This window comes from Mustela nivalis, assembly GCF_964662115.1.
Source record: "Mustela nivalis genome assembly, chromosome: 2".
Lineage (NCBI taxonomy): Eukaryota > Metazoa > Chordata > Mammalia > Carnivora > Mustelidae > Mustela > Mustela nivalis.
In genome coordinates, this window is record NC_139021.1 from 101,234,256 (window position 1) to 101,378,434 (window position 144,179).

Consider the following 144,179-nt stretch of genomic DNA (forward strand, 5'->3'; position numbering starts at 1 on the left):
AAAAGAGCAATTTCTCCATAGGAAAAGAGCAAGGGACTACAACTAAGTCCTGAGCTCCACCAGGTGAGGCGTATGACAAGGCTATGCTGAGATGACATTGAGAAGTCCTGTGGTAAGAAAGGAAGGAGACAGCCCTGCATGAATCTGAGTGTATTTAGTCTTGCAGAGGGCACCATGCAGCAGAGGATTGGAGGCAGAATTTGATGTTCCCAGAGGGGAGGTTAAAAAGGAGGCCAGGGTGGACAGAGGAAGCTGAGGAAGAGAGCAGAGATGGAGGGTAGGAGGGCCACGGCCCAGGGCAGTTTGAGAGTATCAGTGCCCTTCTCCCAGTGCTGTGTGACCACATTTCCCCCCACTCAGTGTCTGAACCCACAAACACTGTCTCTCGGTCTCGGGGAGGTCAGTAACCAGCAGTGCTCAGCTGGTTGGGGCTTTTGACAACAACAAGAGAGGACCTGCTTCACTGAGAACCTGACTCACTTAGGGGCACTGGCCAGATACAGCCCATCTCAAAGACCTGAGTTCTCTCTGTTGTTGACCCACAGTGCTAGGCCACGTGCATATGTCTGTGCTTGTACTCCAGCGTGAGGATCTGAGAGAGAACATGTGTCAGAGTCAACATGGGGATAAGGCAATGGGCTTTTAAAAATAAATCTCCGCAGGGCCTTTGGGTCATGTTGCCATGTTCTGTGGAATGGAATTGAATCACTAAATTCAGACCACACTCAGGGGAGAGGGTTGCAAAAGGATGTATACAGAGGAGTTGGGCAACCTGTAGAGCCCCTGCAGGGAGAAGGTGATGATTCCTGCAGAATCCATGCCTTGCCCAGTATCAGGCTGGTAGGAAGGATTACTAGGCATGAACCCAGCTCTTTGAGTTTCCTCAAAGGTGGGGTCCTGGATGTACCTATTCATTCACTGGGGGCTCTGGAAAAGGTTGTCTAGAAGGAAGTGGCTGTAGACATGGAAATGGTATTGGGCTGAGGGTGATCATTGATGTCCTACATAGGATACATCTCTCCATGTTCTTGTATGAGGAGGACCCCAGGTCATGGCAACTCAGTGAATGTACACCTATCAAAATCACACCAATTGGAAAGGAGGTAATGGCTTGCCTCAGAGGATAGGCAGTCTCTAGGGGTAAGGGTGGATTCTGAACATCAAGGGAAGGCTCCAGTCCCTTCTTTAGGGTTTGCATTGAAAATTAGAAGCCTAAGGTCTTGGGAAGCTATTGCCCACCCCTCTGTATGTAGGGCTGTCATCTTCTGGGACTCCAGAGTGTGAGCACTGATGATGAACACTTGTATGCACACAGGAGCGAGTGTCCATGTGCACACAAAAACACACAAACCAGTCGGTACAGTGGGGTGGGATCTGACTAGAAGCAGATTCAAAGAAGTTGATAAGAGGAAGAAAGTTTGGTTGGAGATATTTCCTACATGTGACACTACTCCTCTAACATCATAGATATTATCCAATCTATGCCTGCAGATATCTGGTAGAAGGGCTTGCTAGAATCATCTGTATTTTACAGAGAAGACCATTCCAGTTAGGCAAAATGTAACTGGAATCTAATTCCAGTTAGAGTCAAAAACAGGTAAGAATAGAGGAGAGGGATGTGTTGTTGTCGCTGCTTTCAGATGTGGCCTTGCATGCAGAAAGGGTATGAGGAGATGGCAGACCAGAGCACTGTTGTGTAGGTGCCAAACAAAGAGTGGACTCCAGTAGGGGATCCCAGGCAGTGATGTCACATCCTTGACCAGAGACCCCAACAGAACCTAGTACCCTTGCAACCAGGCAACCACATTCTAGTGTAGTCCAGTATCATAGTTACTTGGCTGGAGACATCTGATATGGAAGGATGTTCTCTTGCTTCTTGCCTACTTCCCATGTCTCTGGCTCCCAGAAACCCCAGGGGAATGGCACCTTACATGCTGGGGACTTTGGCTCAAACCTCGACCCCAATGCCTCAGGGCATTTGGCAGGAGGGGCTATAAGGTACTTAATACTGAGCAGACTAGAAGATGCCCACCTCTCTGAACCATCCAAGGGCAGCCCCATTCCTTCTTCTTAAGCTTTAGGGAAAGAGGGCTATGTGTGGTTTCCCGCCCATGGCCTGGGGGACGTTGAGCACAGTGGATGCCATGGTGATCCCTTCTTGTTCACACTGATGTCATGGTAGGCAGGGTGGAAAGAGGATTCCTGAGGTGACTTTTACCTGTGCCAGAGCACACCCAAGGCCCTGAAGCTGTGCCACGTTTCTCTCTCCTTGGTGGAGGTGTGTGCATACTGGGGTGTGGTGTGTCTGGAATAGAGTTCCTGAGATCTGAAGACCAACAAAGCCATCCAGACAGGGCTCTGAGGCCTCCTGCCTGGCTGCCAGGCACTGCCTCTGTAGAGCTCCACAAAGGAGATGAGGCAGAAGCTGAATGATGAGATCCCCTGCTCTACCTCCTTGAAGGACCTGCCCCACACTGCCAACAGAATCCAGTGCTAGCTCAGGGTGAGTGCACTTGAGTGCAGGTGCTAGGGAGAACTGACCCCCAGGGCACTGATGCAGCACAAAAGGCCCCACTTCCTAGAAGCCAGCCTGAGCTCCTAGAGCCCTGTACTCCCATGAATATGCATCCCATCTCTTCCCCAAACTTGCCCTCATGGTCCTGCCCATGCTTTGGATAGAAGCAGAGTCACTGTAGGAATAGAGACTTATTAAAGAGACTTTCAACCATGTCCTATCCCATTTATCTAGAATCCTTTTGCACTGTGCTATGGATTTTCCTAAATCGTGCTCCCAGATGTCCCCATTGGCCCAACAGTCCTTCCCCAAATTCTGAAGTCTTGCAAATGATCATGGTGAGTTGGGAGACTTTTATCCAAAGGGATCTCTGGCCCATGGTATTATGTCTCTTGCTCTGCCCTTTTGTTTTGATGGGACACAACTGTGGGCCCCCTCCCAGGGTCAGGAAGAGAGACATCACTGCACTGCACCCCATTCCTGAAGGCCAGTCATTTATCACAGCCATTGAGCCCTTTACTGATGCAGGACTTTGATGTGATCCCCTTCTGTCACCAACACACAGTACTGCATCCTACATCCTCCATGCCTTAATATTCTAAGCTCTCTCACCTAAAACATCTCTGTGTTCTCGTCTCAAGAATGGGATATGTTATCAGAAATCATAGGATCCATGCCATTCATGCAGAGAGGTTCTATCAATACTCAGCTCACAAAGTGACCTGAGATACTATCAAGTTCAGACATCATTTCCTTCAATTCCTTTAATAGATGACAAGAACTTTTTTTTTCTTTTTCCTTAAAGGTTAACTAATTGATTGGTCGATTGATGGATTTGAGAGAGAGGCAGGGGGAGATTGGGGAGAAGCAGAGGGAGAGACAGAATCCTCAAGCAGACACTGCACCATGTACACAGCCCTATGAGGAGCTCAGTCTCAGGACATTGAGACCATGACCTGGACCAAAACCAAGAGCCTTACGTTTAACCCAATAAAACACTGAGTCACCTTATTCTTTTTAGGACTGTGGGCCCTCTTGTCCCACCTCTTGCCAGAAGTCACTGAGATCTGGGGGTTCAGTCTACCCTCCAATCCCCAACTCTCCTGGTGGCTATAGCACTGACTCATGTCTCCCCTGATTCACTTCATGGTAAAAATGGATCAAACAGGAAGGGAAATGAGACCTCCGTGCTATGGACCAACCGGGCCAACACGCTGGAGACAGAAATAAAACACCTGGTGCCTGCCTCCCTAAGAAGAGATCTTAAGTATGTCTACATATTCCTGAGTACACACCGAGCCTTTGCCACCACCCAAGATGTGCTGGACCTCTTATTTGCAAGATGAGCATTCTGCCCCTAACTGCCAAGTGTGATTGGGCCAATGCCTGGTTGTGAGACTTTGGCATGTCCCCAAACTTCACAAAGCCTCAATTTGCTCCTACCTGGGGCAGAGTTATTATAGGGACTCAGTGGGGTCTTGTGGGGAAAGTACACCTGGGTGTCGGCTCCTGTGGAAAAGTCTGCTAGAGGGCCTGTGGTCAGGAAATTTTAGCATTTTTCTGCTACTCATGATGAAATCTCTGCCTCAACCTTAACTATCATTATGGTCTTGTGCTGGGCTGTTTTGCCATTTAAAGGGAGATCTGAGACTCCATCTGGGGATCGTGGGTGTGAGTGAGGGTCCAGGCCCACTCACATATTTGTGATGGCTTATTGGGGCCCCTTCATTCATCAAGCATTCAGGAAGCTCCACTCAGTAGAGGCATTTATCTAGGAGCTGAATGGGATCCCTACAGAGAACAGGCAGCACCCCAGGGCTACAGAGTAGTAGGGGGTCAGATGATGAGATGTAGCATCCACAGAACATTTCATGTGGTGTCCCCTGGCCTCCTCTAGATATGGGTGCATTTTCTCCAGCTATGATGAGGTTGGCGGGGCCCAGGAGAAGCAGAATATATGAGTGAGTTTTAGCTGATAAAGGAGGGCCTTCCCTCTCCACCGAGCAAGCTAGGTACTGTAAATTAGAGGGGCTGCTGGACCTTCAACCACACATCTGTTATTCATGCTTTAGGGTAAATGTCTGAGAGCTTCTTCTGGAAAATGGGAAGTTGTCCTGGGGAGATGTGGTTGGTATGTGAGCACTGTGGGAGAGCATAGGGGAATGGAGGACATCTTGAACCCCTAAGAGGGCCATTCTCCATCCCTGCCCTCTCCTGGCCCTATCTCTACCCCAATTCCGGGACCCTGAACTGAGGATTTAGGAACCATCACACAGCATTCTCTTGGAACCTGGACACTGGGTTCTCAGATGATTCTCAGGAGACCCAGTGAGCGCTAAGGGAGCAGACATCCCACACTCTGTGGGATATTAGTGTCAGTGGAAGGAGACCCACTCATGGCAGCAAATGCGTACAGGAGGTAATGTTTGAGGCATTTGGGAGGGTCCTGGGAAGGCCTGGCTAGAGACAAAGTCCCTTAGTTCCCTCCTTGGTTGGATCTTCACAGAGCAGTGGCATGTGCAGTGAGGGTAATTAGGAGGCCAGACCCCACCCCTCCTCGGCACCTGCAGTTGAATTCAAGTGGCAAGTGGGCAAGGAGACAACAGGGGAGCTGGACACACTTCTTGGGCTAAGGACAGAAATGGTCACACCGTTAATCAGGGACTCCCACTCACAGTGCCTTTTTGCCAGCCTGCTGTCTGTGACCAGGCCTGTCTCAGGCAGGACTGCCAGATCACAGGTGGACCAGGACTAGGACTGGACTCTGACAGGAACTGGAAACCCAGGGGCCCAGTTTCCCACATGGGTTCCCTGGGATATTGGTTAGGATGGGTGCCCTGTCCTCTGACTTCTCTGCCTACCTGTCTGTCCCTAGGGCACTCTATTCCATCTTGAGCACATGGCTAGAACCATATCTTGGGGATCTTTTCCAGCCCCCAGAATTACCCAGCCTGAATATGCTGCTGGCATACCTGGGGCTTAATATGCCAGGCTCAGACCTGGAGTGCCATGTCCAGCTTCTGCTCTCACAGCTGCAACAGCTTGAGACCACAGAGCCAGAGCCTGTGGGTGAGGAGGACTGGGGGTGGCTCATGTGTGCCTAAGAAGGAGACAGTGTGGGCTAAAGGTTGGGCCAAGTGGAGCGAGTAGTCTCAGATCCCTGTCCCCAAGGGCTTCAGTTGGGGAGACCTTCCAGGAATTGGGTCTTGAACGCAGACCACACTGAGTAGTGGGAAAAGTTTCTTTTATTACAAGGCAAAAGGGAAGTCGGTCATGCTGATGATACTTTCTTTTCTTGGAGCTACAGCACCAGCCCCAGAGCAAGGTCCTGATCCACCTCAGGAGCTCGTCCCAGAACATGCTCTGGCACCTGCTGCATCTTTGCAGCCTGAGCTGGCCCACCCCATTGCTGCTGCTGTGGCTTACCTGTCAGGAAAAGCAGTGACAGCACTTGCCTTGTTGGGACCAGTGCAGGTGGTAGACAGGGCTCTAATTCACTCTCCTGAGATGGAAGAGCCATCAACCCCTTTGCCTGACCTGGAGGTCCAGCAGGGTCCTGCCCCTGCTCCTGGGGTTCCTGAAGAGCATAAACCACCATCTGCCTCAGTGGAGCAACCAGCCTTAAACCCTGAGCATTAGCTGGTGAAGGCTGCAGCCCCAAACAATACCCTCCCCTCCCCTGTCATTGCCTTCTTTATAATATTTGTGTTTTGTATACAACTGTGTAATGCCTTAATAGATTTTGTTCATTAAATAAGTAGAATTTGAGTTTACATAAAGTTTTACTCACATAGTTTTCAATGGGATATCGAGGTCTCATTAGGTACATTCAGAGTTTGGCACAACCACTTACTTCTACAACATTTCTATCAGAGACACCTGTGCTACTAATCACTCACTGCTCATTCCATCACCCAGTCCCTTAAACCACTCTTTACCTCGTCTTAGTTTTTCATGTGCCTGGAATCCTACAATATGGGCATCTGTGTCTGTCTGCCAATCATAAGAGTGATTCACATTTTCTAATTCTTTTATACAAATAACATTTTATTACATAGGAATGTTCCTGAAAGAACAAAGATCACAGGAAGCCTCCAAATGAACTATTTTCATTATCTGTGATAGGATTCCCTTTTATAAGGATGCCTTGAAAAGCAGAAAGCACAAGAGAAATGTCTGGGTCCATGAGACAAACTTTCAATTCTTTCATTTTCCTGGATAGTCTACATTTAAAGTATTCTAATGGCCATATTATAATATATTAAAATTGTATCTTAAATATCCTCATTTATTGCTAGTAAGTTAGGTAATAAGGTAAATAGTTCTTTAGGTGTTATCCAGACTATGTTTATTTAGTAAATAATGATTTAAATATGAAAAAAGGCACGTTCCTTCTACCAAGAAATAATTGCCCGTAAGACACAGTGTTCTTCCCTGCCTTTCCCTGTAAGTGTAGTGTGTGTGTGTGTGTGTGTGTGTGTGTGTGTCAGAGTGGGTCAGGGAAGCTTCCAGGACTGAGCTCTTGTTCTACCATATGTCCCCACAGTGGACAGGCACTGTCGCTGCTGTCCCCTTGGGCATTCTCAGTGACAGCACTCAGCAGACCTTATTATTGAATAACTAAGCCATTTCCAATTATTTGACTCTCATAATGTAAGTGATAAGCATGTCTGTGCTATAAATCTCTGTTTCTTTAGGAATGATTTCTATAAACACCAATACTGAAACACACTTTAACCACATTTTGGGGGCGGGGGCTGGCTGCTGGCTCCTCTATGCCCTCTTTATTAAGGAGAAGCATTGCTTTGAAAAGGAAGGATCCCGGGTTCTATAGATGAGAACTGAAATCATGAGGAGGACAAGCCAGCAGTGATGCCATCGGGGTATTGGTAGTGACCATAGAGCATGGAAGAGCCTGCGCACAATGCCCCTCATATGTCCTCTCCCACAGGCTTCCTTGCCTTGTGTCCTGGAACCACCTCACCCATGCCCTGTCTGGTGACACACTCCAGCCGCTCCAGCCCCTCGTGCTTCGTAACTCAGATTCTAACTAGAGCAACCACACCCTGCTCCAGGCCAGCAGAGGGGTTCAGGCCAGGCCACTCTTCTCAGCTTGATCCCTGTCCTTCCTGGCTGAACCCCGTCCTTTCAGGGAAGAACCTCTAAGGACAGTGCATGTCAGTGTGTTATAGACAAGTGTTCATCCAGCTTTAGTTTTAGTGGCAACAGCAAGAATCACTTGAACTTGTGTGAGCAAGAAAGGCCTTTACAAAACACATTGGCTGCTCATGGAAGCTGTAGGATGGACAGAGCCTCAACTAGGGGTTTTGGCACTGGACACAGCTCATCAACACCCCTCAGGATCCTCTAGCTGTGACCCCCTGACCCTTCCAACCCCAAACTTGGCATCCCTCAAGTTGAGCCTGTCTGAGAGAGGGGGCTTTGCTTCCTGCTGAAACCCCTTTTCTCCCACAAAGTCGGGTAAAGGGGTGTCCACTTGATCTGATGCTGTAATAGAGACCATCGTCAGTAATTCCTGTCTTCTCTGCCATAACATGGAGCTAACCAGGCACGGAAGGTACATCTTCAGAGAGAGGACATTTGGGGCTCTCTCTGCAGGAAGAGAGAGAAACACCAGTGAGTGGGACTCAGTGAGAAAGGAGAGCTCTGAGCACTAAGGGAAGGGCTGCCATGGGCTGGGCACTGCCATATTGGTCCATGGCACAGGCTTTGTGTTGGCTTGTAGAAAGTGGCCAGGCTGTCTCAGTTTGATGAAGAAGGAAACGCAGGTTTTAAGAAACTGCCCCTTTCCATGCTCCACATTGAGTCCCAGGCAGGATTTGAACCCAGGGCTTCCAGCATTATGGGCCTGACCTCACGAGAAAGTTGCATGCAGATGCTTCAGAAGAGACTTCTCAACTCTGAGGTTACATGAGCCTTTATACCCAGGGAGAAACCTCCTCCTACCCAGACAAATGCTGGCTGGTACTGGGAGAGTCCTTAGTGCCAAGGCACAGCATCATCAGACAACAGATACGGGACAAGCCGCAGTCAGAGGTGGCACCGCTGCCCCTTGGATTCAGTGAGGTCTCCAGGCCTGTGGAGCTTTCTGCACTCTGAGTTCCAGGAGTGAGTTGTGGATGGAACACAGAGTCCAATGGCAGAGAGACAGCAGTTCTAGCCCCTGCTCAGCCTCTTTGTTGCTGGGTGAACCCAAGCAAAGCTCTGAAGATACATACCTCTTCCCTAAATTGGAGAATGTAATGGGTACTGCTAAGTGGGATGTAGAAAGAAATGACTCCTACGGTTCCTGCCTGGTGCCTGGGAGCACGTGTGGAGCCCAGAGGGAAGGCATTCTTGTCAGTGACCAATTTACCCATGCACCTGTCCTTCCACTTGTTGATTCTAGTGTCGTTCTTAAGAAACAGATGCCAAATCTAAGGTCAGGAATATTTCTTCTTAGGCATTCTTCTCTGAGGTTTATAGCTTTAGCTCTTAAATTAAAATTGTGACCCATATGGGGTTCATTTTGTGTCTCCTCTGAGGGCAGGGTCCATGGACCTTCCTTCAGTCATTTATAATTTTATGTATTTGTATGTGGAAGAAGGGACTGGTCAATAGATCCACAAGAATTTGTAGAATAATATTTATTCTATCCTTGAAGAACTTCGCTGAGATTGTGAAAAGGAGGTTAACTTGTATCTTGTGTGGAGGTGGAGCAGTGTCCTTGTTAAGAGCACCCCCCTCTAGTGGCCACAGGAGACATTGCAGCAGTTCCCTGATGTGTCTGCAAAGCAAGCCACAGTCAATGTTGGGCATCTTCAAGGATTCAGAGAGATCCAAACAGTTCTGTAAAATTCAATGTTTTGGAGGGTGTCTTATAGGAAATCTGTGAAAAAAGTGCACTATTTCGAGAAATATTTTTTGAGAAGCCTAGTCAGCCCTGAGTTCAGGATAGAAAGTAGGGAGAATGGTGGATGCTTCCCAAGAGGCACAGGGTGTATGGTGGGGTAGTCTGGAAGATAACTGGTCTACACCAAAGCTCCGTATATCCAGTTGAAAGATAAAAAGCCATATTTATGGATTCCTGTGCTTACATTAACCATAAATCATTTTAGAAAAATTGAAAACAATCACACAGCATATCTGTATCCTCTTTTCCCAGTTAGATGATGTCACCTTATATTCCCAGATTATTTTTTACTTATTAGGAGAAGATGATGTCATATATTGAACCCTTAATGACTCTACAAAAATCCTTGCAGAACTAACAGATGGATTAAGTCCTAAACTTATTGACACAGATTTAATATACAAAAATGAGTTTCATCTCTATACAAGAATAACGTGCTGTCAAGAACAGAAATTAAGAAAATAGTTTGTAATTGATAATCACTCAAAAAGAATAAGATACATAGGAATTATTTTCACCCAGAGGTGAAAGACCTGCATACTGAAAACTTAAATCATTAATGAAAGAATTTGAAAAAGCCAGAATTAAGTCTGAAGACACCCCATGCTAATGGATCCCTAGAATATATGTAATCCAAAGGTCCACAGTGTGTAAAGCAATCTAAATATTTGGTGAAAACCCCAGAAAGATCTAATGGCATTTTCAGAAATAAAACTAATAATCCTACAAAGTGAATGATACTACAGAAGGCCCTGAATAGACAAAGCCATCTGGGGAAAGAACAAAACTGGAGGCATTATGCTTTCAGAGCAGAAAATCCAGCAAAAAAACCCACACATATGTAGTCAATTAATTTAGAACAAAAGCTCCAAGAATATAAAATAGGGAAGCAACAGTCTCCACCAAAAGTGGCTTTGGAGGACATGGGTAGTTAGAGAGAAGTGGGTTGGTGTAAATTGGAAGAGGAGGTGAATCATGAGAGACTATGGACTCTGAAAAACAATCTGAGGGTTTTGAAGTGGCGGTGGGGTGGGAGGTCGGGGTACCAGGTGGTGGGTATTATAGAGGGCATGGGTTGCATGGAGCACTGGGTGTGGCGAAAAAATAATAATACTGTTATGCTGAAAATAAATAAATGAAAAATAAAATAAAATAAAATAAAATCACACACACACAAAAAAAAGTGGCTTTGGAAACACTGGGCTACCTCAAGTAAAGCAATGCAACTGAATGTCTATCCCACCCAATCCACAACAACAAAATCACAATGTGTCAAGGACTTCAACAAAACAGCTACACCCATGAAATACGTAGCTGAAAATTGGGCAGAATGTTATTAGCTCCCCTGATTTTTTATAATAAATTCCATGAAAAAAATTTGAACACCAGATTCTGAGATCAAGAGTCAGATGATGTGCTAACTAAGCCAGCCAAGAGTCTATTAAAACAATGGGGCACAGAGGCATCAGCAGAGATCTATTCATTTATCCCCCTTTACACATTTTTTTAGAAGAATGTTTCTTGACTTCCTTCTTGACACTGATTTTTGGATTTGACATCAGAAGCAAAAGCTACAATGAAAAATAAAATGGGACTGCATCAAACTAAAAGCTTTATGTACAGCAAAGGAAATCTCCAGTCATCAACACACTGAAAATACAGCATACTGAAGAGAATAAAATACTTGCAAACTACCTAATTGTTAAAGGTCTCATATCCAAAATATTGAAGAACTCATATCATCAGGGAAATGCAAATCAAAGCCCAAAATGATGTCACCTGTCACCTGTCAGAATGACTAGTATCCAGTAGACCGAACAAGAAGGTTTGCCAAGATCTAGAGGAAAGGGAACTGTGCTCTTTTGGTGGGACTGTAAACAGGTTCTGTCGGTAGGACTGTAAGTGGGCACAGCCACTATGGAAAACAGTATCAATTTTTCTTAAAAAAAAAAAAATTCAAAATAGGGGCACCTGGCTGACACAGTCAGAAGAGTGAGAGACTCTCAATGTCAGGGTCATGAGGTTGAGCCCCACATGTGGGTAGAGAGTACTTTAAAAATGGATATAGAACAACCATATCATCCAGAAATTCCCTTACATAGTAGAATGAATGCAAGTCTTCTCTCTTCTAAAATGAAGGTGTATATGGGTGCCTGGGTGGCTCAGTCATTAAGCATCTGCCCTCAGCTCAAGTCATAATCATTGGGTCCTGGGATCGAGTCCAACATTGGGCCCCCTGCTCAGTGGAGAGTCTGCTTCTCCCTCTCCCACTCCCCCTGCTTGTGCTCTCTCTCTCTCTCTCTCTCGCTTGCTGTCTCTCTCTCTCTCTGTCAAATAAATAAATAAAATCTTTTAAAAAATAAAATAAAATGAGGGCATATAGTTTTATGTGCCCCGCTGTTTCATTCCAGCACTGAGAGTCTCTGTTCCTTTGAAGTAGACTGTGAAGGGCCCTGGCCGCCAAGGCTCAGGTAAACTTCCCTTCAGAGCTCTACTCAGATTCTGACAAGTTAGCTCTCAGTCTATTCCCCTTGTACCCACAGCTCTGCCTCCCCAGTCTTTCAAGACCCAGCCCACCATCCCCTGGGAACTTGACATAAGTTTGTGGTTTGACTGACCCAGGACTTGCTGAGTCAGCACTGCCCCAAAGCTATGTCCTGAGCTGCCTCCTATAAACATGCCTGGGTCACAGGAACTTACTAAATACTTAGCAGAATGCTCTCACAAGCACAGGTTCCCAACCTGTATACTTGCTGATCAGGGAGCATGTCCTTGCCATTGCTGTGTCACTGTATCCAATGAGCCATAAGGTGTTCTGTGCAAGTTCCTTCCACACTTGTCCCTCAAGCAGCCAAGTCAGATGCACATGATCACCAAAATGTTTCTGGCTTTAAGTCTTCTGCTACTCATGCAGCTATTTCCTTCCTACCTCAGCAGTATCTGGAAGTGAGGACACTCTACTGAGTCTTCTGATCTTGAAACCTTAGACCCTTCATCTACCTCATGGTCTGATGTGCCTGGTGTCTTCCTTATGCTCTCAGGAATCTTTTTCTTCATAAGGTCCAGTCTTTGGCTCTGAGTGCTGCATTAATCCATGGAGTCCACCAGGTAACCTTCATGATCCTTAGAGTCTCCCTGTTTATGGCTTGGGAACAATAATCTAGAGTTTATGGATTTCTAGGAGTTTCTGGAGTGAATAAGTGATATATAACAGTCTACCTGTCTCAGGTTTTGTTTTGTGGAGGGAAACATTGACGCTGACAGGGCAAACAAAGTCCATTCAATTGCAAGATATTTCATACATATACATGATCAAAAAGGAAAATTCAAACCATAATTTGTCTCATTTTATATTTATTCAAAATGATGACCTAAGTTTGTTTCCTTCAAAAGATCCACATAGGGGCGCCTTGGAGGCTCAGTGGGTTAAGCCTCTGCCTTTGGCTCAGGTCATGATCTCAGGGTTCTGGGATCGAGCCCCATATCGGGCTCTCTGCTCAGCGGGCAGCCTGCTTCCTCCTCTCTCTCTCTCTCTCTCTCTCTCTCTCTCTCTCTCTCTCTCTCCGCCTGCCTCTATGCCTACTTGTGGTCTCTGTCTGTCAGATAAATAAGTAAAATCTTAAAAAAAAAGGTCCACATAAGCAAGCAAGAGCCTATTTTGAGTGGTCATTTTGGCAGAAATCTAGGTGGTGTTTTTCCTCTCCCATCACTGATCTTTTCTTCGTCCAACTTGCAACACATAGCCCATTCTTTCTTCCTCTTTGTAAGGAAGCCAGGTGCCCACCTTAATGCTCAATCCCTAAAGAATAGGGTCTTCTGATAATCACACAGAAACAATAGCTGGCCCAGTTGAAGAAGACAGATTACCCAAAAGGCAACTGCATTTCCACTTTTGGCAACATTATCTGAGGTGAAATGTTAGATCCCAATTGGGGAAATTTGGAGCGAATTTTCCTCAACTCTTTCCAGAGATGAATGTGGGATGTGACTGCCCCAGGGCCTGACTGCCACAGCAAGGAACACTGCTCCAGAACTCCAGACTATGAAGACTATGGGATGATTAACTCTGAAAATGCCTGTAATCAAAAAAGAGTTTGTGAGTGATGGAAGGAGAAACAGTGAAGCATCAGTGTGGGAAATACCCACTGGATGCTAAATGTACTTGAATGCTGAGCAAGTACTGGGCCTGATGTCTTGTACCTGGCATGTGTCCCCACAGGAGGCTCTTTCAAGCAAAGACTAAAGTCATATTTGATGCCAAAATCAGGAGAAATTTACAGTCCCTTTCAGGCAATGGAGATGTGAGAGAAAGTGCTTGGGCTTTGGAACCAGGGCACCAAAACTTCAGTGCCCAGTTTCTCATCTAGTAGTCCTTCACACTGCACAGAAAGACCATGATGGTGCCTTTTCTTTTCTCATGCTTGTTCAAATGCCATGAGGGAAATCTAAAACCTGATCAGAGGTGAGGTTTATTGCTAGATGAAGTTATTACTGACTCATTAACAGAGATTCTGAAGTGTGGTTTTGTTCATTTACCACCCTGTGAACATGTTTTTCAGTGGTCATGACATTTTCCCCCAGGTTTATTGAGGTGCTACTTGGTGTACAATAAACTGAGGCCCAAGAATCACCAGGCTTCCATCAAAAGAAGGCACAGGGTCCAAGTGGATGCTCATTGCTCACAATCCTTGTCTTGACTTCTGGGCGTTACCTGTAAGACTTGCCATTGGGGAAGTGCAGTCAACATGAGTTAAAATTTTGCCATACTAGCATTTGTAGGAACTTTCACATGATGACCCCATGCCAATGCTTAAGTGGTTCTTTAGATAAACAGAAAACAGAAGGGAAATAAATAGAAAAAGAGATAAATAGAAGAAAACTTCTCATCTCTGTCTATGAAGCTGGCATTAACCTGGCCCTCAAACTAGGCAAAGATCCCATGAAAAAGAAGAATTTCAGACCAATATCCCAATGAATATGGATTCTCAACAGATCCTAGCTAATAGGATCCAACAGTACATTAAAAGGATTATCCACCATGATCAGATGAGTTTGATCTCTGGGATGCAAGGGTCGTTCAATACTTGTAAATCAGTCAATATGACAGAACAAATCAATAAGAGAAGAGAACCACTTGGTCCTCTCAATTGATGAAGAAAAAGAATTTGACAAAATACAGCATCTGTTCCTAATTAAAATGCTTCAAAGTATAGGAACAGAGGGAACATTCCTCAACTTCATCAAATCTATCTATGCAAAACCCACAGGAAATATCATCCTCAATGGGAAAAACCTGACAGCCTTCCCTTTGAGATCAGGAACACGACAAGGATGTTCACTCTCACCACTCCTGTTCAACATAGTACTAGAAGTCCTAGAAACAAGAGACAGTAAAAAGAAATAAAACGTACTCAATTTGGGAAAGAAGTCAAACTCTCTCTCTCTCTCTCTCTGCAGATGATGTGATACTTTATACCCCAAAGTCTCCACCCCCAAACTACCGGAACTCATATAACAATTCAGGAAAGTGGCAAGATACAAAATCAATGCACAAAAATAACTTGCTTTCTTATTCACTAACCATGAAAATACAGAAAAGGAAATTAGAGAATTGATTCCATTTACTATAGCACCGAGAACCACAAAATACCTTGGAATAAACCTAACCAACGAGGTAAAGCATCTGTACTTGAGGAACTAAAGAATACTCATGAAAGAAATTGAAAAAGATACAAAAAAGTTAGAAAAGTATTCCATGCTCATGGAATGGAAGAATAAACATTGTTAAAATGCCTGTACTGCACAGAGCTTTCAATTCCATCCCGGAATCTCCACACTGTTCTCCAAGGAGGCTGCACCAACTTGCATTCCCACCAACAGTGTAAGAGGGTTCCCCTTTCTCCACATTCTCTCCAACACATGTTGTTTCCTGTTTTGTTAATTTTGGCCATTCTTACTGGTGTAAGGTGATATCTCAATGTGGTTTTAATTTGAATCTCCCTGAGGGCTAATGATGATGAACATTTCTTCAACGGACAAATGGATAAGGAAAATGTGGTCCATATACACTATGGAGTATTATGCCTCCATCAGAAAGGATGAATACCCAACTTTTGTAGCAACATGGATGGGACTGAGAGAGATTATGCTGAGTGAAATAAGTCAAGAAGCAGAGAGAGTCAATTATCATATGGTTTCACTTATTTGTGGAGCATAACAAATATCATGGAGGACAAGGGGTGTTAGAGAGGAGAAAGGAGTTGGGGTAAATTGGAAGGGGAGGTGAATCATGAGAGACTATGGACTCTGAAAAACAATCTGAGGGGTTTGAAGTGGCGGGAGTGTGGGAAGTTGGGGTACCAGATAGATGGTGGGTATTATAGAGGGCACGGATTGCATGGAGCACTGGGTGTGGTGAAAAAAATAATGAATACTGTTTTTCTGAAAACAAATAAATTTAAAATATACATATAAAAAAATAAATAAATAAATTTGCATTCCCACCCCCCCCAAAAAAAAGCAGATAATCTCGTCAAAAAATGAGTAGACAGGAACAGACACTTCTCCAAAGAAGACATACAAATGGCTAACAGACACATGAAAAAATGTTGATCATCATCATCATCAGGGAGATTCAAATCAAAACCACTTTGAGATACCACCTTACACCAGTTAGAATGGCCAAAATGAACAGCACAGGAAACAAGTGTTGGAGAAGATATGAAGAAAGGGGAATCATTTTCCAGGGTCGTGTCCCTCGAGCTTTCCAATTGGGGAACCCTGAGTCACACCCCACAAGTCCACCTGCCACCCAGGCAGAAACGATGCCTTTCAGAGCTGTGGAAAAGCCTCAGAGTGAGAGAAACCTTTGTGACCCAACAGGGCCATATCCAAACTCTGGCGCCACGGCGGGTCAAAAGTTGGAGGCTGACGCCTGGCCACAACCCCTCCCTCAACTCTGCTCCAGGAAAGCTCCCCTGCGCTGCGGCCCCCGGGTGGGCCACATTGTCTCCACACGTTTTCCAGATGGCCGAGACAGGGCCTAGGTAAGAAAATGCTCCAGGCCACAGGGGACAGGGCAGTCTGAAGGGTTGCCCAACACCGACCAATTCTCACGAGTTTTCTGCCCAAATCTTGATCAATTTGGGCAGAAAGCTCGTGAGAATTGACCAGAAAACCCCCAGCAAACTCACTTCATGTCTGCCTGGCCCGGGATCCAGAGTTGTCCTGGCTTGAACCATGCCAGAAAGCCCTCTGTGAGTCAGGTGCAGGCTAGGCCAATGCCTCCTGCTCCTCAGCCTCCAGGGGTCCCCTCCCTGGCGCTGGCAGATGGGACCTGCCATGCCTCTAGGCCCAGGCCTGAACCCTCACCTGGTTTTTCAGTCTTCCTTTTACAGGGTCCTGTCTCTCGAGCCCTCCAATTAGGGAACCCTGAGTCCCATGCCACAAGTCCACCTGCCACCAAGCCAGAAATGGTGCCTTTCAGAGCTGCAGAAAACCCTCAGAGGGAGAGAAACCTTCATGCCCCCACTGAGGTTATCCCCAAACGACAGTGCCACAGCAGGCTGAAAAGTTGAAAGCTGACACCTGGCCAAAACCCCTCCAACAACCCTGCTTTGGGAATGCTCCACTGTGCCTGGATCCCAAGTGGGCTGCGTTGTCTCAGTGCATTTTCCCAATGGCTGAGACATGCACTGAGCGAGAAAGCACTCTAGGCCACGGGGGACAGGGCGGTCCAGAGGGCTGCCCAAATCAATTGGGCGGAAAGCTCGTGAGGATTGGGCGGCGTTGGGTGGCCCTCTGGACCACCCTGTCCCCCATTGATTTGGGTAGAAAGCTCATGAGAATTGGCTGGTGTTGGGCAGCAATTGGGACTGCACTGTCCCCTGAGGCCTAGAGCAATTTCTTGCTCGGTGCATGTTGCAGCCATCCAGAAAATGTGCCGAGATGACCCTGCCCACCCAAGGGACCCTGCCCAGGGGAGCTTTCTAAGAGCAGAGTTAAGGGAGGGTTTGGGGCCAGGTATCAGCCTCCGACTTTTCTTCCCGGTTTGGTGTTGACTGTTGGGGATGGCCTCAGTGGGGGCATGATGTTTTCTCTTGCTCTGAGGGTTTTTGTGCAGCTCTGAAAGGCAGCGTTTCCTCTTGGTGGCAGGTGGATTCATTGGATGTGACTCAGGTTTTCCTGAGTCACACCCAATTCGCGGTCTCGAGGAGTAGGACCCTGGAGAACGAAGACTGATAAACCGGGTGAGGGTCAGGGCCCTGGCCTAGGGACATGGCAGGCCCCATCTACCAGTGCGACCAAGGTTACCTCAGGAGGCTGAGTAGCAGGAGGTGGTGGCCTCGCCTGTGCCTGACACACTGTGGGCTTACTGGCAGGGTTCGAGCCGGGACAACTCAGGATCCTGTGCAAGGCCCAGGGGGTGGCCCTGCAAACATGTGGCACATGAAGTGAATTTGCCACAGGTTTTTCAGCCAATTCTCACGAGCTTTCTGCCCAAATCGATATCAGTATCGATTTAGGCAGAGAGCTCGTGAGAATTGGCTGGCGTTGGGTGACTATTCAAACTGCACTGTCCCTCATGGCCTAGAGTGCTTTCTCGCTCAGTGCATGTTGCGGCCGTCTAGAAAACACGCCGAGAACACGCTGCCCACCTGAGGGCCCCTGCGCAGGGGAGCTTTCCAGGAGCACAGTTGAGGGACGGACTGTGGCCGGGCGTCAGCCTCTGACTCTTCAGCCCAGGGTGGCACCAATGGTTTGGGATGGCCTCAGTGGGGACATGAAAGTTTCTGAGGGTATTCCGCAGCTCTGAAAGGAACCATTTCCTCCTGGTTGACATGTGGACCCATGGGGTGTGACTCAGGGTTCCTCAACCAGAGGGTTCGATGGACAGGACCCTGGAAAAGGAAGGCTGAAAATCTAAGTGAGGGTGAGGGCCCTGGTCCCGTCTGCCTGAGCCAGGGAGGGTACCCCAGGAGGCTGAGTAGCAGGAGGCAGTGGCCTCACCAGCTCCTGACTCACTGAGGCCTTTCTCACAGGATTCAAGCTGCTTGGAACTTGGGATCCCAGGCCAGGCCGAGGGGGTGGCACTGCAGACTTGTAACACATGAAGCATGTTTGCTGGGTGTTTGCCGGCCACTTCACAGGAGCTTTCTGCCCAAATCCTTATCTCTTCACAGATGCATGATGAGAAGTAAGGTGTTTAATGACCTGACTACGCAGAGAAATGAGACTGCTAATCCACCGTGGAGGAAATGGAGGGCATGTCTGTAGTATAAGAGATTCCTTTGATCCAGCAAGCCCTGGTATGAAAGTCTGTGAAAAACGACAGCTGCCCAATCCAGGCAGAACTACTGGTAGTCCACAAAACTCAGGAATGAAATGTTGGATCACTCCACCAGATAAAGAATCATGACCAGCTGAGGTGCTTGTTCACAGTGAATGTAATGTAGAACGAGCAGCCAAAGTAGCAGATAGAATACCAGCTATGACCATGTGACCAGTTACAGAAATAAGGACTCTAATTCTTTTTTTCATAAGACTTTGTTCATTTGTTTCTTTGTTCAGAGTGCAAGTGGTGGGAGGGACAGCGGCAGAGGGAGAGAGAATCTCCAGCGATTCCATGCTGAGCATAGAGCCCCATGTGGTGCTCAATCTCACGACACTGACATCATGACCTGGGCCAAAACCAAGAGTCGGAAGCTTAACCAACTCAGCCACCCGGGCATTCCAGGACTCTAATTCTTACGAGAACTTCTTCCTTATTTTGTTATGAGTATTTTTGTGTTGACCCATCTGTTTTCTTCCTTCTCTTGGTCCCTTATCAGAGAATGTACAATGCACATTTGTGATGGTTAATTCTATGTGACAACTTATGTAGGTCAGAGGATCCAGATAGTTGATCAAATCCATGTCTGGATGTAACTGCAGAAGTATTTTTTAATATGTGATTTTCACTTAAATTTTGAGAAAAGCAGATTATGCTCTATAACGTGTGTGGGCCTCATCTAATCAGTTGAAGGTCTTAAAAGAAAAGATTGAGGTCCCCAGGTGTGAAGGAGTTCTGCCTCCAGGCAGGGATCAGACTCAAACTGTCACATCAGCTTGGTCTGCCACCAATCTGCCCAATCTGCAGAGTTCAAACATGCCAGCTTTCACAGTCAGCAAATTCTTTAAAATAAATCTCTCTCTTTCTCTGTCTCTGTCCTTATCTTTTTCTCTCTCAGTAAACACACACACATTCTACAACCCTACTACAGAAAATACTTCACATTTGTAAATAAGAAAATGATGAATAAGGAATGGAAGATGGGCATCATATTTACTCAGAAATTATTGGCATGTGCCTTGGCTATTAATTATAAAAATTCTACCTGAAGTCTCTAGTAAATTCTCAACAAGCACCTTCAAAGAAAGTATAGAAAAGGACTAGGCTATCTACCAAAACCCAGAAAAAAACCAAACACCAAAATGAAAATCCAGTAACTGCATGAAGTAGTAGGTAAAGTGATCGTAAGAATAAAATTAATCAAATAAGAAACATACACAACTGCAGCTAAGAAGGGACATATAGCCAGACATCAACAAAACATGAGCATGGGATTTGATTCTCCTGGAGGCAATGGAGCCAGGATGCTGGGTTTCTCCAAACTCTGAGCAGGCCATTCTGGGTTTGATCCTCTGGCAGAGAGCTACCCACTGAAGAACTAGGCGTGGTTTTCTTTCCTTCAGAGAATTGCTGACAGACCATCTGTCACACACTCAGCCTGAGCCTGAGCATAAAGAATAACAGTGTCAGGCACAATTGTGATTCTTAAGAATGACTCTCACCCCCAACCTAGTGCAGTATCCTCTCACAGAGAAGAACCTGGTTAGGAAGCTCGGAAGCCAGGCAACTCACATGGAATTAACACTGGGCCAGGGCGCATGGCTCTGGGGTCAGCTGTTCCGCAGACAGATTGGGAGATCTGACCAGCTCCTTGATCAGCGTTAAGAAGTGGGTCATATTGAGCAGGGTGGAGATGCGTAACAGAGAAATAAACGTGGACACCCGTGGCTGGCTGATACTCAATTTGGATGGCTCAGTGGTTTAAGGGCCTGACTCTTGATTTCAGCTCAGGTCAGGATCTCAGGGTCAGCTGGACTAACCAGCACTTAGTAGGGAGTTGGCTGGAGATTTTTTTTTCTCTCTCTCTCTCTCTTCTCCTCCCCCCTGTTGTACTTTCTATCACTCTCTACCAAATAAATATATAAATCTTCTTTTTTCATGTTTAACAATCTTTAATTCAAATGTGAAAGTTCAATACAAGCCATATGTAGAGCTTGGGACTTGTTCTTTTAAAAACAAGAATGGAGAAATGCAACAGAATGATCTTTCCACTTTTTCTTCAGAAACTTTCAAGGAAAGGATAGATCATAGGGCCATAAAGATCCATTTAGTCATACCCACTTTCTCTCCCTACCAATAGTTTTTCACCCATTCCATCATCTTAATACACATTCCCGAAGGAAGATTTACATTTCAGCTTGCTTACATAACCATTTAAAAATACTTAGCACCAGCTTGCTTCCTATAATGCCAAACAAATCAAATCATGAAACTACTTCAATATGCATTTCTTCTTTTTAAAACAAGGGGATACTTGTTTGTAGAAAGCAATACTTAGCCTACAGATACATTTCCCAGAAACAGCAGGTGCCATTTGAAGGCCTAGACACGCTCATGCTTTCAAAGTGGAATACCTAGCCTAATGTGCATAGAAGCATGAATGGCTAAGTTGAAGATCAATATTATAACTATTTTTTCGATTTATTTGAAGCACAGTAAAAAAAAAATTGGTACACTTTGGAAATTCAGTGGCACAAGGTACACTGCCATAACTTGAGGGACATTATACAGTTAAAAAAAAAGTAAATAAAAAGAAAAAATATTCCCATTTGAAACACTGCATTACATAATTTTACCTGCCCAAACAGACCATTTACAAATATTAGGTCAATAAACTGCTAACATCCATAAAAAGGTAGCTTTCTTACTAAAATGCAAGATTTTAAAAGATTGGTATCTAAACAAGAAAAGACAAAAACAAACTGGAATGAAAACCTAGGTATTACATCTAAAATCGGGGCTTTTTGTTTGGGCCTTCATACTCTTCTCTCCCTCTACCATATCCTGCTGGAGTTCCAGGCCCCATTCCTCTAGGACCCTGTCCACCCACAGGTCCCGCACCTCCCTGCCCAAAGCGCTCAATACGCATGTCGCTTCCCATCATGGAACCACTCATGGTTGCTGGTGGGACTCCAGGATTAGCTTCATAACCTATGCCACCTCCACCACCTAGAGGTGGAAATTTCTGGCCTCCTGAACCATAGGGATCTCCCATGTTCATTGCTCTTCCACCACCTATTCTCATGTCTCTTTCTCTTGGATCCATGTAGCCCATCCGGCTATAACTTTTCTCTCTTTGGCGTCTCATTTGTTCTTCCATTTCACGCTGACGAATCATCATCTCTTCTTCCCTTCTACATCGTTCTTCTTTTTGCCTTAGTTGCATTTCTTTACGTTTCTGCATTTCTTGATTGTGAAGTTCTTCCATGCGTCTTAATTCTTCCTGGCGTCTCATCAGATCTTGACGCAGAAGATTTGCCTGATGCTCATGATAGGCATCTTCCATTCCACTTTCCAATTTGTCTTTTGCATCTTTCATGTTTTTTTCAACTTGTTCCCTTTGCTGTTTTTCCATTTCATCCAGGGATTTCCAACGCTGAGAATATTCATACTCAAATGTGCCATGTTGGGCAAAACGAGGAGGTGTTTCTCTCTCCTTTTGATACATTGGATTCTTCTGTGCAAGTTGTTCAGGAAGGCCATCTTCATCATCTAATTGTTCAAGTGGTTCCACAATGACTGGACGAGGAGTTGTTGTCAGTAAGAAAACACCTTCACTGCATCTTTCAAAGGCTTTTCTTGCTGCTGGTTTAGAAGCAAATTCAACAATGCCTTTCCCCGTAGATCTCCCACGATCATCCACAATTACAACAGCCCTTTCAATAGGACCAAATTGGCTAAAGGCTTCTTCCAACAGTTCATTGGAAACGTAAGGTGAAAGATTTCAAACGGAGAGAGCGGCAGCGTGTGTGGCAAAACGAACCCGAAGCTGTCTACCTCTCATGGGTGTATCATCAAGTTCAGCTTTGGCAATTTCAGCCAATGCCCTAGATTCAAGTTTAATAAACCCAAATCCTTTGCCTTTATTGATAAAAACGTCTCCTGGTTCTTCATATTTAGCGAAAAGTCTTTTGAACTCATCCTCTGTGATATCAGCAGGTAGATTCCCAACAAACAACCGACAACGCTGAGTGTATGTAAGTTTTCTCTCCAGGCCTCCTCAAGAGAGACAAGTTGGCTTTAAATCCCTCTGAGTTGGAGATCTTCTCCTGGGCTGTGGCTGCCTGGCCCGCCAGGCGGGGGGCCCTGGTGGTGCTGCTGGTGATAGGGCAGGTGGTGCTGCCTACCTCCGCGGGGCTCCCCGCCGCCTCGGTGCGGCGGCTTGGGGTGGCCGCCAGGAGTGCTTAGGCCCGGGGCCACCGCCGGGCTTCGGCCCGCCTGGCATTTTGCCGCCCTCAGGGCCTCCGGGTCCTGGGCCCTGCTTAGGCCCGGGCCTGGGCCCCCTGTGGGTGGAGGCGGCGGGCCCCCAGTCTGAGGCGGGGTGGTGGGGACCCTGCTGCTCAGCAGCGCGGGCGGGGGCGCCCCCGGGGGGGCGGGGCAAGGTGACAGCGGGCGGCGGGGTCGGGGTGGGGCCCGCCCCGTAGGGGCCCAGGAGGTCAGAGGAGTGGGAGGCGGTGCCGAGCCGGAGGCCAGCGGAGCGCTGCCCACTCCGGGAGCCGGGCCGGGTCACTGAGGAATGACGGGCTTGGACGAGTCCTGTGGCAACCGCGGCTGCTGATGCGGCGGCTGATGCGGTAGCGGCTGAAGCGGCAGCGGCTGCTGTGGTGGCAGCTGTTGCTGATGCGGAGGCGGTGGCAGGATCGGGGGCTTGGGGCCACCCAGGCCAGGGCCGGGCCCCATGGGTCCGCGGTTCTGATTGAGGCCCATGCCCGGCGGCGGGGAGCGGAAGTCCTGGAAGCCGCTGCAGCCGCCGCCTCCTCCAGGCCGGTGGAAGCCGCCACCGCCACCGCCACCGCCACGGCTCCGGAACCGGTCCCGAGACATGTCTGTGATCAAGGGGCGGTGGAGGCAGAAGCGGAGAAGATGCTAAGGGCACGTGGAGGCCACCTTGCTTCGCACAAGATGGCGGATGACACAGGCCTTTTTTTTTTTTTTTTTTTTTTTAAGAATGATAAGAAAGGCTGCAGGGCTAAACAAAGTGAAAGGCCAGTGAGTCATCATGGCATCTCAGATTTCAAAATGATAATGAAGAAAGTGGAGGAAAACCCATCCTCCAAAACATGCCAAACTCCGGGGGGGAAAAAATCTGTTGCCTTTAAAAAATGTGCCCTTGGAAAATATTTCCAAGGACATCTTCTGTTACTCACTCATTGGGCTTCTTATGAATATTTATGGCACAGGTATGGAATGAATGCTGTTACATAGAGCATGAACATGGAAACAGGCAGAAGCCATGAACCCGGCATCAGAGAATGCATTGCTAAGGCAATTTCTGGTGCTTCAGGATTTCTTGTCAATTTGGCTGTGACTGTAATGGTATCTGTGGGGTGCTATATACTTATGGACACGGCTCAGGGGCCAAGCCGTGGACTACAGCTTATCTTCCCAGGTCTGTTTAGAGAGAGGGCCAGAGCTCAGTATTGTTAAGTAAATCGCACATTTTTATTAAAGCAATAATCTTTGAAGAGTTTAAGTACTATTTTCCATTTCAGATGTTATGTACCACCTGAAGGGACAGTCAGCACTTAACATCATGGGAAAACTGGGGGTGACCCATGGGTTTATGCTGTTGAATAAAGGTGCAAGCACCTCTAGGAGCTTGAGAAAAGCACACATTTGCTCAAAATAATTTTTTAAGTGAAACTGTATTAGGAACTAGTTTCAGTCCCTTTCTGGCTCACATTGGCCATTTTTAAAAAGGGGTAGAGGGAATGAAGCCACAGCACAGATTTATGCATTTCCACACCAGACCTGGGGAAACTCACGCTCTGCATTCTGTGTTCTCCAGAGAAGGACGAGCACCACTGTGATCCACAAAGCGTGACCACACAGCATTCCCATACTTTCATGTAACCAGTGGCGCAAGTGGAAACACAGGTGACCAGCCAGTCAGGCAAGTGACTGTAGTTGGGGTCGCTGGGGCCAGGGAGTTAGTCCGAGTCAAGTCAGCCCACGGAAGTGCTTTTATATATATATATTATTATTGTTTATTTTTCATTTATTTATTTTCAGCATAACAGTATCATTATTTTTTCACCACACCCATTGCTCCATACAATCCATGCCCTCTATAATACCCACCACCTGGTACCCCGACCAGTGCATTTTAAAGGAAACTTGCTGTAATGGGGTGTAAACATTGGCAGAGAGAGGAGCCCTGTAGACTTCCTGCTCCTGCCGCCTACAAATACCAATGACTATCTCACTGTCAAGGAAGAGCCATGCATCATCTGTTTTCTTGTAAATGGCAGAATTAGAATCTACGAGTGCCTTTGTGTAACAGAACAGGTCTTATCAACTTGACATTCAGCACAATCCAATGTCCTAGTATAGTCTGCTTCAGATTCACTTCAACTTGCTTGATCTTTTGAGGATCCAAGAAGCTAATTAGTACCATTTCATAAAAATTTCCTAAAGGGGGGTCAGGGCTCAGATGATTAAGTGTCAGACTCTGTATGATCTTCAGATCCTGGGACCCAGCCCTGTGTTGGCATCCCAGCTCAGTGGGAAGTCGGCTTCTCCCTCACCCTCTGCCTGCCCCCTTGTTTGTACTCTCTGTGTCTCTCTGAGTGTGTGTCTGTCTCTCTCTCAATTGAATAAATAAAATCTTAAAACAAAAACAAAAACAAAAAAAAAACCCTCCCAACATCATATCTGGGGAGGGACTGTCACTTCCTTGTCAATTAAAGATGACAATAACCCAAATTGTTGAAACTTTTGTGCATATCCCTCTCTGATCCTGGGATAATTTGGTAGGTTGTCTTCATCATGTTGATGGTTTCCTTTTTTGTGCGCCATACTTTTCAGTGCTCTGAGAACATGCACGTAAGCCCCTTTTTAAAATTCAATAGCTCCTCCTGGAATATTCTGGAGTGGATGACCACCACTCACACCTCACCAGCACATATGAGAGCACCTGTGATTCTGCTCCTTCCCCAGCATCATTTTTAGCTTAGCCAATCTGATGATTGAAACACATTATCCTATCCTCCAATGTGTGCTATTCACTCTGTCGATGGAAGACTCAGGTAGGAGGCAAAGTAGTTGCAACTTCACTAATCCTAGAAAGCTAAAAGGCTAGAGAGGATATGAGGCAGGAGCCTCCTCTGTGTAGTGAAAGGGACCACAAAAATCCTTCAGGTCTCACTGAACTGGCTTTATTTACAAAAATATTTATATTGGAAGCTAAATTCCTTCTCTAGATACTAACATAAATATTAAGAAGGTTTCATTGTAACTCTGGGAGGTATGCAAGTCGCTTTTATCTCTTCCTCAATAGCATGTCTAAGTAATGTACACTTACGATGTTTCATGGTAGTTCACTGTAACTTGAGCATGATACTGCAGAACACATACCTCCCACTCAACAGGACTGGGTTGGTCCCTGTTTTTTATTACTACAAAATGGCAGGTTTTCTCTAGCTCTATCAGTAGAATAACTCTTTCAAAAGGCCTGCTCTCTTCAGCCTGGCCCAGGTCCTGGTGAAGCATTTTCAAAAGCGATGGCTCTAACTCACAGTCAGAACCCATGGGCAGAGGCATGACATCATCACACAGGCAGCTTTCCGTGGTGTCAGTAGAACACTCCATACCGAAGACATTCTCAGAACTGAATCTACTTTCTAGACAGCACCGTGAATGTTGAGAAACTTGGGCTGCTGGGTAGCAGTTCGCTGCAAGCCTGGGAGAAATGTGAACTCATTTGGAAGCCCTTACCTACTTCCTCGGCTTTGTAAATTTTGAATAATCATTAATTTTCTAAGTACCTCTAGCTGAAGTTCGTGAAGATTAATTGAAATAAAACATCTTAAGATGTTTTCAAAATGTACATGGCTAAAGAAGCACAAAAGAAGTTTGAGTTTCTTTTGTACTAGGGTGATGCAAGGAAAGAACATATTATGTGGGGAGACTGGAGCTGCACACAGAGGACAAACGTTCCTGGAATTAAACAAAATTCCAAGGACAACTCCAGATTTTTTTGGTTCACCTCCCCATCCAATGTCCCTCAACTCATTTCTCCTCTCCATCTCTCCATGTCCTCCATGTTATTTGTTATGCTCCACAAATAAATGAAAGCACATAATTGACTCTCTCTGCTTGACTTATTTCACTCAGCATAATCTCTTCCAGTCCCGTCTATGGTGCTACAAAATTTGGGTATTCATCCTTTTTGATGGAGGCATCATACTCCATAGTGTATATGGACCGCATTTCCTTATTCATTCGTCCATTGAAGGGCATTTTGGTTCTTTCCATAGTTTGGCGACCGTGGCCATTGCTGCTATAAACATTGGGGTACAGATGGCCTTTCTTTTCACTCCATTTGTATCTTTGGGGTCAATACCCAGTGGTGCAATTGCAGGGTCAGAGGGAATTTCTATTTTTAATTTCTTGAACAATCTCCACACTGTTCTCCAAAGTGGCTGCACCAACTTGCATTCCCACCAACAGTGGAAGAGGGTTCCCCTTTCTCCACATCCTCTACAACACACGTTGCTTCCTGCCTTCCTAATTTTGGCCATTCTAACTGGTGTAAGGTGGTATCTCAACAGATTTTTAAAAGCTATGAAACTGATGGAACACAACTGGAGATCTCAAGGGGAACAGGTATTCTCTGAGCTTCGCGCAGGATGAAAGGCAAATTGACAAAGGTCTGTCTAGCACGGTGAGCGGGTAGCAGTGTCAGGCCTGGGTGGGTGGAGGGATGACAGAACTACAGGGCTAGCGGTGTAGAGGGGAGGTGGTCCGGCTACTTGTGTCCCTTACCTGCCCTCAAGGGCCCTTTGTGACCAGACCACAGCTCTGTGATGTGGGCATGAGGCTTGTGTCTGCATGGACACACCCAGAGCTCAGTTGCCAGAGGGCAGCAGTGCGATCGGTCACTAACTCTCAGGGCTCAGTTACCTGAGGGCAGCAGTGCGATTGGACATTAGTACTTTCTAGAGGGAAGAGATGGAGAATTATCTCTTCCCTCAGGAATTCCTTACTGATGGTTGGCTGAGCCCCAGTCCCACTCTCTGGGCGGTTAATGCCATCTTTGCCTTTGTGTGTGGACTGGGGCTCTTCGTATTTTTACTTTGCTACTTCCACCCTGATCCGTCCTCACCACAAGGCAAGAAACATAGGAAGAGTGGGAAGGTAAGGAACCCTTGGCCCAGACCCAACAGAGTGTAACTCGATCATCTTTTCTATTATTCTTTCCACTTTTCCAAGTCACTGGAAAGACCCCTGAAATGGGAAAGAATAGAATGGGTATTCTCAGGAGAGAGTAGACCACCCCATCCATCCAGGATAAGCCAGACCAGGCAAGGGTTAGAGGGACATGAGGTTTTCTCCCTGAAGATCTCGGGCCGGAGTCCAGGTGTGGTGGAGGGGTTCAGGGCAGCGTCCCAAACACAGTGACCGGTGGCCAAGAACTGGAGGTTAAGAGCTGCCTCTCTAGCGGAGGTCAGGCCCCTGAGCACTGGGTCATCTGCTGCTGGGGTGGGGGTCCCAGCCTCCCCGTGTTCTCTTATCTCAGTACCAATTGGAGCCACGGAGAAGGAGCAACAGAAGCAAAAAACATCAGACCGTGAAAGGTGAGTGTCCGCCACTCACCCCTGTGTGCCCCAGTTACACTGTGTCCCCCGCTCTGAAGGCCCAGTCCCACTGTCTCCAGGACACCAGGGCCTGAGACCATCCCTCAGGAAACAGAGCCCTGGGTGGGGGTCGGGAGCTCTGAGGAGGGAGAGTGAACCCGGAGGCTTCCCAGATTGTGCACCAGAGTGAAGCCCTGAGGGGCTGGAAACTGGTATTCCCTAACCAGGCGCTTCAGGGCCTGGACTGGGGGCGGGACCTCCCGCTCCCACTGTGGACAAGCTGTTCAACTCTGCTTAGATTCCTCTGGAGGCTACAGTAGTCCTTCCTCCCCCAGCAAGGTCATGAATGGGGAAGCACTTTGGAAAGACTAAGCGATCCCCATCATGAATCCTGTAGTCACCATGCGGGCATGTGGCCTGGGACAGTGCTATTTGGGGCTCCCGAGTTCAATCCCCCAAAGGTCTCCCCTAATGGGACATTGTACCCAGCCTCCCATAAGATCCCTGGACCCTGTCTTCTGCTGTGACCCGGTCACCTGTTTCCAGGTTTCAGAGAATTTCTGAAGAATCTAGAAGAGGTTCAGGACCTGTTCTCCTTTCTGGAAAGGTAAAGAATCTGCCCCTTCTCCCCTGGGTTGGCCTTCCTGAGTCTATGGTGTGACCCCTGGGCTGCAGGTAACAGCCTCTGGGGCTGTTTGTGGGGGCTGGGAGGAGCCATGGGGACAGACTGTGACCAAAGACTCAGGGTGAGGGACAGCAGGAGCATTGTGATGTGGGTGTGGGGCGTGGACGGCCGTGGGGACCGCTCCCGGACCCAACTGCTACAGCGGCAGCTCATGCCTCCTGTCTCCCACAGCCACCTGGAGAGGCTCTCTGACCAGGGGGGCTTTCACCAGTTCTTACATCAAGCAGCCCCTGGGCAGGTGCGCCGAGGGGAGCCAGCTGGAGCCCGTCAGCCATGCAGGGAGCCTCTGCAAGATGCTACTCCCGCTGTGGCCCCATCACCTGCCCTAACTCCACTGATGGGGTCTCCTCGGCCTCTGGCCTCCACCCTGCCAGCAGGACCAATGACCTCAATTTCCGTTGCTTCACACTCCTCCCTGACTACTTCCTGGCTAGTAGAGCCTTTCCTCCCCCCGGATGGCTTTCCAAACCAGCCACTTGCTCTTCCCCCTTCCCCGTCATGTCTCCCTCCTTCAGAGGCCTGCCCTGGGCCTCTGACAGCCTCCTTGGCCCCAGAGCGGCCAGACTCTCCTTTGACTCTCCCTCAGTGTGACTCAAGGGCACCCCTGCCGTGCCCCATCCCACAGAGCTCGGCTCCGCACATGCCTTGGTCAGCTGACAGGTCAGCTTCTCCTGTCCCAGCCATCTCGGGCCTGGGCCGCTCACACTGCCCCATTTCGGCCCTGTCCTGGTGGCAGGCAGCTGCCAATGCCTGGAACCTGTCCACCTCAACATGCTTGGAGTCCCGTCAAGCGCCTCTGTCCCATGGCCCACCAGAAGCCTTGTTCTGGGGAGACCCCCCACCCAGACAGGAAGAGACTAGGATCCCCCCTTCCATCAACCCAGACGTCCAGAAGCTTCTGGAGATACTCACTGCCAAGAGAAAAGAACTGAGGTCTTGGAGGGAGAAGGACAAGAAAGAAAGGTCAAAATACCAGCTGACCTCTTTCGGGAGAATGTTCAAGTCCCCAGGTGACGGGCAGGACACCATGGGCCGCCCGTCCTTCTGGAGCATGAGGGGCAAAGCAAAACAGCTGCTTGGTCCTGAGAAGCCCCCACGTCCCAAGATTCCAAGGGACAATTTAGAGCAGAAATGCCTCCAGCTCTTCTGGGGTCTCCCCTTTCTGCACAGCGAGTCCCTGGTGGCCACTGTCAGGGTGACCGATCCCTCATTGGAGTTCCCGTCTGTCATATTCAATGAGCTCTCTCATGCCTTGCCACTGCAGATTCAGGGCAACGTGGTTCCACACCTCTCCCTGACACATGACTTACATGACCCTTCAGCCAGGCCCCAACCCTTGACCTTGAGATTGTCCCAATCCCTGCCCCTTCCTCCATCTCAGCCCCAAACCCACCCTGTGACTCAGCCCCAGCCCCTCCCTCTGACTCAGCCCCAGCCCCTCCCTCTGACTCAGCCCCTTCCCCAGCCCATCCTTCTCACTCAGCCCCAGCTCCTCCCTCTGACTCAACCCCAGCCCCTCCCTCTGGACTGGCCCCTGCCCCAGCCCCTCCCTCTGACTCAGCCCCAGCCCCTCCCTCTGACTCAGCCTAAGACCCTCCCTCTGACCCAACCCAAGCCCCTCCCTCTGACTCAGCCCAAGCCCCTCCCTCTGACTCAGCCCCTGCCCCAGCCCCTCCCTCTGACTCAGCCCCTTCCACAGCCCCTCCCACTGACTCAGCCCCAGCTCCTCCCTCTGACTCAGCCCAAGCCCCTCCCTCTGACTCAGCCCAAGCCCCTCCCTCTGACTCAGCCCCTGCCCCAGCCCCTCCCTCTGACTCAGCCCCTTCCACAGCCCCTCCCACTGACTCAGCCCCAGCTCCTCCCTCTGACTCAGCCCAAGCCGCTACCTCTGATTCAGCCCAAGCCCCTCCCTCTAACTCAGCCCCAGCCCCTCCCTCTGACCCAACCCAAGCCCCTCCCTCTGACTCAGCCCAAGCCCCTCCCTCTGACTCAGCCCCAGCCCCTCCTTCTGACTCAGCCCCAGTCCCTCCCTCTGACTCAGCCTAAGCCCCTCCCTCTGACCCAACCCAAGCCCCTCCCTCTGACTCAGCCCAAGCCCCTCCCTCTGACTCAGCCCAAGCCCCTCCCTCTGACTCAGCCCCTGCCCCAGCCCCTCCCTCTGACTCAGCCCCTTCCACAGCCCCTCCATCTGACACAGCCCGAGCTCCTCCCTCTGACTCAGCCCAAGCCCCTCCCTCTGACCCAACCCAAGACCCTCCCTCTGACCCAACCCAAGCCCCTCCCTCTGACTCAGCCCAAGCCCCTCCCTCTGACTCAGTCCCATCTCAGGCCTCTAACTGAGCCCCAGACCCAGGCAGGCCTTGCACCCTCTGTCCCAGTTGGACTCTCGTCTCTGCCACCCGTGATCGGGAGGTGCCAGGTGTCTTGCCATGTAGCCCAGAAGACACCGTCTTACACGCCAACTGCTTTTCAAAACCTGGAATATCACTTTCTGGAGAAGCAACTAGAAAGGGGCAAGGTACCCCCTGTGATGAAAAGATCTCCGCAAGTCTTTAGCCAAGATCCTCCTGACCTTCCGCAGGGTGGCCAGGCCCCCGAGGGCCATGGGTCAGTCCCTGTCCTTCCTGGAGAATTGATCGACTCTGAGCTCTGGGAGCAACCGGATTGGCACCTTTGGAAGAGACTCATGAAGCAAGGAAGGGGCCCGTCCTGCAGGATCCAGCTATCCCTAGAGATACAGCCTCACCAAGAGTTCCAGAAGGTGCCCCAGGCACACAGCTGGCACAGTCCCAAGGCCAAGTCTGAGTCTACAAATGGAAGCTGCCAGGCCACACAGAAGACTGGGTCCAGGTACCCAGGAAGGACCGTGCCAAGAAAAAGACTGGGCAAGGATTCAAGGTCCAGTGCAGGGAGGATCCAGAAAGATCTACACAGGGGCTCAGCGAGCTCTCCAGAGAAGGCTCCAGGAAGAAATCGTGAGGAGTCAGACACAGACATGAAGCCCTCCACAAGCAGCACAGACGAGAAGCTCCTAGAGAAGGACCTGAGAGCCCATTTAAGGAAGTTGGGGCAGTTCAGAGAGGGTCAGATGCCTTTGGATGTTCATCCTTCATCCTTCCAGGCTTGCTGCCCACCACTCCTCGGACCTTCCCAGAAAGCCAACCCCTCACGGGAAACCTGGAAAGCCAGCGCTTTTTCCATCCTCAGTCCATATGCTCAGCGGATGCTAGAAGCACATATCAAAAGGCTCAGGGTGAAGCACCGTTGGGGCCTCCCCCTCAAGGTTCTCAAGACAATAAACCTCTTCAAGTTAAAGAAGGGCTTCCTCCTCTCCCAGTCCTTCCCTTCCCTCTCAGCCACCTGCATATCCAAGGCTGGCTTGGGCACCAAGTTCGTGGGAAATCCTTCTCAGCCCTATCAAGGAGAGGTGATGAAAGAGTCTTACCCCACTTGGGGGGGTCCCCTCGGTGCTCCCCAGCCTACGTGTGAGGAAATCCAGCAGGCTCTGGAAGGGACCTCACCTGGGGGTGGCCCTCTAGCTGGAGAGGGGCCCAGGTCACCTTCTCGGACCTTCACATACAGCTTTGTGGGCAGAATCTGGCACAGTGAGACTGTCTCTAGGACTCTTAGGAACAGCAGCTTGGAGTCAAGTCCAAGTCCAGCAATGGCCACAAAGGAGCTAAGGAGGGTGAATGGGGGCCGGGCCTCACGGGACATGACCATGCTAGAGCTCAACTTAGAGCACCAGAATCTGAGTGCCAAAGAGCCCGGGGAGGTGGGGGACTTCAAGGAGGCCCCTGCCTGGGGAGTCACCTTAGAACCCCGTGTGCTGGCCAACAACCAAGGCCTCCGTGGCAAGCTGAGAAGATCAGGGTCTGCAGAGAAAAGTGACAGTCCCTTGCAACGTACAAAGTTGGTCACCCGAGACCTCGAAGAGCTACGCCTTGAGGCACGGCGCAGGGGATCAGAGCCCCAGAAGTTGATGGAGTCAGAGAACCGGCTTCGTGATGCCACCCCCACCGTGTGCCTACAAGACTGTGAAACTGGGGTCCTCCTTCAAGACTGTCAGTCCAACATGTTCCTCGCTACTGACATCTTGGCTTCTCAGGGATCTCTGTCTAGCTTCCAGAGCAGGTCCAGTGAAGACACATCTACTTCTGAGGTGCTGCATGGCCCAAGATCCCGTGGTCAGAGCCCCCACAGGCAGCCAGGACCCCTGGGACTGGAGCACCAATGTAAGAGCCTGAGCAGTTCATGTGTCCCCCCCGTGGAGATAGAGAGCTCCACGAGGTCCCCCTCGAGAGAGCCCGCCAAGGAGTGGTCAGAAATGAAGCTCCTCCAGATCAGTGAGGTGAGACATCCAGTCCAGAGCAAGGAGTCAGGAGAGGCTTCGGGAAGCAAGGCCTGTGAGATCTTGCTGAAGAAAGCAGAGGCACCTCCGGAAAACTATTTCAGGAGAAGGATGACGCACTTGCTCCAGTGGTTCTTTCCCAGTAAAGGCAGAGGACTGGAAGATTCCCTTCAAAAGGGAAAGTATTCATCATGTCAGGGCCGGGGACAAGTCATGGGCAGGTCAGCCATGGACAGGGCTTCTGCCGAGGCTCAGATGGTCGTGAGAGCTGTGGAGCAAATCCTAGAGGAGAAAATGTTGCCCAACCAGGGACTCAGGGTCCCTAAGGTCGACTGGTGCAAAAAGGATCTCCAGGCTTCAGCAGACCCCAATGTCTGCTATCACAGGGTTCTCTCCTACCAAGAGCAGAGGAGAGTCATGAGGGAGACAGCCAGTCCACAGGGCACCCCCAGGGGCCACAACTATGCCAACAAGTCCGAGTGGATCGGGTGGCACTTCCCCACCAGGGTGCCAGAGTGCCCGAGCAGACCCTGCCAGAACGGGTCCCTGGTAGGGGGCCCTTCAGGCCGCACCCTACAGGCCCACTGCCCCAGGCGCTGCCTCCTTAAAAAAGACAGTTCACCTGGCCAGCCACTATGTGCTTCTCACGCCTTTCCTGGCAGAACAACTTTCCCCCAAGAAAAAACGAAGACAGTGGAGAGAAAAACTATTTGTTCTCACATTAGTACATCATCTATGGGCTAATGGCGTCTTCATGCCACAGTTACTTTGCTTCCCCAAAATAAATGTGATTTGTTTTTGTTTTTGTTTTTTCCCCCCTCAAGAGAGGTGCTGGCCTCTGTGTGTGTCTTGCTGCGGTGGGAGGGAAGGATCAGGGTCTGCTCTCCCCGAGGACCTGCTTTGGTTTCCAGAATGAATGGGGCCTTGGAGGATGGTTCATCTCGGGGTCCACCCCCGCCCCCTTCCTCCCTCTCCTTCAGTTTCCATGACAAGGTGAACAAGACCCAGACCAGGACCTCTCCTGCTTTCCATCCACCTGGAGCTTGTGTGGCTTTAGGGAGGGTTTGCGAGGCAGAAATCCCGCGGAGGCTTTAGGAAGACGGAATCCTAGGTCAGAGTGGGGCCCGCAGTTGGGAGACACAAGATTGGCCTTGAGGGCAGAGGTGAGAAATCCTGTCCCACTCCCCGCAGTCTCCTGTGGGGAATAGAGGAGGGCCACCCCCGGAGCCTTCTCACCCCAGGGAATCCCGTCTTTGCTCCCTTAGCCCCTCTTCTCACACTCAGATCCACAAGGGACAAGCTCGAACCCGGTACTGAGGGAGTGTGGGGCGTGCCACAGAGATCCCCAGGGTCCCACCTGCCCAGGCCCAGGGCACTGAAGGGGCCTGCCCACCAGCACCCCCTTCCCCTCTTGGGGGATTGAGGGAGTGTGGCTGTGGGCAGGGGCCCCTGTACTTAGGGTGGGACGCCAGGAAGGAGGCCAAGTGACAGAGTGTGCCCATGCCTGATGTGACGACTGAAGATCCTTGGTGTCCCACTGCCACCTATGGGCCCAGAGGGGAGAAGTTAGAGGCCCTGGGGCTGTCCCCACAGGGTCTGTGCCCCACTCCAGCTGCCAATCCCAGGGGTGAGGGGGTGAGTGTAGTGGGGTGGGGGTTGTACAGAAGCCACCTGAGCTCCCACACAGACGGCCAGGTGCCCAGAGGCAGCAAAGCCTTCAGGCAGAGAAGTGAATTTCTGCACAATTTGATAAGCTTGTAGGACTGGGGTGCCCAGACGGACTCGTGATCTGTGACCTTTACGTACACGTGTGGCCCAAAAATGGCTCCCAGGGGACTGGTGGGGACTCAGAGGCCAAGGGACTGGCCTGGCTCCTGGTCTTGGTTATCCCAGAGCCTGGAGGGGCAGGAGGCCCTCAGATGGGGCTTCTCCCATCCCCAGCTGGAAGGGATGTGTCCAGAAGGAGGGTGGAGTCTAGGAGGGCACCCCCTGCATGTCCCGCGCCCAGCCCAACATTGTCCTCCAGGGTCCCCCACACATCGCTCTGATGGGAGACCCACACAGAGACCCAACACAGAGACCTCTGACAGAGACCCACACAGAGACAGTGCACAGAGAGCTCTAACAGAGACCTCTGACAGACACCCACACAGAGACTCCACAAAGAAACCTCAGCACGACGCTACACAGAGATCTCTGCCAGAGACTCACAAGGGCAGGGGCTAAGTTTCTGCTTATCATGATACCATTACTTATGATCATGCACGTTGTAGACTGCAAGGCCTTCTCAGAAACACCCAGAGACCAAGCCCATCCCATACTGAGAGATACCCAGCAGCTGTTGCTGTTGGACTGTGACAAACACCATGGCAGGGGCCACGAATGCCCTGGTGTGAACAGGGGAGTGGGGAGGGCACCCTGAGGGCAGGCATCCCGCACGCCGACTCCTATGATGGGGATCTCCCCCGGAAGCTTGTGTGCACACAACTACGGACCATGCCTCTCCCCGTGACAGAGGAGCTTTGCTACGCATCCTCGCAGTCCATTTCCGATGGTGTTTGGCCACTTATGTAATGGAAGAATATCGGTTTCCAAAATTTCATGAAATTTACATTAACTGAAAATTTTGTTTTCTAGACTCTATCTATTTGGAGGGGAGGGGCAGAGGGAGAGGAGTAGAGGAGGGAGGGAGAAGGACAAGCAAATTCCACACTGAGCGGTGAGCCTGGGCCCACCTGTTCTCAGGACCTGAGATCCTGACCTGAGTTCAAACCGAGACTTGGTGCCTTAACTGACTGAGCCAGCTGGTGCTCCTGAGATTCTTGAACTAACTTTTGAAGTACGCAAGAGAGGAGAAAATACGTTACCAAAGTATTCACAAAATGGTAATAATGGTGATGTTCTGTGCTTGTGGAGGGTTTCCTCCTCAGGAAGCCCTGGCTCAGGACCTTGGCTTAGAGCACCTCGCTCACAACCCTAACCCCCTCCTCTAACCCCTCCCCTAACCTCTCTTCCAACCACTTGTCTAACCCCTCCTCTAGCCACTCCCCTAACTACCTTCCCATGAATCAATCCATGTAACTGATGAAGAGCAGGACAGTTTGTTGCTGTTGTCTGCTTTGTAAAGCAAGGTTGCTTGTTGCCACCTCTCTTCAGGATTATTTCACAGACATTAGACGAAGCTTTAGAAGAAAGTTCTCCCTCATCTAGGAGAGTGGGTCTTCCCACGTTTTATCACAAACCTTTCCTACAAACATCTCAGAAATGCCAATATAATACATAGTATTTTCTACAGATGAACAAAAGCAAAGATTTATCTCATTCGTGTAAATGCTAAGAAAGCAAGACAGCGAATTAGTGATTGAAGCCTCATACCTGAGGCTTAAGCAGACGAGCAGAGACCTGCAATCGATCAGCTACAGAGAAGGACGAAACACGTAAGCGACCTCGACTTTGCAATCACGGGGAAAACTAGGATGTAGGATTTGAAAAGTCCTAGAAATTGCCACTGCCTTTCAAAACATCCCCCCTATTCTTCCCCACAGAGTCCGAGAGGCCGGCAAGGCCTCAAACTTTTGATTTACCATGAGTCATAAAAGTTTTTCAATCTGGAGAAGTCCCTTTCTGAAATGGAAACACCCTTTTGTGGCATTCTTTTAAGTCAGGTTCTTTCCTTCATTTCTTCATCCAAATGTATTGGTTGAACAGGGTAGACATGGAGCCTGGAAGAGGACCCCCCATCAGTCTCTCTGCTGGCTTGAACCACACAGAGAGACAACTAAAGAAAAGGGCTCACCTGTGATGAGATCTGTTTCTAGGACACTAAATGTGATTTTTTTCATAAGCAGGATCTCAAGAAATCCATGCGTTGACCCTGTGTGTTAAGGTTAATCAGGCTGTTTTTTATGGAAAGAAAGAAAAACAGAGGTTGCGGTCTGGAAAGTTTCTTGGCCAAGGGGTCATCCCCCGAGAGGCCTGCCCCTGAGACTGAGGGTGGGAGGTTTCTGGAACAATGTCCCCCACACTAGGGCATGTGCTGGGAGGAATCCACTTACTGACAGGAGGTTTTATCTACACATACTCCTTGGTTTCCCTACCAAATAGGACTGCTGAGTCATGGAATCACAAAGTAGGAATTCTCAGGGGAAACACCAAGAAACAAACATCAAGACTAGGGTGCTGAGTGACTGCCTGTCTTGGGTCAATCCTTCATCGGTCTCATGCCTTCAAACTACCCTTTGTCTCATGCCACAGCTACCCATGTCAGCATGTGGAGGGTTCGGACAGATGGGCTTAGAAGCCCTACAAACCCTGACTAAAAGAAAGACCCCCATGGCAAGATTTCACCAATGCTCAGGAGTTTAAAGGACAGCAGAGAGAGCCAAGATTCCACATCCGAAGAAGCCAGGGACATCTGGAGGAGAAAGGTACAGCTTAGCCCCTCACAGGCCTGCTTCACATGGAAAGAAAGGCAGAAAATTCTGGCACTCCTTCCTGTGAGCATTGAATGACCATCCTTCCTTCATTCAAAACTTACCACCCCCCTAAAACAAACAAACAAACAAACAAACAAACAAACGTAACATGTGAAAAGGCTGAGCCAGGGACAGTGGTTTCTACCCCAACTATTCCTGAGTTAGTATTATGGTCTTACAATACCTCACTTTTATTGTTTAACTGTCTCTGCTCTGAATACATTTCAGAGAAAATTCTGAAGTAAGCATTCAAGTGAAGCCATAAAAATGTTCTGTACTATGATCAAGTGGGCATTTTAACGACTTATAGTTTCGCTTCTAATGTAGGAAACGCTCCATACCTCCCAAACTAAGCTTGTTAGGGGTCAGACAGATTCATGAATGTGTGCAGTCTCTCTTAGATTTCTGTCCTGGGTTGTTTTTCTTCTAAATGTTTATAGCTGCTTAAGCAGTGATTTAGAAAAAAATACTTTGACTACTTTTTTTCACTCTATGAACCCACCTCAAGTATTGTGGAAATCTTAAAAGATATAATTCTCTCATTCCATTCTCATGCCTCGAAGCCTTTAGTTTGTGTTTTTGAGAACACTTGCACTGAACGTGATGTAAGTGTGCTTGGGTGTCCTGATACAAGGGTGGTGTTTTACATTCAATGCCTGTTTCTCGAAGGTTCACTTCAGCCCAGAGGAGCTGCTGACATGTTCTGTTGCTTCTGTGGGGGTTCTGCCTGTCTCATCCCTGGGCTTACTGCCCTGCTCTGTGCCACCAACAGGTTACCAAACTGCTGGGGGTCTGTGTTCTGGGATCCTGGCTTCTCAGCTGGACCCACTGGGAGAGACCTGGAGACCACATGATCTGCCCACAGAGTCCTACCATGGCCCAGGGTAGTAACAGGGAAGATCAAGGGCTGTGAGAATGCTTGGCACTGCTTCGCCTGGGCTCCCTGCCCCCTCTCGCCAGGGCAGCACCCCACCTCAGCCCCTGGCCACCCACTCCCAGGACGCAGTGGTGGCTGCTACAAACTAGGGTTGTAAAAGCCTTCTGCCCACATGTGGCATACATGTCATCTTAGTGAAGCAGTGACAAACCAGGGAAGAAAACAGTATCTGTTAATTAGCTCTAATGCAGAGTTCGACTGTCCTGCAGTGTCCGTGCCTACATCTTTGACTCTTCATGGACTTCCACTCTTTCCATGCAAAATCGAAGGGACAGTGATGCCCTGGCTAGCCCCCACCATGGAGGAGGGAAGGGGTGCTTGTGATTTATAGACTAAGAGGAAAGCACAGGAATCCCATGGGCAGTGATTTGTGGAACCAGGCCAGGTTGGAAGAAGTAAAAGGAGGAATGAAAACAGAAAGGTGCAGTGTCCTTTTCTTTCAGAGAGTATCAGATGAGCAGCGTCTGAAAGGTGGCCAGGAGCTGGGGTCCAGGGCCTCTGAGCCTCAGCAGAACGCACAAATCTCAGTTCCACATAACCATTAATGAACTGAAATGTCTCCTCTCTGTCAGTTTCAGGTGATGAAAGACTGTTTATATATTTTGGAACTGTCCCAGGCAGTACCAGAGTCTTGGTTCTCTTACCTGAGAAGGAAAGTAAGGTTGAAAATGAGAATACAGGGTGAAGACTGATCATAAATTGTTAGCATTTCCTCTCTCCCTGATGACTCAACATCGCCAGGCAGAGGCTGTGAGCCCCCTCCTGGGCCCACCAGGGTGGTCAGGCTGGCTCCCGTCATAAGGTCCCCATCTTACCTTCCCCTGTCTGTGACCCAGGGACTCCAAACATAACAGTGAAATCCCCTCAAGTCTTTGTGGCCATCCCAACCTGAAATACAGGGACCTGCCCAGGGGTTCTCAGTGATTCAGGTCTGCACCTGCTGGATAAGGTCACCTCCTGGACCCGCCTGCCATGCGGCCACCAGCAAGGAGTGCCGGTTGTGCCTCCTGCCCTAGCACCTGTGAGCATAACAAGTCCGGTCATTTCTTAGCTTTCCTGTGCGTGACTTCCACAACCACGTTGGAATGTTCCTTAAAGACTCCACAAGGGGGACTAACCTCGCCCACTCACAACAGAGTGGTATTGGCACTAAACAGAATCTTCATTACAAATACATGTGGTCTGGGAAAGCTAAGCGACTTACTAAACCTGCATCTAGAAGGTGTCCTGCATCCTAGATGCCTGATGAACTCAGAGAGCCCGTTTTGTGCACAGTGGATCACAACAGCTCAGTTCCTCTTCACCCCAAATCCTTGCTTCCCTGCTCATGACTGACCCTGTTCTCATGACCATCAGCGGGGGCTTGTGACTAGTCAATTCTGATTGTGTAAAATACACTAGAAGGAGGACCTTGCGTGACAAATGATTGAGACAGGAGAAGTCCCCCCCGCCAAAATAAAATCTTATAAAATAATGAAGTCTTTGCAGAAGGGCATTGTGCTCTGCGCTGTACAACACCTCCACCTAGTGGTCATGTGGCTTCATTACATAGCAGCCCAAAATGAACTTCACCACCTTAAAGAGAAGATGTTTTTAAAAAAATCATTCACAACCTGCATTGCCTGGGTTCCTAAGTAGGTTAAGTGTCTGACGTGATCTCAGCTCACGTCTTGAACCCAGGGTTACAAGTTTGAGCTCTGTGGAGCCTACTTAAAAAAATGTTATGAATTGTAGCAACCATTAAAGCAAACATGTAATTCATAAAAAAGGCTCAGAACCAGGATATTTACATGTGTAGGACACATCAAATACATTTTAACATTTTTTGATGTAAGAATCTTGACATTATTGGGGGGGACAAGATGGCGGGGGAATAGGAAGAGGCGCCTTTTCAGCCGGTACCCCAAAGTGAGCTGATTACCTACCAAAGAACTCCATTCACCCATGAAATCAGCCTGAGATCAGAATCATACACGTCTGGATCTCTACAGGGGCAGAAGACGCCAGTGGGCTAGCGGAGTGGGAATGGCGGACTGATATCAGAAGATAAACAGAAGGGGGAGGGAGCCACCAGAGGTGACCTGTTGAAAAGTAATACCCCAATAAGAGCGAGAGTGCCCTGCGTCTGGGGACCAGCATTAACTTGGAGACTGGTTGAAAGCACTCCAAAAGAGCAAAGGATCGCGGTGGAAATTATGGGAATCGGAGCGGCTAGGGACAAGGGCTTAAGTCCCTGGTCCCAGGACAGCCTCCCTGGCGCTGAGTCAGAGAGAGTGCAGCAGAGAAACCAGGTCTTGGTCCCTAAGCTGCCAGCGCGCCCAAGAATGCATGGGTTCTAGCTCCTGTGAGGGGATTGGAGCTATGCGGTCCGCAGAACGCGCGAGCCCTACCACAAAGCCTGAGATATGCGAGCACGTCCTTCATGCTCCCCTGAGAGAGTTACAAAGGACCAGCCAGGGCTCTTTGACCCGCGCCATTGTTTCAAAGCCTAAGACTCGCGCCCCAAACTCTCCCCTGACAGAGGTGCACAAAAGCCCAGCCTGGTGCTTTCAGACCTGCCCCTCGTTTTCAGTGCCTGAGACGCATGCGACCCATAGCTGCCTCTGAAAGAGGTGCGTGCAAGCCGGGCACTCGTAGACCCAGCAAGACCAGACACTCCCAGCCCGGGCCAGCGGCAAAATATCAGTGTGCGATTGCTGCTTGGAACCTCTCTGGCGGTCGGGACCTCCCAGACAGCCACCACTGCCTTGGCTTTGGGTACAAGCAAAAGATCCTGTGCCCCCAGGGTCTGCAACTTGGAACTTGCTCTGCCAGCGGCCAAGGGGGAACGTATTTAGGCTCTGCACCCAGACTGAGGCTTCTCTCTGAGAGGGAGATCAGGGTGCAGTTTGTTTTCCTCTAAAACTACAAAAACCATCAAAGGTGGTCAAGGTGAGAGAAAAAAAATGTGAACAAACATAAAAACCGCCAGAGAACAAAAGCCTGAAAAAAACCAGTTTCCTCAGAGCCCACCCCCTTGAGGGGAGCGGTAGGACTTACCTCAGGAAACATCATTGACTGACAACCCACGTGGCAGGCCCCTCCCCCAGAAAACAAACCAAGAAAGAAAAAAAAAAAAAAAAAAAAGAGAGAGAGAAAAAAAGGACTACAAGAGAACAACCACTACTTCATAGGAAAGCTTGTATTGTTCACTCGTTCCCACTTTTCTGGTTCATTTTTTTTTTTTTTACACATAGGTAATTTTTTTAACCTATTTACTATCACAGTGAGCTGTACAGTACATCAAATTCCATAATACCCTTCTATCCTGAACTTTTTGATATATACACCTATGTTTTTCTTTGCATTTTTATTTTTTGAATTCCTTTTTTTAGATTTTAGTTTAGTTTAGTCTAGTTTATTCCTTTTTATTTTTATCCTCTAATATTCATATAGAGTTAAACTTCAAAGTAATCCCCTTTACACAATCAATACTATCCCTATAGGTAAACCAATTTTTAATCTCGTTTATTTTAGGAAAGTTGAATCCTTTAACAAAGATATCAAGATACATCCAGGAAGAATCAAAACAACCTTCTTCACACACACTGAGAATTTATAAGAACTCCCCCATCTTCTTCTTCCACCAGTGTTTCTGTGTTTTCGTGATTGTCCTGATAGCATATAAATCTTACACTTGGGGTTCTTTTTGACGAGGCTCTTCCTTTATTTGCATATATAGATTTTTTTTCTCTTGTTATATACTTGTATCAGTCTTTTTGTCTCTTTTTGTTTGTCTACTTCATAAATCTTACCTTGGGGCCCATCTGGGCTGAACCTTCTCTTTCATCTTCCCTTTCTTTCCTGTCTCTCTCTCTCTCTTCTTTTTTTTTTTTTCTTTTCTTTTGTCTCTCCTTTCGGGGGGGGGGGGAGCAGGCTCCCTGCTAAGCAGAGAGCTGTATGCATGGCTCCATCCCAGGATGCTTAGGTCATGACCTGAGCCTAAGTCAGAGGCTTTAACCCACTGAGCCATCCAGGTGTCCCTTCATTTGATTGTTTCTCATAATTCCAAATTCTTTATAAATATTCTCATTTTGATCATATATTTTCTTGATTTCCTTTATTTCTTTTGTCCATGTTTTCCTTTAGCCTTTAGAGCATATTTAAGGCAATTGTTTTAAAGCCATTCTCTAGTAAGTCCAAAGGCAATGTTTCTTTTGGGATGGTTTCTGGAGATGTATGTTGTTCCTTTGAATGAGCCATATTTTCCTTCTTCTTTGTATAGCTTGTGATCTCTTATTGAAAACTGGCTATTTTTTAAAACAGCCCACTTTCCCAGGCTTTGCATGCTGGCTTCATGCAGGGGAGACCCTTGCTAATCAGCCTGGCATGCACTTCTCTCATCCCTACATCTGTGCACATGCTCTCTTCCCAGGTCTCCCATTGGTATGGCTGCTTTGAATGTCTTCCTCTGTAAGGCTCACACCCTTGCTCATTTTAGGGATGTTAGCTGTTCTATTGTATTCCTCAAACTATAATCACTTGCCCCAGATGTCTGTGTCTGTAGTGACCTTTAGGACGGTTTTCACAAGTTGTACCTGCTGCTTCCAGTGTTTTCCCCCCTTCTGAGCCGTGAGCCACTTTTGGTTGTCTGAACTCTGTGTTGGGTGTCCCAAGACCAGTCCCATAGTTATGCCCTAGACAGGTTATAAGTCAAAGGGTCTCAGATTAGTCCACTTTGCTCTCTCTGGTTTGCAAAGGGGACTAGCTTGTGGCGACTACTTTGCTCAAGGTGTTCTGCCCAGCATGGTCATGGAATTTCCTGCCCTGCCACATGTGGCTCCTTCTTGACCAAGCACTCACTTGGTTGCTGTGACTCTGTGGCCATTCCCATTGTTCCCAAAGGTTATTTTGGTCAGTCTCTAGTTGTGTTTTTGGTGTTTCTGTGGAGGGAACAGGCCTGGAGTTTTCTTGTGTGTCATCTTGCTGACATCACTCTCCTCAAATTTTAAGTACGTTTTTAAAGTATCCAGTCTATTTCAAAATGTGCTGGTGCATACATGTTCATGTTCTGTTATTTTCATCTCCCAGTTTCCATATTTTTAAAATGAAAACACAGTGTTAGTAGGTTCCAGTCACTGCTGGAAGAAGAAATCTTTACCCTGCCAGCCTGATATGTGTGATGCCTAAGAGGACCTTTAAACTGACTGATCGTGTGTGAGTGGAGAGGCTCCTCTTTGCACACAGATGTGCTTCCTGCACTGAGGGCTGGTATCTGTCTCTCCAGATGCTGCTGGAAACACCACGTGTCTGGATATTCATAGCATGAAAGGGCACTGCCAAGGCTCCCGGGTACCAGGGATCATCCCACTGGTGCTCAGGCCATGATAGTTACTGTAATAACACACTGACAAGCAAAGCAGCCTTCCCTCCTCAGGGGAGGTTTGTGGGCAGTGTGTGACACTGATGGAGAGCTGGAACCCCACCTGGGACGCAGCACTCACACAGGCTCCTCCCATGTCCCTGCTAACCTCCAGCCATGTCCTGTCCTGTGTACCTCTATCACTGGCTTTGCAAAGCCCCTCTGCCCTTCCCTACTCCAGCCCATTTTCAGGCACCCACACTTCCCATTTCCTATTAGATGTTTCCTGAGGGCCAGCTGGATGTGACCATGACCCAGGGGGAAGAAGTCTTGGGGACTCACTAAATTACCACTTCTGTGGGGCACATCCTCACAGCCCAGGGACCCCAACAAGTGCAGCAGGGAGGCCACTGGCAAAGAAGGGACAGGTCTGCAGGCCCCCTCTCAGGGCCCTTTCCAGGGCACCCCCTCCAGAAGAAGGAGGGACAGTCCTCTCTCTGACCTCAGCCTGTGGAGGGTCAAGGACTCAGGATCCATGTGAGTCCCTCAGGGTGCAGGCCCTCCCCCTGGGAGCCCTGTGTGAGCTGTATCCACACGAGAAGATGGGGACCCTGCTTCACGTGGCCCCCATCCATGCCCAGCTAGTCACTGGAACTCTGCCAGACGCTTACTTCATGGCAGTTGGTTGGAAAAGAAGGGAAACCAAACAACGACAAAAGCCAGGCTGGCCACCAGGAGGCAAACCACCTTGCAACTTTCCAAGAACTGGTCTCACTCCATTTCATTCAGTCCTGATCACTAATTAGCTCCATTTCAGATACAGGCTGGGAATCTATCTTTACAGACTGTAAAGCAGCTCCACTCCCCTCCCCCACTCCAGGCCCTGCTGGATCATCCCACTGGAGCAGGTGCCGGTCTGCACCTGGAAGCCTCCCTGGGTTCCCCTTGCCTAGGGACCATGTCACCCTTCCTGGCTCAGACACTCAGTACCCCTCACAGTGCAATGTCCTTACCTGGTTTGCAGGCTCGTCCCCTGGCCAGCCTGTGTCCTAAACATCCTCCCGTGTCCTGGGGGCATCCTGCCAGCCCCCAGTGTCCTCATTCCAGCTCGGTTTCTTCCCTGCAAGTGTGCACTGCCCATGTCGTCCCTGCTCTGGTGGCCTCCATCTAAACTCTGTGCTGTGGAAACCCTGAATCCACTGCCTCCTCCTCCAGGGAGCACTCCCTGACTTCAGACCAGTGCACCTACTGCATTTCGCTGTAGACCCCAGGCTCTGGGGCTCCCGATCTGGTGGTGCTGGTTCCTGGCCCGCAACCCTGAGAGCCTGGCTCCGGCCCCTTGCACTTGGTGTTCAGTATGTTTTCTCACCCGTCAGCCATTGGAATCTTGTAAGGAACGTATTTACTGCATTTTCAGGTGAAAGCAGCTGTCATCTCATAGAATCCCAGCTCCTAAAAATCCTTTTAAATGACTCTTTGTATATAGAGCATAATGTAGTTTTATCACTGGTGGCCGGGCAGGTCTGGTGTAAAATGTTTTACAGGATTCCTAGTGCCCAATAAACAGAGTGATGCGGAGAGAAAGGACAGCTATGACAGCTTCTACAGAATAATTTTGAATTCACAAAACTAATTCATTATAAGACTGAAAAGTCGTGTATGACATAGCCTATGGTGACATCTACAAGCACATTGTTCCAGGTCACCTGCCCTTAGAGCCTCTCTGCACGCGTTAGCCTTTCAGCTGCATTCGGAACTTCTGAATTGCTCATGCTACAATATCCCATAGCTTTATGGTTCATCTCATTTAGTAAAATGAGGCTTAAATAACACACTTGAATACATATGGAGCAAAGGTCAAACTAACTCTTTTCTTAATTATAAAAAGATAATATCAGGAACTCTGTCCTTTTTGTAAAGCATTCCAAAATTATATAAGTTAAATTACGTTTACTTAGTACACACTGTCTTTTTAAAATCAGTCGTAGATGGTGAGTGATCTGAGGGACTGGCCCGCTCAGACAGAGCTGCATAGCCTCCTGTGCTAGGTATCCTAACATCTTCTGATTCAAGTTTTAAGAAGTTTCTTGGTGTTTTAAGAGACTGTGGCAGAAGTATGACTTCTCCTGTCTCAATCATTTGTCATGCAAGGTCCTCCTTCTAGTGTATTTTACACAATCAGAATTGACTAGTCACAAGCCCCCGCTGATGGTCATGAGAACAGGGTCAGTCATGAGCAGGGAAGCAAGGATTTGGGGCGAAAAGGAACTGAGCTGTTGTGATCCACTGTGCACGAAACGGGCTCTCTGAGTTCATCAGGCATCTAGGATGCAGGACACCTTCTAGATGCAGGTTTAGTAAGTCGCTTAGCTTTCCCAGACCACATGTATTTGTAATGAAGATTCTGTTTTCTGCCAATACCACTCTGTTGTGAGTGGGCGAGGTTAGTCCCCCTTGTGGGGTCTTTAAGGAACATTCCAACATGGTTGTGGAAGTCATGCACAGGAAAGCTAAGAAATGACCGGACTTGTTATGCTCACAGGTGCTAGGGCAGGAGGCACAACCGGCACTCCTTGCTGGTGGCCGCATGGCAGGCGGGTCCAGGAGGTGACCGTATCCAGCAGGTGCAGACCTGAATCACTGAGAACCCCTGGGCAGGTCCCTGTATTTCAGGTTGGGATGGCCACAAAGACTTGAGGGGATTTCACTGTTATGTTTGGAGTCCCTGGGTCACAGACAGGGGAAGGTAAGATGGGGACCTTATGACGGGAGCCAGCCTGACCACCCTGGTGGGCCCAGGAGGGGGCTCACAGCCTCTGCCTGGCGATGTTGAGTCATCAGGGAGAGAGGAAATGCTAACAATTTATGATCAGTCTTCACCCTGTATTCTCATTTTCAACCTTACTTTCCTTCTCAGGTAAGAGAACCAAGACTCTGGTACTGCCTGGGACAGTTCCAAAATATATAAACAGTCTTTCATCACCTGAAACTGACAGAGAGGAGACATTTCAGTTCATTAATGGTTATGTGGAACTGAGATTTGTGCGTTCTGCTGAGGCTCAGAGGCCCTGGACCCCAGCTCCTGGCCACCTTTCAGACGCTGCTCATCTGATACTCTCTGAAAGAAAAGGACACTGCACCTTTCTGTTTTCATTCCTCCTTTTACTTCTTCCAACCTGGCCTGGTTCCACAAATCACTGCCCATGGGATTCCTGTGCTTTCCTCTTAGTCTATAAATCACAAGCACCCCTTCCCTCCTCCATGGTGGGGGCTAGCCAGGGCATCACTGTCCCTTCGATTTTGCATGGAAAGAGTGGAAGTCCATGAAGAGTCAAAGATGTAGGCACGGACACTGCAGGACAGTCGAACTCTGCATTAGAGCTAATTAACAGATACTGTTTTCTTCCCTGGTTTGTCACTGCTTCACTAAGATGACATGTATGCCACATGTGGGCAGAAGGCTTTTACAACCCTAGTTTGTAGCAGCCACCACTGCGTCCTGGGAGTGGGTGGCCAGGGGCTGAGGTGGGGTGCTGCCCTGGCGAGAGGGGGCAGGGAGCCCAGGCGAAGCAGTGCCAAGCATTCTCACAGCCCTTGATCTTCCCTGTTACTACCCTGGGCCATGGTAGGACTCTGTGGGCAGATCATGTGGTCTCCAGGTCTCTCCCAGTGGGTCCAGCTGAGAAGCCAGGATCCCAGAACACAGACCCCCAGCAGTTTGGTAACCTGTTGGTGGCACAGAGCAGGGCAGTAAGCCCAGGGATGAGACAGGCAGAACCCCCACAGAAGCAACAGAACATGTCAGCAGCTCCTCTGGGCTGAAGTGAACCTTCGAGAAACAGGCATTGAATGTAAAACACCACCCTTGTATCAGGACACCCAAGCACACTTACATCACGGTCAGTGCAAGTGTTCTCAAAAACACAAACTAAAGGCTTCGAGGCATGATAATGGAATGAGAGAATTACATCTTTTAAGATTTCCACAATACTTGAGGTGGGTTCATAGAGTGAAAAAAAAGTAGTCAAAGTATTTTTTTCTAAATCACTGCTTAAGCAGCTATAAACATTTAGAAGAAAAACAACCCAGGACAGAAATCTAAGAGAGACTGCACACATTCATGAATCTGTCTGACCCCTAACAAGCTTAGTTTGGGAGGTATGGAGCGTTTCCTACATTAGAAGCGAAACTATAAGTCGTTAAAATGCCCACTTGATCATAGTACAGAACATTTTTATGGCTTCACTTGAATGCTTACTTCAGAATTTTCTCTGAAATGTATTCAGAGCAGAGACAGTTAAACAATAAAAGTGAGGTATTGTAAGACCATAATAGTAACTCAGGAATAGTTGGGGTAGAAACCACTGTCCCTGGCTCAGCCTTTTCACACGTTACGTTTGTTTGTTTGTTCGTTTGTTTGTTTTAGGGGGGTGGTAAGTTTTGAATGAAGGAAGGATGGTCATTCAATGCTCACAGGAAGGAGTGCCAGAATTTTCTGCCTTTCTTTCCATGTGAAGCAGGCCTGTGAGGGGCTAAGCTGTACCTTTCTCCTCCAGATGTCCCTGGCTTCTTCGGATGTGGAATCTTGGCTCTCTCTGCTGTCCTTTAAACTCCTGGGCATTGGTGAAATCTTGCCATGGGGGTCTTTCTTTTAGTCAGGGTTTGTAGGGCTTCTAAGCCCATCTGTCCAAACCCTCCACATGCAGACATGGGTAGCTGTGGCATGAGACAAAGGGTAGTTTGAAGGCATGAGACCGATGAAGGATTGACCCAAGACAGACAGTCACTCAGCACCCTAGTCTTGATGTTTGTTTCTTGGTGTTTCCCCTGAGAATTCCTACTTTGTGATTCCATGACTCAGCAGTCCTATTTGGTAGGGAAACCAAGGAGTATGTGTAGATAAAACCTCCTGTCAGTAAGTGGATTCCTCCCAGCACATGCCCTAGTGTGGGGGACATTGTTCCAGAAACCTCCCACCCTCAGTCTCAGGGGCAGGCCTCTCGGGGGATGACCCCTTGGCCAAGAAACTTTCCAGACCGCAACCTCTGTTTTTCTTTCTTTCCATAAAAAACAGCCTGATTAACCTTAACACACAGGGTCAACGCATGGATTTCTTGAGATCCTGCTTATGAAAAAAATCACATTTAGTGTCCTAGAAACAGATCTCATCACAGGTGAGCCCTTTTCTTTAGTTGTCTCTCTGTGTGGTTCAAGCCAGCAGAGAGACTGATGGGGGGTCCTCTTCCAGGCTCCATGTCTACCCTGTTCAACCAATACATTTGGATGAAGAAATGAAGGAAAGAACCTGACTTAAAAGAATGCCACAAAAGGGTGTTTCCATTTCAGAAAGGGACTTCTCCAGATTGAAAAGCTTTTATGACTCATGGTAAATCAAAAGTTTGAGGCCTTGCCGGCCTCTCGGACTCTGTGGGGAAGAATAGGGGGGATGTTTTGAAAGACAGTGACCATTTCTAGGACTTTTCAAATCCTACACCCTAGTTTTCCCCGTGATTGCAAAGTCGAGGTCGCTTACGTGTTTCGTCCTTCTCTGTAGCTGATTGATTGCAGGTCTCTGCTCGTCTGCTTAAGCCTCAGGTGTGAGGCTTCAATCACTAATTCGCTGTCTTGCTTTCTTAGCATTTACATGAATGAGATAAATCGTTGCTTTTGTTCATCTGTAGAAAATACTATGTATTATATTGGCATTTCTGAGATGTTTGTAGGAAAGGTTTGTGATAAAACGTGGGAAGACCCACTCTCCTAGATGAGGAAGAACTTTCTTCTAAAGCTTCGTCTAATGTCTGTGAAATAATCCAGAAGAGAGGTGGCAACAAGCAACCTTGCTTTACAAAGCAGACAACAGCAACAAACTTTCCTGCTCTTCATCAGTTACATGGATTGATTCATGGGAAGGCGGGAGTGGTTAGGGGAGTGGCTAGAGGAGGGGTTAGACAAGTGGTTGGAAGAGAGGTTAGGGGAGGGGTTAGAGGAGGGGGTTAGGGTTGTGAGCGAGGTGCTCTAAGCCAAGGTCCTGAGTCGGGGCTTCATGAGGAGGAAACCCTCCACAAGCACAGAACATCACCATCATTACCATTTTGTGAATACTTTGGTAACGTATTTTCTCCTCTCTTGCGTACTTCAAAAGTTAGTTCAAGAATCTCAGGAGCACCAGCTGGCTCAGTCAGTTAAGGCACCAAGTCTCGGTTTGAACTCAGGTCAGGATCTCAGGTCCTGAGAACAGGTGGGCCCAGGCTCACCGCTCAGTGTGGAATTTGCTTGTCCTTCTCCCTCCCTCCTCTACTCCTCCCCCTCTGCCCCTCCCCTCCCAATAGATAGAGTCTAGAAAACAAAATTTTCAGTTAATGTAAATTTCATGAAATTTTGGAAACCGATATTCTTCCATTACATAAGTGGCCAAACACCATCGGAAATGGACTGCGAGGATGCGTAGCAAAGCTCCTCTGTCACGGGGAGAGGCATGGTCTGTAGTTGTGTGCACACAAGCTTCCGGGGGAGATCCCCATCATAGGAGTCGGCGTGCGGGATGCCTGCCCTCAGGGTGCCCTCCCCACTCCCCTGTTCACACCAGGGCATTCGTGGCCCCTGCCATGGTGTTTGTCACAGTCCAACAGCAACAGCTGCTGGGTATCTCTCAGTATGGGATGGGCTTGGTCTCTGGGTGTTTCTGAGAAGGCCTTGCAGTCTACAACGCGCATGATCATAAGTAATGGTATCATGATAAGCAGAAACTTAGCCCCTGCCCTTGTGAGTCTCTGGCAGAGATCTCTGTGTAGCGTCGTGCTGAGGGTTCTCTGTGGAGTCTCTGTGTGGGTGTCTGTCAGAGGTCTCTGTTAGAGCTCTCTGTGCACTGTCTCTGTGTGGGTCTCTGTCAGAGGTCTCTGTGTTGGGTCTCTGTGTGGGTCTCCCATCAGAGCGATGTGTGGGGGACCCTGGAGGACAATGTTGGGCTGGGCGCGGGACATGCAGGGGGTGCCCTCCTAGACTCCACCCTCCTTCTGGACACATCCCTTCCAGCTGGGGATGGGAGAAGCCCCATCTGAGGGCCTCCTGCCCCTCCAGGCTCTGGGATAACCAAGACCAGGAGCCAGGCCAGTCCCTTGGCCTCTGAGTCCCCACCAGTCCCCTGGGAGCCATTTTTGGGCCACACGTGTACGTAAAGGTCACAGATCACGAGTCCGTCTGGGCACCCCAGTCCTACAAGCTTATCAAATTGTGCAGAAATTCACTTCTCTGCCTGAAGGCTTTGCTGCCTCTGGGCACCTGGCCGTCTGTGTGGGAGCTCAGGTGGCTTCTGTACAACCCCCACCCCACTACACTCACCCCCTCACCCCTGGGATTGGCAGCTGGAGTGGGGCACAGACCCTGTGGGGACAGCCCCAGGGCCTCTAACTTCTCCCCTCTGGGCCCATAGGTGGCAGTGGGACACCAAGGATCTTCAGTCGTCACATCAGGCATGGGCACACTCTGTCACTTGGCCTCCTTCCTGGCGTCCCACCCTAAGTACAGGGGCCCCTGCCCACAGCCACACTCCCTCAATCCCCCAAGAGGGGAAGGGGGTGCAGGTGGGCAGGCCCCTTCAGTGCCCTGGGCCTGGGCAGGTGGGACCCTGGGGATCTCTGTGGCACGCCCCACACACCCTCAGTACCAGGTTCGAGCTTGTCCCTTGTGGATCTGAGTGTGAGAAGAGGGGCTAAGGGAGCTAAGTCGGGATTCCCTGGGGTGAGAAGCCTCCGGGGGTGGCCCTCCTCTATTCCCCACAGGAGACTGCGGGGAGTGGGACAGGATTTCTCACCTCTGCCCTCAAGGCCAATCTTATGTCTCCCAACTGCGGGCCCCACTCTGACCTAGGATTCCGTCTTCCTAAAGCCTCCGCGGGATTTCTGCCTCGCAAACCCTCCCTAAAGCCACACAAGCTCCAGGTGGATAGAAAGCAGGAGAGGTCCCGGTCTGGGTCTTGTTCACCTTGTCATGGAAACTGAAGGAGAGGGAGGAAGGGGGCGGGGGTGGACCCCGAGATAAACCATCCTCCAAGGCCCCATTCATTCTGGAAACCAAAGCAGGTCCTCGGGGAGAGCAGACCCTGATCCTTCCCTCCCACCGCAGCAAGACACACACAGAGGCCAGCACCACTCTTGAGGGGGAAAAAAAACAAAAACAAAAACAAATCACATTTATTTCGGGGAAGCAAAGTAACTGTGGCATGAAGACGCCATTAGCCCATAGATGATGTACTAGTGTGAGAACAAAAAGTTTTTCTCTCCACTGTCTGCGTTTTTTCTTGGGGGAAAGTTGTTCTGCCAGGAAAGGCGTGAGAAGCACACAGTGGCTGGCCAGGTGAACTGTCTTTTTTAAGGAGGCAGCGCCTGGGGCAGTGGGCCTGTAGGGTGCGGCCTGAAGGGCCCCCTACCAGGGACCCGTTCTGGCAGGGTCTGCTCGGGCACTCTGGCACCCTGGTGGGGAAGGGCCACCCGATCCACTCGGTCTTGTTGGCATAGTTGTGGCCCCTGGGGGTGCCCTGTGGACTGGCTGTCTCCCTCATGACTCTCCTCTGCTCTTGGTAGGAAAGAACCCTGTGATAGCAGACATTGGGGTCTGCTGAAGCCTGGAGATCCTTTTTGCACCAGTCAACCTTAGGGACCCTGAGTCCCTGGTTGGGCAACATTTTCTCCTCTAGGATTTGCTCCACAGCCCTCACGACCATCTGAGCCTCGGCAGAAGCCCTGTCCATGGCTGACCTGCCCATGACTTGTCCCCGGCCCTGGGATGATGAAGACTTGCCCTTTTGAAGGGAATCTTCCAGTCCTCTGCCTTTACTGGGAAAGAACCACTGGAGCAAGTGCGTCATCCTTCTCCTGAAGTAGTTTTCCGGAGGCGCCTCCTCTTTCTTCAGCAAGATCTCACCGGCCTTGCTTCCCGAGGCCTCTCCTGACTCCTTGCTCTGGACTGGATGTCTCACCTCACTGATCTGGAGGAGCTTCATTTCTGACCACTCCTTGGCGGGCTCTCTCGAGGGGGACCTCGTGGAGCTCTCTATCTCCACGGGGGGGACACATGAACTGCTCAGGCTCTTACATTGGTGCTCCAGTCCCAGGGGTCCTGGCTGCCTGTGGGGGCTCTGGCCACGGGATCTTTGGCCATGCAGCACCTCAGAAGTAGATGTGTCTTCACTGGACCTGCTCTGGAAGCTAGACAGAGATCCCTGAGAAGCCAAGATGTCAGCAGCAAGGAACATGTTGGACTGACAGTCTTGAAGGAGACTCTCCGTCTCACAGTCTTGAAGGAGGACCCCAGTTTCACAGTCTTGTAGGCACACGGTGGGGGTGGCATCACGAAGCCGGTTCTCTGACTCCATCAACTTCTGGGGCTCTGATCCCCTGCGCCGTGCCTCAAGGCGTAGCTCTTCGAGGTCTCGGGTGACCAACTTTGTACGTTGCAAGGGACTGTCACTTTTCTCTGCAGACCCTGATCTTCTCAGCTTGCCACGGAGGCCTTGGTTGTTGGCCAGCACATGGGGTTCTAAGGTGACTCCCCAGTCAGGGGCCTCCTTGAAGTCCCCCACCTCCCCGGGCTCTTTGGCACTCAGATTCTGGTGCTCTAAGTTGAGTTCTAGCATGGTCATGTCCCGTGAGGCCCGACCCCAATTCACCCTCCTTAGCTCCTTTGTGGCCATTGCTGGACTTGGACTTGACTCCAAGCTGCTGTTCATAAAAGTCCTAGAGACAGTCTCACTGTGCCAGATTCTGCCCACAAAGCTGTATGTGAAGGTCCGAGAAGGTGACCTGGGCCCCTCTCCAGCTAGAGGGCCACCCCCAGGTGAGGTCCCTTCCAGAGCCTGCTGGATTTCCTCACACGTAGGCTGGGGAGCACCGAGGGGACCCCCACAAGTTGGGTAAGACTCTTTCATCACCTCTCCTTGATAGGGCTGAGAAGGATTTCCCACGAACTTGGTGCCCAAGCCAGCCTTGGATATGCAGGTGGCTGAGAGGGAAGGGAAGGACTGGGAGAGGAGGAAGCCCTTCTTTAACTTGAAGAGGTTTATTGTCTTGAGAACCTTGAGGGGGAGGCCCCAACGGTGCTTCACCCTGAGCCTCTTGATATGTGCTTCTAGCATCCGCTGAGCATATGGACTGAGGATGGAAAAATTGTGGGAGGGCTCCCAGCACTTGGAAAGCGCTGGCTTTCCAGGTTTCCCGTGAGGGGTTGGCTTTCTGGGAAGGTCCGAGGAGTGGTGGGCAGCAAGCCTGGAAGGATGAACATCCAAAGGCATCTGACCCTCTCTGAACTGCCCCAACTTCCTTAAATGGGCTCTCAGGTCCTTCTCTAGGAGCTTCTCGTCTGTGCTGCTTGTGGAGGGCTTCATGTCTGTGTCTGACTCCTCACGATTTCTTCCTGGAGCCTTCTCTGGAGAGCTCGCTGAGCCCCTGTGTAGATCTTTCTGGATCCTCCCTGCACTGGACCTTGAATCCTTGCCCAGTCTTTTTCTTGGCACGGTCCTTCCTGGGTACCTGGACCCAGTCTTCTGTGTGGCCTGGCAGCTTCCATTTGTAGACTCAGACTTGGCCTTGGGACTGTGCCAGCTGTGTGCCTGGGGCACCTTCTAGAACTCTTGGTGAGGCTGTATCTCTAGGGATAGCTGGATCCTGCAGGACGGGCCCCTTCCTTGCTTCATGAGCCTCTTCCAAAGGTGCCAATCCAGTTGCTCCCAGAGATCAGAGTCAATCAATTCTCCAGGAAGGACAGAGACTGATCCATGGCCCTCGGGGGCCTGGCCACCCTGCGGAAGGTCAGGAGGACCTTGGCTAAAGACTTGCGGAGATCTTTTCATCACAGGGTTTACCTTGCCCCTTTCTAGTTGCTTCTCCAGAAAGTGATATTCCAGGTTTTGAAAAGCAGTTGGCGTGTAAGACGGTGTCTTCTGGGCTACAGGGCAAGACACCTGGCACCTGCCCATCACGGGTGGCAGAGACGAGAGTCCAACTGGGACAGAGGGTGCAAGGCCTGCCTGGGTCTGGGGCTCAGTTAGAGCCCTGAGATGGGACTGATCCAGAGGAAGGGGCTTGGGCTGAGTCAGAGGGAGGGGCTGGGACTGAGTCAGAGGGTGGGGCTGGGGCAGTGGCTGAGTCAGAGGGAGGGCCTTGGGCTGAGTCAGAGGGAGGGGCTTGGGTTGGGTCAGAGGGAGGGGCTTTGGCTGAGTCAGAGGGAGGAGCTGGGGCTGTGTCAGAGGGAGGGGCTGGGGAAGGTGCTGAGTCAGAGGGAGGGGCTTGGGCTGAGTCAGAGGGAGGGGCTGGGGGTGAGTCAGAGGGAGGGGCTTGGTCTGAGTCAGAGGGAGGGGCTTGGGTTGGGTCAGAGGGAGGGGCTTGGGCTGAGTCAGAGGGAGGGGCTGGAGCAGTGGCTGAGTCAGAGGGAGGGGCTGGGGCAGGGGCTGAGTCAGAGGGAGGGGCTTAGGCTGAGTCAGAGGGAGGGGCTGGGGCAGGGGCTGAGTCAGAGGGAGGGGCTTGGGTTGGGTCAGAGGGAGGGGCTTGGGCTGAGTCAGAGGGAGGAGCTGGGGCTGTGTCAGAGGGAGGGGCTGGGGAAGGTGCTGAGTCAGAGGGAGGGGCTTGGGCTGAGTCAGAGGGAGGGGCTGGGGCTGAAACAGAGGGAGGGGCTTGGTCTGAGTCAGAGGGAGGGGCTGGGGCAGGGGCCAGTCCAGAGGGAGGGGCTGGGGTTGAGTCAGAGGGAGGATCTGGAACTGAGTGAGAGGGATGGGCTGGGGAAGGGGCTGAGTCAGAGGGAGGGGCTTGGGCTGAGTCAGAAGGAGGGGCTGGGGTTGAGTCAGAGGGATGGGTTGGGGCTGAGATGGAGGAAGGGGCAGGGACTGGGACAATCTCAGGGTCAAGGGTTGGGGCCTGGCTGAAGGGTCATGTAAGTCATGGGTCAGGGAGAGGCGTGGAACCACGTTGCCCTGAATCTGGAGTGGCAAGGCATGAGAGAGCTCATTGAATATGACAGACGGGAACTCCAATGGGGGATCGGTCACCCTGGCAGTGGCCACCGGGGACTCGCTGTGCAGAAAGGGGAGACCCCAGAAGAGCTGGAGGCATTTCTGCTCTAAATTGCCCCTTGGAATCTTGGGACGTGGGGACTTCTCAGGACGAAGCAGCTGTTTTGCTTTGCCCCTCATGCTCCAGAAGGACGGGCGGCCCATGGTGTCCTGCCCGTCACCTGGGGACTTGAACATTCTCCCGAAAGAGGTCAGCTGGTATTTTGACCTTTCTTTCTTGTCCTTCTCCCTCCAAGACCTCAGTTCTTTTCTCTTGGCAGTGAGTATCTCCAGAAGCTTCTGGACGTCTCGGTTGATGGAAGGGGGGATCCTAGTCTCTTCCTGTCTGGGTGGGGGGTCTCCCCAGAACAAGGCTTCTGGTGGGCCATGGGACAGAGGCGCTTGACAGGACTCCAAGCATGTTGAGGTGGACAGGTTCCAGGCATTGGCAGCTGCCTGCCACCAGGACAGGGCCGAAATGGGGCAGTGTGAGCGGCCCAGGCCCGAGATGGCTGGGACAGGAGAAGCTGACCTGTCAGCTGACCAAGGCGTGTGCAGAGCCGAGCTCTGTGGGATGGGGCATGGCAGGGGTGCCCTTGAGTCACACTGAGGGAGAGTCAAAGGAGAGTCTGGCCGCTCTGGGGCCAAAGAGGCTGTCAGAGGCCCAGGGCAGGCCTCTGAAGGAGGGAGACATGACGGGGAAGGGGGAAGAGCAAGTGGCTGGTTTGGAAAACCATCCGGGGGGAGGAAAGGCTCTACTAGCCAGGAAGTAGTCAGGGAGGAGTGTGAAGCAACAGAAATTGAGGTCATTGGTCCTGCTGGCAGGGTGGAGGCCAGAGGCTGAGGAGACCCCGTCAGTGGAGTTAGGGCAGGTGATGGGGCCACAGCGGGAGTAGCATCTTGCAGAGGCTCCCTGCATGGCTGACGGGCTCCAGCTGGCTCCCCTCAGCGCACCTGCCCAGGGGCTGCTTGATGTAAGAACTGGTGAAAGCCCCCCTGGTCAGAGAGCCTCTCCAGGTGGCTGTGGGAGACAGGAGGCATGAGATTCCGCTGTAGCAGTTGGGTCCTGGAGCGGTCCCCACGGCCGTCCACGCCCCACACCCACATCACAATGCTCCTGCTGTCCCTCACCCTGAGTCTTTGGCCACAGTCTGTCCCCATGGCTCCTCCCAGCCCCCACAAACAGCCCCAGAGGCTGTTACCTGCAGCCCAGGGGTCACACCATAGACTCAGGAAGGCCAAACCAGGGGAGAAGGGGCAGATTCTTTACCTTTCCAGAAAGGAGAACAGGTCCTGAACTTCTTCTAGATTCTTCATAAATTCTCTGAAACCTGGAAACAGGAGACCGGGTCACAGCAGAAGACAGGGTCCAGGGATCTTACGGGAGGCTGGGTACAATGTCCCATTAGGGGAGACCTTTGGGGGATTGAACTCGGGAGCCCCAAATAGCACTGTCCAAGGCCACATGCCCGCATGGTGACTACAGGATTCATGATGGGGATCGCTTTGTCTTTCCAAAGTGCTTCCCCATTCATGACCTTGCTGGGGGAGGAAGGACTACTGTAGCCTCCAGAGGAATCTAAGCAGAGTTGAACAGCTTGTCCACAGTGGGAGCGGGAGGTCCCGCCCCCAGTCCAGGCCCTGAAGCGCCTGGTTAGGGAATACCAGTTTCCAGCCCCTCAGGGCTTCACTCTGGTGCACAATCTGGGAAGCCTCCGGGTTCACTCTCCCTCCTCAGAGCTCCCGATCCCCACCCAGGGCTCTGTTTCCTGAGGGATGGGCTCAGGCCCTTGTGTCCTGGAGACAGTGGGACTGGGCCTTCAGAGCGGGGGACACATTGTAACTGGGGCACGCAGGGGTGAGTGGCGGACACTCACCTTTCACGGTCTGATGTTTTTTGCTTCTGTTGCTCCTTCTCCGTGGCTCCAATTGGTACTGAGATAAGAGAACACGGGGAGGCTGGGACCCCCACCCCAGCAGCAGATGACCCAGTGCTCAGGGGCCTGACCTCCGCTAGAGAGGCAGCTCTTAACCTCCAGTTCTTGGCCACCGGTCACTGTGTTTGGGACGCTGCCCTGAACCCCTCCACCACACCTGGACTCCGGCCCGAGATCTTCAGGGAGAAAACCTCATGTCCCTCTAACCCTTGCCTGGTCTGGCTTATCCTGGATGGATGGGGTGGTCTACTCTCTCCTGAGAATACCCATTCTATTCTTTCCCATTTCAGGGGTCTTTCCAGTGACTTGGAAAAGTGGAAAGAATAATAGAAAAGATGATCGAGTTACACTCTGTTGGGTCTGGGCCAAGGGTTCCTTACCTTCCCACTCTTCCTATGTTTCTTGCCTTGTGGTGAGGACGGATCAGGGTGGAAGTAGCAAAGTAAAAATACGAAGAGCCCCAGTCCACACACAAAGGCAAAGATGGCATTAACCGCCCAGAGAGTGGGACTGGGGCTCAGCCAACCATCAGTAAGGAATTCCTGAGGGAAGAGATAATTCTCCATCTCTTCCCTCTAGAAAGTACTAATGTCCAATCGCACTGCTGCCCTCAGGTAACTGAGCCCTGAGAGTTAGTGACCGATCGCACTGCTGCCCTCTGGCAACTGAGCTCTGGGTGTGTCCATGCAGACACAAGCCTCATGCCCACATCACAGAGCTGTGGTCTGGTCACAAAGGGCCCTTGAGGGCAGGTAAGGGACACAAGTAGCCGGACCACCTCCCCTCTACACCGCTAGCCCTGTAGTTCTGTCATCCCTCCACCCACCCAGGCCTGACACTGCTACCCGCTCACCGTGCTAGACAGACCTTTGTCAATTTGCCTTTCATCCTGCGCGAAGCTCAGAGAATACCTGTTCCCCTTGAGATCTCCAGTTGTGTTCCATCAGTTTCATAGCTTTTAAAAATCTGTTGAGATACCACCTTACACCAGTTAGAATGGCCAAAATTAGGAAGGCAGGAAGCAACGTGTGTTGTAGAGGATGTGGAGAAAGGGGAACCCTCTTCCACTGTTGGTGGGAATGCAAGTTGGTGCAGCCACTTTGGAGAACAGTGTGGAGATTGTTCAAGAAATTAAAAATAGAAATTCCCTCTGACCCTGCAATTGCACCACTGGGTATTGACCCCAAAGATACAAATGGAGTGAAAAGAAAGGCCATCTGTACCCCAATGTTTATAGCAGCAATGGCCACGGTCGCCAAACTATGGAAAGAACCAAAATGCCCTTCAATGGACGAATGAATAAGGAAATGCGGTCCATATACACTATGGAGTATGATGCCTCCATCAAAAAGGATGAATACCCAAATTTTGTAGCACCATAGACGGGACTGGAAGAGATTATGCTGAGTGAAATAAGTCAAGCAGAGAGAGTCAATTATGTGCTTTCATTTATTTGTGGAGCATAACAAATAACATGGAGGACATGGAGAGATGGAGAGGAGAAATGAGTTGAGGGACATTGGATGGGGAGGTGAACCAAAAAAATCTGGAGTTGTCCTTGGAATTTTGTTTAATTCCAGGAACGTTTGTCCTCTGTGTGCAGCTCCAGTCTCCCCACATAATATGTTCTTTCCTTGCATCACCCTAGTACAAAAGAAACTCAAACTTCTTTTGTGCTTCTTTAGCCATGTACATTTTGAAAACATCTTAAGATGTTTTATTTCAATTAATCTTCACGAACTTCAGCTAGAGGTACTTAGAAAATTAATGATTATTCAAAATTTACAAAGCCGAGGAAGTAGGTAAGGGCTTCCAAATGAGTTCACATTTCTCCCAGGCTTGCAGCGAACTGCTACCCAGCAGCCCAAGTTTCTCAACATTCACGGTGCTGTCTAGAAAGTAGATTCAGTTCTGAGAATGTCTTCGGTATGGAGTGTTCTACTGACACCACGGAAAGCTGCCTGTGTGATGATGTCATGCCTCTGCCCATGGGTTCTGACTGTGAGTTAGAGCCATCGCTTTTGAAAATGCTTCACCAGGACCTGGGCCAGGCTGAAGAGAGCAGGCCTTTTGAAAGAGTTATTCTACTGATAGAGCTAGAGAAAACCTGCCATTTTGTAGTAATAAAAAACAGGGGCCAACCCAGTCCTGTTGAGTGGAAGGTATGTGCTCTGCAGTAGCATGCTCAAGTTACAGTGAACTACCGTGAAACATCGTAAGTGTACATTACTTAGACATGCTATTGAGGAAGAGATAAAAGCGACTTGCAGAAAAATTGTGCAGGATGGTTGCATTTGTTCTAGTATCGAAACTATACAAAATCAAATATGATTTAGCGATGCATTTACTTTGGTAAAAATATAAGGTAAACACAGAGAATAGTGAGCAGGACTGATGGACAGACAGGGGGAGGGATGTACAGACGACTCCAAAGATGTGGATGATACCGCATTTCTTAAAATGGTTGGGATTTGTATGGGCTTCTTTTCCTTATTCCTTACATCTTCTATATAATTCATGAATGTCAGCTTGTAGCTTTTAAACACTGAGGTACACTCTAATGTAAACAACCCCTTTGGAAATAAAATCAGACATAACAAAAATTAAATGCCCGATAGGAAGGGAGGAGAAAAACTGATTGTAAGATGCTTTGTGCCCGGCAAGGGTCTTTGCTGCCAAGACCTTAAAGATCCCAGTGAGACTTTCAGTTTTGAAACCTCCCCAGTGCCCTTCTTATGACAAGCTGATTCCAGCTAAGACCACTTTCTGATGGTTCCCAAACCTAAAGAAAATGCAGGCTTTTGATTCTCAGTGGATGGTATTTGATTCCTCCTGGCTGGAGATTTTCAGCAGTAAATGAAGGTATTGGGCTGTGGCTGTTAGCAGGCTGCATTCTGACTGTGCCAGGCAGCAGGGCCTGGGTCTGGCTGGCCCACCACCAGGGCTCGTGGAACAAGGTGACCGTGACGCAACAGAAAACAGAACCAGGCCTCACACTTGGGGATGGATTTTATTAAAGCAAAGAAGAGGAGGGAAAATGTGTTTGAATATAAGCCAGGGACATTCAAGCTAACAAGCCCTGAGTTTGCCAAGTGATGGAAAAAAAAGGAGCTTTTCATAAATAAAACATAGGGAAAAGTAAACATTTGAGATATATAGCAGCTTTTGGAGAAATTTAGATGGGGCTCTCATGTTTGGAACATTTTGGTTGTTTAGTTATAAACACTGATCTACATATTTATGTGTAGTATGTATCTTTTTGTAAGAAAAGCAGTGTTTCCATGTATTTAGACTGGGCAGACATCTGAAGTGCACTATTACATGACACTGATGCTCACAGAGATGGATTCCACTCCTGTTTTCCTCTCCCTTGTGCTTCACCTGATACATAATAAAATCTCCAATGATAGAACACAGGGTGTTCTATCTATTTATTTATTCTGTGTTCTAGAACACAGGACCACCCTGCCTTTTCTGTGATGAATGCCAAGGTTTGAGAAATGTTTTACCTGGGAGTGCTCACTCAACAGCCCAGGTGGTAGCACTGAGCAGATCTGTGCCTCAGTGTCATCTATTCAAATCCGGGAAGGTCAGTTGAGGTCCTCCTGCCCAAACGCTGGGCAGAGAGAGACACAAACCCCAGATTATAGAACATTCCCTGAAATAGACAAGAACTCCCAAATGGTTCTGCATATCTCCCAGAGTTACAATGAAGCCTTCTTAATATTTATGTTAGTATCTAGAGAAGGAATTTAGCTTCCAATATAAATATTTTTGTAAATAAAGCCAGTTCAGTGAGACCTGAAGGATTTTTGTGGTCCCTTTCACTACACAGAGGAGGCTCCTGCCTCATATCCTCTCTAGCCTTTTAGCTTTCTAAGATTAGTGAAGTTGCAACTACTTTGCCTCTTTCCTGAGTCTTCCATCGACAGAGTGAACAGCACACATTGGAGGATAGGATAATGTGTTTCAATCATCAGATTGGCTAAGCTAATAATGATGCTGGGGAAGGAGCAGAATCACAGGTGCTCTCATATGTGCTGGTGAGGTGTGAGTGGTGGTCATCCACTCCAGAATATTCCAGGAGGAGCTATTGAATTTTAAAAAGGGGCTTACGTGCATGTTCTCAGAGCACTGAAAAGTATGGCGCACAGGAAAGGAAACCATCAACATGATGAAGACAACCTACCAAATTATCCTAGGATCAGAGAGGGATATGCACAAAAGTTTCAACAATTTGGGTTATTGTCATCTTTAATTGACAAGGAAGTGACAGTCTCTCCCCAGATATGATGTTGGGAGGGGTTTTTTGTTTTTGTTTTTGTTTTAAGATTTTATTTATTCAATTGAGAGAGAGACAGACACACACTCAGAGAGACACAGAGAGTACAAACAAGGGGACAGGCAGAGGGTGAGGGAGAAGCAGACTTCCCACTGAGCTGGGATGCCAACACAGGGCTGGGTCCCAGGATCTTAAGATCATACAGAGGCAGACACTTAATCATCTGAGCCCTGACCCCCCATTAGGAAATTTTTATGAAATGGTACTAATTAGCTTCTTGGATCCTCAAAAGACCAAGCAAGTTGAAGTGAATCTGAAGCAGACTATACTAGGACATTGGATTGTGCTGAATGTCAAGTTTATAAGACCTGTTCTGTTACACAAAGGCACTTGTAGATTCTGATTCTGCCATTTACAAGAAAACAGATGATGCATGGCTCTTCCTTGACAGTGAGATAGTCATTGGTATTTGTAGGCAGCAAGAGCAGGAAGTCTACAGGGCTCCTCTCTCTGCCAATGTTTACACCCCATTACAGCAAGTTTCCTTTAAAATGCACTGGCCGGGGTACCAGGTGGTGGGTATTATAGAGGGCATGGATTGTATGGAGCACTGGGTGTGGTGAAAAAATAATGATACTGTTATGCTGAAAATAAATAAATGAAAAATAAACAATAATAATATATATATATAAAAGCACTTCCGTGGGCTGACTTGACTCAGACTAACTCCCTGGCCCCAGCGACCCCAGCTACAGTCACTTGCCTGACTGGCTGGTCACCTGTGTTTCCACTTGTGCCACTGGTTACATGAAAGTATGGGAATGCTGTGTGGTCACGCTTTGTGGATCACAGTGGTGCTCGTCCTTCTCTGGAGAACACAGAATGCAGAGCGTGAGTTTCCCCAGGTCTGGTGTGGAAATAGATAAATCCGTGCTGTGGCTACATTCCCTCTACCCCTTTTTTTAAAATGGCCAATGTGAGCCAGAAAGGGACTGAAACTAGTTCCTAATACAGTTTCACTTAAAAAATTATTTTGAGCAAATGTGTGCTTTTCTCAAGCTCCTAGAGGTGCTTGCACCTTTATTCAACAGCATAAACCCATGGGTCACCCCCAGTTTTCCCATGATGTTAAGTGCTGACTGTCCCTTCAGGTGGTACATAACATCTGAAATGGAAAATAGTACTTAAACTCTTCAAAGATTATTGCTTTAATAAAAATGTGCGATTTACTTAACAATACTGAGCTCTGGCCCTCTCTCTAAACAGACCTGGGAAGATAAGCTGTAGTCCACGGCTTGGCCCCTGAGCCGTGTCCATAAGTATACAGCACCCCACAGATACCATTACAGTCACAGCCAAATTGACAAGAAATCCTGAAGCACCAGAAATTGCCTTAGCAATGCATTCTCTGATGCCGGGTTCATGGCTTCTGCCTGTTTCCATGTTCATGCTCTATGTAACAGCATTCATTCCATACATGTGCCATAAATATTCATAAGAAGCCCAATGAGTGAGTAACAGAAGATGTCCTTGGAAATATTTTCCAAGGGCACATTTTTTTAAAGGCAACAGATCCCCCCCCCCCCGGAGTTTGGCATGTTTTGGAGGATGAGTTGTTCTCCACTTTCTTCATTATCATTTTGAAATCTGAGATGCCATGATGACTAACTGGCCTTTCACTATGTTTAGCCCTGCAGCCTTTCTTATCATTCTTTTTTTTTTTTTAAGATTTATATATTTATTTGGGAGAGAGTGATAGAAAGTACAACAGGGGGAGGAGCAGAGAGAGAGAGAGAGAGAGAGAAAAGACTCCAGCCGACTCCCTGCTAAGTGCTGGTTAGCCCAGCTGACCCTGAGATCCTGATCCTGACCTGAGCTGAAATCAAGAGTCAGGCCCTTTACACACTGAGCCATCCAGGTTGAGTATCAGCCAGCCACGGGTGTCCACATTTATTTCTTTGTTACGCATCTCCACCCTGCTCAATCTGACCCACTTCTTAACGCTGATCAAGGAGCTAGTCAGATCTCCCAACCTGTCTGCGGAACAGCTGACCTTAGAACCATGCACCCTGGCCCAGTGTTAATTCCAATGTGAGTCGCCTGGCTTCCGAGCTTCCTAACCAGGTTCTTCTCCGTGAGAGGATACTGCACTAGGTTGGGGGTGAGAGTCATTCTTAAGAATCACAATTGTGGCTGACATTGCTATTCTTTATGCTCAGGCTCAGGCTAAGTGTGTGACAGATGGTCTGTCAGCAATTCTCTGAAGGAAAGAAAACCACACCTAGTTCTTCAGTGGGTAGCTCTCTGCCAGAGGATCAAACCCAGACTGGCCTGCTCATAGTTTGGAGAAACCCAGCATCCTGGCTCCATTGCCTCCAGGAGAAGCAAATCCCATGCTCATGTTTTGTTGATGTCTGGCTATATGTCCCTTCTTAGTTGCAGTTGTGTATGTTTCTTATTTGATTAATTTTATTCTTACAATCACTTTGCCTACTACTTTATGTAGTTACTGGATTTTCATTTTGGTTTTTGGTTGTTGTTTTTTTTTTTTCCTGGGTTTCGGTAGATAGCCTAGTCCTTTTCTATACTTTCTTTGAAGGTGCTTGCTGAGAATTTACTAGAGACTTCTGGTAGAATTTTTATAATTAATAGCCAAGGCACATGCCAATAATTTCTGAGTAAATATGATGCCCATCTTCCATTCCTTATTCATCATTTTCTTAATTACAAATGTGAAGTACTTTCTGTAGTAGGGTTGTAGAATGTGTGTGTGTTTACTGGGAGAGAAAAAGAGAAAGGCAGAGACAGAGAAAGTGAGAGATTTATTTTAAAGAATTTACTGACTGTGAAATCTGGCATGTTTGAACTCTGCAGATTGGGCAGATTGGTGGCAGACCAAGCTGATGTGACAGTTTGAGTCTGATCCCTGCCTGGAGGCAGAACTCCTTCACACCTGGGGACCTCAATCTTTTCTTGTAAGACCTTCAACTGATTAGATGAGGCCCACACAGGTTATAGAGCATAATCTGCTTTTCTCAAAATTTAAGTGGAAATCACATATAAAAAAATACCTCTGAAGTTATATCCAGACATGGATTTGATCAACTATCTGGATCCTCTGACCTACATAATTTGTCACATAGAATTAACCATCACAAACGTGCATCGTACATTCTCTGATAAGGGACCAAGAGAAGGAAGAAAACAGATGCGTCAACACAAAAATGCTCATAACAAAATAAGGAAGAAATACTCATAAGAATTAGAGTCCTGGAATGCCCGGGTGGCTGAGTTGGTTAAGCTTCCGACTCTTGGTTTTGGCCCAGGTCATGATGTCAGTGTCGTGAGATTGAGCACCACATGGGGCTCTGTGCTCAGCATGGAATCGCTGGAGATTCTCTCTCCCTCTGCCTTTGTCCCACCCACCACTTGCACTCTGAACAAAGAAACAAATGAACAAAGTCTTATGAAAAAAAGAATTAGAGTCCTTATTTCTGTAACTGGTCACATGGTCATAGCTGGTATTCTACCTGCTACTTTGGCTGCTCGTTCTACATTACATTCACTGTGAACAAGCACCTCAGCTGGTCATGATTCTTTATCTGGTGGAGTGACCCAACCTTTCACTCCTGAGTTTTGTGGATTACCAGTAGTTCTGCCTGGATTGGGCAGCTTATGTGACTTTCATACCAGGGCTTGCTGGTTCAAAGGAATCTCTTATACTACAGACATGCCCTCCATTTCCTCCATGGTGGATTAGCCGTCTCATTTCTCTGCATAGTCAGGTCATTAAACACCTTACTTTTCATCATGTCATCTGAGAAGAGATAAGGTTTTGGGCAGAAAGTTCCTGTGAATTGGCCGGAAAACACCCAGCAAACACGCTTCATGTGCTACAAGTCTGCAGTGCTGCCCTCTGGGCCTGGCCTGGGATCCCGAGTTCCAGCAGCTTGAACCCTGTGAGAAAGCCCTCAGTGAGTCAGGAACTGGTGAGGCCACCACCTCCTGCTACTCAGCCTCCTGGGGTACCCTCCCTGGCTCAGGCAGATGGGACCTGGGCCTTCACACTCACTTAGATTTGCAGCCTTCCTTTTCCAGGGTCCTGTCCATCGAGCCCTCCAGTTGAGGAACCCTGAGTCACACCCCATGGGTCCACATGTCAACCAGGAGGAAATGGTTCCTTTCAGAGCTGCGGAATACCCTCAGAAACTTTCACGTCCCCACTGAGGCCATCCCCAACCATTGGTGCCACACTGGGCTGAAGAGTTCGAGGCTGACGCCCGGCCATACTCCGTCCCTCAACTGTGCTCTCGGAAAGCTCCCCTGCGCAGGGGCCCTCGGGTGGGCAGCGTGTTCTCGGCGTGTTTTCCAGATGGCCACAACATGCACTGAGCGAGAAAGCACTCTAGGCCACGAGAGACAGTGCAGTTTGAATAGTCACCCAACGCCGGTCAATTCTCACGAGCTCTCTGCCCAAATCGATACCGATATCAATTTGGGCAGAAAGCTCGTGAGAATTGGCTGAAAAAACCTGTGTCAAATTCACTTCATGAGCCACATGTTTGCAGGGCCACCCCCTGGGCCTTGCACAGGATCCTAAGTTGTCCCGGCTCGAACCCTGCCAGTAAGCCCACAGTGTGTCAGGCACAGGCAAGACCACCACCTCCTGCTACTCAGCCTCCTGAGGTACCTTTGGTGGTACTGGTAGATGGGGTCTGCCATGTCCCTAGGCCAGGGCCCTGACCCTCACCCGGTTTATCAGTCTTCCTTCTCCAGGGTCCTGTTCCTCGAGACCTCCAATTGGGTATGACTCAGGGCCCTGCCACCAAGAGGAAACGCTGCCTTTCAGAGCTGCACAAAAACCCTCAGAGCAAGAGAAAACTTCATGCCCCCACTGAGGCCATCCCCAACAGTCAACACCAAACTGGGAGGAAAAGTTGGAGGCTGATACCTGGCCCCAAGCCCTCCCTTAACTCTGCTCTTAGAAAGCTCCCCTGGGCAGGGGCCCTTGGGTGGGCAGGGTCATCTCGGCACATTTTCTGGATGGCTGCAACATGCACCGAGCGAGAAATTGCTCTAGGCCTCAGGGGACAGTGCAGTCCCAATTGCTGCCCAACACCAGCCAATTCTCATGAGTTTCTACCCAAATCAATGGGGGACAGGGCGGTCCAGAGGGCTGCCCAATGCCGCCCAATATTCACGAGCTTTCTGCCAAATTGATTTGGGCGCCCTGTCCCCCGTGGCCTAGAGAGCTTTCTCGCTCAGTGCATGTCTCAGCCATTGGGAAAACACACTGAGACAACGCAGCCCACCTGGAATCCAGGCACAGTGGAGCTTTCCCAGAGCAGGGTTGTTGGAGGGCTTTTGGCCAGGTGTCATCTTTCCACTTTTCAGCCTGCTGTGGCACCGTCGTTTGGGGATAACCTCAGTGGGGGCATGAAGGTTTCTCTCACTCTGAGGGTTTTCTGCAGCTCTGAAAGTCACCATTTCTAGCTTGGTCGCAGGTGGACTCGTGGCATGGGACTGAGGGTTACCCAATTGGAGGGCTTGAGGGACAGGACCCTGGAAAAGGAAGACTAAAAAACCAGGTGAGGGTTCAGGCCTGGGCCTGGGGCATGGCAGGCCCCATCTGCCAGCGCCAGGGAGGGGCCCCCTGGAGGCTGAGGAGCAGGAGGCATTGGCCTCGCCTGCACCTGACTCACAGAGGGCTTTCTGGCAGGGTTCGAGCCAGGACAACTCGAGATCCCCGGCCCGGCAGACATGCGTCACATGAAGGGAGTTTGCTGGGGGTTTTCTGGCCAATTCTCACGAGCTTTCTGCCCAAATTGATAAAGATTTTTGCAGAAAACTCGCGAGAATTGGTTGGTGTTGGGCAACCCTTCAGACTGCCCTGTCCCCTGTGGCCTAGAGCACTTTCTTGCCTAGGGCCTGTCTCGGCCATCTGGAAAACGTGTGGAGACGACGGGGCCCACCCAGGGGCCGCAGTGCAGAGGAGCTTTCCTGGAGCAGAGTTGAGGGAGGGGTTGTGGCCAGGCGTCAGCCTCCAACTTTTGACCCGCCGTAGCGCCAGAGTTTGGGTATGGCCCTGTTGGGTCACAAAGGTTTCTCTCATTCTGAGGCTTTTCCACAGCTCTGAAAGGCATGGGTGGCAGGGGGACTTGTGGGGTGTGACTCAGGGTTCCCCAATTGGAGAGCTCGAGGGACAGGACCCTGGAAAATGATTCCCCTTTCTCCATAACTTCTCCAACACTTGTTTCCTGTGCTGTTCATTTTGGCCATTCTAACTGGTGTAAGGTGGTATCTCAAACTGGTTTTGATTTGAATCTCCCTGATGATAATGATGATGAACATTTTTTCATGTGTCTGTTAGACATTTGTATGTCTTCTTTGGAGACGTGTCTGTTCCTGTCTACTCATTTTTTGACGAGATTATCTGCTTTTTTTTTTTTTTTTTTGGTGGGAATGCAAATTTATTTATTTATTTTTTTATGTGTATATTTTTAATTTATTTATTTTCAGAAAAACAGTATTCATTATTTTTTCACCACACCCAGTGCTCCATGCAATCCGTGCCCTCTATAATTCCCACCATCTGGTACCCCAACCTCCCACACCCCCGCCACTTCAAACCCCTCAGATTGTTTTTCAGAGTCCGTAGTCTCTCATGATTCACCTCCCCTTCCAATTTACCCCAACTCCATTCTCCTCTCTAACACCCCTTATCCTCCATAATATTTGTTATGCTCCACAAATGAGTGAAACCATATGATAATTGACTCTCTCTGCTTGACTTATTTCACTCAGCATAATCTCTCCCAGTCCCATCCATGTTGCTACAAAAGTTGGGTATTCGTCTTTTGTGATGGAGGCATAATACTCCATAGTGTATATGGACCACATCTTCCTTATCCATTTGTCCGTTGAAGAAATGTTCATCATCATTAGCCCTCAGGGAGATTCAAATTAAAACCACATTGAGATATCACCTTACACCAGTTTGAATGGCCAAAACTAACAAAACAGGAAACAACATGTGTTGGATAGGATGTGGAGAAAGGGGAACCCTCTTACACTGTTGGTGAGAATGCAAGTAGGTGCATGCAGTCTCTTTGGAGAACAGTGTGGAGATTCCTCAAGAAATTAAAAATAGAACTTCCCTATGACCCTGCAATTGCACTCCTGGGTATTTGCCCCAAAGATACAGATGTCGTGAGAAGAAGGGCCATCTGTACCCCAATGTATATAGCAGCAATGGCCACGGTCGCCAAACTATGGAAATAACCAAGATGCCCTTCAATGGACGAATGGATAAGGAAGATGTGGTCTATATACACTATGGAGTATTATGCCTCCGTCAGAAAGGTTTATCTGCTTTTTTGAGTGTTGAGTGTTGAGTTTGAGGAGTTCTTTATAGATCTTGGATAACAGCCCTTTGTCTGTACTGTCATTTGCAAATATCTTCTCCCATTCCGTGGGTTACGTCTTTGTTTTATTGACTGTTTCCTCTGCTGTCCAGAAGCTTTTGATCTTGATGAAGTCCCCAAAATTCATTCTTGCTTTCATTTCCTCTAGGATTTTGATAGATTCCTGCCTCACGTTGAGGTCTTTTATTCATTTTGAGTTTATCTTTGTGTATGGTGTAAGAGGATGGTCAAGCTTTATTCTTCTCTATATACAGCTGTCCAATTTTCCCAGTACCATTTATTGAAGAGTCTGTCTTTTTTCCACTGGATATTTTTTCCTGTTTTGTCAAAGACTATTTGATGATAGAGTTTTGCATTCATACCTGGGCTCTCTCATCTGTTCCACTGGTCTATGTGTCTGTTTTTGTGCCAGTACCATGCTGTCTTGGTGATCACAGCTTTGTAGTAAAGCTTGAAATCAAGCAACATAATGCCCCTGGTTTTGCTTTTCTTTTTGAACATATCCTTAGCAATTTGGGATTTTTTCTGGTTCCATACAAATTTTGGGATTGCTTGTTCCAGCACTTTGAACAATGCTGGTAGAATTTTGGCCCGGATGGAATTGAAAGTTCCATGGAACCAGGATGGAATTGAAAGCTCTGTGCAGTACAGACATTTTAACAATGTTTATTCTTCTGTTTCATGAGCATGGAATACTTTTCCAACTTTTTGTGTCTTTTTCAATTTCTTTCATGAGTATTCTTTAGTTCCTCAAGTACAGATGCTTTACCTCTTTGGTTAGGTTTTTTCCAAGGTATTTTGTGGTTCTTGGTGCTATAGTAAATGGAATCAATTCTTTAATTTCCCTTTCTGTATTTTCATGGTTAGTGAATAAGAAAGCAAGTTATTTTTGTGCATTGATTTTGTATCTTGCCACATTACTGAATTGTTATATGAGTTCCAGTAGTTTGGGGGTGGAGTCTTTGGGGTATAAAGTATCACATCATCTGCAGAGAGAGAGAGTTTGACTTCTTTCCCAAATTGAGTACGTTTTATTTCTTTTTACTGTCTCTTGTTTCTAGGACTTCTAGTACTATGTTGAACAGGAGTGGTGAGAGTGAACATCCTTGTCGTGTTCCTGATCTCAAAGGGAAGGCTGTCAGGTTTTTCCCATTGAGGATGATATTTGCTGTGGGTTTTGCATAGATAGATTTGATGAAGTTGAGGAATGTTCCCTCTGTCCCTATACTTTGAAGCATTTTAATCAGGAACAGATGCTGTATTTTGTCAAATTCTTTTTCTTCATCAATTGGGAGGACCATGTGGTTCTCTTCTCTTATTGATTTGTTCTGTCATATTGACTGATTTACAAGTATTGAACCACCCTGCATCCCAGAGATCAAACTCACCTGGTCATGGTGGATAATCCTTTCAATGTACTGTTGGATCCTATTAGCTAGGATCCTGTTGAGAATCTTGGTGTCCATATTCATTGGGATATTGGTCTGAAATTCTTCTTTTTCATGGGATCTTTGCCTAGTTTGAGGGCCAGGTTAATGCCGGCTTCATAGACAGAGATGAGAAGTTTTCATTCTCTTTCTATTTACCTCTTTTTCTATTTATTTTCCTTCTGTTTTCTGTTTATCTAAAGGACCACATAAGCATTGGCATGGGGTCATCATGTGAAAGTTTCTACAAATGCTAGTATGGCAAATTTTTAACTCATGTTGACTGTACTTCCCCAATGGAAAGTCTTACAGGTAACGCCCAGAAGTCAAGGCAAGGATTGTGAGCAATGCGCATCCACTTGGACACTGTGCCTTCTCTTGAGGGAAGCCTGTTGATTCTTGGGCCTCAGTTTCTTGTACACCAAGTAGCACCTCAATAAACCTGGGGGGGGAAATGTCATCACCACTGAAAAACATGTTCACAGGGTGGTAAATGAACAAAACCACACTTCAGAATCTCTGTTAATGAGTCAATAATAACTTCATCTAGCAATAAACCTCACCTCTGAGCAGGCTTTAGATTTCCCTCGTGGCATTTAAACGAGCATGAGAAAAGAAAAGGTACCATCATGATCTTTGTATGCTGTGTGAAGGAACAGAGACTTGAGGACTACTAAATGAGAAACTGGGCACTGAAGTTTTGGTGCCCTGGTTCCAAAGCCCAAGCACTTTCTCTCCACATCTCCACTGCCTGAAAGGGACTGTAAATTTCTACTGAGTTTGGCATCAACTATGGCTTTAGTCCTTGCTTGAGAGAGCCTCCTGTGGGGATACATGCCACGTGCAAGACATCAGGTCCAGTCCTTGCTCAGCATTCAAGTACGTTTAGCATCCAGTGGGTATTTCCCACACTGATGCTTCACTGTTTCTCCTTCCCTCACTCACAAACTCTTTTTTGATTACAGGCATTTTCAGAGTTAATCCTCCCATAGTCTTCATAGTCTGGAGTTCTGGAGCAGTGTTCCTTGCTGTGGCAGTCAGGCCCTGGGGCAGTCACATCCCACATTTACCTCTGGAAGGAGTTGAGGAAAATTCGCTCCAAATTTCCCCAATTGGGATCTAACATTTCACTTCAGATAATGTTGCCAAAAGTGGAAATGCAGTTGACTTTTGGGTAATCTGTCTTCTTCAACTAGGCCAGCCATTGTTTCTGTGTGATTATCAGAAGACCCTATTCTTCAGGGATTGAGCATTAAGGTGGGCACCTGGCTTCCTTACCAAGAGGAACAAAGAATGGGCTATGTGCTGCAAGTTGGACGAAGAAAAGGTCAGTGATGGGAGAGGAAAAACACCACCTAGATTTCTGCCAAAATGACCACTTAAAATAGGCTCTTGCTTGCTTATGTGGACCTTTTTTTTTTTTTTAAGATTTTACTTATTTATTTGACAGACAAAGACCACAAGTAGGCAGATAGGCAGCCAAAGAGAGAGAAAGAGAGAGAGAGAGAGGAGGAGGAAGCAGGCTGCCCGCTGAGCAGAGAGCCCAATATGGAGCTCGATCCCAGAACCCTGAGATCATGACCTGAGCCAAAGGCAGAGGCTTAACCCATTGAGCCACCCAGGCGCCCCTATGTGGACCTTTTGAAGGAAACAAACTTAGGTCATCATTTTGAATAAATATAAAATGAGACAAATTACGGTTTGAATTTTCCTTTTTGATCATGTATATGTATGAAATATCTTGCAATTGAATGGACTTTGTTTACCCTGTCAGCGTCAATGTTTCCCTCCACAAAACAAAACCTGAGACAGCTAGACTGATACATATCACTTATTCACTCCAGAAACTCCTAGAAATCCATAAACTCCAGATTATTGTTCCCAAGCCATAAACAGGGAGACTCTAAGGATCATGAAGGTTACCTGGTGGACTCCATGGGTTAATGCAGCACTCAGAGCCAAGGACTGGACCTTATGAAGAAAAAGATTCCTGAGAGCATAAGGAAGACACCAGGCACATCAGACCATGAGGTAGATGAAGGGTCTAAGGTTTCAAGATCAGAAGACTCGGTAGAGTGTCCTCACTTCCAGATACTGCTGAGGTAGGAAGGAAATAGCTGCATGAGTAGCAGAAGACTTAAAGCCAGAAACATTTTGGTGATCATGTGCATCTGACTTGGCTGCTTGAGGGACGAGTGTGGAAGGAATTTGCACAGAACACCTTATGGCTTATTGGATACAGTGACACAGCAATGGCCAGGACGTGCTCCCTGATCAGCAAGTATACAGGTTGGGAACCTGTGCTTGTGAGAGCATTCTGCTAAGTAGTTAGTAAGTTCCTGAAACCCAGGCATGTTTATAGGGGGCAGCTCAGGACATAGCTTTGGGGCAGGGCTGACTCAGCAAGTCCTGGGTGAATCAAACCACAAACTTATGTCAAGTTCCCAGGGGATGGTGGGCTGGGTCTTGAAAAACTGGGAAGGCAGATCTGTGGGTACAAGGGGAATAGACTGAGAGCTAACTTGTCAGAATCTGAGTAGAGCTCTGAAGGGAAGTTTACCTGAGCCTTGGCGGCCAGGGCCCTTCACAGTCTACTTCAAAGGAACAGAGACTCTCAGTGCTGGAATGAAACAGCGGGGCACATAAAACTATATGCCTTCATTTTATTTTATTTTTTAAAAGATTTATTTATTTATTTGACAGAGAGAGAGAGACACAGCGAGCGACAGAGAGAAAGAGCACAAGCAGGGGGAGTGGGAGAGGGAGAAGCAGACTCTCCACTTAGCAGGGAGCCCAATGTTGGACTCGATCCCAGGACCCTATAATTATGACTTGAGCTGAGGGCAGATGCTTAATGACTGAGCCACCCAGGCACCCATATACACCTTCATTTTAGAAGAAAGAAGACTTGGATTCATTCTAATATGTAAGGGAACTGCTGGATGATATGGTTGCTCTATATCCATTTTTAAAGTACTCTCTACCCCCAACGTGGGGCTCAACCTCATGACCATGACATTGAGAGTCTCTCACTCTTCTGACTGTGTCAGCCAGGTGCCCCTATTGTGAATTTTTTTTTTTAGAAAAATTGATACTTTTTTCCTTAGTGGCTGTACCCACTTACAGTCCTAACAACAGAGCCTGTTTACAGTCCCACCAAAAGAGCACAGTTCTCTTTCCTCTAGATCTTGGCAAACCTTCTTGTGTGGTCTACTGGATACTAGTCATTCTGACAGGTGACAGGTGACATCATTTTGGGCTTTGATTTGCATTTCCCTGATGATATGAGTTCTTCAATATTTTGGATATGAGACATTTAACAACTAGGTAGTTTGCAAGTATTTTCTTCTCTTCAGTATGCTGTTTTTTCAGTGTGTTGATGACTGGAGATTTCCTTTGCTGTACAGAAGGCTTTTAGTTTGATGCAGTCCCATTTTATTTTTCATTGTAACTTTTGCTTCTGATGTCAAATCCAAAAATCAGTGTCAAGAAGGAAGTCAAGAAACATTCTTCTAAAAAAATGTGTTAAGGGGGATAAATGAATAGATCTCTGCCGATTCCTCTGTGCCCCATTGTTTTAATAGACGCTTGGCTGGCTTAGTTAGCACATCATCTGACTCTTGATCTCAGAATCTGGTGTTCAAATTTTGTTCATGAAATTTATTATAAAAAATCAGGGGTGCTAATAACATTCTGCCCAATTTTCAGCTACGTATTTCATGGGTGTAGCTGTTTTGTTGAAGTCCTTGACACATTGTGACTTTGTTGTTGTGGATCGGGTGGGATAGACATTCAGTTGCATTGCTTTACTTGAGGTAGCCCAGTGTTTCCAAAGCCAATTTTTTTGTGTGATTTTATTTTATTTTATTTTTTCATTTATTTATTTTCAGCATAACAGTATCATTATTTTTTCGCCACACCCAGTGCTCCATGCAATCTGTGCCCTCTATAATACCCACCACCTGGTACCCCGACCTCCCACCCCCCTGCCACTTCAAAACCCTCAGATTGTTTTTCAGAGTCCATAGTCTCTCATGATTCACCTCCCCTTCCAATTTACCCCAACCCACTTCTCTCTACCTCCCCATGTCCTCCAAAGCCACTTTTGGTGGAGACCATTGCTTCCCTATTTTATATTCTTGGAGCTTTTGTTCTAAATTAATTGACTACATATGTGTGGGTTTTTTGCTGGATTTTCTGCTCTGAAAGCATGATGCCTCCTGTTTTGTTCTTTCCCCAGATGGCTTTGTCTATTCACTTTGTAGGATTATTGGTTTTATTTCTGAAAATGCCATTAGATCTTGATGGGGGTTTCACCAAATATTTAGATTGCTTTACACACTGTGGACCTTTGGATTACATATATTCTAGGGATCCATTAGCATGGGGTGTCTTCAGACTTAATTCTGGCTTTTTCAAATTCTTTCATTAATGATTTAAGTTTTCAGTATGCAGGTCTTTCACCTCTGGGTGAAAATAGTTCCTATGTATCTTATTCTTTTTGAGTGATTATCAATTACAAACTATTTTCTTAATTTCTGTTCTTGACAGCACGTTATTCGTGTATAGAGATGAAACTCATTTTTGTATATTAAATCTGTGTCAATAAGTTTAGGAATTAATCCATCTGTTAGTTCTGCAAGGATTTTTGTAGAGTCATTAAGGGTTCAATATATGGCATCATCTTCTTCTAATAAGTAAAAAATTAGCTGGGAATATAGGGTGATGTCATCTAACTGGGAAAAGAGGATACAGATATGCTGAGTGATAGTTTTCAATTTTTCTAAAATGTTTTATGGTTAATGTAAGCACAGGAATCCATAAATATGGCTTGTTTTCTTTCAACTGGATATACAGAGCTTTGGTGTAGACCAGTTATCTTCCACACTACCCCACCGTACACCCTGTGCCTCTTGGGAAGCATCCACCATTCTCCCTACTTCCTATCCTGAACTCAGGGCCTGTTTAGGCTTCTCAGAAAATATTTCTCGAAATAGTGAACTTTTTTCACAGATTTCCTAGAAGACACCCTTCAAGACACTGAATTTTACAGAACTGTTTGGATGTCTCTGAATCCTTGAAGATGCCCAACATTGACTGTGGCTTGCTTTGCAGACACATCAGGGAACTCCTGCAATGTCTCTTGTGGCCACCAGAGGGGGGAGTGTGCTCTTAACAAGGACACTGCTCCACCTCCACACAAGATACAAGTTAACCTCCTTTTCACAATCTCAGCGAATTTCTTCAAGGATAGAATAAATATTATTCTACAAATTCTTGTGGATCTATTGACCAGTCCCTTTTTACACATACAAATACATAAAATTATAAATGAATGAAGGAAGGTCCATGGACCCTGCCCTCAGAGGAGACACAAAATGAACCCCATATGGGTCACAATTTTAATTTAAGAGCTAAAGCTATAAACCTCAGAGAAGAATGCCTAAGAAGAAATATTCCTGACCTTAGCTTTGGCATCTGTTTCTTAAGAACGACACCAGAATCAACAAGTGGAAGAACAGGTGCATGGGTAAATTGGTCACTGACAAGAATGCCTTCCCTCTGGGCTCCACACGTGCTCCCAGGCACCAGGCAGGAACCATAGGAGTCATTTCTTTCTACATACCACTTAGCAGCATTCATTACATTCTCCAATTTAGGGAAGAGGTATGTAGCTTCAGAGCCCTGCTTGGGGTCACCCAGCGACAAAGAGGCTGAGCAGGGGCTAGAACAGCTTTCTCTCTGCCATTGGACTGTGTGTTCCATCCACAACTCACTCCTGGAACTCAGAGTGCAGAAAGCTCCACAGGCCTGGAGATCTCACTGAATCCAAGGGGCAGGGATGCCACCTCTGACTAGGGCTTGTCCCGCATCTGTTGTCTGATGATGCTGTGCCTTGGCACTAAGGACTCTTCCAGTACCAGCCAGCTTTTGTCTAGGTAAGAGGAGGTTTCTCCCTGGGTATAAAGGCTCATGTAAACTCAGAGTTGAGAAGTCTCCTCTGAAGCATCTGCATGCAACTTTCTCGTGAGGTCAGGCCCATAATGCTGGAAGCCCTGGGTTCAAATCCTGCCTGGGACTCAATGTGGAGCATGGAAAGGGGCAGTTTCTTAAAACCTTTGTTTCCTTCATCAAACCGAGACAGCATTTCTACCTTCCTCATGGAATTGTTAGGGTGATTGACTGACATGATTCATTCTCTCAAAAGATACTGAGTAATCCTTAGCTTTGCCTGTTAAAATTAGCCCACTGGGAGAACATTGCTGTCCTGGGCTCTGGGCTTCTGCCTAACTGTGTCCCTTCAGCCTGCCAGTCCAGGCTCCCCTGACTCAGTTGTCCTTCCAGAAAGCCTTCATCCCCTCCAGTATGGGATCCCACAACACTGGGGCTCATCCATCAGACCCAGGCCAGCCCTGGGACCAGATGTCACCCAGAGCTTGTGTCCGGAACATGGACAATCCTCATTGTGGAGACTGGAAGGCAGGAGCCCCCACAGCTGTTACCCGTTTTTGGAACAAATATTGGGGTGCATTGTGATGGGGCTCTTTCTCCCCAAAGCAGGGAAATGAGCTTCTCTCAGTTCCATCACGACTGTCCCGCTTTTCCCGCACCGTGTAATCATTCGTATGTAGCATCTTGGGCTTCCTTGGATGCCTGGGTCCCAGAGCCTTTTTGTAGTTGGAGTTGAAAGAATTTTATGGGAATCATTTTGGTTTTTGTTGGGCCTATTAGTAGGATGAAGCCTGGCCACTCCCTACAAGCCAACACAACGCCTGTGCCATGGACCAATATGGCAGTGCCCAGCCCATAGCAGCCCTTCCCTTAGTGCTCAGAGCTCTCCTTTCTCACTGAGTCCCACTCACTGGTGTTTCTCTCTCTTCCTGCAGAGAGAGCCCCAAATGTCCTCTCTCTGAAGATGTACCTTCTGTGCCTGGTTAGCTCCATGTTATGGCAGAGAAGACAGGAATTACTGACAATGGTCTCTATTACAGCATCAGATCAAGTGGACTCCCCTTTACCAGACTTTGTGGGAGAAAAGGGGGTCCCAGCAGGAAGCACAGCCCCCTCTCTCAGACAGGCTCAACTTGAGGGATGCCAAGTTTGGGGTTGGAAGGGTCAGGGGGTCACAGCTAGAAGATCCTGAGTGGTGTTAATGAGCTGTGTCCAGTGCCAAATCCCCTAGTTAAGGCTCTGTCCATCCTGCAGCTTCCATGAGCAGCCAATGTGTTTTGTAAAGGCCTCTCTTGCTCACACAAGTTCAAGTGGTTCTTGCTGTTGCCACTAAAACTACAACTGGATGAACACTTGTCTGTAACACTTGTCCTGTGAATGCTACATCTCATCATCTGACACACTACTACTCTGTAGCCCTGGAGTGCTGCCTGTTCTCTGTAGGGATACCATTCAGCTCCTAGATGAATGCCTCTACTGAGTGGAGCTTCCTGAATGGTTGATGAATGAAGGGGCCCCAAACAGCCATCACAGATATGTGAGTGGGCCTGGCCCCTTACTCACACCCACGATCCCCAGATGGAGTCTCAGATCTCCCTTTAAATGGCAAAACAGCCCAGCGCAAGAGCATAGTGATAGTGAAGGATGAGGCAGAGGTTTCATCATGAGTAGCAGAAAAATGCTAAAATTTCCTGACCACAGGCCCTCTAGCAGACTTTTCCACAGGAGCAGACACCTAGGTGTACTTTCCTCACAAGACCCCACTGAGTCCCTGTAATAAATCTGCCCCAGGTAGGAGCAAATTGAGGCTTTGTGAAGTTTGGGGACATGCCAAAGTCTCACAACCAGGCATTGGCCCAATCACACTTGGTAGTTAGGGGCAGAATGCTCATATTGCAAATAAGAGGTCCAGCACATCTTGGGTGGTGGCAAAGGCTCAGTGTGTACTCAAGAATATGTAGACATTTGGGAGGGAGACAAACCATAAGTGACTCTTAATCTCACAAAACAAACTGAGGGTTGCTGGGGGGAGGGGGTTTGGGAGAAGGGGGTGGGATTATGGGCATTGGGGAGGGTATGTGCTTTGGTGAGTGCTGTGAAGTGTGTAAACCTGGTGATTCACAGACCTGTACCCCTGGGGATAAAAATATATGTTTATAAAAAAAAAAAAAAAAAAAAAAAGAAAGGACCAATACCCAACTTTTGTAGCAACATGGACGGGACTGGAAGAGATTATTATGCTGAGTGAAATAAGTCAAGCAGAGAGAGTCAATTATCATATGGTTTCACTTATTTGTGGAGCATAACAAATAGCATGGAGGACATGGGGAGTTAGAGAGGAGAAGGGAGTTGGGGGAAATTGGAAGGGGAGGTGAACCATGAGAGACTATGGACTCTGAAAAACAATCTGAGGGTTTTGAAGGGGTGGGGGATGGGAGGTTGGGGTACTAGGTGGTGGGTATTATAAAGGGCACGAATTGCATGGAGCACTGGGTGTGGTGAAAAATAATGAATACTGTTATGCTGAAAATAAAAAATAAATTATATATGCCAAATATAAAAAAAAAAAAAAAAAAAAAAAAGAATATGTAGACATACTTAAGATCTCTTCTTAGGGAGGCAGGCACCAGGTGTTTTATTTCTGTCTCCAGCGTGTTGGCCAGTTGGTCCATAGCATGGAGGTCTCATTTCCCTTCCAGTTGGATCCATTTTTATCATGAAGTGAATCAGGGGAGACATGAGTCAGTGCTATAGCCACCAGGAGAGTTGGGGATTGGAGGGAAGACTGAACCCCCAGATCTCAGTGACTTGTGGCAAGAGGTGGGACAAGAGAGCCCACAGTCCTAAAAAGAATAAGGTGACTCAGTGTTTCATTGGGTTAAACGTAAGGCTCTTGGTTTTGGTCCAGGTCATGGTCTCAATGTCCTGAGACTGAGCTCCTCATAGGGCTGTGTACATGGGGCAGTGTCTGCTTGAGGATTCTGTCTCTCCCTCTGCTTCGCCCCACTCTCCCCCTGCCTCTCTCTCAAATCCATCAATCGACCAATCAATTAGTTAACTTTTAAGGAAAAAGAAAAAAAAATGTTCTTGGCATCTATTAAAGGAATTGAAGGAAAATGATGTCTGAACTTGATAGTATCTCAGGTCATTTTGTGAACTGAGTATTGATAGAAACTCTCTGCATGAATGGCATGGATCCTATGATTTCTTTTCTTTTTTTTTAATTTTTTTATTTTTTATAAACATATATTTTTATACCCAGGGGTACAGGTCTGTGAATCACCAGGTTTACACACTTCACAGCACTCACCAAAGCACATACCCTCCCCAATGTCCATAATCCCACCCCGTTCTCCCAAACCCCCTCCCCCCAGCAACCCTCAGTTTGTTTTGTGAGATTAAGAGTCACTTATGATTTGTCTCCCTCCCAATCCCATCTTGTTTCATTGATTCTTCTCCTACCCACTTAAGCCTCCATGTTGCATCACCACTTCCTCATATCAGGGAGATCATCTGATAGTTGTCTTTCTCTGCTTGACTTATTTCGCTAAGGATGATACACTCTAGTTCCATCCATGTTGTCGCAAATGGCAAGATTTCATTTCTTTTGATGGCTGCATAGTATTCCATTGTGTATATATGCCACATCTTCTTGATCCATTCATCTGTTGATGGACATCTAGGTTCTTTCCATAGTTTGGCTATTGTGGACATTGCTGCTATAAACATTCGGGTGCATGTGCCCCTTTGGATCACTATATTTGTATCTTTAGGGTAAATACCCAATAGTGCAATTGCTGGGTCATAGGGCAGTTCTATTTTCAACATTTTGAGGAACCACCATGTTGATTTCCAGAGTGGCTGCACCAGCTTGCATTCCCACCAACAGTGTAGGAGGGTTCCCCTTTCTCTGCATCCTCGCCAGCATCTGTCATTTCCTGACTTGTTGATTTTAGCCATTCTGACTGGTGTGAGGTGATATCTCATTGTGGTTTTGATTTGTATTTCCCTGATGCCGAGTGATATGGAGCACTTTTTCATGTGTCTGTTGGCCATCTGGATGTCTTCTTTACAGAAATGTCTGTTCATGTCCTCTGCCCATTTCTTGATTGGATTATTTGTTCTTTGGGTGTTGAGTTTGCTAAGTTCTTTATAGATTCTGGACACTAGTCCTTTATCTGATATGTCGTTTGCAAATATCTTCTCCCATTCTGTCAGTTGTCTTTTGATTTTGTTAACTGTTTCCTTTGCTGTGCAAAAGCTTTTGATCTTGATGAAATCCCAATAGTTCATTTTTGCCCTTGCTTCCCTTGCCTTTGGCGTTGTTCCTAGGAAGATGTTGCTGCGGCAGAGGTCGAAGAGGTTGCTGCCCGTGTTCTCCTCAAGGATTTTGATGGATTCCTTTCTCACATTGAGGTCCTTCATCCATTTTGAGTCTATTTTCGTGTGTGGTGTAAGGAAATGGTCCAATTTCATTTTTCTGCATGTGGCTGTCCAATTTTCCCAGCACCATTTATTGAAGAGGCTGTCTTTTTTCCATTGGACATTCTTTCCTGCTTTGTCGAAGATGAGTTGACCATAGATTTGAGGGTCTATTTCTGGGCTCTCTATTCTGTTCCATTGATCTATGTGTCTGTTTTTGTGCCAGTACCATGCTGTCTTGATGATGACAGCTTTGTAATAGAGCTTGATGTCCGGAATTGTGATGCCACCAACGTTGGCTTTCTTTTTCAATATCCCTTTGTCTATTTGAGGTCTTTTCTGGTTCCATATAAATTTTAGGATTATTTGTTCCATTTCTTTGAAAAAGAATGATGGTACTTTGATAGGAATTGCATTAAATGTGTAGATTGCTTTAGGTAGCATAGACATTTTCACAATATTTATTTTTCCAATCCAGGAGCATGGAACATTTTTCCATTTCTTTGTGTCTTCCTCAATTTCTTTCATGAGTACTTTATAGTTTTCTGAGTATAGATTCTGTGTCTCTTTCGTTAGGTTTATTCCTAGGTATCTTATGGTTTTGGATGCAATTGTAAATGGGATTGACTCCTTAATATCTCTTTCTTCTGTCTTGCTGTTGGTGTAGAGAAATGCAACTGATTTCTGTGCATTGATTTTATATCCTGACACTTTACTGAATTCCTGTATAAGTTCTAGCAGTTTTGGAGTGGAGTCTTTTGGGTTTTCCACATATAGTATCATATCATCTGCGAAGAGTGATAATTTGACTTCTTCTTTGCCGATTTGGATGCCTTTAATTTCGTTTTGTTGTCTGATTGCTGAGGCTAGGACCTCTAGTACTATGTTGAATAGCAGTGGTGATAATGGACATCCCTGCCGTGTTCCTGACCTTAGTGGAAAAGCTTTCAGTTTTTCTCCATTGAGAATGATATTTGCGGTGGGTTTTTCATAGATGGCTTTGATGATATTGAGGTATGTGCCCTCTATCCCTACACTTTGAAGAGTTTTGATCAGGAAGGGATGCTGTACTTTGTCAAATGCTTTTTCAGCATCTATTGAAAGTATCATATGGTTCTTGTTCTTTCTTTTATTGATGTGTTGTATCACATTGACTGATTTGCGGATGTTGAACCAACCTTGCAGCCCTGGAATAAATCCCACTTGGTCGTGGTGAATAATCTTTTTAATGTACTGTTGAATCCTATTGGCTAGTATTTTGTCGAGTATTTTCGCATCTGTGTTCATCAAGGATATCGGTCTATAGCTCTCTTTTTTGGTGGGATCCTTGTCTGGTTTTGGGATCAAGGTGATGCTGGCCTCATAAAATGAGTTTGGAAGTTTTCCTTCCATTTCTATTTTTTGGAACAGTTTCAGGAGAATAGGAATTAGTTCTTCTTTAAATGTTTGGTAGAATTCCCCCGGGAAGCCATCTGGCCCTGGGCTTTTGTTTGTTTGGAGATTTTTAATGACTGTTTCAATCTCCTTACTGGTTATGGGTCTGTTCAGGCTTTCTATTTCTTCCTGGTTCAGTTGTGGTAGTTTATATGTTTCTAGGAATGCATCCATTTCTTCCAGATTGTTAAATTTATTGGCGTAGAGTTGCTCATACTATGTTCTTATAATAGTTTGTATTTCTTTGGTGTTAGTTGTGATCTCTCCTCTTTAATTCATGATTTTATTTATTTGGGTCCTTTCTCTTTTCTTTTTGATAAGTCTGGCCAGGGGTTTATCAATCTTATTAATTCTTTCAAAGAACAAGCTCCTAGTTTCGTTGATTTGTTCTATTGTTTTTTTGGTTTCTATTTCATTGATTTCTGCTCTGATCTTTATGATTTCTCTTCTCCTGCTGGGCTTAGGGTTTCTTTCTTGTTCTTTCTCCAGCTCCTTTAGGTGTAGGGTTAGGTTGTGTACCTGAGACCTTTCTTGTTTCTTGAGAAAGTCTTGGACCGCTATATATTTTCCTCTCAGGACTGCCTTTGTTGTGTCCCACAGATTTTGAACCGTTGTATTTTCATTATCATTTGTTTCCATGATTTTTTTCAATTCTTCTTTAATTTCCCGGTTGACCCATTCATTCTTTAGAAGGATACTGTTTAGTCTCCATGTATTTGGGTTCTTTCCAAACTTCCTTTTGTGGTTGAGTTCTAGCTTTAGAGCATTGTGGTCTGAAAATATGCAGGGAATGATCCCAATCTTTTGATACCGGTTGAGTCCTGATTTAGGACCGAGGATGTGATCTATTCTGGAGAATGTTCCATGTGCACTAGAGAAGAATGTGTATTCTGTTGCTTTGGGATGAAATGTTATGAATATATCTGTGATGTCCATCTGGTCCAGTGTGTCGTTTAAGGCCTTTATTTCCTTGCTGATCTTTTGCTTGGATGACCTGTCCATTTCAGTGAGGGGAGTGTTAAAGTCCCCTACTATTATTGTATTATTGTTGATGTGTTTCTTTGATTTTGTTATTAATTGGTTTATATAGTTGGCTGCTCCCACGTTGGGGGCATACATATTTAAAATTGTTAGATCTTCTTGTTGGACAGGCCCTTTGAGTATGATATAGTGTCCTTCCTCATCTCTTATTATAGTCTTTGGCTTAAAATCTAATTGATCTGATATAAGGATTGCCACTCCTTCTTTCTTCTGATGTCCATAGCACGGTAAATTCTTTTCCACCCCCTCACTTTTAATCTGGAGGTATCTTCGGGCTTAAAATGAGTTTCTTGGAGGCAACATATAGATGGGTTTTGTTTTTTTTATCCATTCTGATACACTGTGTCTTTTGATTGGGGCATTTAGCCCATTAACATTCAGGGTAACTATTGAGAGATATGAATTTAGTGCCATTGTATTGCCTGTAAGGTGACTGTTACTGTATATTGTCTCTGTTCCTTACTGATCTACCACTTGTAGGCTCTCTCTTTGCTTAGAGGACCCCTTTCAATATTTCCTGTAGAGCTGGTTTGGTATTTGCAAATTCTTTCAGTTTTTGTTTGTCCTGGAAGCTTTTAATATCTCCCTCTATTTTCAATGATAGCCTAGCTGGATATAGTATTCCTGGCTGCATGTTTTTCTCGTTTAGTGCTCTGAAAATATCATGCCAGCTCTTTCTGGCTTGCCAGGTCTCTGTGGATAAGTCAGCTGCCAATCTAATATTTTTACCATTGTTTGTTACAGACTTCTTTGCCCGGGCTGCTTTCAGGATTTTCTCTTTGTCACTAAGACTTGTAATTTTTACTATTAGGTGATGGGGTGTGGGCCTATTCTTATTGATTTTGAGGGGTGTTCTCTGAACCTCCTGAATTTTGATGCTCATTCCCTTTGCCATATTGGGGAAATCCTCCCCAATAATTCTCTTCAGTATACCTTCTGCTCCCCTCTCTCTTTCTTCTTCTTCTGGAATCCCAATTATTCTAATGTTGTTTTGTCTTATGGTGTCACTTATCTCTCGAATTCTCCCCTCGTGATCCAGTAGCTGTTTGTCCCTCTTTTGCTCAGCTTCTTTATTCTCTGTCATTTGGTCTTCTATATCGCTAATTCTTTCTTCTGCCTCATTTATCCTAGCAGTGAGTGCCTCCATTTATGATTGCACCTCATTAATAGCTTTTTTGATTTCAACTTGGTTAGGTTTTAGTTCTTTTATTTCTCCAGAAAGGGTTTTTATATTTCCCGAGCGGGTTTCTCTAATATCTTCCATGCCTTTTTTGAGCCTGGCTAGAACCTTGAGAATTGCCATTCTGAACTCTAGGTCTGATATATTACCAATGTCTGTATTGATTAGGTCCCTAGCCTTCGGTACTGCCTCTTGTTCTTTTTTTTTGTGGTGAATTTTTCCGCCTTGTCATTTTGTCCAGATAAGAGTAAATGAAGGGGCAAGTAAAATACTAAAAGGGTGGCAACAACCCCAGGAAAATATGCTTTAACCGAATTAGAAGAGATCCAAAATCGTGAGTGGGGAGAAAGGGGATAAAAAGAGGTTCAAAAAGGAAGAAAGAAAAAAAAAAAAGAAAAAGGAAAAGAAAAAAAAAAAGGAAAAGAAAAGAATTTTTAAAAAAAGAAAACACCTAAGAAAAATGTAAAAAAGAAAAAATATATATATTAGATAAACTAGTAAAATATCGTTAAAAAAGAAAAAGGTAACAGTTAAAAAAAAAAAAATTTTTACCTGAAGGCGAGAAGAAAAAAAAAAAACAAAACAAAAAATGAAAAAGAAAAAATTAAAGTAACTGCAAGACTAAAAAAAATCAAAGGAAAAAAGCCATGAGTTCCGTGCTTCGCTTCTCCTCCTCTGGAATTCTGCTGCTCTCCTTGGTATTGAAACCGTACTCCTTGGTAGGTGAACTTGGTCTCGGCTGGATTTCTTGTTGATCTTCTGGGGGAGGGGCCTGTTGTAGTGATTCTCAAGTGTCTTTGCCACAGGCGGAATTACACCGCCCTTACCCGGGGCCAGAGTGAGTAATTCGCTCGGGTTTGCTTTCAGGAGCTTTTGTTCCCTGAGCGCTTTCCGTAGAGTTCCGGAGGACAGGAATACAAATGGCGGCCTCCTGGTCTCCCGCCCGGAGGAGCCGAGAGCCCAGGGCCCCACTCCTCAGTGCGCCCTCAGAGAACAGCGCCCAGTTACTCCCGTCTGCCTGACCTCCGGCCGCGCTCCGAGCTCACCGAGCCTGGGACCGGTTCAAGGTAACACCGAGCTGTGAGCTCACTGTCGGCTCTGTCTCTGTAGCCGGTTTCTCGTTCCAATACCCGCAAGCTCTGCGACACTCAGACACCCCCGATCCTTCTGTGACCCTGCGGGACCTGAGGCCACGCTGACCCCACGTGGGCTTCGCCCCGGTTTAGCCTCTGGAGCGATGTCCCTCAGCGGAACAGACTTTTAAAAGTCCTGATTTTGTGCGCGGTTGCTCTTCCTCTTGCCGGGACCCGGCCCCTCCCCCCAGGGTCTATCTTCCCGTTGCTTTGGATTCACTTCTCCGCCAGTCCTACCTTTCAGAAAGTGGTTGTTTTTCTGTTTCCAGAATTGCTGTTCTTCTTCTCTTTGATCTGCCAATGGATTTTCAGGTGTTTGCAATCTTTAGATAAGCTATCTAGCTGATCTCCGGCTAGCTGAAGCAGTCTCAGCTTGCTACTTCTCAGCCATCTTGACTCCTCCCGATCCTATGATTTCTGATAACATATCCCGTTCTTGAGACGAGAACACAGAGATGTTTTAGGTGATTGAGCTTAGAATATTAGGGCATGGAGGATGTAGGATGCAGTACTGTGTGTTGGTGACAGAAGGGGATCACATCAAAGTCCTGCATCAGTAAAGGGCTCAATGGCTGTGATAAATGACTGGCCTTCAAGAATAGGGTGCAGTGCAGTGAGGTCCCTCTTCCTGACCCTGGGGGGGGGGCAAAGATGTGTTCCATCAAAATAAAAGGGCAGAGCAAGAGACATAGTACCATGGGCCAGAGGTCCCTTTGGATAAAAGTCTCCCAACTCACCATGATCATTTGAAAGATTTGCAGAATTTGGGGAAGGACTGTTGGGCCAATGGGGACACCTGGGAGCACAATGGGAAAATTCATAGCACAGTGCAAAAGGATTCTAGATAAATGGGATGGGACATGGTTGAAAGTCTCTTTAATAAGTCTCTATTCCTATAAATATGTGGACAGTGACTCTGCTTCTATCCAAGGCATGGGCAGGACCATGAGGGCAAGTTTGGGGAAGAGATGGGATGCATATTCATGGGAGTACAGGGCTCAAGGAGCTCAGGCTGGCTTCTAGGATGTGGGGCCTTTTGTGCTGCATCAGTGCCCTGGGGGTCAGTTCTCCCTAGCACCTGCACTCAGGTGCACTCACCGTGAGCCAGCACTGGATTCTGTTGGCAGTGTGGGGCACCTTCTTGTCCTTCAAGGAGGTAGAGCAGGGGATCTCATCATTCAGCTTCTGCCTCATCTCCTTTGTAGACCTCTACAGAGGCAGTGCCTGGCAGCCAGGCAGGAGGCCTCAGAGCCCTGTCCAGATGGCTTTGTTGGTCTTCAGATCTCAGGAACTCTATTCCAGACACACCACACCCCAGTATGCACACACCTCCACCAAGGAGAGAGAAATGTGGCATAGCTTCAGGGCCTTGGATGTGCTCTGGCACAGGTAAAAGTCACCTCAGGAATCCTCTTTCCACCCTGCCTACCATGACATTGGTGTGAACAAGAAGAGATCACCAGGGCATCCACTGTGCTCAACGTCCCCCAGGCCATGGGCGGGAAACCACACATAGCCCTCTTTCCCTAAAACTTAAGAAGAAGTAATGGGGCTGCCCTTGGATGGTTCAGAGAGGTGGGCATCACCTAGTCCGCTCAGTATTAAGTACCTTATAGCCCCTCCTGCCAAATGCCCTGAGGCATTGGGGTCAAGGTTTGAGCCAAAGTCCCCAGCATGTAAGACGCCATTCCCCTGGGGTTTCTGGGAGCCAGAGCCCCTGGAAGTAGGCAAGAAGCAAGAGAACATCTTTCCATATCAGATGTCTCCAGCAAAGTAACTCTGATACTGGACTACACTAGAATGTGGTTGCCTGGTTGCAGGGGTACCAGGTTCTTTTGGGGTCTCTGGTCAAGGAAGTGACATCACTGCCTGGGCTCCCCTACTGGAGTCCACTCTTTGTTTGGCACCTACACAAAAAATGCTCTGGTCTGCCATCTCCTCATACCCTTTTTGCATGCAAGGCCACATCTGTAAACAGTGATAACAACACATCCCTCTCCACAGGCCCCCAGGGAAGATCTGGGTGCAGCCAGGGCCTCAGCTTGGAAATGCACCTGGTATCAGGCACAAGTCTCTATTCTTACCTGGTTTTGACTCTAACTGGAATTAGATTCCAGTTACATTTTGCCTAACTGGAATGGTCTTCTCTGTAAAATACAGATGATTATAAAAAGCCCTTCTACCAGATATCCACAAGCATAGATTGGATAATATCTATGATGTTAGAGGAGTAGTGTCACATGTAGGAAATATCTCCAACCAAACTTCCTTCCTCTTATCAACTTCTTTGAATCTGCTTCTAGTCAGATCCCACCCCACAGTCCCGACTGGTTTGTGTGTTTTTGTGTGCACATGCACACTCGCTCCTGTGTGCATGCAAGTGTTCATCATCAGTGCTCACATTCTGGAGTCCCAGAAGATGACAGCCCCACCTACAGAGGGGTGGGCAATAGCTTCCCAAGACCTTAGGCTTCTAATTTTCAATGCAAACCCTAAAGAAGGGACTGGAGCCTTGACCCTTGATGGTCAGAATCCACCCTTACCCCTAGAGACTGCCTGTCCTGTGAGAAAAGCCATTACCTCCTTTCCAAATGGTGTGATGCTGATAGGTGTACATTCACTGAGTTGCCATGACCTGGGGTCCACCTCATACAAGAACATGGAGAGATGTCTCCTATGTAGGACATCAATGATAACCCTCAGCCCAATACCATTTCCATGTCTACAGCCACTTCCTTCTAGACAATCTTTTCCAGAGCCCCCAGTGAATGACTAGGTACATCCAGGACCCCACATTTGAGGAAACTCAAAGAGCTGGGTTCATGCCTAGTAATCCTTCCTACCAGCCTGATACTGGGCAAGGCATGGATTCTGCAGGAATCATCACCTTCTCCATGAAGGGGCTCTCCTGGTATCCATCTTTTTGCAACCGCCTCCCCTGAGTGTGGTCTGAATTTAGTGATTCACTTCCATTCCACAGAACATGGCAACATGACCCAAAGGCCCTGCGTAGATTTATTTTTAAAAGCCCATTGCCTAGCCCCATGTTGACTCTGACACATGTTCTCTCTCAGATCCTCACACTGGAGTACAAGCACAGACATATGCACGTGGCCTAGCACTGTGGGTCAACAACAGAGAGAACTCAGGTCTTTGAGATGGGCTGTATCTGGCCAGTGCCCCTAAGTGAGTCAGGTTCTCAGTGAAGCAGGTCCTCTCTTAGTGTTGTCAAAAGCCCCAACTAGCCGAGCACTGCTAGTTACTGACACCCCCGAGACCGAGAGACAGTGTTTGTGGGTTCAGACAGAGTGTGGGGAAATGTGGTCACACAGCACTGGGAGAAGGGCACTGATACTGTCAAACTTCCCTGGGCCGTGGCCCTCCTACCCTCCATCTCTGCTCTCTTCCTCAGCTTCCTCTGTCCACCCTGGCCTCCTTTTAACCTCCCCTCTGGGAACATCAAATTCTGCCTCCAATCCTCTGCTGCATGGTGCCCTCTGCAAGACTAAATACACTCAGATTCATGCAGGGCTGTCTCCTTCCTTTCTTACCACAGGACTTCTCAATGTCATCTCAGCATAGCCTTGTCATACCCCTCACCTGGTGGAGCTCAGGACTTAGTTGTAGTCCCTTGCTCTTTTCCTATGGAGCAATTGCTCTTTTCTTTACTTTTTTTTTTTTCAGAGAAAAGTTGAATGCTTTATTTATAAATAAATATATTTAAATTTCTATAAGTCATGGACATCTAAAGAAAAAGGTGTCCTTAGTCTGGAAGAGCAAACATTAGAGAACCAGCAATGGTTAAAAGGACAGCTACAACACGCAAATGCTCTTTTCATTCACATTTTTGTTTCTTGTTTCTCCATCTTCTCCTCTAGTCCCTGAGCTCATAGAAGGAGAACCTGGTTGGCTGATGAGCACGGGAACCATCTGAGTGGGCAGTGCCCAGTGGCTGAATGAACTGGAGACAGGATCCATCCCAATACTGACCAGCTCCATTGTTTGAGCCTCATTCATTTTGGCCATGTGTAAGTCCTTTTGTTTTCTTTTCTTTTGTTTTTTAAATTAACTATGCCTGATGTGGGGCTCAAACTCCTAACCCTGAGATCAAGTATCCTACTGACTGAGAAATCCAGGTGCCTCTTTGGTCATTTTTAAAGGTTTTAGGCTGATAACTATTGAAGTTTACTTGGTGATTTCAACATGTTGTAGGTATGTTACATTATGCTAAATTATCAAGTAACTCCCTCAATTTGGTAGCTTGCCACAGATTTCCCCCCATGACAGTGCTGAGGGACTTTTCAGATTAGGAGACTGAAATCCTTTATGTGGTCTTTCAGGAACATGGAGTCCCTCCACCATGGGCATTTTCACTTCCCTGGGCTGTGATGCACCTCTGATGCCATCAACACAAGAGGAAAGATGACAAAGAAAAACACACAGGAGGGTGTTTCCAGCCAGGTCTTGAAGGCCTAAATGTAAACTTTTACACTCAATCATGTATTTATTTTTTTAGGATTTTATTTCTTTATTAGAGGGAAAAGAGCACAAGCAGGAGGGGGAGGAGCAGAAGGAGGGGAACCAGAGAGATGCTGAGGTGAGGAGAACAGGGTGTTTCTGATATAGACCTTTGGAGAGAACAGCTTAGGCCCCGCAGAGCAAGCCTCCATCGACTGGTATTCCGGAGGTAGTGAGTACTCTCAGATCCCTGTGCCCATGTCCTGCCATCAGAGGAGACCTTGCAGGGATTGTTTCATGGACTCAGGGAACACTGAATGGTGGGAAAAGTTTCTTTTATTTGGGAGGGACACGAAAAGTCAGTCATGGGGATGATACTTTTCTCTTCTTGGACCTACAGCAGCAGCCCCAGAAGAAGATCCTGAACCACCTCAGAGCTACCTCTGGCTCCCACTGTGGTACCTGTGGCAGGTTCAGAGCTCGAGTAGCGTGGGTGTGAATAAGTTGTGCAGATGATATGGCTGTGGATACAGCAGAGGGGAGGCACCTATCTGGAGATGCCTACGGCAATGAAGTGTATGATTGAAACACTTAGGAGTCTACTACTGTGGGGGACACTCCTGGCTTAAAAAGTGTTCAAGTGGTGAAGCTGGGTGGAATCCCAGGTGTCACAGTATGATCCCAGGGTCCTAGGGGTCACAAGAAGAACAGGTGGGGTCCGAAGGCTTCAGAGTTTCCAGACATCAGTTGGGGGAAAATGGCTGAAAACCACGAAGCTAGATCCTGGCTTTCTGATGTGTAGCCCTATACTCTGAATCACAGCATGGTAGGGCATTCACTTTCCTGAGAGGGGTCCAGCAAAAAACAGAACCATGGCAAGACCTCCATCACACTGCAGGTATGGTGTGGGTCTGTGCCACAAGAATCCATAGAAATAGGAGTTGGTTCTGACTTGGTGGTTCAGATTGGTTTTTTTGTTTTGTTTTGTTTTTTGTTTTTTGATTTTTTTTTTCCTTCTGTGAGGGCTCACTGAAGGACTGGAGTGCAAATCTTCATTTCCTGGGTAGAAAGCCAGGTGCAGTGATACTCATCTCACCCGTTGACACTGCAAGCATTCAGGGAGTAAAACAGCATCGTATACTGGAATCCAGAGCTGCTTACATGGAGGCCTGTTTCTGTTACTGAGGAGAGCTGCTTCTGCGCTAGTTGAAGTACACTTGAGGATCAGGGCAAGGGATCCCTTCCCAAGAAGACCATCACAAAAAACTCACTCCTCTCAAGTTTACTGATAATAGAGGGCTGCAAAGCTTCAGAGCTTAGAGAAAACACTAAGTAGCACTCTTTGTATTTTTATTTTGTAGCCTTTATTTTTTTCAGGTTTTTCTTATTTTTCATCTCTTTTTAAGGAATTTGTATTAGAGTGTGGGGGGGGCGTGTTGGGAAGAGGCAGAGAATATTCAAACGGACGCCCTGCTGAGCACAGAGACAAACTCTGAGCAGGATCCCAGGACCCAAAAGTAAAAGACCTGAGCTGAAACTCAACAGCTGAGCCACCCAGGCTACCCTCCAAGAATAGCTTTAAATGAGAAGAAATTAAAATTAGATCAATCCTAAGTATGTAAGAATTGAAAGAAAGAACAGGAGAAGGAAGAGAAACAAAAACAACAAGAACAGAGGAAGAGTAGTCAAGAAGTATTATGAATTTTACTAAAGTGTTGCATGAGACAAAACTAGAAAGAAAGAAATTACTTTGTTAGTAGTATCTTTGTGGTATGGCCAAATGTGTTTTGTTTTTATTCTAAACACTTGAAAAAATATCTTACTATTTTTAAAGCATGCATGAATTATTTCAATTTTGTCTTTATCTTTTAATTTTATCTTCTGAAATAAAAGAAGTTATATAATTTACTTTCTCAAATGTCTTAGGACTTCTGGCAGGAATTCTCCTCAACCACACTACATCGCCAAGGGTCTTGGAGGTGATCCTTGACTGTGTTCCTGAACATGAACCAATAAGAGTAAGCATTCCTGGGGGGAGGAGTCAAGATGGCAGAGGAGTAGCAGTCTGAGACTACTTCAGCTAGCAGGAGATCAGCTAGATAGCTTATCTAAAGAATGCAAACACCTGCAAATCCATCGGCAGATCGAAGAGAAGAGAAGAATTCTGGAAACAGAAAAACAACCACTTTCTGAAAGGTAGGACTGGCGGAGAAGTAAATCCAAAGCGACAGGAAGATAGATCCCAGGGGGAGGGGCCGGCTCCCGGCAAGCTGAGGAGCAATGGAGCACAAAATCAGGACTTTTAAAAGTATGTTCCGCTGAAGGACATGGCTCCAGAGACTAAACCGAGGCGAAGCCCGCGGGGTTAGCGTGGCCCCAGGTCCCGCAGGATCACAGAAGGATTGGGGGTGTCTGAATGTCGCAGAGCTTGCAGGTATTGGAATGGAAAAGCCGGCTACAGAGGCAGAGCTGACAGTAAGCTCACAGCTCGGTGTTACCTTGAACTGACCACAGGCTCGGTGAGCTCGGAGCGTGACCAGAGGTCAGGCAGACGGGAGTAACTGGGTGCTGTTCTCTGAAGGTGCACTGAAGAGTGGGGCCCTGGCTCTCAGCTCCTCCAGGCCGGAGACCAGGAGGCTGCCATTTGTATTCCCATCCTCAGGAACTCTATGGACAGCGCTCAGGGAACAAAAGCTCCTGAAAGCAAACCTGAGCGGATTACTCAGCCCGGCCCCTGGTAAGGGTGGTGCAATTCTGCCTGGGGCAAAGACACTTGAGAATAACTACATCAGGCCCTTCCCCCAGAAGATCAACAAGAAATCCAGCCAAGACCAAGTTCACCTACCAAGGAGTGCGGTTTCAATACCAAGGAGAGCAGAGGAATTCCAGAGGAGGAGAAAGCAAAGCACGGAACTCATGGGTTTCTCCCTGTGATTTTTTTAGTCTTGCAGTTAATTTAATTTTTTTCTTTTTCACTTTTTTCTCTTCTTCTGCTAAATGTTTTTAACTTTTACCCTTTTCTTTTTTAACGTTTTTTAACTAGTTTATCTAATATATATATTTATCTTTTTTATATTTTTCTTTATTCGTTTTCTTTTTTTTAATACTTTTTTTTTTCTTTCTTTTTACCTTTCTTTCTTTTTGAACCTATTTTTATCCCCTTTCTCCCCCCTCACGATTTGGGATCTCTTCTGATTTGGTTAAAGCATATTTTCCTGGGGTTATTGCCACCCTTTTAGTATTTTATTTTCTCCTTCCTATACTCTTATCTGGACAAAATGACAAGGCGGAAAAATTCACCACAAAAAAAAAGAACAAGAGGCAGTACCGAAGGCTAGGGACCTAATCAATACAGACATTGGTAATATATCAGACCTAGAGTTCAGAATGGCAATTCTCAAGGTTCTAGCCAGGCTCAAAAAAGGCATGGAAGATATTAGAGAAACCCGCTCGGGAAATATAAAAACCCTTTCTGGAGAAATAAAAGAACTAAAACCTAACCAAGTTGAAATCAAAAAAGCTATTAATGAGGTGCAATCATAAATGGAGGCACTCACTGCTAGGATAAATGAGGCAGAAGAAAGAATTAGCGATATAGAAGACCAAATGACAGAGAATAAAGAAGCTGAGCAAAAGAGGGACAAACAGCTACTGGATCACGAGGGGAGAATTCGAGAGATAAGTGACACCATAAGACAAAACAACATTAGAATAATTGGGATTCCAGAAGAAGAAGAAAGAGAGAGGGGAGCAGAAGGTATACTGAAGAGAATTATTGGGGAGGATTTCCCCAATATGGCAAAGGGAATGAGCATCAAAATTCAGGAGGTTCAGAGAACACCCCTCAAAATCAATAAGAATAGGCCCACACCCCATCACCTAATAGTAAAAATTACAAGTCTTAGTGACAAAGAGAAAATCCTGAAAGCAGCCCGGGCAAAGAAGTCTGTAACAAACAATGGTAAAAATATTAGATTGGCAGCTGACTTATCCACAGAGACCTGGCAAGCCAGAAAGAGCTGGCATGATATTTTCAGAGCACTAAACGAGAAAAACATGCAGCCAGGAATACTATATCCAGCTAGGCTATCATTGAAAATAGAGGGAGATATTAAAAGCTTCCAGGACAAACAAAAACTGAAAGAATTTGCAAATACCAAACCAGCTCTACAGGAAATATTGAAAGGGGTCCTCTAAGCAAAGAGAGAGCCTACAAGTGGTAGATCAGTAAGGAACAGAGACAATATACAGTAACAGTCACCTTACAGGCAATACAATGGCACTAAATTCATATCTCTCAATAGTTACCCTGAATGTTAATGGGCTAAATGCCCAATCAAAAGACACAGTGTATCAGAATGGATAAAAAAAACAAAACCCATCTATATGTTGCCTCCAAGAAACTCATTTTAAGCCCGAAGATACCTCCAGATTAAAAGTGAGGGGGTGGAAAAGAATTTACCGTGCTATGGACATCAGAAGAAAGAAGGAGTGGCAATCCTTATATCAGATCAATTAGATTTTAAGCCAAAGACTATAATAAGAGATGAGGAAGGACACTATATCATACTCAAAGGGCCTGTCCAACAAGAAGATCTAACAATTTTAAATATGTATGCCCCCAACGTGGGAGCAGCCAACTATATAAACCAATTAATAACAAAATCAAAGAAACACATCAACAATAATACAATAATAGTAGGGGACTTTAACACTCCCCTCACTGAAATGGACAGGTCATCCAAGCAAAAGATCAGCAAGGAAATAAAGGCCTTAAACGACACACTGGACCAGATGGACATCACAGATATATTCAGAACATTTCATCCCAAAGCAACAGAATACACATTCTTCTCTAGTGCACATGGAACATTCTCCAGAATAGATCACATCCTCGGTCCTAAATCAGGACTCAACCGGTATCAAAAGATTGGGATCATTCCCTGCATATTTTCAGACCACAATGCTCTAAAGCTAGAACTCAACCACAAAAGGAAGTTTGGAAAGAACCCAAATACATGGAGACTAAACAGTATCCTTCTAAAGAATGAATGGGTCAACCGGGAAATTAAAGAAGAATTGAAAAAAATCATGGAAACAAATGATAATGAAAATACAACGGTTCAAAATCTGTGGGACACAACAAAGGCAGTCCTGAGAGGAAAATATATAGCGGTCCAAGACTTTCTCAAGAAACAAGAAAGGTCTCAGGTACACAACCTAACCCTACACCTAAAGGAGCTGGAGAAAGAACAAGAAAGAAACCCTAAGCCCAGCAGGAGAAGAGAAATCATAAAGATCAGAGCAGAAATCAATGAAATAGAAACCAAAAAAACAATAGAACAAATCAACGAAACTAGGAGCTTGTTCTTTGAAAGAATTAATAAGATTGATAAACCCCTGGCCAGACTTATCAAAAAGAAAAGAGAAAGGACCCAAATAAATAAAATCATGAATTAAAGAGGAGAGATCACAACTAACACCAAAGAAATACAAACTATTATAAGAACATAGTATGAGCAACTCTACGCCAATAAATTTAACAATCTGGAAGAAATGGATGCATTCCTAGAAACATATAAACTACCACAACTGAACCAGGAAGAAATAGAAAGCCTGAACAGACCCATAACCAGTAAGGAGATTGAAACAGTCATTAAAAATCTCCAAACAAACAAAAGCCCAGGGCCAGATGGCTTCCCGGGGGAATTCTACCAAACATTTAAAGAAGAACTAATTCCTATTCTCCTGAAACTGTTCCAAAAAATAGAAATGGAAGGAAAACTTCCAAACTCATTTTATGAGGCCAGCATCACCTTGATCCCAAAACCAGACAAGGATCCCACCAAAAAAGAGAGCTATAGACCGATATCCTTGATGAACACAGATGCGAAAATACTCGACAAAATACTAGCCAATAGGATTCAACAGTACATTAAAAAGATTATTCACCACGACCAAGTGGGATTTATTCCAGGGCTGCAAGGTTGGTTCAACATCCGCAAATCAGTCAATGTGATACAACACATCAATAAAAGAAAGAACAAGAACCATATGATACTTTCAATAGATGCTGAAAAAGCATTTGACAAAGTACAGCATCCCTTCCTGATCAAAACTCTTCAAAGTGTAGGGATAGAGGGCACATACCTCAATATCATCAAAGCCATCTATGAAAAACCCACCGCAAATATCATTCTCAATGGAGAAAAACTGAAAGCTTTTCCACTAAGGTCAGGAACACGGCAGGGATGTCCATTATCACCACTGCTATTCAACATAGTACTAGAGGTCCTAGCCTCAGCAATCAGACAACAAAACGAAATTAAAGGCATCCAAATTGGCAAAGAAGAAGTCAAATTATCACTCTTCGCAGATGATATGATACTATATGTGGAAAACCCAAAAGACTCCACTCCAAAACTGCTAGAACTTATACAGGAATTCAGTAAAGTGTCAGGATATAAAATCAATGCACAGAAATCAGTTGCATTTCTCTACACCAACAGCAAGACAGAAGAAAGAGATATTAAGGAGTCAATCCCATTTACAATTGCATCCAAAACCATAAGATACCTAGGAATAAACCTAACGAAAGAGACACAGAATCTATACTCAGAAAACTATAAAGTACTCATGAAAGAAATTGAGGAAGACACAAAGAAATGGAAAAATGTTCCATGCTCCTGGATTGGAAGAATAAATATTGTGAAAATGTCTATGCTACCTAAAGCAATCTACACATTTAATGCAATTCCTATCAAAGAACCATCCATCTTTTTCAAAGAAATGGAACAAATAATCCTAAAATTTATATGGAACCAGAAAAGACCTCGAATAGCCAAAGGGATATTGAAAAAGAAAGCCAACGTTGGTGGCATCACAATTCCGGACTTCAAGCTCTATTACAAAGCTGTCATCATCAAGACAGCATGGTACTGGCACAAAAACAGACCCATAGATCAATGGAACAGAATAGAGAGCCCAGAAATAGACCCTCAAATCTATGGTCAACTCATCTTCGACAAAGCAGGAAAGAATGTCCAATGGAAAAAAGACAGCCTCTTCAATAAATGGTGCTGGGAAAATTGGACAGCCACATGCAGAAAAATGAAATTGGACCATTTCCTTACACCACACACGAAAATAGACTCAAAATGGATGAAGGACCTCAATGTGAGAAAGGAATCCATCAAAATCCTTGAGGAGAACACGGGCAGCAACCTCTTCGACCTCTGCCGCAGCAACATCTTCCTAAGAACAACGCCAAAGGCAAGGGAAGCAAGGGCAAAAATGAACTATTGGGATTTCATCAAGATCAAAAGCTTTTGCACAGCAAAGGAAACAGTTAACAAAATCAAAAGACAACTGACAGAATGGGAGAAGATATTTGCAAACGACATATCAGATAAAGGACTAGTGTCCAGAATCTATAAAGAACTTAGCAAACTCAACACCCAAAGAACAAATAATCCAATCAAGAAATGGGCAGAGGACATGAACAGACATTTCTGTAAAGAAGACATCCAGATGGCCAACAGACACATGAAAAAGTGCTCCATATCACTCGGCATCAGGGAAATACAAATCAAAACCACAATGAGATATCACCTCACACCAGTCAGAATGGCTAAAATCAACAAGTCAGGAAATGACAGATGCTGGCGAGGATGCGGAGAAAGGGGAACCCTCCTACACTGTTGGTGGGAATGCAAGCTGGTGCAGCCACTCTGGAAAACAGCATGGAGGTTCCTCAGAATGTTGAAAATAGAACTGCCCTATGACCCAGCAATTGCACTATTGTGTATTTACCCTAAAGATACAAATGTAGTGATCCAAAGGGGCACATGCACCCGAATGTTTATAGCAGCAATGTCCACAATAGCCAAACTATGGAAAGAACCTAGATGTCCATCCACAGATGAATGGATCAAGAAGATGTGGTATATATACACAATGGAATACTATGCAGCCATCAAAAGAAATGAAGTCTTGCCATTTGCGACAACATGGATGGAACTAGAGCGTATCATGCTTAGCGAAATAAGTCAAGCAGAGAAAGACAACTATCATATGATCTCCCTGATATGAGGAAGTGGTGATGCAACATGGAGGCTTAAGTGGGTAGGAGAAGAATAAATGAAACAAGATGGGATTGGGAGGGAGACAAACCATAAGTGACTCTTAATCTCACAAAACAAACTGAGGGTTGCTGGGGGAGGGGGTTTGGGAGAAGGGGGTGGGATTATGGACATTGGGGAGGGTATGTGCTTTGGTGAGTGCTGTGAAGTGTGTAAACCTGGTGATTCACAGACCTGTACCCCTGGGGATAAAAATATATGTTTATAAAAAATAAAAAGTTAAAAAAAAAAAATCTCCAAACAAGCAAAAGCCCAGGGCCAGACGGCTTCCCGGGGGAATTCTACCAAACATTTAAAGAAGAACTAATTCCTATTCTCCTGAAACTGTTCCAAAAAATAGAAAGGGAAGGAAAACTTCCAAACTCATTTTATGAGGCCAGCATTACCTTGATCCCAAAACCAGGCAAGGATCCCACCACAAAAGAGAGCTATAGACCAATATTCTTGATGAACACAGATGCGAAAACACTCAACAAAATACTAGCCAATAGGATTCAACAGTACATTAAAAAGATTATTCACCACGACCAAGTGGGATTTATTCCAGGGCTGCAAGGTTTGTTCAACATCTGCAAATCAGTCAATGTGATACAACACATCAATAAAAGAAAGAACAAGAACCATATGATACTCTCAATAGATGCTGAAAAAGCATTTGACAAAGTACAGCATCCCTTCCTGATCAAAACTCTTCAAAGTGTAGGGATAGAGGGCACATAACTCAATATCATCAAAGCCATCTATGAAAAACCCACAGTGAATATCATTCTCAATGGAGAAAAACTGAAAGCTTTTCCGCTAAGGTCAGGAACACAGCAGGGATGTCCATTATCACCACTGCTATTGAACATAGTACTAGAAGTCCTAGCCTCAGCAATCAGACAACAAAAGGAAATTAAAGGCATCCAAATCGGCAAAGAAGAAGTCAAATTATCACTCTTCGCAGATGATATGATACTATATGTGGAACACCCAAAAGAATCCACTCCAAAACTGCTAGAACTTGTAGAGGAATTCAGTAAAGTGTCAGGATATAAAATCAATGCACAGAAATCAGTTGCATTTCTCTACACCAACAAAAAGACAGAAGAAAGAGAAATTAAGGAGTCCATCCCATTTACAATTGCACCCCAAACCATAAGATACCTAGGAATAAACCTAACCAAAGAGGCACAGAATCTATACTCAGAAAACTATAAAGTACTCATGAAAGAAATTGAGAAAGACACAAAGAAATGGAAAAATGTTCCATGCTCCTGGATTGGAAGAATAAATATTGTGAAAATGTCTATGCTACCTAAAGCAATCTACACATTTAATGCAATTCCTATCAAAGTACCATCCATCTTTTTCAAAGAAATGGAACAAATAATTCTAAAATTTATATGGAACCAGAAAAGACCTCAAATAGACAAAGGGATATTGAAAAAGAAAGCCAAAGTTGTTGGCATCACAATTCCGGACATCAAGCTCTATTACAAAACTGTCATCATCAAGACAGCATGGTACTGGCACAAAAGCAGACACATAGATCAATAGAACAGAATAGAGAGCCCAGAAATAGACCCTCAACTCGATGGTCAACTAATCTCCGACAAAGTAGGAAAGAATGTCCAATGGGAAAAAGACACCCCTTCAATAAATGGTGTTGGGAAAATTGGACAGCCACATGCAGAAAAATGAAATTGGACCATTTCCTTACACCACACACAAAAATAGACTCAAAATGGATGAAGGACCTCAATGTGAGAAAGAAATCCATCAAAATCCTTGAGGAGAACACAGGCAGCAACCTCTTCGACCTCAGCTGCAGCAACATCTTCCTTGGAACACCACCAAAGGCAAGGAAAGCAAGGGCAAAAATGAACTATTGGGATTTCATCAAAATCAAAAGCTTTTGCACAGCAAAGGAAACAGTTAACAAAATCAAAAGACAACTGACAGAATGGGAGAAGATATTTGCAAATGACATATCAGATAAAGGACTAGTGTCCAAAATCTATAAAGAACTTAGCAAACTCAACACCCAAAGAACAAATAATCCAATCAAGAAATGGGCAGAGGACATGAACAGACATCTGCAAAGAAGACATCCAGATGGCCATCAGACACATGAAAAAGTGCTCCATATCACTCGGCATCAGGGAAATACAAATCAAAACCACAATGAGATATCACCTCACACCAGTCAGAATGGCTAAAATAAACAAGTCAGGAAATGACAGATGCTGGCGAGGATGCAGAGAAAGAGGAACCCTCCTACACTGTTGGTGGGAATGCAGGCTCTGCAACCACTCTGGAAAACAGCATGGAGGTTCCTCAAAATGTTGAAAATAGAACTGCCCTATGACCCAGCAATTGCACTACTGGGAATTTACCCTAAAGATACAAACGTAGGGATCCAAAGGGGCATGTGCACCCGAATGTTTATAGCAGCAATGTCCACAATAGCCAAACTATGGAAAGAACCTAGATGTCCATCAACAGATGAATGGATAAAGAAGATGTGGTATATATACACAATGGAATATTATGCAGCCATCAAAAGAAATGAAATCTTGCCATTTGTGACAACATGGATGGAACTAGAGTGTATCATCCTTAGCGAAATAACTCAAGCAGAGAAAGACAACTATCATATAATCTCCCTGATATGAGGAAGTCGTGATGCAACATGGGGGCTTAAGTGGGTAGGAGAAGAATCAATGAAACAAGATGGGATTGGGAGGTAGACAAACCATAAGTGACTCTTAATCTCACAAATCAAACTGAGGGTTGCTGGGGGGAGGGGGGTTGGTAGAAGGGGGGTGGGGTTATGGACATTGGGGAGGGTATGTGCTTTGGAGAGTGCTGTGAAGTGTGTAAACCTGGCGATTCACAGACCTGTACCCCTGGGGATAAAAATATATGTTTATAAAAAATAAAAAATTAAAAAAATTTAAGAAAAGAGTAAGCATTCCTGCATCGTGTTTCTTTTATTGTCCTTACCACAATAAGTACTTACTAATTTAGTTATATACATATTAAATGTCTTTTTCTCTCTCACTTGTCAACTCCAAAAGGGCAGTCACCTTTTCTGTTTTATTCACCAATATATAATCAATTGACTAGCACAATGACACATTAAGTAGAAACTCAATAAATACCTTGAAATGAATAAAAATGTAAACCAAGAAAATGAAGTTGTATCAGAGTTTCGAAGTACAATTGAAAATCTATAAAGACAAAATAAAATTTGATTTATTGGAGCAAATGGTTGCAAATTCGTCATCACAAAATCGGCCATTAGTGTCCAGATTTTTTTTTCTTTTCACTACTCTTTCATTACTGTTTTTCACTAAGATTTGCTGTTCCCCAAATTGAAAAATAGCCATAGCATCTGAGAAAAGAATAATTGTTTTTGACGTAGTGTAAACACCAGAACCAACACTAAGAAGAGGCAAGTGATGCATCCAGAACACGCGATGTCAGGAGACATTCATACCTAGGTTTGCACAAGCCTCACCCATGAACTTTCATAACCCTGCAAGTGAGTGGCCCCCTTCAATTTTGTACCCTAGGGGCCTCACTTGTCTCATTCTGGTATCTCTGTTAATTTATATATTATTTATTCTTTCTATAAACTTACCTTGAAAGAGAAATTAGTGCACCTCCAGGCTATTTCAGCTAGCCAACAATAGGGTCATGAATGTCCTTCTTTTCATACACAGATTTCTTTCCATCTCTTGACTGCCTGCCAAACCCACATAACAAAACTTCCATGTTGGTGACCACTATCTATTTCCTTTCCTCCAATCCCATACTGCTAATTGTGACCAAGCTTACTGGCTGCACTAAACATTTTGTTATCCAGCCTTAGCTGGTGTGTAATGAGACTTGTTACTCTTTTCTTCTTCATCACTTTGTGCAGGCCAGAGATTACAAATGAGGTGTTGGGTCTCAGTGCATAGACACCTTTCTTTGCCTTCAACATACTTAAATGTTAACTACTTCCCAACATTTAAAATTATCAATTTTATAGGAAAATTCAGATGTACAAAATCTCAAAAATGAAAAAACACATTTTAGAAGATTTTCCTTTATTTTAGAGAAGAAGGGAGAGGATGTGCATGTGCATGAGTTAGAGGAGGGGCAGTGACAGAGGGAGAGGAACAGAAATCTAAACAGACCCCATGCTGAGCAGGCAGCCCCACATAAGTCTTGATCTCACAACCCTGAGATCATGACCTGAGCTAAAACCTAGAGTTGAATGCTTAAGCAACTGAGCCACCCAGGTGCCCCATTATACACATTTTTTTTTTCATAAAGAAAATCTGACAAGGGTCTTTTAACACATTGCTCCAGTCATCTGGAGCTTTCTTAACATTCAACTGAAATAAATGCCTTTCTTAGAAGCTGCCAATGGGCTTACCACAGATAAAATGTTTCTTCTCAGTTTTTAGTTATTTCAGATATCTGCATTTTCCAATGATACCTAGCCCTCATACATGAAAACTCTATTGACAATGGGATGGGGAGATCCCACCTTTCTAGCAAATGTAAGTTACTGCTCAACTCACTCCAGAAAACACAAGATCCCAAACATTTCCACATTATATTCATAGACACAAACTCATTAGGCTAAGAAATGTCCCTTTGACATTCCAGTCACCCATAGCACTGGTATTGTTGTTTTTATTTTTAATTTTTTTAGAAAAAATACTGTAGTATCCATAACATACTAGTTATATTAGATTCAGGTGTACAATAGAGTGACTTGATAATTCGGTACATTACTTGATGCTTACCATGATAAACATAGTAACCATCTGTCACCACACTGCATTGTTACAGTATTATTGAACATATTCCCTATGCTGTACTTTACATTTTCTGTAACTTATTTATTTTGTAACTGAAAACATTTTGCCTCTTTATCCCCTTTATCTGTTTATCCCATTCTCCTACCCATTTTCCCTTTGGCAATCACCAGTTTGTTCACTATATTTAAGAGTCTGGTTTTTGTGTGTTTTTCAGATTCCACATATAACTGAAATCGTAAGGTACTATGATTTTTATAGTACTATCACTCCTCTTAAACTTCCCGTCTTGTCTTTTAAAATCTGTACCACAGGGGAATGGAGAAAGTACCAAACTTGTATCCCATGTAGTGTGTGTGTGTGTGTGTGTGTGTGTGTGTGTGTGTGTGTGTGTGTGTGTGTGTAGTGTACGGGGTAGAGAGGTAGATTCTGTGAATAAGAAAGTGTGAAAGTTGGGAGGTTTGGAGTTAAAAGCTGAAATTCCAGAAGGGGATCCCTGGTTCAAATTTCAACATTGCACATTCCTATCTTGCTGGCCAGGATTCATACCCATAATGTCTTTACCGAAGTATTCTTCCGGCCAACAATTCTTGTTCTCTCCAGATGATGCTTTTATTGTGTTTTTCAGTGTGGATGGGCTAACAGTTTTCTGAGTATTCAAAGTCTGATTCCTTTTTCCTTAACAACTATTTAACAATTCCTTGTTAAAATCATCTCTAAGCTCTTGCACTCTACTATGAACTGTAACAAAAATCCAGATTGCACCCCTGACATTTTTTTTTCTTAGAAATCTCCTCAGGTAATCATTCAAGCTCATCACAAATATGTTCTGTTTTCCAGAAAACACTAAGCACAATTCAGCCAAGTGCTTTACCCCTTTATAACAAAGATCTCCTTTCCTCCAGTTTCTGATAACATTCTTCATTCCCATCAGAAACCACATGAGCATCACCTTTAAAGGTTCATACGTCTACTGACAGTCTCTTTCCTCAAAGTAGACTTTTCTAACATACACCTTGGAACTCTTCCAGCCTTTCCCCATCCCACTTCCACAAAGTCACTTCCATATTTGCAGGTATTTGTTACAGCAGCTCCCTACTTCTCAATGCCAAAATGTCCAATAGGTTGCTAGGATTGTGTTAACAGAATGCCAGCCACCAGACTGGGTGGCTTAAACAAAAGAAATTTATTTTTTCAGAATTCTGGAAGATGGAAGTTCCAAAATTAAGGTATCAGAAGGTTTGGTTTCTCCTGAAGCTTGTCTTCCTGGCTTGGAGACTGGACCTTCTTGCTGTGTCTCACATGGTCTTTCCCTATGCAGGTCTATCCTTGGTGTCTCTTCCCATTCTTATAAGGACACCTGACTTATTGATTTAGGATTGGATTAGGATTTAATTATAATTTAATTTAAGCTACTTAATTATGATTTAGTTTAACCTAATTGTTTCTTTAAAGGATTTATTTTTTTAAAGATTTTATTTATATATCTGACAAAGAAAGATCACATTTAGGAAGAGAAACAGGAAGAGAGAGAGGAGAAGCAGGCTACTTGCTGAGCAAAGAGCCAGATGCAGGACTCAATCCCAGGACCCCAAGAAAAAAAAGTGTATGTGTATGTGTGTGTGCAGATATAGATATAGATACAGATATATCTAAATATATAATTGATACATAGATATAGAGAGATATAGACATAGATATCGATATCACATCTTCTTAATCAACTCAGCTGTTGGTGGACATCTAGGTTCTTTCCATAGTTTGGCTATTGTGGACTTTGCTGCTATAAGCATTCGGGTGCACATGCCCCTCCAGATCACTACATTTCTATCATTAGGGTAAATATCCAGTAGAGGGATTGCTGGGTCATAGGGTAGCTCTACTTTCAACTTTACAAGGAAACTCCATATTGTTTTCCAGAGTTGCTGCACTAGCTTGATTTCCAACCAATAGTTTAGGAGGATTCCCCCTTCTCTACATCCTCACCAACACCTATTGTTTCCTGACTCGTTGATTTTAACCATTCTGACTGGTATGAGGAGGTATCTCATTGTGGTATTGATTTGGATTTCCCTGGTCCTGAGTGATGTTGAGAACTTTTTCATGTGTCTGTTGGCCATTTGGAGGTCTTTTTTGCAGAAATGTCTGTTCATGTCCTCTGTCCATTTCTTGAACGGAATATCTGTTCTTTGGGTGTTGAGTTTAATAAGTTCTTTATAGATTTTCGAAACTAGCCCTTTGTCTGATATGTAATTTGAAAATGTCTTTCCCCATTTTGTTGGTTGTCTTTTGGTTTTGTTGACTGCTTCCTTTGCTGTGCAAAAGCTTTGGATCTCGATGAACTCCCAATAGTTCATTTTTGCCCTTGCTTCCCTTGCCTTTGGCGATGTTTCTAGGAGGAAGTTGTTGTGGTTGAGGACAAACAGGTTGCTGCCTGTGTTCTCCTCAAGGATTTTGAGGGATTTTTTGTCTCAAATTGAGGTCTTTCATCCATTTTGAGCCTATTTTTGTGTGTGGTATAAGGAAATGGTCCAGTTTCGTTCTTCTGCATGTGGATGTCCAGTTTTCCCAGCTTCATTTATGGAAGAGACTGTCTTTTTTCTATTGGACATTCAAACTAATTCAAAGATTAGTTGGACATTCTATTCTATTCTATTCTATTCTATTCTATTCTATTCTATTCGACATTCAACTAATTCAAAGATTAGTTGACCATAGACTTGAGAGTCCATTACTGGGCTCTCTACTCTCTTGCATTGATCTGTGTGTGTGTTTTTGTGCCCGTACCATACTATCTTGATAATTACAGCTTTGTAATAAAGCTTGAGGTCTAGAATTGTGAGGCCGTCATCTTTGGTTTTCTTTTTCAACATTTCTCTGGCTATTTTGGGTCTTTTCTTGTTCCATATAAATTTTAGGATTATTTGTTCCATTTCTTTGAAAAAAGTTGATGGTATTTTCATAGGGATTCCATTAAATGTGTAGATTGCTCTATGTAGAATAGACATTTTCACAATATTTGTTCTTCCAAGCCATGAACATGGAACGTTTTTCCATTTTTTGTGTCTTCCCCAATTTCTTTCACGAGTACTGTATAAATACAGAGTACTCAGTATTTCTGGGTACAGATACTTTGTCTCTTTGGTTCAATTTATTCCTAGGCATCTTATGGTTTCTGGTGCAATTGTAAGTGGGACTGACTCCTTAATTTCTCTTTCTTCCATCTTATTGGTGTATAGAAATGGAACTGATTTCTGTGCATTGCTTTTATATCCTGACATTTTACTGAATTCCTGTATGAGTTCTAGCAGTTTTAGAGTGAAGTCTTTCGGGTTTTCCCCATAAATTATCATGTCATCTGCAAAGAATGAGAGACATCTTCTTTGCTGATTCGATGCCTTTTATTCTTTTTGTTGGCTGATTGGTGAGCTAGAACTTCCACGGCATGATAAAGTAGAGGAAATGGACATGTGGAACAGGTGTGCAGAAGAAACAGAGAAGGCAAGTTAAGTTTCACATATACTTTGCTGCTTTCCTATGTTTTTAATACCACTGCATAATAATTTTTTATCTTTTCTCTTTTTTTTTCTTTTTGAATTTTTGATATTTTAATTGAAAAGCATAGGCAAAGTTTAGAGGTTGTGCTAGCAATAAAAATCTTTATTCGAGCAAAACGGAAGTCTTCCAGAAAGCTGCCCACTTTTGAGGTGCAGATCTCAGGACAGGACTGACTTGAGTGGAGGAGTGGGGGAAAAGAAAGGGTCATCTTCCACTCCTTTCCATGATACCGGAGACAACCAGCTCCTCCCTTGGCCCACATCTGTGGAACTCAGACTGTTCATCTCTGAAAACCTAGAGTCTTCCCCTTCCCTTTGCATTATTTTCCAGTCCAGAGGACCTGATCCTGAAAGCTGACCTGCCTGTCACCCAGGTGAAATGACTCTGTGTGCTGACAGATCACCCCCTCAGCACAGAGCAGCAAACAGGCCCCAGTACCTTATGCATCTGACCCTTGGGCATTGTAGGGCTCAAGGTCATCTTCCAGGGCCTGACAGGTACCCACACACCCACCCTGCTGAGCCCCTCTTCCATCCATCACTGTGACACCTGTGGATTCCTGCTAGTTCTATAGATTCTATCACTGCTCAATAGAGCAGCCAGCCTGGGCCTTGGAGGGGCTGGGGATTGCCCATTTCCAGGGCCTTCCATCAGCCATGAGGCCAACAAGAGAGCTGCCTCTTGGCTCCCCCATGAACACTCCTCTCTCCCAAGTCAGCTCATGTAGTGCCAGTTATTTCCTTCCTGAATTGTGTGGACTTGGAATGCATTTTGTTGAATAACCATTACACTTAATGTTGGAAGTTTACTATTTTTTAAATGTAAAATCAATTAATTAACATAAGCTGTCTATATTAAGCAACTTCCAGCTGTTTTAAAAATATGTTTACATAAAATAAAAAGCATTCTGATCCAAGAAAGCTCTTGGATTATTATGAAACAATTACCCTAGGGACTGCCACTGAGGTCATTCTTCCTCTCACAGAACCTTAGTGATGCAAAGTCATCATAGATTGCCTGTTAACCATCTGTCCCTACATTCTTTCAAGGCATTTCTTATCCTATGTTTGGTCATCCCTCTTCAAGTGGTCATGGGAGAAATATAGCCTGAGTTCTTGCATAATGACTTGAATGCCAAGACTTTTATTCCGTATAAATCAGGTTTTCTAGCTATAAAATCCATGGTCACAGTGTCTTCCCTTCAGTGTCTTTCAATACATTACTCCATTTTCTTGTGGTACAAAATACGGCATTCAGAAATGTGGATTACATTCTCATTTCCTTTCCTTTATATGTCATCTGCTCCCTAGATGACCTTTTTCCCTAGATGACCAAGGATTTCATTTTTTTCTTTACATTTTAATTAAATTTTGCATTTCAATTTTAATTTCATTTTTCTCTCAATGATTTTACTAAACTTCCATTTGTTATTCTGAGTCAGTGTTCAGGGTACTCTGTTAATAAACAGTTTGAAAGCATTTATTGTGTTTACAAAAAATTCTGTTTTATGACTTTTAACGTTTTTGTGTCTTTGCTTTGGTTTTCCCAGAGGCATTCCAGATACTCATTTCCTGTCCGTAACTTCACATTTTCGTATTTTCTCTCAAATATTGTAGTCTCTTTTTTTGGTTTCTTTTTTAGCATTTTTCTCTTCTCACTTCCCATTCTCATACAGCACTGTCTGCTACCTTTTTTACTACTTCCCATTTCACTTAGGAAGTAATGTTTCGATATGCTGCTGCTTCTTCCCTGAGGTCTGTACTTTCCTCACTGAGTTTTTCTAACTCTAATTTATGGTGTCATTCAATATCCTGTTTCATTTCCCTAATGCCTTTTTCTTCATTTGGGGGAAAAAAGCACATGAAAGTAGATGAAGTTTGTCAGGAATTTATGCCTTCATTTTCTTCAGTGGAGTTATTCTGAAGGTACTCCCCTTTCCTCTTACAGCCTGGGAGTCCATAGCACTATTTTTCTGGCGCTAAACTTGTTTTCTTGGATTTGTAGAAAACAGTACGTCTTAAGCAGACCTCTAGATTCACAGAGATCTCTCTCTCCTATTGTTGCTCTGAAATGCTCAAATCCATGACGGCTTGGTTCTGGAGATTTTCTAGATGTATCCCCCTACCACTCATTCATTGGGGTCTGCTCTCTCGCTACTTCTACTGCAACTGTCCTTCGCCATTTTGGTTCTGTTCTTTAATGTAGTGAGCAGCCTATATAACTTAGAAGGGACAACTGCCTTTATCTTCCCCCAATCTATAGCCACTCTTTTACATGGTTATCTATTTTCAGATTCATTTAACATTAAAGTGATTGTCAAATATGTACATGTGTTTAAATTATTTCATTCTAGAATTTCTTCTAGGCTTATTTTTAATAAGTAATTTATTCTTGTTTTTACTTTTTAAAAAAAATTTTACAAAAGTTATTTATTTTATAGAAAGAGAGAGAGAGCACAAGTAGACAGAACAACAGAGAGACAGAGAGGGAGAAGCAGGCTCCCCACAGAGCAGAGAGCCCCATGCGGTACTCAGTCCCAGGACCTCAAGATCATGACCTGAGCTGCAAGCAGACACAATGCATGGAGCCACCCAGGTGCCCCCAGGGCATGTATTTTAATACTTAATTCTCTCTCTTTGTTATTACCATCAATTATCAAGCATATTGAATTGCACTTTTACAACCTGTAATGGTGACTAATGAATTTTTTTAACTAGTAAATTTTTAAAAATAATTTTAATTTTTTTCAATTTATTTATTTTCAGAAAAACAGTATTCATTATTTCTTCACCACACCCAGTGCTCCATGCAATCCGTGCCCTCTATAATACCCACCACCTTGTACCCCAACCTCCCACACCCTCGCCAATTCAAACCCCTCAGATTGTTTTTCAGAGTCCATAGTCTCTCATGATCCATCTCCCCTTCCAATTTACCCCAACTCCCTTCTCCTCTCTAACACCCCTTGTCCTCGATGATGTTATGCTCCACAAATAAGTGAAACCATATGATAATTGATTCTCTCTGCTTGACTTATTTCACTCAGCATAATCTCTTCCAGTCCCGTCCATGTTGCTACAAAAGTTGGATATTCATCCTTTCTGATGGAGGCATAATGCTCCATCAGTATTTGTATATGGACCACATCTTCCTTATCCATTCGTCCGTTGAAGGGCATATTGGTTCTTTCCATAGTTTGGCGGCCATGGACATTGCTGCTATAAACATTGGGGTACAGATAGCCCTTCTTTTCATGACATCTGAATCCTTGGGATAAATACCCAGGAGTGCAATTGCAGGGTCATAGGGAAGTTCTATTTTTAATTTCATGAGGAATCTCCACACTGTTCTCCAAAGAGGCTGCACCAACTTGCATTCCCACCAAGAGTGGAAGAGGGTTCCCGAATCTCCACATCCACTTCAACACATGTTTTTCCTGTTTTGTTAATTTTGACCATTCTAACTGGTGTAAGGTGATATTTCAACATGGTTTTAATTTGAATCTCCCTGAGGGCTAAAGATGATGAACATTTTTTCATGTGTCTGATAGCCATTTGTATGTCTTGATTGGAGAAGTGTCTGTTCATATCTTCTGCCCATTTTTTGATATGTTTGCCTGTTTTGTGTGTGTTGAGTTTGAGGAGTTCATTATAGATCCTGGATAGCAACCTTTTGTCTGTACTGTCATTTGCAAATATCTTCTCCCATTCCATGGGTTGCCTCTTTGTGGGTTTTTTTTTTTTTTTTTTTTTTTTTTTTTTTTTTACTGTTTCCATTGCTGTGCAGAAGCTTTTGATTTTGATGAAGTCCCCAAAGTTTATTTTCGCTTTTGTTTCCTTTGCCTTTGGAGACAGATCTTGAAAGAAGTTGTTGTGGCTGATATCAAAGAGATTACTGCCTATGTTCTCCTCTAGGATTCTGATGGATTCCTGTCTCACGTTGAGGTCTTTTATCCATTTTGAGTTGATCTTTGTGTACGGTGTAAGAGAATGTTCAAGTTTCATTCTTCTATATATAGCTGTCCAGTTTTCCCAGCACCATTTATTGAAGAGACTGTCTTTTTTCCACTGTATATTTTTTCCTGTTTTGTTGAAGATTAATTGACATAGGGTTGACCATAGAGTTGAGGGTCCATACCTGGGCTCTCTACTCTGTTCCACTGGTCTATGTGTCTGTTTTTATGCCAGTACTGTGCTGTCTTGGTGATCACAGCTTTGTAATAAAGCTTGAACTCAAGTAATGTGAGGCCCCCAGCTTTATTTTTGTTTTTCAACATTTCCTTAGCGTTTCAGGGTCTCTTCTGATTCCATACAAATTTTTGGATTATTTGCTCCAGCTCTTTGAAGAATACCGGTGGAAGTTTATCGGAATGGCATTAAAAGTATATATTGCTCTTGGCAGTTTAGACATTTTAACAATGTTTATTCTTCCGATCCAAGAGCATGGAATAGTCTTCCATCTATTTGTGTCTTCTTCAATTTCTTTCATGAGTGTTCTGTAGTTCCTCGAGTACAGATCCTTTACCTCTTTGGTTAGGTTTATTCCCAGGTATCTTATGGTTCTTGGTGCTATCGTAAATGGAATCGATTCTCTAATTTCCCTTTCTGTATTTTCATTGTTAGTGTATAAGAAAGCCACTGATTTCTGCACATTGACTTTGTATCCTGCCACATTGCTGAATTGCTGTATGAGTTCTAGTAGTTCGGGGTGGGGTCTTTTGGGTTTTCCATATAAATAATCATGTCATCTGCGAAGAGAGAGAGTTTGACTTCTTCATGACCAATTTGGATACCTTTTATTTCTCTTTGTTGTCTGATTGCTGTTGCTAGGACTTCTAATACTATGTTGAACAAGAGTGGTGAAAGTGGGCATCCTTGTCTTGTTCCTGATTTCAACGGGAAGGCTGCAAGCTTTTTCCCATTGAGGATGATATTTGCTGTGGGTCTTTCATAGATAGATTGATGAGGTTCAGGAATGTTCCCTCTATCCCTATACTTTGAAGCGTTTTAATAAGGATCGGATGCTGGATTTGTCAAATGCTTTTTCTGCATCAATTGAGAAAACCATGTGGTTCTTCTCTCTTCTCATATTAATTTGTTGTATCACATGGATTGATTTGTGAATGTTGAACCATCCTTGTAGCCCCGGGATGAATCCCACCTGATCATGGTGGATAATTTTTTTAATGTGCTGTTGGATCCTGTTGGGTAGGATCTTGTTGAGAATCTTAGCATCCATATTCATCAGTGATATTGGTCTAAAATTCTCCTTTTTGGTAGGGTCTATGCCTGGTTTGGGGATCAGGGTAATGCTGGCTTCATAGAAAAAGTCTGTAAGTTTTCCTTCTGCTTCAATTTTTTGAAACAGCTTCAGGAGAATAGGTGTTATTTCTTCTGTGAAGGTTTGGTAGAATTCCCCAGGGAATCCGTCAGGTCCTGGGCTCTTGTTTTTTGGGAGGGTTTTGATCACTGCTTCAATCTCGTTATTAAATATTGATCTATTCAGCTTGTCAATTTCTTCCTGGTTCAATTTTGGTAGTTTAAATTTTTCCAGGAATGCAACCATTTCATCTAGGTTGCTAAGCTTATTGGCATATAACTGTTAATAACTTCTGATGATTGTTTCTACTTCCTTGGTGTTCGTTGTGATCTCTCCCTTTTCATTCATAATTTTATGAATTTGGGCTTTCTCTCTTTTCTTTTGGATTAGTGTGGCCAATGGTATATTGATCTTATTGATTCTTTCAAAAAAAACCAGCTTTTAGTTTCATTGATACGTTCTACTCTATCTCTGGTTTCTACCTCATTGATCTCAGCTCTAATCTTGATGATTTCCCTTCTTATGTGTGGAGTTGGTTTGATTTGTTGTTTATTCTCCAGTTCCTTAAGGTGTAGAGACAGCTGCTCTGTTCTGGATTTTTCCATTTTTTTGAGGGAAGCTTGGATGGCTATGTATTTCCACCTTATGACCGCCTTTGCTGTATCCCATAGGTTTTGGATAGAAGTGTCTTCATTCTCATTGGTTTCCATGAATTGTTTCAGTTTTTCTTTGATCTCCTGGTTGCTCCAAGCATTCTTAAGCAAGGTGGTCTTTAGCTTCCAGGTGTTTGAGTTCCTTCTGAACTTTTCCTTGTGATTGAGCTCCAGTTTCAAAGCATTGTGATCTGAGAATATGCAGGGAATAATCTCAGTCTTTTGGTATCGGTTGAGTCCTGAGACCCAGTATGTGGTCTATTCTGGAGAATGTTCCGTGTGCACTTGAGAAGAATGAGTATTCTGTTGTTTTAGGGTGGAATGTCCTGTATATATCTATGAGGTCCATCTGGTCCAATGTGTCATTCAATGATCTTGTTTCTTTATTGATTTTTCTGCTTCGATGATCTGTCTAATTCTGAGAGAGGCGTGTTAAGATCTCCTACGATTAGTGTATTCATATCAATATGACTCTTTATCTTGATTAACAGTTTTCTTATGTAATTGGCTGCTCCCATATTGGGAGCATAGATATTTACAATTGTTAGATCATCTTGGTGGATAGTCCCTTTAAGGATTATGTAGTGTCCTTCTGTATCTCTGACTACAGTCTTTAGTTGGATGTCTAATTTATCTGATATGAGAATCGCTACCACAGCCTTCTTTTGAGGCCCATTGGCATGAAAGATGCTTCTCCATCCCTTAACTTTCAGTCTTCGTTTATCTTTAGGTTCAAAATGGGTCTCTTGTAGACAACATATGGATGGGACCTGTCGTTTTATCCAATCTGCAACCCTATGCCATTTTATTGGTGCATTTAGGCCATTCACATTGAGAGTGATTATTGATAGATACTTTTTATTGACATCGAGTTACCTTTGAAGTCTTTCTTTCTGTAGACTGTCTCTATATTTATGTTCAATGCTATTCTTGGGATTTTTCCTCTTTTTTAGAACCCCCCTTAATATTTCCTGCAGTGTCGGCTTGGTGGTTGCATAGTCTTTTAAGCCTTGCTGGTCTTGGAAACTCTTTATCTCCCCATCCATTTTGAATGTCAGTCTTGCTGGATAAAGTATTCTTGGCTGCATGTTCTTCTCATTTAGTGCCCTGAATATATCTTGCCAGCCTCTTCTAGCTTGCCAGGTCTCTGTGGACAGGTCTGACGTTATTCTGATGGGTTTCCTTCTGTAAGTAAGGAGCCTCTTTGCCATGTCTGCTTTCAAGTGATTATACCTACAATTATAATTCCTCAATTTGACTATCAGGTGTCGTGATTTTTTTTGGAATGTATAATCTTGGGTGGAGACCGTTCAGCCTCTAGTACATGAACGCTGGTTCCATTCGTGAGATTGGGAAAATTTTCATGAAGGACTTGTTCCACTATATCTTCTAGACTTCTTTCTTTCTCCTCCCCTTCAGGAATTCCAATAATTCTGACTTTGGAATGCTTCATGGCATCATTTATTTCCATGATTCTGTTTTCGTGGTTTCTAAGCTGTTTGTTCCAGGCTTCCTCCTGCTCCTTTCTCTCTGTTTGTCTTCCAGATCACTAATTCTACATTCTGTCTCAGTTACCCTAGCTTTGAGAGAGTTTAGATTAGATTGGAACTCATTGAGAGCATTGTGAACCTCCTCCCTGGTAGCTTTAAGCTCCGCCCTAACATTGTGAACATCCTGTCTGGTCTCTTTCAGTTCACCCCTAATCAATTCTGTTTGGTCATCCATGGCTTTCTCCAACCTAGCTATTGCCTGGATAATTGTTAGCCTGAGTTCTCTTTCCAACATACTGTCCATGTTGATAGCCATTAGCTCTGTTGCAGAAGGTCCATCCTCTGTATTTTTCTTCTGTTGGGCATTCCTCCTCCTAGTCATTTTGGTGGGAGATGACTGAACAGATGTAGCTGGATGTATCAACTGTGGTGCAGTCAAGGTGCACTCTGGAACACTTCTGAGCAATCAGGATTCCCCACCCAAACGAGAGCCAAAAGAAAAAAAAAAAAAAGAAAAGAAGAAAAAAAAGAGAGAGAGAGACAGGAAAGAAAGGGAAGATGAAAAAGAAGGTTCAGCCCAGATGGGCCCCAAGTTAAGATTTATGAAGTAGACAAACAAAAAGAGATAAAAAGACTGATACAAGTATATGACAAGAGAAAAAAATATATTTATATGCAAATAAAGAAAGAACCTCGTCAAAAAGAACCACAAGTGTAAAATTTATATGCTATCAGGACAAACACTGTTGGAAGAAGATGGGAGAGTTCTAATAAATTCTCAGTGTGTGCGAGGAAGGTTCTTTTGATTCTTCCTGGATGTATCTTGATATCTTTGTTAAAGGACTCAACTTTCCTAAGATAAACGGGATTAAAAATTGGTTTACTTATAGGGTTAGTATTGATTGGGGAAAGGGGATTACTTTGAACTTTAACTCTATATGAATATTATAGGATAAAAATAAAAAGGAATAAACTAGACTAAACTAAACTAAAATTTTAAAAAAAGGAATTCAAAAAATAAAAATGCAAAAGAAAAACATAGGTGTATGTATCAAAAAGTTCAGGTTAGAAAGGTATTATGGAATTTGATATACTGTACAGCTCGCTGTGATAGTAAATAGGTTTAAAAAATTACCTATGTGTAAAAAAAAAAAAACAAAATGAACCAGAATAGTGGGAACAAGTGAACAATACAAGTTTTCCTATGAAGTAGTGGTTGTTCTCTTGTAGTCCTTTCTTTTTTTCCTCTTTTTTTTTTCTTTCTTGGTTTGTTTTCTGGGGGAGGGGCCTGCCACGTGCGTTGTCAGTCAATGATGTTTCCTGAGTTAAGTCCTCCCGCCCCCCTCAAGGGGGTGGGCTCCGAGGAAACTGTTTTTTTTCAGGCTTTTGTTCTCTGGCGGTTTTTATGTTTGTTCACATTTTTTTTCTCTCACCTTGACCACCTTTGATGGTTTTTGTAGTTTTAGAGGAAAGCAAACTGCACCCTGATCACCCTCTCAGAGAGAAGCCTCAGTCTGGGTGCAGAGCCTAAATACGTACCCCCTTGGCCGCTGGCAGAGCAAGTTCCAAGATGCAGACCCTGGGGGCACAGGATCTTTTGCTTGTACCCAAAGCCAAGGCAGTGGTGGCTGTCTGGGAGCTCCCGACCGCCAGAGAGGTTCCAAGCAGCAATCGCACACTGAGATTTTGCCGCTGGCCTGGGCTGGGAGTGCCCGGCTTGCGCGCACCTCTTTCAGACGCAGCTATGGGTCCCGTGTGCATCTAGGGCACTGAGAATGGGGCGCTGGTCCGCAAGCACCAGGCTGGGCTTTTGCGCACCTCTTTCAGGGGAGAGTTTGGGACGCGCAGCTTAGGCTTTGAAACAGTGGCACGGGTCAAAGAGCCCCAGCCGGGCCTTTATAACTCTCTCAGGGGAGCATGAGGGACATGCGTGGGTATCTCAAGCTTTGTGGTAGGGCTCGCGTGTTCTGCCGACCGCGTGGCTCCCATCCCCTCACAGGAGCTAGAACCCACGCATTCTCGGACTAAGACACGCTGGCGGCTTAGGGACCAAGACCTGGTTTCTCTGCCGCACTCTCTCTGCCTCAGCACCAGGGAGGCTGTCCTGGGACTGGGGACTTAAGCCCCTGCCCCTAGCCGCCCCAATTCCCACAATTTCTCCCCGTGATCCTTTGCTCTTTTGGAGTGCTTTCAACCAGTCTCCAAGTTAATGCTGGTCCCCAGACGCAGGGCACTCTCACTAGTATTTGGGTATTACTTTCCAACCTGTCACCTCTGGTGGCTCCCTCCCACTTTTGTTTATCTTCGATATCAGTCCACCGTTCCCATTCTGCTTTACCTGTCCACTGGCTTCTTCTGCCCCTGTAGAGATCCAGACATGTATAATTCTGATCTCAGGCTGATTTCATGGGTGATCGGAGTTCTTTGGTAGGTAATCAGCTCACTTTGGGGTACCGGCTGAAAAGGCGCCTCCTCCTACTCCCCCGCCATCTTGCCCTCCCAAGTAATTTATTCTTATACATATTAATTTTTAGTTTTTTTTTAATTTATTCTAGTTGTGGATTTTCTTTGTTTTTTTTTTAATTAATTTATTATTTATTTTCAGCATAACAGTATTCATTGTTTTTGTACCACACCTAGTACTCCATGTAATCCATGCCCTAATACCCACCACCTGGTTCCCTCAGCCTCCCACCCCTGCCCCCACTTAAAACCCCTCAGATTGTTTTTCAGAGTCCATAGTCTCTCATGGTTCACCTCCCCTTCCAATTTCCCCCAACTCCCTTCTCCTCTCTATTTCCCCATGTCCTCCATGATATTTGTTATGCTCCACAAATAAGCGAAACCATATGATAATTGACTCTCTCTGCTTGACTTATTTCACTCAGCATAATCTCCTCCAGTCCCATCCATGTTGCTACAAAATTTGAGTATTCATCCTTTCTGATGGAGGCATCATAACTACATAGTGTATATGGACCACATCTTCCTTATCTGTTCATCTGTTTAAGGCCAAAATTAGCAAGATAGGAAACAACATGTATTGGAGGGGATGTGGAGAAAGGGGAACCCTCTTCCACTGTTGGTGGGAATGCAAGTTGGTGCAGCCTCTTTGGAGAACAGTGTGGAGATTCCTTAAGAAATTAAAAATAGAACTTCCTTATGACCCTGCAATTGCACTCCTGGGTATTACCCCAAAGATACATATGTAGTGAAAAGAAGGGCCATCTGTACCCCAATGTTTATAGCAGCAATGGCCGTGGTTGCTAAACTGTCGAAAGAACCAAGATGCTTTTTGTTTTTTTTATATTTAAGTCTTTTGATTTTAGAGTTATTAATTACATTTCACTTATTTTATTTTAAAAGGTAAAGTAGATCAACTGATTTAGTTAATTCAATCTTCTCTGCTAGGTTTAAAAAAAAAAAAAAAAGAGCGGGGGAAGATCCCAGGACAAAGAAGCTTACACTCTTAGGCAATCTTACCTGTCATCCTGAGTCAGCAGGTAGATGCTCCATGATATGGGGAAAGGAGGTGGTAGATTCAGGTCATCTTAGCTTTCCAAATTGAGTATTAGATAATTGCATTTCAGGCCAGGGGAAAGACAGGTGGGGTTCTAGTATTTCCATTGCACCACCCAAGGGAGAGCCTCCTCCAGAGTAGGGCCTCAGTGGAGAAAGAACCCTATCTCTTGGCCACACTTGCCAGGACCTTCCCCTTGACAACAGGCAGCCAGGGTCAAGGATGAGAAAGACTGTCATCCTGCCTCTCCCAAGAGGATGCTGTAACCCTTGAACTGGGAGACAAAGAGCCCTGTGTCCTTGGCTGCAGCCATCTGGAGTGGACTTTGTTTCATATTGAGCTTGGGTTGGGGAAGGGAGGAAGAAGGTTGTGGTTCAAATGTCACAGACTCCTACTGTTCTTACTAAGTAGGTTTCCTTGAATACATTTTCTTCATTTGCTATATGTACATAGGGCCATTTGTGGACCCTCTCATTTTAAAAAAATCATCTTCATCACTTTCACTGGACAGTTGGTCAAGAGACCCATGATGGAAATGATAGTCCTAGCTGGTAGTTTTGAGATCGTTTGTTATTCAGTAAATGAAAGTGAATGCAATTGCATTGAGTAGAGATATTTAAAAACTAACAGACATAAGGAAATGATTAGAGGTCTATGAAAAGTTTGGCATTTACAAAGTCTGAAATCTTTGTCCATTTCTGCTTTCTCTTGTATCTACTGCTTCTTATTTCATGAGCTTTGTTTCCTTTCTTTTTCTTTTCTTTTTTTTTTTTTTTGCCATATGCTGGTTTTTATTCTTGGAAAAACTAACTACAGTAATTTCCTTATACCAAGAATGACTGTATCCTCTTTTAGAGCAGCTCAGTATTTGTGTCTGCCATGAGGCTGGAGCCTTATCAGTCACAGACCACCTCAAACCACATTCATAGCTTGATGTTGGTTGACAGATCCCTAGCTAGTCAGACTGCAAGGGCACATCAGCCTGTTCCTTTGCTGTCTCCGTTCCACTCCTTCCCTGCAGGCTCCTGAGGTTGAGGAGAACAGTGTGTCTAATCTTGTCAGGCTCCTTGGGGTCCCAGAGTAATATGTGCAGAATTCCCCATAAATTTCTTGTGATGGTTAATTTTGTATATTGACTTGGTTGATCTCATTGTGTCCATACATTTTGTCCAGCGTTATTCCCAGATATTTCTGTGAGAGAGTGTTTTTTGGATGTGATTAATACTTGAAACAATGGACTTAGAGTAAAACATAGGACTTTCCATAATGTGGGTGGGCCTCACCTCATCAGTCAAAGGACTAACTGCCCCAGAGGAATACGGTTATTATCCCAGCAGACCGCCCCAAACTTGAACTGCAATATTTTCTCTTCCTAGGTCTCCAGCCTAAGGACATTTGTACTTTGTGTTAAAATACCTGTGGGATTTTAACTTATGGAGGTGACTGTGTGATGACACAAAGATGCAAATGGGACTGAGGTATTTTTGTTATTTGCATTTCCCCAGAAGAGGGGGCGTGCCACGTCACACAGGAATCTGGTCAAGAAACAGAAGAAGGAGTGAGGTGAAAGCATAGCCCAGAGACTTTACAGGGGTTTCCATGGGCAAAGCAAGACAGAGCAGGGGAAACAGTCTAGGACTGGCCAGTTTGAATAATGTCAAGCATCTTTATGTATAGGGTGGCCTTTAGTTGTCTGACTCCTACCTTTGCTGTGATTTAGAATGAGGTAACTATTGGTTTTAGTTTGTGAGAGTGAGATAAAGGAAGTGTTGAGGTAGGGCCTTGGGATTGGTTGGTTTGGATATAAAAGGTATGTAACCAGGTGATTATTATCTCCATGAATAGAACAACTTCTCCTGGCTTCCTTACCTTCTCCTTTTCTCCAGAAAGATGTCTCATCACCATAAAAAAACAGAAAGCGAAAAACACGATTAATATAGCCTTGAATTGCAATATTAGCTCTTCCAGGGTCTGAGCCTGCCAGCCCAACCTGCAGATTTTGGATTACTACTCTCTATAATCATGAGCCAATTTCTTAAAATAAAACTCATTCTCTCTCTCTCTCTCTCTCTCTCTCTCTCTTTCTCCCTACCTCCCTATAGATATATAGATATAGACATAGATAAAGATGCTATATATTTACTTTTAGACACCCAATTGGTTCTCGGAAGAACTCTGACTAATACAGCTACCTTCCTGTGGCCTTTGCAGATATCTGTTGAAGGCCAGGAATATCCTTGCAGCAAAAAAAAAAAAAAAAACAAAAAAAAAAAACACTTTGGGAATCAGATACTCTTATTTTATTTCAAGTGCAGGCTTTCTCAGCCTTTGGCCTTCTACATTCCTCCTCTCTTTCTTCCTCTGCAATTCCTTTATCTAGACATTTTTTAAGGGATTTTTTTAATTGCTTGTTTTGTCTTGTGTGTATTTATTTAAATTCTGGTTACTGAAAGTACAGTGTACTATTAGTTCCAGGTGTACAGTAGATTCAACACTTCAATACAAAACCCTGTGGTCATCAAACAGATGCCATCTTTAAACCATCATCTATTGAACACATGACCCACCTGTCCTCTGGTACCATTCTATAATGGTTTGCTTGTTCTCTATAATTTTGTTTGCTCTCCATAATTGAGAGTTGGCTTTTAGGTTTGCCCTTCTATACAAGTTTTATTTATTTATTTGTTTCTTTGTTTGTTTTTGCTTAATCTCTGTGCCTAATGTGTTTCTCAAACTCACAACCTCAAGATAAAAAGTTGTATACTCCACTAACTGAGCCAGCCAGGTTCCCCATGGAAATTATTTTAATGAATGCTTTTAATTTCTTTTTTTTTTTAAGCATCAGAGTGGAATCTAGTAATTTCGACCCACCTGCCCAGAGCAGATACCTCCTGTCTGTCCCTAAAGACACAATATCCACCCATCCCACCCCTTCTGTGTGTGGAAGTGGTAGATAGAAAGGCCTGACAGTCATCTATGCTCTCTGGCTGGGTGAGTTCAGCCTGTGGGGAGCCCCAACGGAAGATCTGAGGAAGGGATTAGAGTGGCCCCATTTTATTTCCATGAAAATCCTATTTGTGGGGCTTCCTCAGTCAGTTGTGTCTGTCAGCTGCTAATCTCTACTTCTCATTTTCCTTCCACTGTCCATTAGGATTAGCAGTGGTGGGGGAGGTTGGGACAGTGAGGAAGGGGGTGAAAAGGGCATGGGAGACATGACAAAAGCTCTGTTGCTTCTGCTTATGCCAGGATCCTGCACCAGCTTCCACTTCTCCGTATCCCCAACCATATCTCGCTAATTAGTTCTTCGGTACAGAAATTGCACAAATGGTCCTACCGTAAGTTTGCCAGCTCCAAAGTCGATACTTCTGTTATGTCCACAGACAGTACCAACTGCACACCTCTTTGATCTGTGTTTATCCTATTATTTACCCTATCTATGTGCAATCTAATTCAACCATTCTATTCTTCATATGCAATATTTTGACATGGTTCTTTCCTATAGTTTTCTTGGGTCTTATTGCTACTGATACTTTCCTATATCCAGAAGGATAGATTAATTTTGTTTATTAATTTTCTGGAGTCTGTCTACTCCAATAATTCTATTTTAAATGATATTTAATGTTCATTCTGTTGGATTTCTTATGTGGTCATCGTACATCACAGGTGTATAGTAATTCTTGCATGTGTGTTCATATTTCCCATGGGTTCACAGCTATTCTGTCACTGGTACTGTGCACTGGAGAAGGACAGAAGTCCTGATGAATTCAGAGGGGAGTGAAGGTGATCCCAGAGCAGATGGACTCAGGCACCACAAAGCCAGTCTTCACCTCTCCTCCTTACTGCCACCTGCCACTCATCTCCTATGGCAAGTGAATCAACTTTAAAGGTCTTAGAAGAAATCACAGAGGAAAGACCAAGTCTCTTCAGGTAGTACTCGCCCTGCAAGAGGGGGTTGAATGGAGGCACAGGGGTCACACAGATGGCTGTTTGGACCTACACGCTAGTTGACATGGCCACCCTGCAACATACTGGCACCTGAAAAATATTAGGAAGCATTTGTCACAGAGAGCAGAGTAGTTGAAAAGACTTCTTCAAGACCATCCTCTTGCCATCCTACCCTTTTCCCCCAACTACAGGCCACGTCAGGATAGCCTTTAGTTCCACCAGGTTTCATCAATGACTCTACATTTTCTTCTGACATCCTCTGCTCACCCACCATTTCTCTGAAGATGTGAGCCAGCAGCCCATGGGGAGCTCCTGATGGCAGGCCTGGTGAAAACCACTGCAGTGGCACTCTCAGCCTGTCCCCCAGGTGGAGACTCACAGGCCCTGCAGACCTGCTCTGCACCCTGACATCAGTCTTGTTTCTTAGGATCTTTCCTTGCCACTGACCAGGGCTACATTTGGGACAGTCAGCCCACACCTCTCATTATATTTCTCACAGGTAGCCAGAGAAAGGGAAACACACAGGGCCTTGAGGTGCCTGAGAATGGCCTGCATTAGAGGAAAGACCTCTGAGCATCTTGAGGAGATCTGGGTTGGAATTTGTGTTCTACTATTTACTACCCACATGATGTCAGACAAGTTAATTGACCATGCTAAACCTCAGTTCAGATCTGTAAAAAGACATCAGTCCTGGATAATAATACAGAGCATTGACGCTTGCCGTGGGTAACAGGGTACTGGGCTGAGGTGGAGCTGTGCTCTGGCAGATCTGCAGAGTGGGCGGGAAATGAATTTGTATCTATGAGTTAGGGCATTGCAACACTTCATGGAGGAACAAGTAGTCACACCACTCCATGCCTCACACAGAAACATACCTACTGACAGACAAAACAGAAGTCTCTATTTGAGAGAAATCCAATACAGAGTTGAGGAACGTGGCTGTTTCAGGGTCAGCAGGTGGCTAGTGCTCCAAATCTGAGCTAAGTGCTGACTCCTACCTCAGGGCTCAGCAACCCGGGGCATGGAGCCCCATAACTGCGTCTACTTGCAGGGAGGGCTTTTTTTTTTTTTTCTCACTTCCAGATACTGCTGAGCTGGGAAGCGGTAGCAGAGGCCTTACTCCAGTAAGATGCTGATGATCATGTGCTTGTGACTTAACCTGTTCTCACCGGCTGATGAGAGTCTAGTGTGGGACAAGAGTGGAAGGAATTTGCACAGAACACCTGATGGCACATTGAATCAGTGGGTCTGTGGTGGTTGGGGGATGCTCCCTGATCAGCAAGTATTCAGGTTGTTGGCCTTTGGTTGTGAGACCCTGCTGAGCTTTCTGCTAAGTAGTTAATAAGTTTCTGTGACCCAGGTATGTTTGTAAGGGGCAGCTCAGGTCATGGCTTTGGGCTCAGGGTCAACCAAACCACAAGTTGTGTCAGATTCCCAGGGGTGGTAGGCTGGGCCTTGAGAGACTGGGGAAAGACAGAGCTGTGGGCACAAGGGGAATGGACTGAGGACTAAATTCTGAAGGTTTGAGTAGAGCTCTGGAGAGAAGCTGACTTGAGAATTTATACCTTAACCTGTGGCTAGAGCCCTTTACAATCTGCTTCAAAGGGGCAGAGACTCTCAGTGCTGGAATTAAACAGCAGGGCACATCAAACTATACACCTTCATTTAGGAGAGAAGACTTGGCTTCTTTCTAATACGTAAGAGGGGTAATTGTGGATGATATGGTCATTCTTCTTTTTTTAAATTTTATTTATTTATTTAAGAGAGAGACAGTGAGAGAGAGCATGAGAGAGGAGAAGGTCAGAGGGAGAAGCAGACTCCCCATGGAGCTGGGACCCCAATGCGGGACTCAATCCTGGGACTCTGGGATCATGACCTGAGACGAAGGCAGTTGCCTAATCAACTGAGCTATCCAGATGCCCATGATATGGTCTTTCTATTTCTAATTTTTTCAAAGTATTTTCTACCCCCAATGTGGGGCTCAACCTCTTGAACCTGAGATGAAGAATCACTATTCTAACTGAGCCAGCCAGGTGCCCCATGTGGATTTTTTTTTTTTTTTTAGGAAACTTGATACTATTCTCCATAGTGGCTACACACATTTACAGTCCCACCAACAGAGCACAGTTCCCTTTCCTCCACAGTTTGGCCAGTGCTTGATATTTCTGGTCTTCTGGATATTAACCATTCTGACAAGTGTTAGGTGACATCACTTTGGCCTTTCCTTTTCATTTCCCTGGTGAAGAGTAATGGTAAACATCTCTTCTTGTATTTGTTGGCTCTTTGTTGTGTTTTCTTTGGGAAAATATTCTGAACTCTGCTGATTTTGTAACTGCTATTTGTTTTTGAGTTACTGAGTTGTATGAGTTCTTTAATATTTTGGATATTCAACCTTTATCAGTGAGGGAGTTTGCAAATATTTTCCCTCTTCAGTATGTTGTCTTTTTGATGTGTTGATGATTGAACATTTCCTTTGCTGTGCAGAGGCCTTTAGTTTGATGGAGTCCCAGCTGTTTATTTTTTTTATTATGCCCTTTGCTTCTGATAGCAAATTACAAATATCAGAGTCAAGAATGATCTCGGGTGCCTGGGTGGCTCAGGTGGTTAAGAAACTTCCTTGAGCTCAGGTCATGATACTGGAGTCCCAGGATCGAGTTCCCTATTGGGCTCCCTGCTCAGTGGGGAGTCTGCTTCTTGCTCGTACCCTCTACCCTCTCATACTTTCTTTCACATTATCTCTCTCAAATAAATAAATAAAATCTTTTTTAAAAAGAATGATTTCAAGAAACATTCTTCCAAAAAAATTGGGTTAATAGGGTTAAATGAATAGATCTAACACCTCTGTGCTCCATAGTTTTAAAAGGTTCTTGACTGGTTCAGTCAGCAAAGCATCTCTTGATCTCAGAATCTTGAGTTCAAATTTTGGTCTTGGAGATTATTTTTTTAAAAAGTGGGGGTGTTAATAACATTCTGTCCAGTTTTCATCTAGGTATTTTATGGGTGTAGCTGTTTTGTTGAAGTCTTTGTCGCATGTTGACTCGGTTGTTGTGAAGGGGGTTGGATAGACATTCAGTTGCAATGCTTTACTTGAGGTTGCCCAGTGTTTCCAAAGCCACTTATTGTGGAGACAGCTGCTTCCCTATTTTATATTCTTGGAGCTGTTGTTAGAAATGAATTGACTACATATGTGTCAGTTTCTTCCTGGGATTTGTACTACGTTCCATTCATCTGTGTGTCTGACTGTATATCAATACTATACCATTTTGATTTCTACAGCTTTGTAATACACATTGAATTCAGAGAGCATGACACCTCCAGTTTTGTTCTTTCTCCAGATGGCTCTGGCTATTCAAGGCCTTCCATGGTATTATTCACTTTGTATGATTGCTGTTCTTATTTCTGGAAATGCCATTAAATGCTGATGGGGTTTGAACTGAATGTTTAGATTGCTTTTTGCAGTGTGTACTTTTGAATTACATATATTCTTGGGATCCATTAGTACAGGATGTCTAAAGACTTCATTCTATCTTCTTCAAATTCTTTAATTTGTGGTTTTCAATATACAGATCTTTCCCTTATTGATGAAAATACTTGATAAATATTTTATTTTTTAAGTGATTATCAATTAAACATTCTTTTCCTTCTCTCAGTGATAACTTGTTATTCATGTATAGACATAAAACTCATTTTCATATATTGAATCTGTGTCCTTAAGCTTGAATAATCCATCTATTAGTTCTATGAGGATTTTTGTAGAATGATTCTGGGTTCCATATATCATATCATGTTCTCCAATTAAGTAAAAAACTAACTGGAATATAGGTTGATGTCCTCTAACTTGAAAAAAAGAATACAGGTATGCTGAGATACTGTTTACAAATTGTCTAAAATGTTTTGTGGTTAATGTAAGCAAAGGAATCCATAAATCTGGCTTGTTTCTATTTACTGTTTTCTTTCAACTGGATATACAGAGCTGTGGCTTAGACCAGTTATTCCCCCACAGTTTCCCACCCTACAAGCTGTGCCTCTTGGGAGTCATCCACCATTCTCCCTACTTCCTGTCCTTTGACCCAGGGCCTGACTCAGCTGCTCAGAAAATACTTATTTAAAAAGTATGCTTGGGGGGCACCTGGGTGGCTCAGTGGGGTAAGCCACCGCCTTTGGCTCAGGTCATGATCTCAGGGTCCTGGGATTGAGTCCCGGATCTCTGCTCAGCAGGGAGCCTGCTTCCGTCTCTCTCTCTGCCTGCCTCTCAGTCTACTTGTGATTTCTGTCAAATAAATAAATAAAATCTTTTTTTTTAAAGTACGCTTGGGAAGAAGCCCATTTTTTCATAGATTTCCTAGAAGACATCCCCCCAAACACTGAATTTTACAGAATTGTTTTTGATCTCTCTGGGATCCTTGAAGATGTTGAATGTGGCTTCTTTGCAGACAGGTCAGGGAGCCCTGCGGTACTCCTGCAATTCTCCTGTGGCCACCAGAGGGGGAGTGTGCTCTTATGGAAGACATGGCTCCACCTCTGCAGAAGGTAGAAGTTAGCCTCCTTTAGGACTTCCCTCACAATCTTAGACAACTTCTTCAAGGATTATTTACTGTAAAGATTCTTTGGGATCTACTACAATTCCCTGAAAGTGACAACCTAAGGTACTGGAGTGACTAAACGGTGTCCCTTCTTGCACATGCAGATATATAAGTTATAAATGACTGAATGAAGGTGGACCCTCCCCTGACATGAGACACAAAATGAACCCCAAATGGGTTACAGACCTAAATTTAAGAGCTAAAACTATAAACCTAAGAGAAGAACACCTGAGAAGAAATATTCTTGACCTTAGGTTTAGCATCTGTTTCTTAAGGATGACACCAGAATCAACAAGTAGAAGAACTGATACATGGGTAAATCTGTCACCAACGCAACTGCCTTTCCTGTGGGCTCCCCACGTGCTCCCAGGCACCAGGTAGGAACTATAGGAGTCATTCTTTCTACATCCTGCTTCGCTGTACCCATCACTATCTCTAATTTAGGGATGGAGTCTGTAGCTTCAGAGCCCTGCCTGGGGTCACCCAACTTCAAAGAGTCTGAGTAGGGGCTGGAACTGCTGTCTCTCTGCCACTGGCCTCTGTGCTCCATTCACACGGTCCTAACATGGAATTCAGAGTTGTGAAAAGCTCCACATGCAAACCCCAGGCCTAGAGACCTCACTGAACTCAGGGGACAGTGGTACAACTCTAGAGCTTGGCCTGGGTCTGTTTTATGACAATGGCAGGTCTTGGCACTGAAGACTCTCCCAGTTCCATCCAGCCTTTGTCTGGGCAGGATGAAGTGTCTCCCTGGGTACCAGGCACAAAGGTTCATGTAAACTCAGAGTCGAGAAGTCCCTTCTGAAGCATCTTGAATGCAGCCTTCCTGTCAGGTGGGGCCAACAAAGGTAGGCAAGGCCTGTGTTCAAACCCTGTCTCTGCCTCACTGTGGAGTATGGAGAGGAGCAGTTTCGTAAAGCCTTGGTTTCCTTATTCATCAAACAGAGACAGCATTTCTACCTTCCTCATGGAATTGTTACAGAGATTGACTGACATGATTCATGTTCTCAAAGGACACACAGTCATCCCTAGCTCTACCTGCTTAGATTACCCACTGTGAGCCCACTGCTGCCATGGGCTCTGAGCCTCTACCTTACTCTGTCCCTTCTGCTTGGGAAGCCTGACTCCCTCTGACTCAGTTGTCTTTCCAGAAAGCCTTCATCCACTCCAGTATGGGCGACCTGTCCCTCAGCTGGGATCCCACAACACTGGTCCTCATCCATCAGACCCAGGCTAGCCCTGTGTAAGGATCTCACCCAGAGCTTGTGTCCTGGACATGGACAATACTCAGTGTGGAGACTGTGAGTCTGGAGCTTCCTAAATTGTCATCTGTTTTTGGAACAAATGCTGGGGTGCCTTGTGATGGGGATCTTTCCCTCCAAAGCAGGCAAATGAGCAGCCCCCACTTCCATCACGACTGTCTCCTATCTCACCCTATCATATAATCATTGGTACATAGAATCTTGGGCTTCCTTGCTTGCCAGGATACCAGAACCTTTTGACGGTCAGAGTTGAAAGTATTTTCTGGAGGTAAATTGGTTTTTGATGGACTTTTGGTAGGATGAAGACTGACCACTCCATACAAACCTACAGAGAGCCTGTGCCCCTGACCAATAGGGCAGTCCAGCCCATAGCAGCCCTTCCCCTAGTGCTCAGAGCTCTCTTTTCTCACTGAGTCCCCATTCACTCGTGTTTCTCTCTCTTCCTGTAGGGAGAACCCCAGGTGTCCTTTCTCTAAGATGTACCTTCCGTGCCTGGTGAGCTCCATCTTGTGGCAGAGAAGACAGGGATTACTACCATGGTTTCTCCAGAAGCTTCAGATTATGTGGACGCCCATTACGCAACAATGTGGCAAGAGAGGGATCTCCCCCTTCTTCTCACATGGTGTCTTGAGCTGGAAGCACAGCTTCCTCTCTCACACAAGCTGAATTTGAGGGATACCAAGGTTGGGGCAGGCAGGGATATGGGGCCATGGCTAGAGGAGCCTGAGGGCTGTGTCAAAACCCTTTGTAAATGCTCTCTCCATCCTGCAGTCCATGAGCAGCCCATGTGCTTTTAAGGGCCTCTCTTGTTCACACAGGTTCAAGTGGCTTTTGCCATTGCCAATAAAACTACATCTGGATGAACACAAGTCTGTAACTCACTGACCTGCGCTGTCCTTAGAGGCTCTTCCCTCAGAGGATGTCATCCAGCCAGGAAATACAAGGAGCAACCTGATAGGAGTGGCCTGGTCTGCACTCCCCTGCTGGCCAGGAGCAGGCTGTGGTTGCTCAGGTTAGAATCTGAGTTAGAGCAAAAGGGTCTGGAGTGGCTGAAGCATATCACCAGACAGGGCCTGGGTGATGTATTCCAGGATATGGGGCAGGGATGCTTGTGGGGGATGACACATGAGGGGGGTGTGGGAAAGCTCTTCCCTGCTCTATGGTCACTCCCACTACCAATGGCTCACTTCTGGTTTCTCCTTATGGTTTCAGGTCTCATCTATAGACTCCAGATTCCTCCTTTCCCAAGGAAGGCTGCCACTGGATTAAGAGAGTGTAGATGGAGGAGCCTGCAGCATGTCCTCCAAAAATGTGGTTAACGTGTGTTCCAGAAATGGTGCTTATAGGAATCAGACATAAAGAACAGAGATTTGTGACACAGATGTACTTATTATTTTAATGATGTGAGTCAAACAATTGGAAATGGCTCAGTTGTTCAACAGATGGTGCTTTGAGTGCTGTCACTGAGAATTTCCAAGGGGACAGCAGCGACCGTGCCTATCCACTGTAGGGACATCAGGTAGAACAAGAGCTCAACCATAAACTCTCCCTGCCACACCCCCACCCAGTCTTTGCAGACACACATGCGTGAAAGCAAGCACACACGAAATCCAGAGGAAAAAGCATGGAAACTGGACACCATCCATTATGGGTGATTATTCCATGGAAGAAGGAATGTGTCTTCATTTATTCATATTTAAATCATTATTTTACCACATAGATATAGTCGGCCTAAACATAAAGAACTATTTACTTTATATCCTGACTTGTTAGTAAAAAATGGGAAGATTTAAGATGTAATGTTAACATTTTTATAATGTGCCCACTAAAATAGTTTAAATGTGGCCTATGCAGGAAAATGAAATAATTTAAAGGTGTCTCATGGACCCAGACATTTTCCCGGTTTCTGCTTTTCAAGGTGTCCTTATGAAAAGGAACACAATTCCTGGTAACGAAAGTAGTTCATTTTGGGGCTTCCCATGATGATTGCTGTTTCAGAAACATTCGGTGTAATAAAATGCTTTTTTAATAAAAAATTGAAAAAAAGATTTTTGTATCTTTCCTATGTTCTGTAGCCAGACAGAGAAGGCCATAATGTGGGATACCAGGCACATGAAAATCCCAGATGAAGAAAAGTACCAAAGACAGAGAGAAAAGCAGTGGTTGCCAGGACTCCGGTGAGGCAATGAGCAGTGAGTGATACATAGCCCAGGTTTCCCTGTGATGGAAATATTCCTCAAGTAAAAGGTTGTGCAACACTCTTAAAGTGCTTAATGGCACCTCCATATACCGCTGAAAAGGATCAGAGTAAAATTTTATGTAAATTCAAATTCTACTTTATTTAATGAACAAAATCCATTAAGCCATTACAAGTGTATCCAAAACACAAGAATTACAGAGAGCAATGACAGAGGAGGAGAAACCATCCTTAGGGTTCCAGTCAGAAAGAGCTGCTGCTTGGGGGCTGAGGGTGGTGGTTCCACTGAGACAGGTGCTGGCTCAAGCCCTTCTCAACCTCAATAGCAGGGGCTAGACCCTGCTAGACCTCCAGGTCAGGAAAAAGAGCTGGTGGCTCTTCCATCTCAGAAGAGTGAATTAGAGCCCTGACTACCACCCACACTTGTCCCAATAGGGCAGATGGAGTCACCACTCTTCTTAACGTGAGAGCACCAGCACCAGGGAGGGTTAGGGCCACCTTTGTCTCCAAAGATAAAGCAGATGCCAGAGTGTGAGTTGGGGCGAGTTCCTGATGTAGGATGTTGCTCCAGACATGGTGCTGTATCTCCATGAAGAAAAAGTATCATCAGCATGATTGAATTCCCATGTCCCTTCTAAATAAAGGAAAATTTCCCCACCACTCAATGTTGCCTGCATCCAAGAACCAATCCCTGTGAAGTCTCCATGACTGAAGACCACCGGGGCTGGGATCTGAGACTATTTACTACTCTCCGCCCAACTACACTCTATGGAGGCTTGCTTGGTGTGGCCTACCCTGTACCCTCCTCAGGCCCACATCAGTCACCACCAGTCCTTCTCACCCACAGCTTCTGGCTCCGTGGGCTCAAGGTGCTGCAACTGTGTGAGCAGAAGCTGGGCACGGTGCTCCTGGTCTGAGCCTGGCATACTGAGCCCCATGTATGCCAGCAGCATATTGAGGCTGGGAAATTCTGGGGGCTGTAAAAATGTTCAGAATATTTTTCTAGCCATGTGTCCAAGATGGAGGAGGAGATGCTTTGGGGATAGACAGTTAGGAAGAGGAATCAGGGGACAGGGAACCCTCCCAAATGAATATCCTAGGGAACCCTGTGGGAACCTGGGTCATTGGGCATCCAGCTTCCATCAGAGTCCAGTCCTATTCCTTGTCCACATGTGATCTGGCAATCCTGCCTGAGACAGGCCTGGTTACAAACAGGCTGGCAAGAGCCTCAATGAGTGGGAGATCTTGATGAATGGTGGGACCATTTCTGTCCTTCATGGCAGATCTGGACACACTCCTCAGTCGGTCTCCTTGTGCACTTGCCACATGAACTAAACTGAATGTGCCCAGGGAGGGGTGGCGTCTGGCCTCTTAATTACCCTGATTGCACACACCACTGCTTTCTGAAGATCCAACCAAGGAGGGAGCAAAAGGATTCTGTCTCTAGCCAGGCCTTCCCAGGACCTTCCCAATGCTTCAAAAGTTGCCTCCTGTGCCCATGTGCTTCCTTATTCACTAGATGCCATGAGTGGGTCTCCTTCCACTGACACTAATCTCCCACAGGGTTTGGAATATCTGGTGTCTATCCTCTTACTGGGTCTCCTGAGCACCCTCTGAGCACCCAGTGACCAGGTTCCAACATATTGCTGAGTGTGCTGGTTCCACAGACTCTCTTCTAGGTCCCAGGATTGGGATAAAGACACAAGTGTGTGGGGAGGTGCGATGATGGGGAATGACTCTCTTAGGGACTAAAGCTGTCCTCTCTTCCCCATGCCCTCCCACAGTACCCACACCCACAGCTCCCCTGGGCCCCTTCCTTTCTCCAGAAGAAACTCTCAGACCTTCACACTTAAGGAGGAATCACAGATGTGTGTGATGAGGATCCAAGAATCCCTCCAACTCACAGTCCCTTTGTGTCGCCCTTGGCCCGCAAGAACGACAATCAGCCTGGTATGGTGTTAATGCTTCATCCCGTTTATTTCATCAACTTCCCTAGTTTATATGCGGCAGGGTGACCAATAAGGGGCAAAGCAATGGGGAGAGCCAATGAGAGTCCTGTTACTATGCTGATTAAATTTGAAACAGCCAATGACTATGTCCTCCTTTAGGCGGGCTTCACCAGAACGTTTGTTGTTTACTTGCAGCGTATTTTGCTGGCAGTGAGCCAAGTGCCATCTTGTAATGGCGGGGACTTTCCCGGCCGGAGGCAGTCCCCAACACCCTTGCTGCTCTGGTGGAGAGGGAAGGCCCTCCTGCATCAGCTGAAGATCACTCATGCTTCACTGCTCCTGGGACATCACAGCTGGAGGAAATGCACCCATATCTAGAGGAGGCCAGGGGGCATCACATGAAATGTCCTATAGATGCTACCTCTCATTGTGCCCAATATCACAGTGACTCCTGACTACTCTGGAGACCAGGGCTGCCGTCTGCTCTGCACAGCATTCTCAGTCAAGTCCTAGAGAAGCACCTGCACCTAGTGGGGCTTCCCGAATACTTGCTGAATGAAAGGGCCCCAACCAGCCCGTCACAGGTATCTCAGTGGGCCTTCGAACACCTCTGAACCCTGGGGATCCCCAGACACAGACCCCAAATGGAGTCTTGGATCGGTCTTTCAAATGGCAAAACAGCCCAACTCAAGATCATAGAGATAGTGAGGGATGAGGCAGAGGCTTCATCATGGCAATCAGGACAATAATAAAGGAGTACAACCACAAGCTCTCTAGCACACCTTTGCACAGGCCGAGGTACCCAGGTGCACTTTCTTTTCAAGACTTCGTGAGTCCCTAACATAACTCTGACCCAGTCAGAAGAGTAAACTGAGGCTCAGGAAGTTTGGGGACATTTCCATGATTCACAGCAAGTGGTGGCCAAGCCCAACCGGGACATTAGGGACAGGGTGCTCACCTTGCAAATAGGAAGTCCAACACCTCCTGGGTAGTGGCAATGGCTCGTTATGTGCCCAGGAACATGTAGGCATAGCTGAGGTCTCTTCCTAGGAAATTAGGCACCAGATGTGTTTGCTTCTTTAGCAGGTTGGCCCGGTTTGTCCATAGCACACAGGTCTCACTCCTTCTCATCAGTGATCCTATTTCGCCTGATGTGAAACAGAGGAGACATGAGTCAGTTCTGTAGCCAGCAAGAGGGTTAGGGCTTGGAGCACAGATCGAAACCCCAAGATGCCAGTGTCTTATGGCAAGAGGTGGGACAAGAGCTCCCACAGTCATAAAAACAATCAGGTGACTGGGTGGCTCTTTGGCTTAATCCTAGGAGTCATGGTTTTGGCTCAGCTCATCATCTCAATTTCTTGAGATGGAGCTCCTTGTAGGGCTGTGGACTTAGGGCAGAGTTGGCTTGAGGATACTGTCTCCCCCTCTGCTTCTCCCCACTCTCCCCCTGCCTCTCTCAAATAAGTCAACCAATCAATCAATTAACAGATCTTTAAGGAAAAAGAAAAACCTTTCTTGGTAGACATACAAAGAACTGAAGTCCTTGAAGTCTGACCTTGATAGTATCTCAGGTCATTTTGTGAACTGAGTATTGATAGCAACTCCCCGCATGAACGGCATCAATCCTTTGGTTTCTGATAACAGATTCCATTCTTGAGAGGAGAACACAGAGACATTTTCTTAAGTGAGACAGCTCAGGATATTATGGCATGTAGGATGTTCAGTGTAGCACTATGAATTAGCAACAAAAGAGAAGCACATCAAAGTCCTGCATCATTGAAGGGCTCAGTGGTTGTGATAAATAAATGGCCTTCTGGAATGTTGTGTAGCACAATTAAGTCCCTGATCCTGACCCTGGAGGGTCCCCAGGGATGTGCTTCCTCAAAACCAAAAGGCAGAGCAAGGGACATAGTACCATTGGCAACATGTCCTTTGGGTAAAAGTCTCCCAACTCACCATGATCATGTGCAAGACTTGCAGAACTTGGGGAGGACTGTCAAGTCAGTGGGGACACCTGGGAGCACAAGGATTCTAGATGAATGACATGAGACATAGTTTAAAGTCTCTTTTCTGGTATTGTTACAAATATGTGGACAATCACTCTACATCTGGCCAAAGTAGGGACAGGGCAATGAGGGCAGGTTTGAGAAGGAGATGTTGATGCAGATTCATGTGGGTTCAGAACTGTAGGAGGAAGCCCACGGCAGTATTAGGCTGGCTTCTGGGACATGGGTTCCTTTCTGCTCCCCTGGGATGCTGTGGGATGGATGTCCCCAGCTCCTGCACTCACCCTGAGCCAGCACTGGACTCTGTTGGCCCTTGGGGTACCTTTTGTCCTTCAAGGAGGTAGAGCAGAGGAACTCAACATTCAGCTTCTGCCCGATCTCCTGTACGGAGCTCTGTAAAGACAGTGCCCAGCAACAAGGCAAAAGGCCTCAGAGCCCTATATGGCTGCCTTTGCTGGTCCTCAGACCCAGGGCACTACATTCCAGACACACCAAACTCCAGTATGCACACAGCTCCACCAAGGAGAGAAATATGACACAGCTTCAGGCCTTGGAGAGCTCTGAGAGAGGTAAGATGCACCTCAGGAATCCTTTCCACCCTGCCCACCATGACTTTGTTGTAAACTTAAAAGGATCACCAGGGTATCCATTATCTTGTAACCCCCTCCATCCCAGTGGCAGGAACCCCACATATCCCTCTTCACCAGAAATTCCAGAGGAGAGGACGAGGCTGCCCTGGGATGGCTCAGAAGTGTGGCTTGGCCTGGCATAAGCTATTCTGTATTACCTTATCGAACCTCCTGCCAAATGCTCTGGGGCTTTGCTCATGAGGTTTGAGCCAATATATGCAGCATGTGAAAAAGTCATTCCCCTGGGTTTTTTGGGAGCCAGAGTCCTGGGAAGTAGGCAAACATCAGGAGAATACCTTTCAATATTGCATATCTCTAGCCAAGTTACCATGGTGCTAGACTACACTAAAATGTGGAGGCCTGTGTGCAGGGGTTCCAAATCCGTTGGAGACTGTGGTCAAGGAAGTAACTTCACTGCCTGAGATCACCTACCCAAGTCCACTCGTGGATTGACACCTACACAAACAGTGCTCAGAGTTGCCGTCTGCTCATCCCCATTCTGCATGCAAGGCCACATCTGTACAGAGTGACACCAACACACCCCTCTCTCCACAGGCCCCTAAGGAAGGTCTGGGAGCAGCCAGGCCCAGCTTGGAAACACACGTGTCTTCAGGAACAGCTCTCCAAGCTTACCTGTTTTTGCCCCTGGATAAGACATTATTCCTGTCAGGGGTGGTCTGCATCTTCTCCTCCTCACCTCAGCAACTCTCTGGTTATATGGACTGGAACAGCTTGGGCCAAACAGCAAGTCTCCACCAACAGTGGTAGGCCGGGAGTAATGAGTAAACTCAGATCCCTGTGCCCATGACCAGCCATCAGGAGAGACCTCCCAGGGATTCCTTTATGGGCTCAGACAACATTGAGTGATGGGAAACGTCTCCTTTATTTAGATGGACACAAAAAGTCAATCATGGTGTGGATACTTTCTCTTCATGAAGCTACAGCACTAGCCCCAGAACAAGATCCTGATCCACTTCAAGAGCTGCCCCCATCTCCTACTGAGATGCGTGCTGCAGCTTCAGAGTTTGAGTGGCATGGGTGGGAGTAAGTTGTGTGGGTGATACAGCTGCAGATAGAGCAGAGAGGAGGAACCTGGGCTAAGGAGGCTACCACAAAATTTCACCAGCAGAGAAGTACACAACTGAAACTTTTAAGTTTACTACTGTGGGGGATGTTCCTGGATTAAAGGTATTAATGTGGTGAAGCAAGGTAGAATCCCAGGTGTGGCAGCATGAGGATCCTGGGGCTCACAAGAACAGTTGGGGCCTGAATGCTTCAGAGTCCTCAGATAACATTTGGGGAAAGCTGGCTGAAAACCGTGAGGCTAGGTGCTGGCTTTTTGCTCTATGTAGTCCTAAACTTCAAATCACAGCATAGTTGGGCAACCACATTCCTGGGAGGAGTCCACAAAAAAAAAAAAAAAAAAAAAAAAAAAAAAGAAAGAAAGAAAGAAAGAAAAGAAAAGAAAAAAAGAAAGAAAAGAAAAGAAAAAAGCAGAAGCATGGCAAGACTTCTAACTTCCAGGAGGTACAGCATGACTCTTTGCCACAGAAACCCATAGAAATTGGAGTTTGAATTCAGTCACATGCCTGAGATAAAAATGCTTTGTCACTAGCTGGGTGAGCACAGAATTCTGACAGAAACCAAGGAGATAAGACTGATGGAATGCTTTCCTGTGAGAGCTCACTGAAGATTTGGGGTGCAAATTGTCAGCTTCTGGGTAGAGAGCAGGGTGAAGCCATATTCATCCCACCCATTGGTGCTGTAAGCCTTCAGGCAGTAATACAGGGGCACATACTGAAATCCAGGGTGGATTACCTGGAGGTCTGCCTCTGCTTAGGAGAGGTGCATTTGCTCCAGCTGAGGCATACCTGAGAATCAGGCGACAGACCCCTCCCCCAGAAGACCATCACAAATGCCACACTCCTGTCAAGTTTACTGATCATAGAGGGCTTCAAAGCTTCAACTTTAAGGGAAAACACTAGGTAGCATTCTTTGTATTTTTATTTTTTAGCCTCTTATTTATTTTTTCAGTTTTTTCTTATTTTTCATGTTTTTAATAATTTTTAGTCTTTTAAATTTTATTTAGTTTTATTCATCTCTTTATATTTTATTTTTTCTTTCTTCTTGTCTTTTCTGGACACAATAATGAGATGGAGAAATTCACCTGAAATTAAAAAACTGGAGGTAGTACTCACTAGCAGGGATTGTATCACTATGAATATAATTCAAATATCTGAACTAGAACTTAAAACAAGGAATCAAAAGATACTAGACAGGCTAATAAAAGCATAGAAGACAATAGAGAATCCGTCACTGTAGAAATAAAAGAACACAAATCTAGACAGGCCCAAATTAAAAATGCTATTACAGAGATTCAGTCCCAAATGAAGACTATGGGAAGGACTGTGAATGAGGCAGAAGAGGAAGTCAGTGATATAGAAGATAAAATAAGGGAAAATAAGGAAGCTAAAAAAGAGAGAAAGAAAACTATTGGATTACCAAGGGAGATTTTGAGAACTCAGCACTTCCATAAAGTGAAATAATATCCAGATAATAGAGGTGCCAGAAGATGACAAGAGGGACAGAAGGGGGAAAGGTTTATTTCAATAAATTGGAGCTGAGGACTTTCCCACCTAGAAGGAAACACGTACTCAAGCCCAGGAGGTACAGAGAACTCCTCTCAGAATCAATAGAAATATGTAAACATCTTGACATATCAGAGTCAAGCTTTCAAAGTGCAGTGACAAAGAGAAAATCCTGAAAGCAGCTCAGGACAAGAGAAACTTAACCACTAAGGGTAGATACACAAGGGTGGCAGCACACCTGTCCGCAGACATCAGGAAGGCCAGAAATGAATGCATGATATATTCAATGTGCAAAATGGGTAATTTGTGCAGCCAAGAATACGTAGTCCAGGGAGACTGTCATTCAGAGTAGAAGGAGAGATAAAGAGTTTTCCGTGGCAAATAAAACTTAAGGATTGTGAACACTAAACCAACCCTGAAAGAAACATTTTTGGGGATCCTCTGAGTGTAAAGAGAGCCCAAAGGTAACAAAAAATCCAGAAAGGAACAGAGATAATCTACAAAAACAGCAACTTTACTGGTAATACAATGGCACTGAATTCATACCTTTCAATATCACTCTGAGTGCAAATGGACTCAATGCCATGATCAAAAGATATAGTGTATAAACATGGATTAAAAGAAAAACAAGAACCATCAATATCCTGCTGACAAGAGACTCACTGCAGAGGCAAGAACACATCAAGATTGAAATTGAAGGCATGGAGAATCATTTATTATGCTAATGGACATGTAAGGGATGCTGGAGGATCCATCCTTCTATATTAGACACAATAGATTTTAAACTGAAGGCTATCATACATGTTGAAGAAGGACACTATAACATAATAAAAAGGATGTACCCAATGAAAACATCTAATGATTGTAAACATGTATGCCCCTAACTTGGGAGTGGCCAAATATGCACACCAATGAATTACAAAATTAAAGAAACTCCTTGATAAGAATACAGTAATACAAGAGTACTTTAATAACCCACTCACAGCAATGGACAGATCATCTACACAGAAGATCAAAAGGAAACATGGGCTTTGAATGACACTGGACCAGATGGACTTCATGGAGATACATATAGCATTGCCTCTGAAAACCTCAGAAAAAACATACTTTTGGAGGTTACATGGAACATTCTCCAGAAGAGATCACATAATAGCTGAGAAATTAGGTCTCACAAGTACCAAAATATTGACATCAAAACATGAATATTTTTAGACCACGGTACTATGAATCTTGAAGTTAATTACAAGAAAAAATGTGGAAGGACCATAACTATGTGGAGGATAAAGAACATCCTACTGTAGAATGAATGGAGAATCAGGATATTGAACAAGAATTTAAAAATACATGGAAGCAAATGAAAATGAATGTAGGACAACTCCAAGTCTTTGGGATGCAGCAAAGGAGGTCCCAAGTGGGAAGTAATGACAATGAAAGCCTTTCTTAAGAAACAAATTGTATTCTCAAATAAAAACCTAACTTTAAACATAAAGTATCTGAAGAAAGAACAGCAAATAAAGCCTAAATCCAGCAGGTGAAGAGAAATAATAAAGATTAGAGTGCAAATCAATGATACAGAAATTTTTTAAAAAGTAGAAGAGATCAATGAAACTAAGAGCTGGTTTTTTGAAAGAATGAATAAGATGGATGAAACCTTAGGCAGACTTCTCAAAAATAAAAGAGAAAGACCCAAATAAATAAAATCCTGAATGAAAAACAAGAGCTATCTACCAACATGGAACAAACAAGAAAATATTATGTGCAATTAAATGCCAAGAAATTGGGCAATCTGTAGGAAATCGATGCCTTTTTAGAAATCTATAAACTACCAAAACTGAAACAGGAAGAAACAGAAAACCAAAACAGACCCACACTCAGCAAAGAAATGGAATCAAAAACATCCCCACAAACCAGTCTTGGCCCTGATGGCTTCCCCGGGGAATTCTAGCAAATATTTAAAGAAGAATTAATACCTATCCTTCTGAAACTGTTCCAAAAAATAGAAATGGAAGGAAAAGTTCCCAACTCATTCTAGAAGGGCAGAATTATCTTGATCCCTAAACCAGACATTGACCCCACCAAAAAAGAGAATTCCAGACCAATATCCCTGATGAACATGGATGGAAACCTGTTCCCCAATCAATCCTGGTGGTTGTCATCATACTTTATAATGTTATATGTTATATTATAACGTATATACATATACATATAATATACATATAATATAACATATATACTTTATACATTATACTTTCTTTATTCTACCACCTGGTCCTGTTTGCCTCAACGGACGATTTTGAGTGGGGAGGTTGCTTGCAGCTTGGGGCGGGTCCCGACTCCCCCATCATAAGCCATGCAGCCACTCTGCACTGTTCCCGCCGGTCTTCCAGCCCAACTGCTGGGCTCCCTGGCCCTCTCGTGAGCTAATACTCCAGGATTAGGTGGCTAGATTAATGCTGCTGAGAGGCTAACTCAAGTCCTTGACATGTTTTGTTCACAATTATGCAGATTATTTTAGAAGCTTTTGTTTTAAAGGGCCAAATTGCCCTACAGATAAATGAGCTGCTGGGCTGTGTAGAAAATATTGTTCAAATGTTGCCAAATAATTGACTTTGGAAGTGGGATATCAAGCTGCTGTTTATAAATCTGAATGTCTTAAAACCATTCTTGCTTGCTTTCTCTGGTGTAGATGGTGTCTTAGCAAGTCTTGAGTTTTCTCCAATGAATCCAATTTTAATATATGGTATTTTTGATTGCCAAAATGGTGTCTTGTCCTTAGTATATGTGGTAATGTTGATTTTATGACTACTGTTAAAACACATTCGCTATGATTAAAATTCTTAAAATGATTTCAAAAAAAAAAAAAAAGAAAGAAAATCGTTAACAGGATCTAAAAGTACATTCAAAGGATTATTCACCACAGCCAAGGGGAATTTGTTCCTGGGATGGAGGGGTGGCTCCACAGCTGTAAATCAACCAGTGTGATACAACATAAGAACCATATGGCCCCTCAACAGATACAGAGAAAGCATTTGACAAAATACAGTACCTTTTTTTGATAAAACAACCTGCCATGTAGGGAAAGAAGAAAATGCTTTAATATCATGAAAAACCACACAAATACCACCCTCATTAGAATTAAATGTGAGAATTTTTAACCCTATGGTCAGTAACACAAAAGGGATGTCCACTCTCACCACTACTGTGAAGCATAGTACTGGAAATCCTACCCTAAGCAATCAGAGAACAAAAATAAATAAATGCACCCAAAGTGGCAACAAAGAAGTCAATTTTCTTCCTCTTAGCAAGTTGACAAGCTATTCTATGTAGAAAATCCAACGACTCCACCCAAAAATTGCTAAAAACCTATAAAGCAATTCAGCAAGTCCCAGGATATAAAACCAACTTGCAGAAGTCAGTTGCATATCTGTACACTAACCATGAGCCAGAAAAAAGAGAAATAAAGAAATTGATTACATTTACAATTTCATGAAAAAACATATGATACCCAGGATTGACCCTGACCAAAGAGGTAAAAAACCTGTATTCTGAAAATTATTGAACTCTTATGAGAGAAGTTGAGGGAGACACCAAAGAATGGAAAAAGATTCCATGCTCATGGATTAAAAGAACAAATGTTATTAAAATATCTATGTTACATAAAAAAAAAATTTACACACTCAATGCAATCTCTATCAAAATATCCTCAACATCTTTCAGAGAGCCGGAACAAACAATCCTAAAATTTGTGTAATACCAAAAACAATCCAAGAGGCCGATGGAATGTTGACAAGGAGAATGAAAATGGGAGTCTTCACAATTACAGACTTCAAGCTGTACTTCAAAGCTGTAGTTACCAGGACAGTACGGTACTCACACAAAAACAGACACCTATATCCATGGAGCATACTGGAAGACCCAGGAATGGACCCTCAACTCTATTGTCTCCCAGTCGTTGACAAAGGAGAATGAATATCCAATAGGGGAAAAAAAAGACAGTCTCTTCAACAAATGATGTTGTGAAAATTGGACAGCCACAGGCAGAAGCATAAACCTGGACCACTTTCTTACATCATACACAAAAACAAACTCAAAAAGGATGAAAGACCTAACTGTGAGGAAGGAATCCATCAAAATCCTAGAGTAAAACACAAGCAACAACGTCGTTGACCTTGGCCAATACAACTTCTTGCCGGAGGCAAGGGAAACAAAACCCAACATGAACCACAGGGACTTCATCAGGAAAAAAATGCTTTTGCACAGCAAAAGAAACAATCAACAAAACTGAAAGGCAGAATACAGAATAGAAGAAAACATTTGCAAATGACCTATAAATAAAGGTCTAGTCTCCAAAATCTAAGAATAACTCATCAAACTCAATAATCAACCCCCCAAAAAGTCCAATCAAGAAACTGCCAGAAGAAATGAACAGACAAATCTGCCAAGAACACATAAATGGCTTACAGACACATGAAAAAAATCCTCAACATCACTCTTCATCAGAGTAACACAGATCAAAACCATCATGAGATACCACCCCACACCAATCAGATTGCTCAAATGAAGAGCTCAGGAAAGAAGCTGTTAGTAAGGATGCAGAGAAAGGGGAACTTTTTTACACTGCTGGTGGGAATGTAAACTGGTGCAGCCACTCTGGGAATAGTACAGAGATTCCTCAGAAAGATAAAAATAGAACTACACTATGACCCAGCAGTTGAGTACTAGGTATTTATACAGAGGGTATAAATATAGTGAATAGAAGAGGCACATGCCCCTAGTGTTACTCCAGCAATGTCCACAAAAGCCAAACTATGGAAAGAGCCTTGATATCCATTCACTGAAGAATGAATCGAGAAAACTTGGTATACATACTCAATGGAATATTACTCAGCCAACAACAACAACAACAACAACAAAACCCAAAAACAAGCAAACAAAAAATGAAAATATTTTCCCTTGCAATAGTGTGGATGGAATTGGAGGATATTATTCTAAGTGAAAGAATTACTTAGACAAATACTGTAATATTTCGCTCCTTTGTGGAATTTAATATACAAAACTGACGATTATAGGGGAAGGGAAAGAAAAATAAAACAGGCTAAAAACAGAGAGAAAGACAAACTGTGAGAGACCCTTAACTAAATAGGGTATATACTGAGGGTTGCTGGATGGGAAGTGGGTTGGCAGATGGGGTAATTGGCTGATGGGCATTAAGGAGGGACCTTGATGTCATGAACACTGGGTGCTATATATATCTCATGAATCACTAAAATCTACCCCCTAATTAACAATATAGTGTATGTTAGCTAACTTGAATGTAAATAAAACTAAAATATAAATGTAAAAAAAAAAAAGATTAAAAATGTAAAAAAAAAAACACTCTTCACACTAGCTCTTTAAAAATATACAACTAGACAATTTTAGGGGAGACAAGATTGCAGAGAAGTAGGAGGTGCTACCATTTCAAACTGTCCCCTAAAGTGAGCTGATAACCATACCAAAGAACTCTGATCGCCCATGAAATCAGCCTGAGATTAGAATTATACACATCTGGATCTCTACAGGGACAGAAGACACCAGTGGGCAGGTAAAGTGGAGTGGGAACATCAGACTGATATCAGAAGTTAAACAAAAGGGGGAGAGAGCCACCAGAAGCCACCCATTGGAAAGTAATACCCCAATACGAGAGTGACCAGTGATTGGGTACCAGCATTGACTTGGAGTCTGGTTGAAAGCACTCAAAAAGAGCAAAGATCATAGGGGGGAATTGGGGGAATCAGGCGGATAGGGACAGGGGCTTAAGCCCGCCAACCTAAGATGCCACCGCAGGTGCTGAGCCAGACAGAGTGCAGCAAAGAAGCCAGGTCTTGGTCCAGGAGCCACTGGGAGCCTGAGGGTGTCTGGGTGGCAGAGCCCATGAGGGTGAGGGAGCCCTGCCAGCCAGCAAGCAGAACCACAACCTTTTGCACTCTCCACACTCATGCTACGCGACCAGACAACTAGACAATTGTCTAAGTCACCCCCTACCCCCTCCACTGAGAGAGGTGTGGGCTGGCGCCAGCTGGTGCTCTCAGACCCTGGAGAGTCTGAGCACTCCCAGCCTGGCCAGTGTGAAAATCTCAGTGCACTATTCCTGCTTGAGACCTCTGGCAGCCTGGAAATGCCCAGACAGCTGTGGCTGGTATTTCTCATCGTTTTGGGTACAAGGGGAGTTCCTCTGACCCTAGAGACCATGACTGGGAACGTGATCTGCCAGCAGCTGAGGGGGGATTTATGTGCTCTAGAGCACCCAGAGGGGAAAAGACTGAGGCTTCTCTCTTTGAGGGAGGTTTGGGTGCAGTTTGCTTTCCTCTAAACCTCCAAAAACCATCAAGAGCCACCAAGGGGAGAGAAGACAAAGTTTTTTTTAGACAAAAAAACCTACAGAGAAAAAAAGCCTGAAAAAAATGGTTTCCTCAGAACCCACCCCCTTGATGGGGGCAGGGGGACCTAACTCTAGGAACATCATTGACTGAAAACCCACGCAGCAGTTGTATCATAGATACAACATTTTTTTTTTTAATTCGTTCCCACTATTCTGATTCTTTTCATTTTTTTATATGTATATAACTTTTTAACCTATTTACC

At 45.4% G+C, this 144,179-nt stretch overlaps 2 protein-coding genes and 2 pseudogenes across 4 annotated transcripts; 2 read left to right on the plus strand and 2 right to left on the minus strand.

Annotated features, from left to right (window-relative positions):
• Positions 1 to 20,687: 20,687 nt before the first annotated feature.
• On the minus strand, positions 20,688 to 23,739 carry LOC309854716 (splicing factor, proline- and glutamine-rich pseudogene; annotated as a pseudogene). Its single transcript has one exon. The product of its transcript is annotated as a splicing factor, proline- and glutamine-rich pseudogene (transcript).
• Positions 23,740 to 27,914: 4,175 nt separating this feature from the next.
• LOC309859316 (spermatogenesis-associated protein 31A6-like) lies at positions 27,915 to 31,022 on the plus strand (the record flags this gene model as incomplete). The annotated part of the gene is made up of 5 exons (XM_082719974.1): positions 27,915 to 27,957; positions 28,340 to 28,397; positions 28,944 to 29,004; positions 29,254 to 30,960; positions 31,004 to 31,022. The coding sequence occupies exons 4-5, from the start codon at positions 29,420 to 29,422 to the stop codon at positions 31,020 to 31,022; spliced, it is 1,560 nt and encodes a 519-aa protein (XP_082576100.1). The 5' UTR covers positions 27,915 to 27,957; positions 28,340 to 28,397; positions 28,944 to 29,004; positions 29,254 to 29,419.
• On the plus strand, positions 31,023 to 34,750 carry LOC309859317 (spermatogenesis-associated protein 31E1-like; annotated as a pseudogene). Its single transcript has 2 exons — positions 31,023 to 33,982; positions 34,718 to 34,750. The product of its transcript is annotated as a spermatogenesis-associated protein 31E1-like (transcript).
• A 17,613-nt stretch (positions 34,751 to 52,363) lies between these two features.
• On the minus strand, positions 52,364 to 87,652 carry LOC309859318 (spermatogenesis-associated protein 31E1-like; the record flags this gene model as incomplete). The annotated part of the gene is made up of 6 exons (XM_082719975.1): positions 52,364 to 54,804; positions 54,952 to 56,832; positions 57,181 to 57,247; positions 57,497 to 57,557; positions 58,104 to 58,161; positions 87,557 to 87,652. The coding sequence occupies 6 exons, from the start codon at positions 87,650 to 87,652 to the stop codon at positions 52,420 to 52,422; spliced, it is 4,548 nt and encodes a 1,515-aa protein (XP_082576101.1). The 3' UTR covers positions 52,364 to 52,419.
• Positions 87,653 to 144,179: the final 56,527 nt, after the last annotated feature.